We start from the raw sequence: 144,179 nt of genomic DNA on the forward strand, positions 1-144,179 counted from the left end.
TGATATATCAGTAATATTCACAGTGTGCACTGGTTATTGACATCTAACAGTAGATAAAATCTCCCTCCTTCCTTTCCTTTCCTTTCCTTTCCTTTCCTTTCCTTTCCTTTCCTTTCCTTTCCTTTCCTTTCCTTTCCTTTCCTTTCCTTCCTCCCTCCCTCCTTCCTTTTCTTCCATCCATCCTCTTACCTGACATCATCATTGCTTTCCAATGATTGTGGCAATTCTTTTCCTTAGTGACAGTGACAAAAAAACTCCCACCTTGTTGTGAAGGACTATCTTTTTTCTAGAGAAATCAAACTCCTACTCCTGCAAAACCAAAAACTAAAAATAATAAAAATAATTGCCAGAACAAAAAAACTTTACTCCAACACATAATGTCTTCATTAAACACACAATTATGAGATTATTACTATGTGATAGTCTCTGTTGTGTTCCTTCTGTTATTGTTTGTCTTTCACTGCTTCTGCTTCTCTGAACTTGATGCAGCGCTAAATGCTGAAGAGCAATCTTATTACCAGAAAGTTATAAGCAATAGACTGAGAGAGAATCTAAACCAGTTTTCCACAGTACAGTTTTATCGTTTGATCTGTTCAAAGTCCCCAAATTACTTTTATTTTCCTAGGTCTCTGCATGCTAGGAGAGTTTGAGGTCCATGCTGGATTATTTAAATCTTTCCAAAATAGCTTTCTTCTAAGAAAATTAGACCCTGGTGTAGGATATGTTAGGTGACACATGGAGTAGAGACAGCAGTCTCTGCAGGTCAAAGTAGCAGAACTGATATTCATGGAGTGCAGGCTCATGGATTTGATGAGGGGTAGAGAAATTATGCCGTAGGGATATAAAGAGTTACTTGGTGTTAGCCGTATCGCTGCAATGACACTTTGTAGTTAAATGTAGTTGAAGTGAAGTTAAGCACAATATTTAATATCACTATATCTACTGAGCCACAGAGTGCTATTTATTTTTAATTGAATTAAATTGCTTGCAAAATGAAGGAAGCATGCTTTCATTTATATTTCATTCTAAAGTGTTCAGGAATGATCACAAAAGAAAATGTTGCTTCTGCCTTAGGGGTTCCCAACCCCCTGTCCGTGGCCTGGTACAGGTTGTGGCATACCAGAAACAGGGCCACACAAACAAGCGAAGCTTCCATGAAATGCAGGCAGCACATGAAACCATGCCCCTCTGGTACGTGGAAAAATATCTCTCCATGGAATCGGTCCCTGGTGCCCAAAAGGTTGGGGCCCGCTGTTCTAGCTGTCTCATCTTGGCATTCTTGGGACAGGTTGCTACCCAACACACATTGATGGCATATGATTATCTCCCTTGGGACCAGAGGAGCTGTCAGCCAGTCTTCCTAATATTACAATTTCTTGTTTCTGGAGGTCTCTGACTTCTGATTTCTTCAAAGTCCAGAACCAGCAGGAGCCTTGGTGGTGCAATGGACTAAAGTGCTGTTAAGTAGCACTTAGCTGCCAGCTGCCTGCAATTACTGTGAGTTCAAATCTCACCAGGCTCAAGGTTGACTCAGCCTTCCATCCTTCCGAGGTAGGTAAAATGAGGACCCAGATTGTGGGGGCAATAAGCTGAATTTGTATAAAAAAAGAACACTGCTTGGGGGGGGGGGGCGAAAGCCCTACTAAGCAGGTATATACAAAAGTATGAAGGCTATTGCTTAATGCATTGTAAACTGCCCTGAGTCTCCGGAGAAGGGCAGCATATAAATCAAACCAATAAATAAATAAATAAACATTTACTTGATTGTTGTTCCTGGATGTGGAATTGTTGAAATATTCTATGAGATATGAATAGAAATAGCATTTAAGCTTATAGTATCCCATAGCACTCTCTGGACAATTTACAATGAAGAAGCATTATTTGCAAATAACCCCCAACAATCTAGGCATTCATTTTACTGACCTTGAAAGGATGGAAAGCTGAGCCAATCTTGAGCCCCATCAGGATCGAACTCCAGCCTGTGGGCAGAGTTTGGCTATAATAGTGCACTATAACCACTGTGCCACCAGGGATGATGTTCCAATGATGCAGTCTTTCTCTGGATTTCACTTAGAAGGAAATCATTTGTATTCTATACAGAGTGATCATAATAGTGATAATTTAGTCAAATCTTATTTCTTTGCTCACCAGATTTATTTAGTATAATATCTTAACATTTTCTCAGGATGCTTCTGCACAGATTTGAATTCTCTGCTCATATGCTCCTTCTTGGCTTGTCAGTGGTTCATAGTTTCAAATTACAGTACTACCGTGCTTCCTGGAAAATAAGACCCTGTCTTATATTGTTTTGAACCCTGAAATAAGCACTTGGCCTTATTGCCATGCACTCAAAAGCCTGATTGGGCTTATTATCAGGGAATGTCTTATTTTGGGGGGAACAGGGTAGGCCTGAAAACTGGCCTAAGCACTCAGTTAGACCTCATGAGCCCACTATTTGTTGATTTTCTTCCAAAACGTGAGGTGTACCTCCTTTTGGGAGGTATAGACCAGTGGTGGGTTTCAAAATTTTTTACTACCAGTTCTGTGAGTGTGGCTTGGTGGACGTGGCTTGGTGGATGTGGCAGGGGAAGGATACTGTAAAATCTCCATTCCCTCCCCAATCAGCTGGGACTTGGGAGGCAGAGAATAGATGGGGGCAGGGCCAGTCAGGATTTTTACTACTGGTTCTCCTAACTATTCAAAATTTCTGCTACTGGTTCTCCAGAACTGGTCAGAACCTGCTGAAAACCACCTCTGGTATAGACACATTCTAGGAGAAGTATGAAGAAATGTTAAGTTACTCTTTCCCATAATTTCATTGATTGTCTTCATTGTTCATTTGTATTGATTTTGGTGTTTGGATTTTTAGGGAGGTATGTATGTTAAGATTTCACTAAAGGGAGGAGCAATGGCAAAATGAGTATATGTACGTATAGAATAAGGAAAATAATCTTGATGGAGATATGCAGGAACCATTGCCTAGGCAAAAAGGACCAAAACATGTTTTGAGTCCAGAACTATGAGATAAATCTGGAAGTGACTTGGGCACTCTAATTCACTGAACTATAAAAAGGAGGAGGAGATACAGTATGCTGCAGGATTCTGTTATTATGGCCAATCTCAATGTAAATAGTTTTAGTCACCCCATGGAATTGATTTCCTGGTCTGGTCTACCTAGTTGGTCTCATAGTATCAGGCAAGGCAAATCTGCAAAAATCCTCAGAACTTGATGGAATTGGAGAGATACATACAGTAGTGGCCAAAATTGTGGAAACCTTTTGGGAAAAGTGTATTTTTGAGTTTTGATGGCTAATAACACCACTTTTTTTTTTTTTTGGAGTTTAAAAATAATCATATTCCACTGCTGGAATGGCCTGGGAATAGCCCAGACCTTAACCCAATTGAAAATCTATGGAGCCGACTAAAGAAACTTGTTAGTCAGAAGTGACCCAGCAATAAAACCTAGTTAATAGAAGCAATCATTCAATCTTGGTTTCACATTATAACAGTTGCAGAACTAAAAGACTTGGTTCACTCCATGGGAAGATGTTGTAAGGCTCTAATTCATGCTAAAGGTTACCCAACTAAGTATTAAGTGAGATGGTGATAATTTTTTGAATATCTTGTTTTTTCTATGTGTTTCACTTTTCTTCTTTATACTGTAACTGCTATTCTAATAGCAAATTTTTCATAAAAGTTATTGCACTACATTCTTGATTAAATTATCTTTCCATTGATATATAATTTTATGGTACTACTCCAAAAAAAAAAGTGGTGTTATTAGCTAGTTTTAGAAAATACACTTTTCCCAAAAGGTTTCCACAATTTTGGCCACTACTGTATATAATTCTTTGCTGACAACTGGTGGTTATATGGATTTTCAAAGCTCAGATCTGATAGTGTTGCATTTGGGCAAGGTCAGATTCTAATTCTCCCACAGGGAAGCCAATTTGTAAAAGAAAAGTATTGCTCTTAGTGTCTTCCAATTCCTTTAGCATACTATCTCTACATCTGAGCACGGCATTGGGTCATTGAAAACTCTTTGTGCACATGATTTGCTACATATTAAGGTGTGATCTTCTATTTTAAAATCACAGCATGAAATGGCTTCTATATCCTTTTTTATGTTAACACTACACAAACCAGTAATTATTTTTCTAACTAATATAGAAGAAAAGCTAGGAAGAAATGATGAAAATCTGTGTAGCTTCTAAATACTGGATTAACTATTAACAACAATACACTGTGTACTGTGACAGTACACAGTATATGTATATGTATTTTTCACAGATGCTGTAAAGCTGATTAAAGTTACTAAACCTTAGAATGGATGCCCCATCATAACAGTATTTAAAGTGAACTCTCATCGCTAAGAAATGTTCTACCTGTCATATCTTATTGCTTAAATATTTAGGCTTATGACATTTGATTTTGACTCACTCTATATCAACAGCATGTTGCACTCACATTAGATATGTCATCGCTCACTAGGCATAGATGACATTGAAAATTAAAATTTTCAGAATTTTAATGATTTTAATGAGAATTAAAATGAAACAAGGAAATAGTATGCTTAAAACTGCATAGTACATTCTAGTGCAAATACTTCAGCTAACCGATATATTAGATTAAACCCACCCAAATACACTGCATTGTCAGGGAATAAAATAGGTGCAATTGCATTGCATTAATCAGTGGATCTAAGAAAAACTCCTTCATCTAAGAAAAAAAATATCATCCCATTTGAGCCATTTTTTTAAAAAAAATCATATTTAAACTATGTCATGGACTAATGAAAATTAGTGGCTTCTTATGTAACTGAAAAGGAAATTTTATAAGCTGTTTTGAATTGGCCACTTACAATGAAAAAAATATCCCTAAAAAAAAAAAGCATTTGACCCATTATTGCAATACAGATTTGTCTTGGCAGGGAGAAGACTGCTCTCTCTCCATTCATTGGTGGATCCCTTCCACAGCCCAGCACAAGGTCCTTGAAGAGAGTGCAGAGTGATTCACAGCCACCTCTCTAGCGCTGTGTCCCTGAGTGTGAAATTATCCATCTTTTCTGCCTTCCACTTATGGCATGGCCCAAGGCCCAGGTGGTGCAACCAGCTGCAAGATCTTTAGCTCTTGTTGGCTTTGCCCCAGCAGTCTTAGTCTTTTAGCGTTCTTTCAGTTGTATTGAAGAAGGGGGAGTGGCAGGAAGGGACAGCAGGCACTCGACAGCAGCTGTCCCAGGTTGGCAATTTCCCCATGGAACGCTTCTCAGGAGGCATTTATACTGAAAAGTCTCTCTAACAAGCTTGCTGGACTCAGAGCAGGACAAATGACAGAGGATTCAAATAGTTGTGAAATCCTTTGGACAAACTGATTATCATGTGTCCCTTTGAGGAGAGAGGTTTTCTTTTCCAGTGAATTATTGTGATGCAATTCCAGGAAAAGGACCAGTGGTGGGTTGCTACCAGTTTGCCCTGAATTGGGTGAACTGGTAGTGGTGGTGGTGGGAGATTCCGTCCACCCACCTGGTCTCTGCGCATGCAGAGTGTTGCACGAGTGCGCATGCGCCCAAGAGCAAACCGGTAGCAGCCAAAATTGAAACCACTACTGAAAAGGACAATTGTTGTGCTTTCCTTACATCATTACTGTTTGTGTTTTGTGCCCTCAGGGTCACCTGAATAGTGCAAATAGGTGTGGAACCAATTCAGGCACTATTCAGGTGACCCTGAGGAGGGCAGATAAATCTCAATTGGCCTCAATGACTCTCAGAAAGAGTACTAATGACCAGATGACTGCAAGCAATATTCTGATCTGTATATAAGGTTTTCACGAGGACAATGAGATGCTCTGAGGTTCCCATTTTTGAAGTACAATCCACAGAGTAACAAAATTGAAGATCTTATAGCCATATATTGTCTTCTCTCTTTTTTTGCCTTTGGGTCTTTTTTTTTTTTTTCAGTTATGCAGTCTGCATCAACAGTAATGTTTTGTATTCCTCCGTCTTTTCTAAATCCAACCTGAACATCTGGCATCTCCTGTTTTATACAGGATTCTAATCTGCATTGAATGATGCAGCATGTTAAATTAAAGATTTTATATGATACTTTGTGTATACTGTTAAATTTCCTTTCTCTGGTACTGTTCTGTAGACTAAACTCTTCCAATCTGTTGGCCACTCTGTTGTTCTCCAGATTTGCTGGCGTAGAGTGGCATAACTTTACAGATTCTTCTTCTGTTGCTTGACATATTTCTGTAGCTATTCCATCAATCATTGTAGCCTTCTGACTTGGTTATGACCAGAGTGCTGACATAACTTGGTCTTCTACTTCTAGAGATGTTAATACATTGCTATTTACTTCTATTACTACATGTTAATAGGTAATATCTTTTAAAGTAACTCGGATTCTACACCTCTACTATACAGAATTTCAGTATATTCTTCCCTCTTTTTTCGATCTTTTGGAATCAGTTATTATCTGTCCATTGATATCATTTAATTTGAGGCAGGAACCTCCTTCTGAGTTTGGAGTACCGTTTTTGTTTTTTGTTTCATGTCTATTTCTATCTTTAATGTCTACAGAGGTTATAAAACTGCTTCTTGTCTCTTCTAATAACCCTCTGAGATTCTTTATTAGATTCTTTTCTAAAATCTTTGTCTTCCTTGGCTTTTGTTTCTCTTCTATTTTTGGCAATTTCCACTGTTTGTTCTGATATCCAGTTGGCTATTTTTGGTTTTTTTAGTCTTTGGCAGTCTCTTTCACATGTGTCTTTCAAAAATTCTTTGATTTCATTCCATAATTTCTCTGGTTCTCAACCAATGTGCTTCAGGAACTCAAAGCAGTTCCTAATATTCTCCTTGAAAATGGTGGTTATGTGGTGATGAACTCTTTATTTCAGTTTCCTAAGCTATACAGTGCAATTATGTTTTCCTTCTTGATATTGACAAATTTGACATTATAGTTTTTCAACTATAAGCAATATATCTTGTTTGCATATTCTGACAATTAGAACTTCACCATAAAATTCATCAACCTCTTCTTCCTCTGCCTCAGTGACTGGAGCATAAACATTGGATTAAAAAGACCTCCAAGGTCCCTTCCAACTGTCTTATTCTGTTAAACTGAATAATTGTCATATTAAAAACTTGTCTGTAAATTTTAATTGATATTATTTGGTCACTGATTGTATTGTAAAGATAAAGGTAAAGGTTCCCCTCGCGCATATGTGCTGGTCGTTCCTGACTCTAGGGGGCGGTGCTCATCTCCGTTTCAAAGCCAGCGCTGTCCGAAGACATCTCCGTGGTCATATGGCCAACATGATTAAATGCTAAAGGTGCACGGAACGCTGTTACCTTCCCACCAAAAGTGGTCCCTATTTTTCTACTTGCATTTTTTTACATGCTTTCGAACTGCTAGGTTGGCAGAAGCTGGGACAAGTAATGGGAGCTCACCCCATTACACAGCACTAGGGATTTGAACTGCTGAACTGCCAACCTTTCGATCAACAAGCTCAGCATTTTAGCTACTGAGCCACCGCATCCCTTTGATTGTATTGTAGCCAAATATTATTATTAAAACTTCACTCAGCATGAAAACAACTCAGTTCCTTCTTTGTTTGTCATGTTGTGATTAGTAAACTGTAAAACATTCTGATTATTTCTGCCCAATTCCAATTCATTTCCATTCATTTATGCCTAAAATGTCAATGTGTAGTTGATTCATATCTTATTTCAGTGTATTGAGCTTTCCTGAATTCATTCTTCTTTCATTCCATGTGCCCAACTGTAATTCTGTTTTTGCAGCTTTGGATTTTCTTTTTCTACATAGCAATATCACAGCTAGATATCCTGAAGGCTTTAATCTAGCCATGTCATAAACACAATTAGTACTCAGAAAGATCCTCAGCTGTTCCTCAGTAGCAAGTTGAGTGCCATCCAACCTGAGGGGCCATCATCCAGCATCATATCATCAATCACTTTATATTGTCTATCCATGTGATTTTCTTGTTAAAATCCAGGAGTGGTTTACTACTGTCTTCTCCTATGCAGTATGAAATGATGCCTTTGCCATTGCAAGTAAGGTGATTATTTGCCTCCAGCACCTTCTGATATCTCTCCTGCCCATTATAGGTGCCTCCCTGCCTTATCTGGGCAGCTGGGATGACCTGCATGTATTCATTGATCCTGCTGGGGTAAATGTTTGCTTGGCTCATACCATTGGCTTTTCTTTTCTCATCTCTCCCAAGAACACCCCCTTGCCACAATAAGGCAGTGCAGCAGGATTTGAGAGGCACCTTTAATAGCTGTGTATAAAAATAAAATATAATATTGCTGGCAATAGTTGGATATAATGGACCGCTCTGCATCTGTGTGTAGAGAGGGAAAGGCTCTTTACTGTTTGAAATCAACTAGAGGTAGTTGCTAGCAAGAAGAAATAGACAAATGTTCCTAGCTGGCTAAATGAAAAGCTGCTTGGGGCGGGAGAACCTCAATCTACAAGAGTTAAGGAGTTCAACCTTCAGCTTGCTTCCTGCTGCAGATATTAATAATAATAATAATAACTTTATTGTCATTGTACGTATATACAGGTTATACCCGTACAATGAAATTCACTTAACACCCAAAGACCAGGTCCAAGACACATAACAATCCCCAAACACCCCCCCACCACAAATTCCCCACCCCTAAATCACCCAAACATCCACACAACAGACCAAGTAATGCTGTCCAACAGCTCACTGATGGTGGCCCTTTAGTTCATTGTTGAGTGTAATTATAACTCTGGGATAAAAACTATTCAGAAAATGTGTGGTCTGAGTTTTAATATTTAATATTAGTCTCCATAGCTGCATTTTGAAAAAGAAGAAGATGTTATGAAGAACTGATTGCACATGACTGGGTAGAATTTAACATTTATGTCTGACACTCACCTTGATTGATTGATTGAAGACATTCATGGCTACATAGAATTCACAGATCGGAATATCTCTGTCCTTAATCTTAGAAGATGGCCCTTTTATTAGTTTTTTCTTATCTTTATGTTCTATTCAGTAAACAAGGGATAAAGTGATCAATGAAATACCATTCTTTAACTTACAAGAGAAAATTTCAGCATAGAGAATCAGGATAAATTATGCACTTTAAGAACATTCTCTTATTGACACTTGGAAGACATTATTTGGGAGTAGGCCCTTTTGTCACCAGCTCTGCTTTTGAGTACATATTCATAAAGTTAGGCTTCTTGGTTTCAGCAAAGATGTGGACTTTTACAAGCTATTTGTCCTTGCTCTAGAGCAGGACTGGCCCAAAATACTACTTCCTGTGATTAAAAAAAAAGAATGTACAACAAAGTCACATGCCTGAAAGTTGAGTTTTATATCTCGGTGCTGGTATGAGGGAGAATTTTCCTTTATATCTGCCAGCAATAGGCTCAGCAGAAATAGCCCCAACCGCCAGTACACAAAGCACATACAACCCCAACCTCCAGTACTTTATTGCATCCCACATCTGCCAGATGAGGTGGCTTCTCACCTCTGAATAAAGATCCATTGTTCAAAGTTTGACCAAGAATAGATTATACAAATCAATTCTGGATGTAACATTATGCAACTTATGTACTGTAATTGTCTGAATATACATTAATACAATGCAGTAATTCTTTCTGTATTCAGTAATCATTTTCTTGGAAAAAAATAAAGTACAAATTTGAAAAAGAGACAAATCTAAAAGGTTCATAAGAACTTTAAAAAGTGTATAAATACTTTACAAAGGAAAGTTAAAAAGTAAAACCAAGAAAATAAATAATTTAATCAAATATACAAAGAGGCTAACTTTCAGAAATAAAGAACTGTTTTTATTATAAAGAAGATACACTTACTGTATATCTATTTTAGGTATAAAAGCTGGAGATTTGTTAGGTGGCAGTATGCTAGATTTAAAAAGTCATTTGATGTCATTATTTAATATAGGTGAGCACAATAAATATGTAGCATTTCAGGTGCATACATTTACCTTATTGTAGGTCTCCCAACCCTGCCCAATCCTAGATGCAAGGATAGTATTTTAGGAAAATGAGAAGGCCTGGCAAACAATACCTTGACCAATTGGGACAGATTGTTGGAGTGGTGGGTTTCAATTTTTTTTTACTATCGGTTCTGTGGGTGTGGCTTGGTGGGTATGGCATGGCTTGGTGGGCGTGGCTTGGTGGACATGGCAGGGGAAGGTTACTGCAAAATCCCCATTCCCTCCCAATCAGCTGGGACTCAGGAGGCAGAGAATAGATGGGGGCAGGGCCAGTCAGAATTTTTACTACTGGTTCTCCGAACTACTCAAAATTTCCGCTACTGGTTCTCCAGAACTGGTCAGAATCTGCTGAAACTCACCTCTGATTTGGAATTTGATATGCTCTAGATGTGGGGCTATCAAATCTGAGATGCAAAACTCCAGATACCCATTTGATGGCAGCAAAGAGCTATTTCTCCATCTATTTGTTTTGAATGCAGTTACAGTTCAGATATTTTCAGCCAAATATTGGATATTTTCAGCCAATATTATATTATTATAGAGAAGAAACCTTAAGACAGGAGACATTGCAATAGTGATTTTCCTGCCTCACCCAAGATTTTTGAAAATATTGACTTGAAAATAAGCATCTTAACAGAAAAGTAATTCAAATTTCAGTATAAGCTGGCCATGTGGTAATATCAGGTTCTCAAACCATGCTGTAACCTGAGAACTGAACAAGATCAAAAAAACAGTGCACATTAGTAACCTAGTACTTATATTATAGAACAAAAGGTTTGTATAATTAGATATGAGATGGGTCATAATTGCAAATCTGAAATATAGACAAATGGAGAGTACTGCCCTCATGAACAATTCCCTTGGAGTTTTAAAAAAAATTTTTTTGGGGAAAAAAGGAAAAGAAAGAAATTAGATGACTATTAATCAGATTTTTTGTTCATAGTATATTATATGATTAATTCGTTTGTATGAAAGTCAATTTAGCTTTAAAAAGGAAAAGATGAATAATTAACATAAAATGAATATATATAAGTACGTTAGTTAAAGACAAGTTGAGCAAAACTATTGATTTTATGGACATACCCATTTTGTTTACTTGACAACAAATATGGTGCTAATTTGTATTTCCCTTTTCCAAGATGATGATAATGATAAAGATGACAGTGATGATGAATCTAGCCTATATTCTTGGAATTTTTTGATAGAACCAATTTCTCAATTATCTTCCATCTTATGCTTCTGGCAGCCGCATCCAGTGCAATGGTCAATGCAATGACATTAAGATAACAACATGTGTAATAGTGCCATCATACAAATATCACAACTGTATACTTGCGTCTTAACAGATATATAAGTTTACATAATAATGTGATCATACGTGTCATTTGCTTTCCTGTTCCCTTTCCCCCTGATTACCTATAATTCCTGAATGTTTATCTGGAAACGTCTTCAGATCATTCCTTACCCAATGCCTTCTAGGATCTTCCTGCAATGATAAGAATGCACACTGTCCTTTTCTTCTTGTTGTTGTTTTTTGTTTCTGTGCTATTGGTATTCAGTTCAAAAGAAAATGAGCACTTGCTAACTCTAGAAGTCTTTCAAAACAAGAGTGTCTGATGTATGCTTGATACGTCTAGCAAGCAAGGAACGCTACAGAGAACTGAGAGATTATATATATATAAGGTAAAGGTAAAGGTTCCCCTCACACATATGTGCTAGTTATTCCTGACTCTAGGGGGCGGTGCTCATCTCCGTTTCAAAGCCAAAGAGTCCGAAGATATCTCTGTGGTCATGTGGCTAGAATGACTAAATGCCAAAGGCACATGGAATGCTGTTACCTTCCCACCAAAGGTGATCCCTATTTTTCTACTTGCATTTTTTAATGTGCTTTCAAACTGCTAGGTTGGCAGAAGCTGGGACACATAATGGGAGTTCACCCCGTTATGTGGCACTAGGAATTTGAACCGCTGAACTGCCAACCTTTTGATCAACAAGCCCAGCATCTTAGCCACTGAGCCACCATGTCCCTAGTGTGTATATATAGTCATATATAATTATATATCTATAGAATTTTTATTAAAGATTTTTGAAAAGGAAGATTAGAAAGTAATACAAAGTAATATAAGAAGAACAAAACAAAAGAAAGAAATCAAGGAGAAAGCTAAAAGTGCAAGAAAGGACAATAGTAAAAGAAAAATAGAAAGAAAAAGAAAAAAGCTGCAAAGATGCAGTTGATAATCTTCTTTACAGCAGTTCTAAGTACAATTATAAATTTCCCTGTTACGTTATTTTACAACACAATTCTCTTCTTTCTGTAATCTATCCTTTCTAATTTTCAAAACCATAAATGGTAAATTCATTTTTTTTCTATTTCACCCAAAAAGATCCATAAGGGGTGTCGAATCAGAAATAAATATAGGTATTGTCTTTTCTCTGATCAAAGCAGTCAGTTTGGCCATCTTAGAATATTCCATTATCTTTTCCAACCATTCCTCTACCGAGGTAGTGCTGAATCTTTCCATCTTTGTACATACAATAATCTTGTTGCAGTTGCTTTTTTAAATTTCTTTGTAAACCAGAAAGAATGATCACTCACCAAATGGAAGATTTATCCTACCTCTCAGAAAATCTCTTTTGTTGTAAATTAGTTACATTTGAAAGAAATGAGGCTTGGCCAAACCTTATGTCCATACAGGCTGCATTATGGCTGTGAACCTGGTTTAAATGCCTCAATTCCCAAAGGTTTAACTCACAAACCTCCATTCCTGCAGTTGTCTGGAGTAATCTCATGAACGTTCCATTTTCCAGAGAAACTGAACCAGCCAAAATTCGTTGTCTGCCCACTGATCTCCACTGCAATGCCATCCCTACTTCTTCAGGGAATGAATGAATGAATGAATGAATGAATCCTACTAGAAACTGATAACTAAGTATGTCCAAAAGCATGTCACACATCATCCATGAGAATTTCACAAATGCTTATATTTCCCTGAAAGCAAATAGGAAGAGAATGGGCAGAAACTATACAAGATAATTATTCCGCATAGCATTAATATAGCATGATCTCTTATCTTTCTTTATTAAGGCTGAAAGGATGTGATTGGGGGGAGTTGTTAGTGTGTAGATGGTCTCTTGGAAAATATTTAGTAGTTTTGTCTGGTCAGTGACCAAATCCACAGTTCATGCTTTCCTTATGTGCCAGGAGCAATAGTAATCTGTGCTGCCAGGAATCTCACAGATCCCCATATCAAGACTTTCCTACGTGGTTGCTCCATCTCCACTGCTTGTATCCTTTCTTTCAGTACAGTGATGACTCTGAACCAGAGAATGACAGAAACTCATATCAAACTCTCCAATACACATCAATATTGGGTTGTGATCTGCCTCATGATTGATGCAGAGGTTTGGAAAAGGTGGGTGAGGTGAGCCTGCAGTGGGGTAAGAAGATGACTTAGGCCTTCTAATTAGCTAAGACTTATGAGAACTTTGGATGTCACTAGGATGGGGAAGGCTGATACTATTCATATACTCCCATGACTAGTTCAAAGTCATCACTGCCCTCAGAGAAAGGATACAAGCAGTGGAGTAGAGCAGCAATATAGGAAAGTCTAGATATCTACGCACATATCTAGACACACTCATCCGCACTTATGTATATAAATATATTTCTAAAGAAATAAAAATAAGAACTAATTGATAACTTTGTATATAAACCACAGAATATTCTTTAACATGATCCATGTAATGCAGTCCCACTTTTACTCTCCTTTACCCTCTGCCCAAATAAGGTAACAGTTTGATGCTTCAATCAGCACAATATTGAACAGTAGAAAGGAAGGATTACATTTCCACTAGGGAAGGCCCTTATCTTCCACAGTCATTGCATCGCATAAATCAAATCTGAATTTAAAAAAAAAAAGCAAGTGTGACATTTGTGAGATCCAAAAGCTTTGTGACAGCAACTCAGATATCTAAACACATGTATTATGACAAAATTGCAAACTGCTGGCTTGGCAGTTTATTTTGAACAGCCGGAGAAGGTGATAGCTCGCTGAAAGTCAGAGAAAGGATCAATATTGAACAAATCAAAACAAATATGTGAAAGGTTCTGAGAACGCTATGAAAAATTAAATACTGGAGAACTGATGACAAGTCGGTTCTCAAATTATGAGAATAACAATACGGTCTTCGCAACAGTTGAAAGTCTGGTGACTGGGTGCTTGTGTCTCTAGGATGAAAGCCAAGGGGGTATTTTTGGATGAGAATATCCAGCAATCGTGCAAGGAGCTTTTATTTAAATGTGAAGGCCTGGATGGCCTTTACAAAGGGGGAAAAAAATCCTGTCATTGTTCTACTGTGCAGATGGAGAAAATGAAAAGAAAGACAGACTTGGGGAGGTTATAAATCTTTTATGTGAACTGAGCGGTTGCCATCCAGTTATGCTGTTGAGTTTCTACTTGAAATTTAAGGATACAAAACACTGCTGTTAAAGCATGCAAAAAGACTGTATTTAATATTACAAGCATGAGTCCGTGCTTCTAATCTATAACACCACACTTGTCAGCCATTCTATTTTGAAACCTCTTAGTAAGGAAGATTCGCCCCTATTCTGGAACCTCTGTGCCCAGAATGCTAGCTATTTCAAATATTGTTGATAGGAATTTTACTTTCCTTTAAGTAGAGAATCAGCAAATAAAGTATGACATGATAAGCAACTTTGGACCAATCATTGTTTCTCAGCATAATCTACTCTAGAGTTATTCTGAAAGATAAAATGGAATGGGATTATGGAAAATCTACATAAACTTCCTTGAGCCCCTTTGAGAGACTACCCAATTTATAAATATAGGTTAGGAGGGCCAGGTCAATTAATGGTTCCATGAGGTGGGAAAGGTAGGGCAAGAATATAATCTTCCTTGAGCTTCTTGGAGAAAAAGTTGAATTCAAAACAAAAGAAAACCTAGTATGCAAGCTGATTGAACCACAGAGAAGAATTTAAGGATTTGAAAGTCCTACAAAACATGAACTGCTTGTTCATGAATATATTTATATGCCAAAAATCCATCAAGGGAGAAGTGACAGAAACATCCACTACAGTAATATTCATCTGGGCGCTATTGAGTTTGATGGATGAATATACACATGAATATCTTGGTCACACGCAACACAAACAATTAGAGCCATCTCAAAGCCAGTGTATAAAATATCCCGTTAACATTAAGCATTTAAAATAAGCTTTCCTAACTTTATGCTCCCTCCAGATTGTTGAACTAGAGTTATTATCATTATCCTACCATTGGCTGGAGAATTGGAGAACTGCAGTTCAATATGTCCCAAGATGACTGCTGGTAGGCCGATTAAGTCTACTTTAAAGAAAATGTATTTAGTGAACAATGATTCTTCTTTGTTTTAGCCATCCATTTTATCTGAATGCATTAAAAATATGCCATCAAAAAAATTCCATTGTTCCATCAAAAAATATTAGACCATAATAGTACATGATTACAAAAGTATAACTTGCGGTGAGCAAATTAACCCAATGCCGTTTCAGGTTTTACACATTTTCATATCTTCTCTTCAGATATTTGACAGGTTAAATCAGGGAATACAACTTTATGTTTCCAACGTAACTTTGGAACTTTAGTTTTACTATATTTTCCAAAATATCACCAACTGTCTATGGCATACACGGCCCAGGTGCCTCCCCAAATCCCTCAACACTCATAGAACATTTTCTGTTCCCACAAGATTCTTGTGATCTCCCCTGCACATTGCATAAAATCTCAGGTGAGAGTGCTATAATCTTTGTAAACACCAGGCCAGATAATACTCCCCATTATAGGAAGAAGGAAGGCTTTTAGTTTCATGGGTCCCTCCATGAGGGAGATGGGTGTGTCTCAGATGTTTTGCCCTTTACATCTGACTTTTTCTGGGATGATGAAAGCAATTGTCTCCTGCATCCCCATCCTTCATGTGGTGGAATATAAAAAGAATAGGAAGAGTGAATAGGAATAGGAAGGAGTGTCAGAAACAGAAACAAATGGGTATCTGGTCCCACCCATAACTTTTGGGCACCAGCCCCACCTGCTCTTTGCTTTAGCTCAGCCCACCATTCTTTGTGTCCCAAGGCAATTACTGCCATGGGAATGTGATCCTCAAGCAGAAAGGTTAGCCACCCCTGATTCATCTAGAAGAAAGTAAAGGAGTGGCACCTCACAATACCATTAGGGTGGAACAAATCTTGCCTGTTAGAACATCCTGCCTCAGGCTACCTGTCTAATTAAACAGAAATTGGGTGTGTCCTTGCTTACAGTCAATAAAATCAGCAACTTGGATAGAGGCAGCATCATAGAGGGAAAGGAGCATTTCTTCCAATGCCACCAACTAAGTAACATCCTCCACCCCAATCCCCTTGTACAGCTTTTGGCAACTTATTGACATCAGAAGACAAAGACAAAAGTTGTACAGTTTATTATTCATTACAACAAATGCAGCAAACCTGCCGCATCCCATTTTCCAATCTGCATTCAGATAATATTTGATGACACCCCAATTTACTAGAAAAGTGAGAGGTTAAAATTACAAGGGGTACATGCTAACCAATCATCTAATTGGTGAGATGGGGTACCAGTTTGTCTTTGTGTGCATTTGCGTTTGCATGGCTGAAATGTTGAACCAATCTGAGGAGGGGATCTGAAATTGCTCTTGGCCTCAAACACCTTTCAGTCTAGGGCAAGCCCTCAGCCGAATGATAACACAACGGAAACATATAACATGGATTATTAGACACATTGATGATTAGAAATGCCTGTGTGCTATTTTATAGATGTTGCTAGTTTGTGTCAGCACACCCATTATTAAAGGGTCCAAAGGGCTAATAAAAGGCTAGATCTATGAATGTCTCACAGCCTGAACTATGAAGAAATTGGCTTGGGGGGGGGATAGGGCGCCTCCCTCAGATGCAGAGCACCTTGAGACCAATGGAAATTTGTCAGAGGAACTTGTGTGATTATATGGCTCTAGATATTGAACATATATGTGGCTAATAAAAAAGAGCCTTCCACTTGCCCAACATTTAGTTAATGGTGACTGCTTCATTTAATACTGTCAAGGTGTTATTTCCCCCTGCTCAGTACCTATGTATTAACCCTAAGAAATGGAAGAATAATGGAACTGGAATTGGTAATAGCTATTGTGAAATAAACGGCAAGCATCCTTGTGTAGTGAAATCAGTCACTAGACTGAATGACTGCCTCCCCCCCCCCCACTTCTCCCTCCCACTACTTTTCCTTATGCCTAAAGAATTTGCCATACTCCATCTTCAGGCTTTGAACTCAAATGACCTTTGAAATGTGAATTTACGACCATTTCATCACCTTCTGTGATCAGCTTCCCTTCTGAACAAATAGAAAGAAGAAATATAGGGTGGGGACTGAGGAGGGGGACGACGACCCAATAATGGTACATTTCCAGGGTCTGCTTAAAATGTCAGAGTAATCACATCCAAGTGCTGTCCTCTCCTCTGATGTGAAATCAGAAGCAGCTTCAACAAGGGCTGTTGTGCTGTTCCACTTTCGCTAAAGACTCCAACGCTTCCTTCTTTACCCTTTCCAAGGCTGCCGTTTGGAATTGGCAGCCGTGTTCCCATCAGAAATCCCTCTGCCAGCTCGGTACTGTACTTCATTAGGCAGCTCTATTTAATGGTTTCAACAAAAGCCATCATTTTAGCCCAACTGCCTTGACTAAATTAAAATTTCTAATCTCTGTTTTTAGTGTTCTGCAACTGATGTATACATAAGCAAAACTGGTCAACATCTGCTAGTGGGTTGGCCCAAAGTTCGGTAAAGATGTACTTCCCATTTCTGAAGCATGTGCAAAGTAACAACATCCTTATCCTCCAGAGAGCTCTCAGGATTTTACTTCGCCATTTGTTCAGACACACTTTAGCAGCATATAAGCCGTACAGTTGATTCTCCCCTTGGTTGCCGTTTTATCTGTAGTGTCATTTTGAGTAATTGGGGTATGGTAGCTGATCAACTTTCAGGTTTCTCATTGGCAGGAAGGGACTGTATTGGCACCAAGAAAGGATATGATGGGTCCTCTCGGTGCCTGAGCAAGTGTCCCCTTTTTGCACTTGGCTACCCGAGGCTGTTAGAAAATAAGCTTAATAAAGCCTCTCAGTGCTTGCATCTTCACTATTCGCAGCCAAGGGGTGGCAAAAAAAGCAAAGAAATATTTTAAAGCAAGGCGAAAGATGGTAAATGTACATATTTAGCCAGTGATCTGTGAAAGTTTTTGAATTAGTTTTTAAAGCTTTGTTAAGACCAGAACGCACAGATGTTGAAAACAAGTTCAGATGTAGCGACAGATGGTATTTGATTATGAAGCAGACTGTTCATATAATACAAAGATGCTGCTTCTGCCATACACAAGTAACTGCAGAGAGTGCAGCAGAAATTTTGGAAGCCAGAGCAGTTCAAGAGGTTCTTTGTGTGGCAATAACTTTTAACATTTTTCCAGCAGAGTTAGAAATCAGGATAATTTTCTTCTTCAACATTTTCTCCTCCCCTCCCCTGCTGCTTCCCTGATTATTCCTCATTTGGTTTTGCAAGTGGCTTGCCTTTCATAACTCAATACTACATTTTCACTGCATTGCTTTGAAAGGAGCATGTTATCATTGTGTATCTTTGTCTGTCTGTGTGTGTGTGTGTGTTTGTGTGTGTACTCTCTTTTGCAATGTTACTATTGCCATTGAATCAGGGAAATGGGAACAAAAACTACCAACACTGAAAAATGAATTAAAATCCCTTTGCAAGTTACATCTTAATAGTTAAATATTTTAAGAGTACTTAAGTCATGCCAGCAATCTTTCTTTCATGATTGTCAGAGAGCTACTGTAAGTTGCCATCCTATTCCAGACAATGCAATGTGTGAAACACCATTTTGACATTACCTCTAAACAGACTTCCTTGGATATGCGTCCAACTGAATGCACCAATGACGCTAATGTGTTCAAAGCTTAACTGGTTAGCAGAGACTGGTTAGAATGCAGTATTGCAGGCAAACTCTGCCCACAGTCAGGAGTTCGATCCTGACTGGCTCAAGGTTGACTCAGCCTCCCATCTTTCTGAGGTCGGTAAAATGAGGACCCAAATTGTTGAGGGCAATATGTTGACTCTGTAAACCACTTAGAGAATGCTGTAAAGCACAATGAAACCCTATATAAGTCTAACTGCTTTTGCTATTGTTTATGCTGAAAACGAATGGCACCCTTTAACTGACTACATATCAGGTACATAATGATTACACTTCCTACTTCTTTCCAATCTAGATTTCTGCTCATCCTTTTGCAAGTCATACTAGCAAGATGTACCAATGCTAGAGAAGCAGCTTGTTTCGTCTATCTTCATCTGGATAAAAATAGCAGTTAGCACTTAGACTTATATACCGCTTCACAGTGCTTTATAGCCCTCTCTAATTGTTTTACAGAGTCAGCATATTGCCCCCAACAATCTGGGTCCTCATTTTACCAACCTTAGAAGGATGGAAGGCTGAGTCAACCTTGAGCCAGTGAGATTCAAAGTCTGGCAGTCGGCAGTCAGAAGAATTAGCCTGCAATACTGCATTCTAACCACTGTGCCACCACGGATAGCAATATAAGCAGGGATGAAATACTACCAGTTCGCTCCAGTTCAGGTGAATTGGTAGTAATAAAAACTACCGGTTTGGATGAACCGGTAGTAAAAAAAAAAGCTACCGGTTCAGATGAACTGGTAGTTAAAAAAAGCTACCAATTCAGGCAAACCGGTAATTAGCTACTGGTTTGGTTAAAAAAAGCTACCAGTTCCTTTGAACCGATATTTCCAACAATCAGCTGTGCCACGTGGTTTAGCTTTGCTAGAAAGCAGGAAATCCTGCTTTCTAGTGAAGTTAAATTGCATGACACAGCTGATCCCTCCCTCGCTGTTCTACTTACCTTCCCAAGCCTCCTTTTGGTGCATGCTGCGTGCATGCGCATGTGCAGTACACACCAAAAGGAGACTTTGGAACATGGGTGAAATCTACTTATCTTCCTTACCGGTTCGGAAGTGCACACACCGTGCATCACGTGTGCACACAGACTTTCTGTGCCTGTGCAAAACCTTCTGCGCATGCACAGAAGGTAAAAAACATATTACTTCCTGATTGAAACCAAGAAGTAATGACACCTGGCCGGGTGGGCGGACCTTTGCTCCACCATCGCTACCGGCTCGTCGAACCAACGGCCAAGATCGCTACCGGACCGGAGAATTTCACTCCTGCTTTGGAAGGTAAGTAGAACAGCGGGGGGGGCGGGGCAGAATCAGCTCTGCCGCGCAATTTAACTTCGCTAGAAAGCAGGATTTACTGCTTACATGCAGTGCACATTTGGTGCGCAGCACGCATGTGCGGTCAGCAAACTGGTAGCAAACCAGTTCAGATTTCACCACTGAATATAAGTCCTATAGTTATGGTACCCTCCTCCCTTTGTTCCAAGTCACAACTGAGGTTGTGGGCAAAATGTCAACGGTTCCAGCTTAATAGTAGATCTACAGTGATGACTATGAACTCAGTCAGCGGATGCTGGGGCTGGATATTTGTAACTTCATAAGGGAAAAGTTATCCACTTAAACTGGAAGATTTCTGATTTCCCCCATCTCTTTTAACAGGAATTTCCTATGCTAGTGTGTGAGTTTCCAGTTTTGCTGTGCTAAGCTTCCAAAACCCAAACTCATTATTTCCAAGCATAACCAAGATGAATGAAAAGTAGACCTAATTCTTTGTCCAACTGTAGAATTGTATGAATCAATAAACATGTCTTAGGTTTGCATAGGATTGTATTCTAGACAAGAAATTGTCCTTCCATTTACAAAATAAAGATTTGAACATATACTGAGTCAACCATCTGACCCAGAATCATTTGGTTTGGCTGCCAGCAATTTTCCAAGATTCTGACAGACTAATTTCTAGCTCTATACAACTCTAGCAAAACAGTAACATTGATATCTTATGTAGTGACATTAAAACTGCTGCTGTTTTCAATATTATTAGCCCCTACCATCACACAACTAATGCTTGTTTGACTTTTTACAAACCGTAATACATTGCATTGCATGCCTGATTGGTTATTAGATTGGGCATCAAAACAAAATCCAGCCTCTTGTGTATTTTAGTTGTACCCTACTCAATAGAATACTGAGGGTAGCAAAAGTCAAGAAAGAAAGATGCAGAGGGGGATAAACAACTACAACTCCTACCACCTTATTTGAGACTGTACTGGAATGTAGAAAGGCTATGGCATGTGGCATGACCTCAATAACTTCTATTTTTTTCAGGTGATCGGGTCATTCATAACTTGTTGGGGTGGCGCAGCAGACTAAAGTGCTGTTAAGTAGCACCAGCTGCCTGCAATTACTGCAAGTTCAAATCTCACCAGGCTCAAGGTTGACTCAGCCTTCCATCCTTTCGAGGTAGGTAAAATGAGGACCCAGATTGTGGGGGCAATAAGCTGACTTTGTATAAAAAAGAACACCACTTAGGGACCCCCGAAAGCCCTACTAGGCAGGTATATACAAAAAGTATGAAGGCTATTGCTTAATGCATTGTAAGCTGCTCTGAGTCTCCGGAGAAGGGCGGCATATAAATTGAACCAATAAATAAATATTGTTAATGTATAAAACCAAATAAAACCAAATCTGTTGCGGGGGGAGAATAGCAATCCAAGCTTGTCCCCAAATAGGGACATATTGTAGTAGAAGGAAGTGAGACAAAATTGAGGAAAAGTGGACTCAGTCCTTAAGCACTGCAGTAAAATAAGGCCATATTCGCCATGACAGAAAGCATTTGTTCCTTCTGCTTTGGTATCCACTCTTTTCCAAATCTCTCTCTCTATTTAATTACCTTAAATAAAGGTATTTTTATTAGTTCAAGTTATTTAAGATACGTTGTGCCAATGATAAAATGCTAGATAACTTGTAATGTATGTGAAATGCTGCAAGTACTGCAAAATGTATGCGATGCGTAGTAACAATTTTTTACAATTACATGGGAAAAATGGCACTAATAATCAAAGTTTGCCTGGGATTAAAATTTTATTCCAGGAGGATTTGGGCATCTAGTTGATCCCACTAAGAAACTCTTCGTAACTTATTGAAGAGATATGGTAGACAATTTGATCCCAGCCTTTTCAAAAAGAAGACATTATTTCAGAACATACCCTATCTTTCAACTGATAGGGCACTCAGAATGAATACTGTCTAAGATGAAACATTAGCCAGCAAAAATTGTTATAAATGCAACTAGTGGTGCCCTGAAAAATGCATAACTGCTCTGCTAGCTCCTTTGCTGCTCCCAAACAGCTGATCGATGCATTTGGTGTTGCAGCTCAGCTCTGCTCTCCACTGGCTCACAACTTTTCTGACTATCTAATGGATCGGCTCTCATGAGACATACGAGCCAACTGCAGCACCCCCTGAAAGTACAACCTGAAAGCCTGGCAGGAGCCTTTTGCTGATCCACAGAAGCTCTTCATCTGAGCTTTCTTTCAAGGTTATTGCTGTCTGCTATCCAGCCTTCTCTTAGTATGTGGGTTCTGATAAGAGAAAGAATAAAGAAAAAACTTTTGCTTTCTTTCTCCATTCCAAACTGAAAACGTGTTCCCTTCCAGATGCTTGAGTATGACTTTTATAGGCCCCAATTTATCTATTATTTTGGTACCCCACCTTCTGCTTTTAACTTGCTCTGAATCTCAGGAGTAGCTTGTCTTGCAATTCTAAATAAGTTTCTTTTAAGATAAGATAAGAGGAGAGAAGGGAGACGGGCAAATTGGAGCCAAAAAAAAAAAAGACGACCACAAGAATCCAGATGCTTTTGCTCAGACAATATGGATTTGGTTTGATTAAGATTGGGGATAAGATTGGTCTCTCTTCTTCTGACAATTATTAGATGTATAAAAAAATTCCCTTTGGCTTTTGCAACATGCTGGCAGAAAATTATCACTGACGATAGCTGTTTGTACTAAAAGGTGTTAAACACTTGTAATAAATATTTTTCCTTATTTCCCCCAGGATCCAGTTCTATCTCTGGCTGGCGAAGCATAAAAAAGAACGGTCATGCCCAGTTTTAATAGGCAATAGGATTTTCAGGCCCCAAGAGTTGTTTCATAGCCTGGCAAGGCTATAATGAAACTGGCCACTGTTGCCACAAGATTTTCCCCATCAAGTGTTCTCCCTTGTCACCTCCCCCAGCTGCCCATTTGTTGTGCCTGTTACAAAGGAAAACAGGCCATTTGTATTGGATCTAAAAATGCATTTTTTTTTCAGCATAAACATTTTCCTAGGGCAAGCATGCATTTGTAAAAATCAACAGTCGATGCAACCAGAATGATCCTCAAAGACCACTGAAAACAAATAGTATTGATGCCTAAATTCTAAATATTTTATTCAAATAGGAACAAGATTTCTTTTTACTACCTTTTGAATTCACATTAAGTACAAAAGAGAAAAACACGTATGTTGTACGATAGCCATGACATGTTGACATGTTGTCCAAATGGAAATCAAAATGGCAGATGAGGTTGGGATAGAATATTCTTCAAATAGTTAGCTACTGGATTCTTATAGAAAAGGTGCTTTGAAAAGGTGCTTTTTTGATAAGAATCAAGCATGGATTCTATATCCCAAGCCTCTAGAACAATGATGGCTAACCTTTTCTGGACTGAGTGCCCAAAGCGCACATGAACCCCTAAAATGCAATGCACCCATGGGAGACCCACCCCTGTGCATGCATGCGTGGCCCCCACACATGCACCCCACCCCTGTGCATGCACACATGCCCCCACATGCACCCTACCCTGTGTATCTGCGTACACCCCACATGCACCCCACCCCAACGCATATGCATACACCCCCATGTGTGCCCCACCCACTGTGCATGTGCAGCAGAGACCCGAAGACCAACTGGCCAGCAGGAGGCATGCACACATGGGCAGCGGAGCTGAGCTGGGGCGATGGCTCATGTGCCCACAGAAAGGTCGCTGCATGCCATCGTCTTGAATCAGGCAGTGGTAAATATTTGTATATGTCCTATGATTGGAATTCTAACCCCAACTGGAATCATTTAATGTGTTTTGGGTTATTATAAACTGCTTGGAATTGTTTAAAATGTGGTGTCATATAGACATCTAATTTTAATGGTGTCATATAGACATTTTAATTTTAATGCACATTATTATTTATGCACATTGTCCCAGTACATCCTATTGTACTCCTCTGAACTTGGGAAAATCTTTCCTAGGCTACATGTATGTTTTCCAAGTATGTGCATGGAGCCCTTTTCCCAATAATTCCTATTCAAAAAGAAACTAAGAAGAGTATTCCAATTACTCCTTGAAGGCTGCCTTTCTTATCTTGTGTAATGTGCCTACAAACCCCATGTGAACTAGAAATTTGGGCCTCAAAGCTAGAGGGAATTATAGACCAAGGAATCCCAAAGTTTCTTCTTTGTGTTTGTGTTTGTAGAAAGTAAGGTGGAGACAATCTTCTTAGATTCCACCATCTCTCTGAAATCCCTAGCAGCTTTTCTTGAACTCTTCTCAAGATTTCTTATTATAACTCTGGGTTCCATTGATGAAGTTTTCAGGGGATCAATCATTTAAGGAGTACATATCAATCAATCAGTCATTTAAGGAGTGCATTTTGAAACTGAAGTTCTGAAGTGGCTCGCTCATTGAATGAATCAGCAACATTGGGCGATGTGTTCAAGAAATGATTGAATTCATAGTATTGAATAGTTAAGAAAGATGTCAACAGTTTTTGCTATTACAATTGTGTAGGGTGCATCAATATTAGGTCACTGGTGATTTAAATCAGTGTTCCTCTGTATTCTGTCTACCATCAATCAGTAATGACTACTTCCACCACTGCTGTTGTAATTTTAACTGATGAATCTACCATGACTCTTCATTGGTTAACAAAGCCACCGAGCGACTCTACTGTTCATTTGCCAAACATCTCAGCACTCTTAGGGCACAACCAGAGGGCTGTGTTAGCACGATCCTCCAGTCCTTGATTTGGCAGAAAACTATGTCAGCATAAATTGTGCTTGCCTCCCTCATTGCTGATTCCACTTTTCCCTTAGTAACAAGACCAACAAATGGTGCTATTTTTACTGTTTGAATGTGGGACCAGTTAAGAAAAATGATTAGTGGATCTTCTGGCTTCATTTCTTTCTCACTAAACACCACCTGCTACAAATTGTTCCCCTTAATATGTGGAGAGGTGGAGAGGAGTGAGTGTAGCTAGTCACTTGAAATTGTGTTTTAAACCATCTGACAAGATGCCCAGCTAACAGGTCATAGGTACAGAGGTGAGCTCTGCCTCAAACTTGACAGCTTGATTGTTTCTGAATATGAAAGTAGTACTCTTCTACGTAGGAACCATGTCCTCAAATAGATCAAGTGAAAGCCAGAGAAACAGGGGAGGGAGAGAGAGCAGTGATTGTTTATTAATTGAATTTTTATGCTACCCAAACAATTAATAAACACAGTGTCTTACAGACAACTGACTTCCTCCAGGCAGTACTGCAAGAGAATGGAGCAAAAAAGTGAAAAAGTCTGTGCATGTGAAATTCCCCATCACTCTCCCTGATGATGGTTCTAGCAATACACAGGAGGTAAAAACCTTATTTTAATTGATCTACAGTGTAGCACAAGGCATCTGCTGTGGTCCGCCAGGCTGTGGAGCTGGCAGCAGAGTTGGACAGTGAGGAGACTGGGGAGGAACATGGGCCAGTCCTGGAGTCTGGGGAAGGCTTAGATGAGAGCTCTGCATCAGAAGCAGAGATAGGGTCAGGGCCATCTGGGAGTTATGTGTGGACTCTGGAGCCTCCAGAGTTGGACATCAGAAAGACAGAGGAACAGGGGGAGCCTGTTCTTAGTGCGCACATGCGCAGAGCTGCCAGAAGGCAAGAACAGTTAAAACAAAAGGGACAACTCAGGAGTAAGGCTTAGAGATGATTGGCCATAAGACATAAAGGAAGAGCAAAGGCATGTGGGCTTTTGCAGGAAGCAACGTTGTGGATGGTGTCAGTTTGTACTTTGAAGCTCCGTTTTTGACTCTGTGTTTTCATGTGGCCTTGCCAAGATAATTGCCAATTGGGTCTTTGGCAGCATGTCAAAGAAGATAAAGGTGGGTGTTTACCAGCCTTATCCGAAGGACTGTGGCAGGTTTCTGTTGGATATTTATAAACTTTTGGTGATTCAGCACGTGCTGTGAATGAAAGGAATTCACAGCCGTTAAAATTAAAAAAGGGGGGTTTTGGGGACTAATTGTGTGCTTTTTACTATATCAGGAAGCCTAGGTCAGAACAGCATTATTCTCTCAGGAAAGCACTACTCTTGTTTTCTTTTCCCTTTTTAATATAGGTTTACTGATTTTCTTCAGTAATTGGCTAAACCAGTACTTAAAAAGAGGTTTAGTTGTCTCCAAAAGTGTGCTAAATATGTGTCTGGGTATATGTGTGTATGCATATATGTATGTATGTGTCCATGTAAGCATGTAAGAAAAACCTATCTACCAAGCTACACTGGATCCATGGGTTAGTTTATAGTTCATAACCTACAAAATCCTGACCACAGGGGAAGCCAAGGGGACTTCCCATGAGACAGGCATCATTATTAACTCTGATTTCATGTGCAATTTTAAAAGTCCTCTGCAATTAACAAACAATTGATCAGAACGTCCTGTAGGGAGGCAGATAGATACAGTCAGAGATTGAATTTGTCCATCACTGTAAGCCTACACTTTCTTTATTCAAGACTTGCTGAAGAAACTACAAATAGAAGACTTCCTACAAAGTTCTTATAAACCACACTTTATCAGATGGGTTCACACACAGTAATTCATAAAGAATACATTCTATTTGAGGCTTTTGAACATCAAATGTGCTCAATTTTATATTGGATTTTATATGAAAATTCAGTGTCGGTCTCCAGAAGTAATCTGCAAAGTCCTTTGGAGCATGTGTAACTAAAAATTTAGTCCCTTTCTGCATCTTTTAATTCTGCTGCAACTTTTGAGTAGTTTCACATTGGTACTTCATAAGAAAGAATTTTAGTAAGAATATAAGCCAGGAGCAATGAGCTTGTAATTTATATTTTATTTTGCACAAGCTTGCATATATACTGCACATACATTCAATTTAGAGAAGATGGAAGGCACACAAGGCAATTGAACTACTGTATCCTTTAAGTGGTACAAAGCAAAAAGGTAAAGATCTGGAGAGTATACAAAAGCTTAAAACACACACAAAAAAAGTTTTCCCCCAACTCCTCCCCCCCAAAAAAACATTTTTTCCTGATTTCTTTTCAATTTAGTAGCTGCCAAGCTAGAATTGTAAGTTTTTCAGTCAATTGTCTACTGCACCTTTTTTTTCCTCCATACAGACAGGGGAGTCTTCATGTTTTATCACATCATCAATTAATATTACAGTACATCCTTGGCAATACAAAATTGTACACCATCAAATAAATTAGGATAAATTAAACCAATAAATTATGCGAAGTCTTCAGAACAATAGACAACAACAAACTCCCCCACAGTTGAAATTGCCTCTATCTAAATAATAAAATTAAAAATAATCCAAAAATTGAATTCATTAATTCAGTTATTGTACTAACTTCAAATTAAAGGGTTTTTATTACAAAAGAACTTTGATAATGCTATTTACAACATATTGCTAAATAATATAAAGGCAGTGTTTTGTAACTTTTTTAACTATATACATATGAGAAGTAGCTGGGACAACAGCAATATTTATGCCTTAACCTTTGATTCTTCCAGTTTATAAAGGTACAGAATTTCTCTGATTCTTGAGTTCAGATTAATATGAATATCTTCCTGATAAAAATGTATATGTGTGTTTACATTTTTTAAATAAATTCTACAGTATTATATTAATGCCTTAACAAAGTCTAGAGTAGAAAGACTGGGAACAAAATTTAAACTTGTCATCTTATCTACATTTTACCATATATTTCTTGGACATTTTTGCTGTCTGAGTAGAGAAAATAGCTGAAGATTTTGCACTTTTCATAGTTTGAAACAGAGTTAGCCCTAAGAAGATTCAAAGGTTAAATGACAGTTTATATCCCAGGTCAAACTCTTAATATTTTCAATGGTTTATAACCAACAAAACTGTATTTCCTTCAACAGAACATTTAAGTGCAATAGAGTAACTGTTTACTAATATAAACCAGTTACATTCATTAAGGGGAGCTTTTTAAAAACAATGTTTATTAAAATTTCCAAACACAGAATACATATCCAAAAGAAGTCTTTGCACTAAAACACCAATAATTACTATATAATACACATGACAAATAGAAGAGGATTAAAAAAAATTACTTCTCATGTACAATGCTCCTTTGAGGGGATTTGCAAACCACTTTTATATATATATATATAATTATTTATTTATATATATTTTATATATATATATATTTATATCTTTCAGTTCTGCTGGTGAAAGTCCTATATTTAAAGCCACAAAATCTTCACTTTTACTTTTCACTTAATAGTAACCTGTGTAGGAAGGAATCCATTGCCAATAAATTACATTGTGCACATAGAAAAAAATTCTGTAACGTTACAGAAAGTGGATCACTCTTCTCCTGGATACATGATGAGAGGAATCTATCTTTAAAAAGTATTGAGCTGGGTTTTAAAGAATGCTTTCAACTATCTATGCAGTTACTGCAGCAATTCCTATAAATTTAACAGATGTTCTCAGAATGTAGTTATTAAAATCATATGCCTTTTGTTCAAGAAGAGCCCTCAAGCTGAATATATACATTGCTTTATAAAAAATTCCCCTTGGCTATCGTTGTTCACCCACATACTCGGTACAGTAACAATGATTCTGCAAACTTAAAACACTTTAAATTAAATAATACTCAGAGGCACAAAGCAAACCTCAAGAATATATGGGTGAACACTTCCTTAAATAATTATTACATCCTAATATCTTTCACTTTTTAAAAATCATTTAATGTGAAGCGTTCCCATTACACAACCAGAGATACAGTAAGAATTAAGTGTTTTATAGCTTCAAATAGAACATTCTTCTCACAAAGCATAACAAATGTCTAAAATAGGTTCTTAATCTACACTGGAAAAATGTAAGCATTTCACTTCACACGCTTATTGTGTGTGTATAGGTATATATACATATATATATCTTTATATATATATTAGCAGGTGTATATATTGTTATATATGTATGTATATGTATACACATATATATAATACGTATGAAATATTGCTCCTATACTACTGTTTGTTAGGCTAAGAAAACACAAGATCTGCACCACTGTTACAAAAAATTGGCTTCTACAAGAAATTTTCAAAATTGAATGCTCCTCAAACGATTGAGAAAAAATAATTTGCGGTATCAAACTGTTCTAAAAATTATCTTCTTCAAAAACTTATTCTCCTGCTTTTGTTTTTAATTTTCTTTAAAAAGACACAAAATGTGCATAGCTATCAACATTGTGTTAAACAGCTGGAAAAAAAGTGGAGAGAAAACCAGTGTTTATTGCATCTGGGGAATTGCGTGAAGGAAGGAAGGTCCAAACATATGAAAATTGTAAGCCACAGAAGGCACAAGAATAATTGTACTGGTTAAGGGAGAATAACTGGTAATTTGAAGGATTTGTTTTATCTAATCCTTCCGCTGGTGCATTTAAGGTCTAGGCACACACTCTAAGCTCCAGCTTCTGTAGTAGGGAAAATAGGGAAAGAGGAGAAAAATGAATGTCAGCACAGAATTTCCAGGTCTTTAAAAAAAAATGTTTTAAATCAATTTCTCTATGTCAATTTCTTTTTCCTATATTAAAAGTACCTTCTGTCTTTTCTAACCTAGTCCCATCCAGTTTTGCTAACAAAAAAAGGGGGAGGGGAATGGGATTGAAGGTATAAATACAGGGAGGTCCACAGGAATGGTCAATAAAGGCAAAATAATGGTCTTAATGTTGTGATCAAAGCTCCACTAATTTTTTCTCTGTGTTGCATTGTACATAAACAAGCAGAGCTTTGACTATACTGCTATGGCTGCCATCTTTTATTTTTTAGTATATTCTATGGACAATTTGAATAATTACTATTGCTGGACTTGGCTCAGTTTTAGATTTGCTGCAGTGTCCTGACATTAGAAGTTGATCAAGGAAAGCCTGGCTACAAAATCAACAGTAATCAGGTGCAGCGTTATCAAAAATTAGAGTACTCATGCAAAAAATAAATTTTTTTTAAAAAAAATCCATGTCAGATTCGTGGAAATGAGGTGGCCACAATTCTCTCTCAAGAATTCCCAGGAGGTATACTTAGAGAAATCGAATTACAGGGCTTTGCTTCATAGAATTGTTGGTCTGAATGCTTCCAAATTCCAAATTAATAAAGCTATTCTCTTTTTTTTTCCTTTTCTTCTTCTTTTTAAATGAACAGGAGACATAGTACAACAACTTCAGCAACTTGTGCTGCTCTAGTGTCTCAGCATGGCAACGAAATCTATGGCATGGGGTGATAATTTTATTCTTTAAAAATGAAATTCTAAAATAAATCATTGGGAGGATGAAAAAAAATCCTTTAAAATAGAAGAAAAATTGATATTTCACACTCAATCTGATGTGCTTTGGGAGGCACAAAGGCAACACAACTAACAAAACAATGAAATTACAATTAAATAACTGGGGAATAATCAGGTAAGGTCTTTTTAAAAAAGCAAATCAAGGTTTCCTTGGTACTCTCCCCACCCCATGAGCGTTTTGAAGCATCACTTGCTCTCCTTTTTCCATAAGCTATGTTTCAAATAAATAAATGGCATAAGTTTTAAAAGGTCATTGAGTTCAATGAATCACATTTCATTTCAAGACAAACAGCGCTAAAGTTTACGTCACTAATGTTACTAACAATGTATAGTCCTCAAAGTGATGTCTAAGAAATTAAGTATGGCTTTAGTTGGGTATGTTTGGTCATGGCCAAGGGGATAATACAGTAGGAGGATAATAAAGTGAACTGCTAGAGAATTTCATGCTGTTTTGAATATGGAGAGAGCTGAAGAGCTTTCTGTAATAATGTAAGGACAATGTCTCTCTTTCAAGCCTCTGTACCTTTCCATAAATCTTTAGCAGAAGCAAGCTTTAAACTACTTCTTTCAAAATGAGACAATAAAAGGACATGATCATAACAATCATCCCCATTTTTAAAAAAAGTTGGATTGGCTCCAGATGGGTTGAAATAGCAACTCCCAGAAGGGTAGATATGTTTCCCCATAATCTTTTCTCTTTGTAAACTACTTCTGGTAATTTAGATTGATTTGATTCAAACTATGAAGTTCCTTGTATATATCAGGGACAAGGAATGGTTTTTTAATGTTAGTTAACTAACATTTAGGATCTTAAACTATGTTCCATAATGATTTCAGATCCTACTTAATAACTGATTTTAAACCATAGGATGTCTGACATAAGGATGTCAGATATATTGGGGAGCACATCAGAATAAAAATATCAAAAGTAACATTCAAGAAGAAAAGCAAATATGGGAACCTATTCTTGGATCAATAAACTATGTTTTGTTTTTTAGCTAGAAGTATTACATATGAAAAGACCCACTGGACTTTTTCTTTAACATAATGTGTGCTTTAGTGTATCTTGCTGGCTTCAGCAAAGCTTTTGCACCAAGAAAACTACTATTCTGCATATTGAGAAACCCTGTGTGTTTCTGTCACTAAACAAAGGCCTGTGCCCTCATTTTTTAAAAAAAAAAATCAGCAGGTTTTAAGGCTTTTTACTGTCAACCCTTTTCATCATTTTTGTCTCTCAAGCAATATTTATAAATGAGGCATCATTGCAATGAGTAGGTCAGCTTTTTTATTATCGTAATGTATATGGGGTAAACTTTCACTCTCCAAAGCCAAAATACAATTTATGTTTTGTTTTTCTTTAAAAAGCAATTTCAAGAAAGGGAGGAAAAAAAGGAGGATCCTAAAGAAAGCTATCTGCTAAACTGTAAAACTGCCACCATGGTTGGTTAGGATTGAATCTGATTCAATTTCCTGGGGGAGACAAGAGGTAATGATAAATACCAGTCCAGATAACAATAAATTCTTACTGCATCTATACAAAAGACACAGAAAACAACAAACACATAGTGCCATAACATGTAGGTAATTCTACTAGACACTACCACTTTCCCAAAGTGTGAAAAGGAAAAAAAGAGACCTCTGAACAAAGCATAAAAACATTCAGGGAACATTTTCTTCTTTTTTGAATTAGACAGATTGTTGCAATTCATTTCAGCTAGATCCATACCACTCTTATTCCTGCTTTGCATTGAAAAATCAACATTGTTTTTGTCATTTTGAGACGAAATTCCATTTTGGACTTCAATCAGCATTCTTGTCCAGTAAATACCAACAATCATATCCAACAAGAAGTAAACATATTCTGTCCTTGCTGAAAATGGCAGCCTTAAAATAAGCTCCTCCCATCAACAGCAAAGAACTTGTTGTGTTTGGATATTAGGATGTTTTGGGCTTGCCAGCCCATGTGTCATCAACTGCTGGTGGGGATCTCAGTAAGCAATCGTGGTCTCAGTATGCAATTAGATTAATATCATAGAAAGTATGGAAATATTAGCAATTTTCAATAGCAGCTCTGCATTCGGCATGTTGAGTTTAGCTTTATTGAAAGATGCCAAAAGTAGGACTCAGTGGCTCTTCGTTGCAAAAAAATTATCTTGAAAATATCAGGACAACTCTGAAGAGCTCCATTTTTAATACATTATGCACTGCACTCGTGTTTTGTTTGGCGCAAACTTTTGCTGTAGAACAGAAAGTATTTAATTACTTCTATTCATTGGTTATGAATTATGTAAATCTGAGGAAGGAATAAAGTGACTAGCGTTTATTTTCCTAGCCAATGGGACAGAAATACAAATTCTGCACAATGTTTAGGTGCAATCCAGTTCTCATGAAGCGTGCTCAAAACTTAGAAAGTTAGTTAGCACAGTTAAACACAGTTAAAAACTGTATGCACAGTTTTCTTCTCCAGAGTTGTGCTTTCAGTATATATTGTGCCTAGTTTATTCCTTAAAACAATATTTTCTATAAAAATGTTTCTATTCCATTTCTAATATATTGAAAGTACTCTTGCACTCTGAGATGATGTCATTTTTGCCATAGTAATTTGAGAATAAAGCAAACATACCTTACAATGCTTTTCAGATGAAAAAGTAGTTAAAACATGTTTCAGGTAAAAATATGAAATATCAAATATATACATCACGTAAAGATTTCAGAGAAGAAGGGGAAGAATACATTTGTATCAAATGCTATTTAGAAGATGGCCCAGACCCAACTATTCAATGTGATGAAGTAAAAGGGTACAATTCAGTCAAAATAAAACATTCATCAATCATCATAGTCACCCTATAAACATATGGTTAGAAATAACTTCTGGACTTAGTCCCCAAAATGCATGTGCATGGGATTGCCCCTTTTGGATTCCACAGATTTCAATAGGAAACATTTTCTCATGACCAATAAAATAATTTAAAATGCTCCAATATGACCAAAGACCATACAGCAGCAACTTTTCTTTTTTTACTCTATGAAGAGTGAAATGCTATTGTGTTAAGGAGCTGAGCATATTACAGAATTGTATTAGCCAAACTACAAATTATTTTGACTTCATTTGCTTTACACAGTATTGCCTTGCTTGAAGAAGAGAAAGGGAAACATAGCTAGATAAATATAGCTGAGGCAAACATCAAAAAATGAGGGCATTCCAACTCTGGAATTTTGGGTTCATCCAATTCCATTCCCAGTCTACTTTATTTTGTATCCAGTCCCTCTAACATGTGGTGAGCCCAACATAGAACAGAATAGAGCATAATTTCAACTATGTGGTACCTTCTGAGAGAACTTGCCACTACTGTTGTTTTCCCAAACTTCCGAACAACAGAAATTGTAGGTAGATAACTCTCCCCAAAACATGACAATAGGACTCAAGAAGCTTGAACACATGCTTATAATAGAATAAAAGATGCCAAAATATGGTCATACATTGTTCTCATAAAAGGAAAGTCATAAAGCTTAGAAGAGATGATGTCTTTTGCTCTCAGTTGAGAAAGGAAAAGAGGATTTATATATCTTGTACAGTGTTACACAAAAGTGCACTTCCTTCATTAAGCAGTTGAACTAAAAATTTAGAAACCTTAGCTGTGAAAATTCCCCATAGGGTTAAGAGCTTTTAATACAAACAAAGGGCCATCACCTTCTGTAGGATTTTACCATAACATCTGGGGAAAAATCAACCAGGTAATGAGCCATATATAGTAAGATAGATGATAGATAGATAGATAGATAGATAGATAGATAGATAGATAGATAGATAGATAGAGATAGATAGATAGATAGATAGATAGATAGATAGATAGATAGATAGATAGATGCATGGATCGGTAGATAGGTGATAGATAGAAGATAGATAGATAGATAGATAGATAGATAGATAGATAGATAGATAGATAGATAGGTTTGTACACACTTCAAATCATTCTTCTTTTCAAGGGATAAGAAAAGGGACCGGAAGGGGAAGAAAATGCCCCAATACTGTTTTTTCCCAAAATGTTAAAAGTCACAGGCAAAAGTAAAACAAAAGCTGGAGTTAAAATAATTATACACGTATTACTGACCTAAACTTATAATAAATCACAAGGGATTCTGATCTGATTTCATATATGAAACACATACACACACATTCACACATAGCTTGGGCATAAAAAAGGGAGAGTCTGCTACTTTTTTAATACATTCATAAATAGCGGTTGAAAATCTCTACTCATGAAGAAGCTCTTGGAGGCAGTTTGGGGATTTGAAAATCTCAGGAACTTCACTGTCCAGCTTACAGATGACCTTGTATATGGCCTTCTTCCAGGAAGGATCAACATCTTTGCCTGCGATAATGGCATTGAAAAACTCTCGTAATGTGATCTGAGCCACTTCCAGGAATCTCTCTGGAACCTGCTGATACAAGGAGACAATGGCATTAATAAAAGTTTTCAGTTTCAAGTCTCTGGATCTTCAAAGGAAACTGAGCTAAGTCCTTGCTTTCAAAAGGGAGCTTACATAGCACCTGCATTTTCTAAATGTAGCAGGACTCTATTCTCTTAGGCAAGGCTGTTATATATAGTACAATAACTCTTAAAACATGTGTTAGCTAGCTTTGTAAAGATGAACTGCAGAATGTTAGTATTAGAATATGAACATCTGGGTTTAGAGGGTGCTGTTTTTATAAGATATAATTAACAAAGGAGGGAATGAGGGGAAAAGGTGATTGCCTTGAGGTCTGCAGAATATAATGCTCATATATGAATTCGTTATTTTTCTCTAAGAGCATTAAGCATGTGCTGAAAGCAACTTCTGGTCTTTTTTTCTGTGTGTTCCTATGATACCAGCTAATGCTAAAAATCAGCAAAAGAAGAGAGTAACTATGCATTGTTTCTGAGATAATCCAATAAAGCTCTCAACACCTTGATTCAGAAGTTATCCAATTTCTGGTGATTCCATAAATGGTCCCTCTCCAGACATAAAGCCTTATTAAAATGAGTTTATACAGCACAGGTCTCTGTACATGTGATGGCCATAGACCAGGAATAAATAAGATACAGCCATTTAAAATATGCTCATTCACAACTTCCAGCAGCCCCAATTGGCATGGACAATATATGATGTTTTGAAAATAAGTGATTAAGAATGTTTTGTTTTCATAACATTTCATGACTATCCCTTTGGAGAAAAGAAACTTGTTCCAAGAAGACAAGCAACCTTGAATCATTCATTATCTTATTGCTACCTTTCTATTTTAAAAACCATGTAGTGAGTGTAGATTGATGGCTGCATCAGTAATTCTCAAGTCTGTGAGTAATCAATGGCAGTATAACTCCAAAAGCAAATATCTTTCAGCTGCTTAGGCTGAGTAGTTTCTAAACCCATTTTTCAATAACATCTTTTACTTTAAATAGGGGAACAAATTTAACTTCTGGCATTTTCATGAAAAGTACCTGGCTAGCAGAAGATTGTCTGAGATTCTGGAAAGTTTTTGTCAGAAAAGAAGGACAATATTGATGAGACAGATTAACCCACATAAAATATTTGATATGTTTGCTCAAAGTGCGGACTTGAATTTAGCACAAGCATAGGTACTACCTGAGGCAGCTGATCAGTCAATACTAAAAAACAAAACAAAAACCCAACCCAACCCAAAAAACCCCAAAATAATATAGAAGAGGGCAATAGCCTCAAAAGTAGTAGCCATAAAGTGTGTAATTGATATATTTTTATTAAAGAAAGGAAAAAGAATCAATTAAAATATAAGCCCAAGAAACAATTCCCTGTGTAGGATTTCTTCATACATTCCTGTAAATGGGGTAATTTTTTTAAGGCCAAAAACACAGCTGGAAGGGAAAAAAATCCTGAAATAATACAAAGAAAAAAAAGTGAGGTAGGAGTCAAATAAAAGTCTACTCCTTTGTTAAAACATTTTTTAAAATAATACAGTGCCAGAAGTTTTCTTTTATTTATAGGGATCAAGTAGCTTTCCAGAAAGATCCATGAAAAAATTGATCTCCACCCCCCCACCCGCCACACACACATTGTCTGCAATTCCACATTGGCTAATGAATCCTTATGCCCTATTGTTGCAAAGGTGTTGGCCCAAATGTTTTGCATCCTACATGGAAAGCGTGAAAATTTAGCTTCTACTGTACACAATGCACTGAAGCTTTCTTCAGTGCATTACCACTGTAGCAGATCAAACATAAGCACTTCACAAATAAGATTTTGCCATGAGGCAGACATGTGATCAGCAGCTACTGAAGTCCACAGAGGTTGCTTGAATACACTCAAAGATGGAATTTGTACCCAAACACCAGCCACATTTTGCAAAAATAAATTGATTTACAATGCAAAAGAAATACTAAGTGAAAACAGTTAGAAAGGGGATGGAGTCAAGACATAATTTGTTGTCACTGGGGAAAAAAACCCTTTTAAGCAGTCAACACATTTGTTTTATTTTAATTATATAAATACCAAATCTAATGATATATGATGCTTCTAATTGCTAGAATTATAGAAATTCTTTCCTAAATGTTGACAACACATGTTACCATTAAATATTGCACACAATAGTGCATCTGAAAGCTTAGGGAAGGTGCATTTGCTAAATTTTGTTTTTATATATCTCTTCCTTTGGAACTGTGATATAGGTAAGGAGGAGGGCAGACAAATGTCAAGAGTTGTTTTATGGGTGCTATTAAAAAGGCAAGAGAATTTCCTATAAAATATGAAGCTGCCTTTTGTTTTTGTTTATCTAGACTAGGACCATCTACTATCTGGAGTTGTCAAGACTGTGGTTTAATGCAGTAATGGTTTTATTTTTGATTTTCTTCAAATGCCACTTTGGCAGAAGAAAGTAATTATTCAGAAGCATAAGTAGAACCCTTAGAAAATATGGTAAAAAATGGAATTATAAGGGAAAAAACATGAAAGAATAACTGAGTGAATTCTCTATATCTCTAGCTGTAGGCCTTTAAATAAATTGCTGGAAAACCAGGGTCAAGCAGGTGTGACGGAAACAAATTTGCCAGGCCATCAGTGCTATTTTTTTTTTTTTTATTAAGAAATAGAAGAGAGGCCAACTTTCCACAGTCTGATGTTTCTCCGAACATTTTGGACTATAGTTCTGAATATTCCAGTTACCAGGGAAATAGAGTTCCCCAACAGTTGTCTATGGAAGTGCAGTCCTCCCAAACTCTGTTTTTGCTGGTAGAAGGTTGCAGGAGACCGTTGCAGCCAAAAACGGAGCTTAGGAGCCTGTTTTGCTGGCAGAGCACTCAGGCCACCACAGGCCCCCCCGACACAAGTGACATTGAGCTGGCGATGCCCATCCTGGTCCCCGGAGGTCAAACACAACCCTGATGCAGCCCTCAATGAAATTGAGTTTGACACCCTGCTCTAAGAGAAAGATCTTAGAAAGTTTCCTAAAGGAATATTTCAAATTTGTGATAGCACGACAGCATAGCCATGGTATGTTATCCGGAAAAGAATGGCCCACAACTAGAAAATTCAGAATTGTATGTATCTTTGTACAGATGGATACTTTCATGAGAATGAAAGAGAAAGTCCTGGGATTAGAAGAAAAAGAGAGCAATATTTTATAATAATATAGTTACAGATAACTGGTAAAGTTAAAGACAAAAAGGTAAAGCAATCTTGAATTCTTCGAAGTAAGTTCAACCTTCATAAATAATATGCTGAAGAGATTCACTGAAAAGCCTTTTGGGCTTGGCATGTCAAAAATTCAGAAAATGCTTAACCTGACTCTGATGGTGTGTTCCATCTCTCCCTCACTGAACAAAAGTGAAAAAACTTATCTCTCACCACTCCATCTAGGCCACCTTGAACAGCAATACTTGGTGGAAGCAACTGAAACCTGGGCCTCAATTTCAGCCTTAGTGCCACTGCTATCACTCAAAATATTGCCTCACATTCTCCCTGCACATTAGTCTCAGAAAATGATATAATCGGCCTGTGGCCCAGTTCTCCTCAGGATCTGCTGTGCTGCTTATCTTTAGGTGGTATTCTCTTTCTTTTGACAGGACCCTGAGGGCTATCCAAGGCTGCTTTGCACAAGGCCTTTAGTTTTGTAGTAGCTTCAGAGAATGATCTTCCACGGTCTGAAAACCATGTGAAAGCATGTTCCATGGTCTGAAAACCATGTGAAAGCATATTCTTGTGCGATTTTCAGATGCTCTGGAATAGAGGTCTTCAAACGTGGCAGCTTTAAGACTTGTGGACTTCAACTCCCAGAATTCTCCAGCCAACTGGAGAATTCTGGGAGTTAAAGTCCACAAGTCTTAAAGCTGCCACGTTTGAAGACCTGTGCTCTGGAGGTTGCACATGAGTACACACCATTTTCACCCAGTGGCCACAGCCTCCAAAAATTGCAGAAGAATAGGAATTCTTTTGAAAATAGTTGTTGGCAGATGTTGAACACTGCCATGTCATCCAAATCATCATGCCATGACACCTTTGACATATGTGTCATAATTTGCCATCACTGACCTATACTGAATGCTTTTTGGTACCTCATGTGTAGCCAAAAATAAGTGACCACATGTAATGTTGCCTTTGGGGGAGTTACAAAAGTTTCGTGTTCCAAGCTTTTTTTTATTATTAACAACAAGCTTGTTCCTGTCAGGGAGCCCGACTTATTCCTTTCTATTGCATATGAAGACCCAGATTGTTGGCGGCAATATGATGACTCTGTAAACCGCTTAGAAAGGGCTGTAATCACTGTGAAGTGGTTTATAAGTCTAAGTGCTATTGCTATATTAGCCAGATTTAGTTTGTAAGCTTCACACCATTGCCCTGTTTTTTTCTTCATACTGTACAATCTTTTTGAAGTTTATTTTCTTTCTTTTGTTTGCTTGTTGTCAAAGGCATTTAAAACCTCTGAAGAACCCTTTTCTTTCACCACAAACCATAGGATTGGATGGCATGGAAAGATTGCTAAGTCAGGAGACGTAATGAATGTTGCCCTTCTTTTACAAATTTAGCACTGTTCAATGCTTAATCTAGCAGACTGCCTCCCCTTCCCATTTAAAAGGTGCACATCATAATTTCTTAAGAGAATGCACATTCTGAGGCAAAGCATCTAATTGTTTAAATGGATGAGTGATTAGAGAGTTAGATGATCTTTTTTTTTTCCTAGTGAGCAAATAACCAGTCAGCTGTGCTAATTGTGTGTGTCTGGGGGCAGCTTTTCCCTGATCCTAAGTAAGAATGACCTACTAAGTACATCTTTACACCTATTAGATTGAACATCTCACCAACAGAAACATCTGCAGAAACAATGCCTCAGTGACAAATAAGAGCCCCGTCCAGATTTCTTTTTATAGACTCAACAACAATCCCTACTATGAACCCAGAACATTTTCCTAGCATCAGGTGGCTGCAGTCAATCAAATAATAATACTTGACATTCATTGGGAAGAAAGACAATGCTGAGAGGAGGAATGAGGTGGTGGACTTCAGACACACAATCTTCTCTCAGAAATGGGGAAGACAATGTTCCTTGTAAATTGGAATAGCCTGGAAAAAATGGATTCATGTGCAGACATGGAAGAGAAACAGAAGTGCATGTGAAAGTATTATTAGAATAATTTCCTGGGTGGGGGGAACACGTCATAGTAAAACAAAGAAAGAACAACTTTTTTGGTGTCCGCTGATAAATATGGTGTTTGCTCCTATGGCTCCCATAGCAGTCACAGATTTAGCAACTCCTTCAAAGCTCCTTTAATATATCAATCTTCCTGTCAGGAAGGAGGATAGAGATTGGTGGAAAAATCTTGATTCACTTGGTCTTAACTTCAGAAAGTAATCATAATATTGCTTGCCACATTTTATGAACAAACTCAGGCATGGTTTTGACAGAAATGCAGACTAATAATGGAAAAACTGTTGCTTCATGTGCATAAGCAAACATCCTTGTATACAATCAGGCTTGGTATCCAGCTAAGATAATATATACAATCTGATTGTCTATGAATCATGCATAAATGATTCAGAAATAAACTTTGATTACAAACTCATTAGCTGATGTTAGAAATGTTGCAAGCAAATAAAGGTCTCCCTGACGTAATTATTTTTTGTATAGTATTACAAAATGCTCTAATATTATGTCATAAAGTTCCCAAACACAACCTATCATAATGCACAACAATTGAAATAAAGTAAATAAACTGAAAATCATGAAAACTCATAAAATTAATAAAATTGTCTTTATGAACATCATAAGATACTTTATTTATCAAATTTAGAGATTCCCTATCTCATTCTCAGACAGTGTCTGGGCAGTCTACTACTATACTACTATTAGTGTAGTTATGACAACAGTAGCAGTATTGTATTTATTCAACATGGACTTTTAAAACCAAAGTCCAGAAAATTTTAAGTAAGTAAGTAAGTAAGTAAGTAAGTAAGTAAGTAAGTAAGGAAGGAAGGAAGGAAGGAAGGTTATTTTTCAGATGAGATATAATGCAGTTATAGTACAATTGAACACATTCAGAAGTTTCTCCAGTGAATATGTTGCTTAATATAGAGAACTGATATCAAATAACTTTTCAAAATTATTAATTGGGACTATTGCAGATTTGCAGAGAAAATTTTACTGCAACCAATTTAGCATGAAAATCCTAGAGTTCCATCAACAGGACTTAGCTTTGTTAACCAGTAGGCCTTTAGGCTTCATTATTTTATCAGAAATAATGGCCACTGAACTTGACGGAACTTCAGTTTGAGTAGATGCATATAGGATTATGCTGCTAAACCTTAATCTGCCAGCAAAAATAGTGTTTGTCTACTAGATAGAATTGTACTGATGCCAGAACTTCAAATGGGATGCTTTACTGGCAGTCCTTCACTCCCCACTTTTGTCCCTGTCTTTTCTTGGGAGGTTTATTTCTTTATTTTTATTTTTGCCCGAGCAGCAAAGACTTTCCCTCCCCTTTCCTCCCCCCCAGCCCCCCTCCCTTCTCCTCCCAGTTGCTTTACCTTCAAGGATGATTTGTTTTATTAAACTGACTGTCCCCAGCCTCTGCAGTACATAATAAAAGCCTGACATAGCAGCCTGCCTGCCTTCTGTGTCCTGCAGATACTCATCATAAGTGTCAGGACATACCAAGGTTAGCGGTCACTGGAAGTGTGCTGGCTGGCTGCAGCTTTTGCCAAACACACTTGGCAGCTGAATGAATGTCAGAGAGAATAGAAGGAGAGTTACAAAGGTTAGCGAGAAGGCAGCCTTGCCTCCACTTTTTTCTCCTTCCTTCTTACATCTTCCACCTTCTCCCCTTTTAGAGACCCTGGCCCATTTTTGAAAGAAATATCTGTTTTGAAGGGAAAAAATTATCTATCAGTCCCTTAAAACTTTTTGACCAAAGCTTTTCTTTTCCCTGCCTGAAGTGTGTGTGTGTGTGTGAGAGAGAGAGGCAGAACTGATGTTCTTGCTATTTTTAGACACCCATGTGTCTTACCTAATTCTATTGTTCTTTATTAGTGGCAGAAATTGATTTCATTACTTTAAGGTGAAAAAAGAAGCAACCTGCTCTGTTTAAAGGATGTTTTTTTTTTTTTGCCTTGTTAATTTTTAACAGGCAGGCTGGTTTTAAAGTGCGCTCTCTCTTTCTCTCCTCCCTGAATGCAATCACTTATGAGTTACCTTTGTAGAATCTCAACCGAAAGGGATGGGAATAGTGAAGAAAACGTCCTTGCACCGCTCCTCTTAATCCCAGAGGCGCGTGTGCAAAAGAGGCAGCACCTGAGATGTCCCCTATGCCAGGTTTACCTCTAGACTGAATCATCTTAAAGTCAGAGGAGAGGGAAAGTAAGGGCGAAAGGAAGATCCCCTTTATGTCAAAACAGATCTCCCTGGGAATTGCACTTTGGTTTTGTTTGTGTTTCTTTACTATAAAAGGGCAATAAAATGCTGAGTGTAAGAAGACAATGTCAAGGAGAAAAGGGTATTGGTATTTTGGATACTCTTGACTGCTCGCCTTGGAGAGAGAGTTATTCTTGTCACAAACCCTTTTGTCTGCATCTGCTGACTGCTTGCCTGTAGCCAGCAGCATACTTTAACTGTTTTGTCACCTCCTAACATCACACGCATCAGCTGTTGTGCTTTTGTTACGGGTATTGTCAAACTAATCCACTGTGGCTGTTCTAGTGTGCAGTAAATAAAACAGAAACTGCTTCTCAGACAATTCTGCATGAATATTTCAGATGGCTTTTACAACTCTGATTCACAAAATAAAAAAGCACACACAACTAGGCTCAGATGCCTTAAAGCTAATTGTATGTGGCCAGTTCAATTGTTCTAGAGGAGAAGATAAAGAGCTCTTTTCTATCTACTTTTTAGCCTAGCTGGTTGGATTCAAAGAGGGGAAAAAGTCAGGAAGAACGACAGCTCAGGATAACATTTTACTACATGTACGTCCCTTCAGAAACCACATACGTTTCATGAATATAATGGGGTTAAAAAAAAGATAGAGAAGTATTATCTTAGTACGTAAACCAAGGGGTAGAATTTCTCAATATTAAATATGAGTGCAATGGAGAATAGTTTTAGAAGTGGATTTTAAAATAGTCAGAATGAAGTGCAATTAGGATGAAGTATTTAAAATACATTTTGTACACATAAAATGTATTTGTTTAAAAATAATGCTGCCAGGTGCCATGCTGGATCTGCAAGAATACATAAAGAGATAAGCCTGCCCCACAACTATAGAAATCCTTTCCCATGGTAACAGATCTAAGCCTGAAGATCTTTTGGAAGAGACCTTGGAGAGTTATTGCCAGGAGTCCTCCAAAAACAAGAGCAGTTTTTCTAAAGGGCAAAAGCAGAAAAGACATGTTTGCAGCATCTATCATTATTATTAATATTAGCAACTTGATATAATAGTTTCCAAAACATTTCACAAATATAATAGCGTTTATTACCATATACGTTTTTTGTGAGTAATGGTTCTGTTCATCATATGTACGGAATATTGAATATGTGTATAAGAAGGATGTAGAATTTTATCTACAAAAACACATGCAATCATGCATTTGTTAGTCCTTTAGGTGCCACAGGATACTCTGTTGTGTTTGTTGCTGCTGTTCTGCAAAATAATTATAACCGATATTCCATTTATCTGTACTACAGCTGGGAAAATGAAATGGAGAAAGAATGGATTACTTAGGCTGCCATACAGTTTATAACAGAGGAAATGTTTAAAATGTAAACCTTCAGATTCACAATCCAGTCTTTTAGCCATTATACTAACGGAAGCATTATGCACCTCTTCTTCTCTAGAGAGTTATTAAACCATTTCTGAACATGATCACAGTTCCTTAACATGATCACAGGGCAAGAAACAAAAATTGAAGTCTGAATGCCGAAAAGAATAGAGGAAAAGAGAAACAGTGACAAACAGGCGAAGTACTTAACCGAGCATTCATTCACCCTTATGTGCACATGATTCTTCTAAACAAACTCTCCTATCCCTTGCTGTTTGTTAAGTAAATATTGATTAAGGAGAGATCTATCTCCTGACACCAGTGACACAAGCTGGGGGACTTGCACTACAGATAAAGTGGACTTAAAACAGATAAACTTGACAGTTTCAGTAACTCCTCATATCATCTCTTAGGTAAAGGGGCAAGATGAAATGGGACCTGGTTTTTTTTCCTTACCAAGGATATCAGACATGGTTATACTTTGTCTGTAAATATCTTCTACTAAATAAATAAACAACTGAAGTTAAAAAAAACAAAAAGCGTTTTCTTGGCATATAAATTCCCAGAGAAACAACACAGCAGAATATCCCAACAGTCTTGAGTAACAACCTGCCAAGTCGAAATGTCCTGATTTAAATTGATTTGGACTGTAGAATTAAGTCATCCTAAAATCAAGCTTTCTGGTTTAACCAGTTTGTGGACTGATTAAATGCACAAGTTATATGTTTTTGTTGTTTTTGTTATTTTTCTTTCTAAATAGTGAAGTGATGATTTAGTCCATCATAGAGAAAAACTATGGATGGTCTTTCCTGAATGGATGTGCAGCCACCATAAAATCTGAATGACAGAAAGGCATGACTTAAAATGCTTGCACTTCAATTATGTGAAAATTTCTTCATTATGCAACAGAGCTCTCCGACTTTCAAAAGGCTGTATGCCAATGCATTCTTATTTAAAAGAAACTCCTATTTACAGGAGTTTCATGGAACCCTTCTGGGTTTTTCCAAATTAGAGCAAATTTCTCATTCACATTGCAGAGAAGAATTTTCTTGAAGAAGTTATTCTAAAAGGACTATTAATATGTGTCAAGCTTTGCAGCCATCAATCTAGCAAGTTATAAAAAATGAAACTTGCCAAAAGAACAGTATGAAATTGTTCAAGAAGTATACAACGTCAAAAGGGAATTCCATCCAGTATCTGCCATGTAAGAAAATGAGATGATTAAATTCAGACCTCTGTTTTCATAATAAATGAATCGGATCCCCTTTTTTCCCTTTTAAATTCATCACTGCTTTCTCAAAATTCAGTCAAATTCCTACTTGTACACAGTAACCCTTTAGCTATTTTTATTGGCTATGTTCATTCACCGTCCTTTAACAGTGTCTTGCTAACATATATCCTGAACCATCAAAATTCTTTTGAGGCATAATTCTTTTGAGGTTCTGTATAGAAGATAATGGAAAAATGCAACTCAGTCCATAAACTGAATTCTGAGTTCGTTTTTGCATAACAAATCTTGTAATTTAAGAGAATTTATCACTGGTCTAGATGGAAGAGAAAGCCATAGATAGCAGTTTCAGCTGAGCAACAGAGTTCCTGCTGTGCATGCAGAACTCTGCAGCTCCAAACCTTGGCATTTGTGGTGTAAAAAGTCATATTGCAGGTCAGATGCCTGGAGACCTATTGCCAGCTAGATTGAACAGTGCTAGGCAAGAAGAATATGGTTAGATCATTTCATTATTCCTGGCCTTTTATTAAGCTAGGAATCAGCAACATTTTCAGACTCCAGGCACTGGAAAAAAATATATAATGATGAAATTTATGAAACCTTGTGAAATTTTAGTTCCCCTCAATTCACAAATTCATAGGTATTTATTTAGCATTCTTAAGTGAGACTGGGAAATCATTTATTTCAAAGGAATTAATTGAAATTTGTTTTAATTGAATTTGGAGTGGTCATGAGCGCAATATTTCTGACCCAGAAAATCTAAACTTCAGTTTTCATCAGCCTGGTATAAGCCGGGTTTTAAATTCTATAATCCCCAGCTAACAATACACTGAGAAGTTATGAAGCTTAGGGATGCTACATTTTCTCACAGTAGATTTGAACAAAGATGTTCTTGGTATGGATTTGATGAGCCTGAATATGGATACATGATATATCCCTCCGTCTAACATTACCTTGCAACATTACTGCAAATATAAAATAGGGAAAACTTCATTTAAGACACTCATGCAATTTACACCATCTAGTTTAGTTGCTTTATCATCCTAACCTTCATTGATCCATTCATTACTACTTAAGGAAACATTAAAAAATTGGTTATTCAAAATGAAGTCTATTTCTTAAAATAAAAAGTAAAATTCTTCTATTTTAAAAGGGTATGGAGCATGATTACTGAGAATTGGAGAAATATTTATTTACCTATATAAGCACAACTGGAAAAGAAGTAGAGACAGAATGGAACCTAAACAGAGATTTGATGACCTTTATTTTGACAGTCTCTCAGGAAGACAATTCAATTACTTTTGGCTAAATTAATATGATCATTAAAGAACTTATGAGCTATATTAATTTCAATGAGACAGTTTAAATAATATCAAGTTTCCTGTAATTTATTGTCCTATATGTGAGCAATAATGGGGAGAACAGCTACAATTAAGAAACTACTTTATATCTAGAGTTTCCTAAACCGTCCTTTCACAGCCACTTTGGGTTTTTTTTTTTCTGCAATGTAAATTGTAATACATTCTCCTTATTGAAATAGGGCAACCAGGAATGTTCACCAGGAAATGAATCAAAGGAGAAATTGACAGGATCACATTACTTCAGCAGTTTGAGTGCTTCCAATATGAAAATATCAAAGGGAAAAAGATCCAAAATGATCTTATTTGAAGGGAGTATATATTGACCATGCTGACTTGGAGGTTTTTTTAGTCCAAGCCCTTGTCCAGGCAAGAATTCTCAGACCATCCCAGATAAATCACAATCCAAACTTTGTTTGAAAACCTTCAATGGTGTATATTGGGAAGAACCCAACCTGGCATGGAAGGATCAAGCGTGGAAATAGCTTGGAGTCACTATGCAATTGCAAACAAGTTAGGGCTGACTCTTCCTAAGTTTTCCTTGGAGCCTTATCTAATTGTTCCAAGGAGTAGGCTGCCATACTGTGGAAACTCCTGTATTATAAAGTAGAACATAATAGTTTGATCTCTGTGCATGTGAGTCTTGCTGTTCATGCCTGACAGTGTATCGAACTTACTCTTTACTTAAAGTTTGAATCTTTATTTGTAAGATCTTCCATCCTTTGATCTTTAGGCCTTTGGGCACTATGGAGAAAAAAATCTTTACCCTTTTCCCCATGGCAGTAGTTCGAGTACTGGAAAACCAATGTCAAGACTTCCATTCTTTAGACTAAATATACCTGGTTCTTTTAACCAGAGGATTTAACCAGAGAATTCGACCACCAAGTCTCTCAACATCGTTGTTACTTTTCTCTGCAATCTTCCCTGTTCATCAGCATCTTTCCTATCCTGGATACAATATTGCAAAGGGCAGTTTGACTAATGTAGTGCTGAGTGGAAGTATAACTTCCTGTGATCTCAACTGGTATGGATGTAGCCCAAGATTATATTGATTCTTTAGACAGTAGCAACACACCTCTATCTAATGCTTAATCTGTAGTGTGCCAGGATACCCAGGTTCCTCTCACAAATACAACCAAGGAGTCATTACCATCTATTTGTACATATGTTTGATCTCTGTGTATGTTTCCCCTACCTAAGTGTAGAAGCCTACATTTCTCATCATTAAACTACATTTTAACAGAAAAGGCCCATTGTTTAAGTCTACCAAGATCCTTTTGAACCTCAAGCCTGTCTTCTGACTAGGGACATGTGACAAGCCTCCCAGTAGATGAAACTGGGAACTATAATTCACAATAAACCAAGCACAAATTCTTTAAATCTCTCCCTCTGATCTACACTGTCATGTTTATTAACTCTGAACCAGGTCTTGATGTTTATTATTTATACCTATCAAGAAACTGCCAGAACATTTGTGGGGAATGTGACAAATGATGTGACACATCAAGGAAACCTGAAGATTTTCTTGGAAACAACTGAAAACTTTCAAGGAAACAACTATGGTGCTTTATAGCATTTCTTTAGAGAATCAGGGAGATGACCTTGGCAGAAATATGCAAGAATTGTTACATAAGCAAAGAAGGCTGCAATATTTGTTTAAGTCATGAGAAGCAACATTGTGTTTAGAAGTGACTCCTCTCTGATTCACTAGGGTATATGAAGAACAGGAGGGGAAGACTTTCAAGATTCTGTAAAGAATAGTAAAGTAAAGAATAGTTTTAGTGCTTTCTAGTCTGATCTACCTAGTGGGGATGACAATTTCCTTAGGACAGGACATACTGTGTGATATGTTAACCATGACATAGTAGTAGGAGAATAAGCTCTAGCAAAGCTGAATTTCCTAATACAAGTAGAATTGACTGAAATTTTCTACTTTAAATATTTCTAATTATCACAAATAAATGTGTGATGCTATGGCTCCTTCTAATCAATATGAACTTGAATAAATGAATATCAAACTATGGACTTTGAATTTGGTTTTTTAAGTATCAGAATAAACCACAGACTTAACAAGAAACTGTAGTTTATTCAAAAGTAGAAAGTTAGCCACCTTCTTACATGTACAGGAAGAAGGAGATGCAAAGCCAAACTTTACTACTTACATTATGCTTGCCTTTATAATGCTAAGTCACACTGTGTGAGCCTGCATTTTGCCTGAATATCTTGTTAAAAATGAAATATATTCTTGTTTCTGGAATTCTGATAGCTCTGTTGCATCTAGAGATGTCTAAGCAAAGTAGAATGCTAGAGTCTAATGCTGTGTCGCATTACTAATGTACCCAGAGTAAACATACTTGTAGGAAACAGCTATAGTTCAAGGCTAGCCTTTAAAAAATCAGAATGTTTCATCAGTCCTAGCACAAGAACTAAGAGCAAAAACATTCTGTCTCGTATTTTACTAAGCTTCAAAAGAACAATGTCCCATTGAGTAAAATTCAGCGGCATTCTGTAAACATTAATTTAAGGAAATCAATAAGCTCTGTGAGCTAAAGGCATATTACAAGATAAACTGGCCAGACAGTTTTTAGTTTTCTCATCCAGATAAAGATGGTTTCAAAATGGGGCTGGCGTGTCACAACCAAGGTTTGAAAGCTATGTGGCCTTCAAACAGTCTGCTTGCTCCTATTACAAAGCTGGACAAACATACTTTAAATATGATAAGGCTAAGCCAGGACAGGTTTGCTTAGCAATTTTACAGAAATGTAAGATTTCTAGAATGGCAGGCTTCTCATGCTTTCCCTGGCAATCAAGGCTTTCTCCCATGCCTTGAGAAATTGTAATTTTTTTATTTTTAATAGCAAAGCCTTTCCAAATCCTACTTTTATTCAGTCAGTGGCCTATCTTGCCAGAAAGACTAGTTCCTATCTCCTGAAGATTTGAGACCAGAGATCTTGGGTTGGTGAAAACTGCTTAAACTGCAGAATTAAACTGTACAAGGTCATATCAATAAGTGGTAAACAGATTCAGGAAGGAAGTTGATAATTTCCTTCTTGTGTGCTCCAATAGGAATTTCCCTTAACACAGATAACAGTACATCAAGGTAGATGATTTAGAACATTTATAGCATTAGAAATATGAAACATAAAAGATAATTTTCATTATGTGCCATTTCAAGGAGTAGCCTTATTTCAATACAATATTACAGGGAGAAGATAGGACATCTAGCCAGTTGAGGAGAAAATCAGTAAGACTATCTCTTTTCTATTCCTTTTTCAAATCAATTGAAGTTGGGTTGCTTTGCTAATTTGTCTTCTAGTCAAGAAATGCTGCTTATAAATGCCACTAATAAGGCAGCTCTCACCTAGTCAACATACTGATTATGATAGATATGTCTTATTCAACTCTTTTTCTGAGTATACATCACAACATGACAAAGACTGGAAGAGCAATCTTCCTCCTCACCAGGATATCATTGATTTAGATTAGGAATTCTATTGATACTTTGATCACCTATCCCTGATGCTGCCTGCCTGCCTGCTTGCCCTCCATCCTTCTCTCTCTCATACACACACATCCTTACTGGATCTCAACACTTGTATTAGAAATGTCCTAGAGAGAGACAATAATGGGTTTACATCATCATGTTTATATGTCAAAGGATATTGTCATGTTTTTGTTTTCATCCAATTTTGAAACCGGTAGTTCAAAAATGAGAGAGACTACATATTGTAGTAGAGTTTTGACTGGTATTAATCATCCTTCTTTACAAATGTGGACTAATTTAAGATGATCTGTTTTAGGAGATGTTTGTAATCTGAAGGGTTTCTGAATGTTCTGGGAGACCTTCTGATTAGCATAGCTAATACTCTGGTCTAGTTATGGAGTGTTGATAATGCAAAAAGGTTCTTGTCTTGTCAAGGTAAAAAATTACCTTGTGTACTTGATGTGACAAAGCAAAAAACACTCCCATTATGGAATGCCCATCCTATGAAGATTTAAATGGAATCTTTTTACTGCCATAATCTTTTTGTTCATTCATGCATTTAACTAGCTGACGTATTCTGTTTATTGTATTGCATGTCCATTTCCGTTGACGTTTTGTTTGGGTCATATCTTTATACAGTGTCCTAGTAATTGCAAAGATAAAGTTTGCTTAAAGATATTCAAACACAAATAAAAATAAAACAGATCTAAAAAAATTTTACATTTCCTTTACATAAAACAGAGTAGGTCATAAAAAAGATAAATATTAGAAACTTTATAAATTTAAAAATTACTTTCAGAAGACCCTGTGAGAGAGTATGTCAATCCTTTACAACCTAGCTTAGGCTTCAAGAGCCAAATATATGCATATATTGCGGCACAAGTATTTCCTTCCATTTAAAAAAAAAACCAAAACATCATTCTAGATTGCTAATTTCAACAGGAAATTATATTGATACTCAGATTCAGCATTCTTCTAAGCTTTACTTTACATCACATGCAATTTCTGCTGTAATTTGTAAAACCCCACCCCCATTATTTTGGTGACACTTCATGTACTGAATTTGGTGCATTTTTCCTCCCATGGGGGAAACAAAGAACATGAAATAATTTACAAGGGGGAAAAAGAAGAAAGCATGCTGTAATATTTCTTCCTGAATGATATTGTACCTAACTCATCTGAATAAAGGGATTCTGATTCTTTTGCAATGCTCCTTCCCCCCTACCCCAAATTCACTAACATATACATCCCCGCTGATACCTGTTTCTTGGCAAGCGAATTTCATACCACAGGACATTATTTGTGCTTCTACTGGTGCTATAATTCATCAGTATCAATATGTCAAATACAAGCTTACCTGTATTTTTAAAATACAAGCTTACCTGCATTTTACCCTCACGTTGATGAAAAAGTTCTCATACCTTGAGATACTATGATTCTGAAAAAAGTCCAATGCATGAAGCAGGATGTAAACAATTCAATATTGCCTTTGTTGGCTTCACATTCTATACAAACATTTAGCTTTATCCATGGCTATTACTCATGACACTAGAAATAGAGTGCCCTTAATCAGTTGTTGTATATTTTCATTTGCCCAGAAAAGCTACAAGGAATAACTGTATCCCCTACAGGTTTTGCCTGTGCACTTCCAAATAGTGAGATCTGGCAGGTCACTGTGAGAGTTAGACTCTATCATCAGCTCATCAGGCCTGTGGCAGGGCTGATTTCAGCCACAGCTTTGCTTCAGCCTCAGAGGCTCACCTAATTTTTAACTCCTTGATCTTCTCCTTTTAAACTGATGTGATGATTTATGTTGTGATTTAACGTTACCTTATTGATGCTGTTGTGAATCTGCAAACCATTTGGCTTGCAGTTTTAATACAGGAATGAACAATGACACAAAATAAAGAGCGAAATCAACAAAAATGCTTGAAAGAAATCAGAAGAAAGAGCAGCCTTTTGTCATCCATTTCACTGGAGCCAATATAGTAGATAAAAAAGGTGGGTAAACAGATGAGTACCACCAAAAGCTAGGTTGAAGTCTTCCCTAAGCCAAGCATCCTGGTGACTTTGAACCAGCTTTCAGCCTAGCCTACCTCAAAAGGTTATTGTGAGGTAAAATGGGAAGAAGGAGTTCTATGCTTACCACCATGAGCTCCTGAAGGAAAGGTAGGAAATAAATCTAACAAATGAAAAAGCCTCTAATGATTTCTTTATCAAATGAAATTTCTTGCTGTAGCAGATGAGAAAAAGACTGTAATTACTGCATCCCCTTTTATTGCTTGTAAGCTTTTAAGAGGTACTGACAAGATCTGTAGATTAAGCCACTTAAGAATCAGTGCTTCTGGCTTTGGAATATTGATGTTCTTAAACTGCAAGTCTGACTGAGTGATCTTTAGTAATTCCTTCCTCTGCCCTCAGACAAAGAAAGATTCTGACTGGAACCAATGGCTATTAAAAATTTCTACAAAATTCAAAGCAATAGCTGCTAGTGTCCAATGAAGGTTCTATCTGCTTGTGTTGTGAGGAGAATCAAATTGTTCCTGGCCAATTTTCATCCTTTATTAAAAAGAAAGAGCTGGAGGAGGAAGAGCCCTATTTACAATGGTAAAACATTAAAGTGTGTTAAAATGTTATTTATGTTGAAGAGAAAAACAGATCCCCTGCTCAGAAATCTTACACTTTAATTAAGATAGCAAAGGCAAAGTAGCTAAGAAGGAAACTGTCTTTTTTAAAAGGAAAGCAGGAGAGATAAAGCTTGGATTCAGAACAGATAAGAATGTTAGCTTAAGCATACAGGAAATGCTTTGCAGGAGAACGAGAGCACACTGCAATAAAGAAGAGATGACATGAGAATATTGGTTTAGAAGTAAAGAATTTTAAAATGTAAGGATTAGAGTTGAGGAAAGCAGCAGAAGGCCCAGCTATGGGAGAACATGATTTTAGCAAAACCCATCTGAATTCACCATGTTATGGAGCAGATCAGTTAAGAGAGGACACAGTTTGACTGGGGAGTCTCTAGTTCAAATCTCAGCTCAGCTAGTAACTCACTGGGTGGCCTTAGGCAAGTCATTATTTCTCAGCCATTTGCAATATGGGGATGGGAACATTAGCCATCAACTCAGCACTCCCAAGATAATATTTGTGAGGGGAAAATGGCTTTGAAAATAGACAGCAGCAGCTGGATGAGAACTATACTAACTCCCTGATATTTTCCTAAGCACTCTTCAATGTTTTGATCTAAAGGGTTTGCTACACTGTTATCTGCTTAAACTTATGATCCTTTTCTTCTCATCCTCTTTATCTGCTTCACTGGAATTAGAAATGGATGGATGTCATTATCATGCCGCACACCGCATTTGATTCTTTAAAAGATCTCAGATTCCATCCCTATTATAGGAAGAATGTGTGAATTTTTACTATTCCTTGCTTTTTAAAATTATCCCCTAACAAATGAGTTCTTTTCTACTTGCACAGGCTGGATTCAGTGGATATATACAGCCCTAAAGAGCATGTCAAGGAGGAGAAAAAAGAGGAAGAAAGTCCAATTTAGCTTTGCAGGTATGGATGAATATGTAGATACACAAAGGCGGACTTTAAAAAACAAAAAGATCTAAGTGCACAAAGCTCTTTGCTTCTATCAGTTTTAGTTTCTCCCATAATCCATGTTTAAAAGGGAAAGCTGAGGTACAGCTTTATAAATTTAATAAGTTCTGATTAAAATTCTCATTTACATCTTGCTGGTACCTTCCCCTATCTATAAGAGCTACCCCTCATGTGAAAAAAATGTCTGAATACGCTGGCCTATTTGTAAGGAAAAATGGATTATGGGCCTCTCTTGTTCTTCTTATTCCCAAATTTTAGAGCAGGGTGGGCAATCTGCAGCCTATATTCCTCCAGACCTATTTTTGTGAGCCTTGGAACATTCTTCCAGTATAAAGTATTTAGCAGCACCATTTTTGGATTTTAAAAAATGAAATAAAGGCTAAGATAGATGCTAGATTATCTTTTATATCATGAAACACTAAGCATACCTATCCACCAAAAAGAGGCAAATTCTACCTTGTCAAGTTGATCCAGTACCTTAAAATGCAGATTTATAAATTTCATGCTGCAGGAGTCTTTATATATCCCATACAGCAATATGGCAGATTACAGTTGCCTATCATATTAAAAATGCTGGCAGAAATATTATATTACTACCATAGTGCTGACACTCATTCTATTGTCATGATTCAGGGGGAAAAAAAACTGTTCAGTTTTCTCTGATGATCTTCTATTAATATATGCCTAGACTGAAGATGCCCAAGACAAAAGATAAACTGTACTTAGGGCAAGCAAGAGATTCAAGTAGGATTAGTTCTTGAGGGACAAACAAATATAATTCTGGTTGACAGGATATACTTGAAAATAAATGAATGAAAATAAATGAACTTAAATAGTTTATGAATTTATGGTTTCCCAATTTATTAAGACTTATGCCTCCAAGAACAGCCATATTTAAATAGCTTTCTAAAATGCCTCCTATACTATGTCTAGTAGACATAAGAAATGGGCAGAAGAAATGTCTGCTCCCTCGTCCCCTGTTTGAGCTTCCCAGAAACACCTGGTTAAGCATAAGATCTTGCATTTTTTAAAATATTGGAATAAACATAGGATCATTTATTGTTACAGATAGAATGAAGTGAAAGACAATGACCTATCTAAGGTTACTTCATAATAGACTTACAGTACGAACTATTTTCATAGTGCCCTGGACTAACATGTCATTTTTTTCAATATCACTTCTGATTTCAAAAGTCTTTGAATTTAAAAAGTAATAATCAATCCTAAAATTAACAATTACCCAAATTTAGTTTCTCTCTTTCATGCATAAAATATTATTTTACCAAAGCTGTTATTTAAAATATTAGGATTAGAGAAAAGGCACAATATAACAATATATCAATTATAAAAGCATATTTTAGCTTTACTTTCTTAACAGCGCCTTTATTTTCTTTTTAAATGTGAAAGTTAGTTAAATATTATGAAAGAAATCTTGTTATTTTTAAATATATTTAATAATTCAAGACTACGAATTTCAGTCCTAGTACATTTGATTTTTAGAGTTGGTGACAAATGAAGACTTTTTAAAAATTCTATAAAAAGAATAGGACAATTATACAGCGATAATTATAAGAGAGACATGACTTCTGTGGCTACTAGACTTAAGTCTAATACCCAAAATGACTCATCAGATTACTCTTTTGAACTCTGACTGGCATTGGTCATTGCAATTAATGGGGATAAATATGAATTATCCCTCATAAATCTCTATTTCCTGAAACATCTTAAAATTTTAAATTTATTTATTTATTTATTTATTAAATTTGTATACCGCCCTACTCCCGAAGGACTCAGGGCGGTGAACAGACATAAATAAAACATATAGATACAAAATTTAAAATAGAGATCTAAATTAGATTTACTTAGAAAATAGGCAAGGTCTCTACTGTTAATCCCATTGATAGAAGCATATATTAGGGCTAACAGATTGAGTTGCCAAAATCTGAATATCCACTAGAAAGCGGCAAAGTTTTTCTATATTTCTTGCTGTCATCTAATGGATTTACGGACTTTTGCAGCCTACATCCCACAGACCTAATTCCATACTCCCAGAATTTAAATTCAATGTGTTGGTAAGAAATAGCTACTGCTGAAAATGGCAAAATTAGAATGCAACTCTCAGGCATTTTCTAATAATCTTCATTGTTTTGATCAGAAAAAAATATCAGTACTGGATTTCTGCTTTCAAAAATTAAAATAAACAGCTCAAAATTTAAATGCTTCATTTTAATTTGGGTAAATTCATTAAATAATAAAGGTTAAAATGCCTGCTTTAATTTTAGTATTCTGATTAAAAACACACTTATGCATCAAAGGCCAGAATATTTTAAGGGATTAAAGTTTCAATGTTTAATAAATTAATTGATTAAGTTCGATTGATTAAACATAACAAATACTTCTGAATATTGTAGACGTCAGACACCATTTTAGAATAGACACTCCTATTTTCTTCTCATGATAGAGGGTACAACTCTTCAAAAGCAGTATACAAAGAAAAAAGTCACACATTTTCTTCAACACTACAGTTTAGTCACATGAAAATTTAATTCATTAAAATTTGACTAATTTACCATGATATTTTAAAACAAGCTTATAGTTCGACAACATGCAAACAGTGAAAATATCATTAAGTGTAAGTTAATTGAATTAGATTCATGCATGTAGCATTTTTATCTATAAAAGTAGAACGGAGAGCCAAAGCAATGTAGAGTAGCTAAGGGAGAACTGGGGTAACAACTTAGATTTTGGATTAAGATGTTCACGACCTCAAGGGTAGTGATATAAGAATGGTGGCACCCAGCCCTTGTAATGGCTAGCAAATGACATCAAACAGCACTCTGGAGAAAAATTATTGTACATGAGGAGGAGCATGTTTCACAGAACCTTTTACAGGAGTAACAAGCTTCAAAAAAGATTTTTTAAAAAACAAACAATGGACCAACACACATATCTAAAATTGTAAATGAGGTAGAAGCAGAATGGAGGTTTACAAATCAGCAATTGCATCTATGGCATTTTTCCTGCTCACAACCCAGCAATACTCAACAAAATATGCACTATATGTTCTATCTAAAGCATAACATAATTTGATATGCTATTATATTAATAGGTACTGGAAATTATGCTTGAAGTGAAATGTGAGAACTTGAGTTCTATGGCAGGGGAAGGAAGGAAGGAAGGAAGGAAGGAAGGAAGGAAGGAAGGAAGGAAGGAAGGAAGGAAGGAAGGAAGGAAGGATCACTTTAATAGAAAGGGCAGGTTTGCTACACCAGAAAAATAGCTATAGCTCCATTTTGCAGATCATGGGTTTTGTTTTGCTTTGTTTAAAAAAATTACAGGTAGTTCTTGATTAGCAATCACAACTGGGAGAAGCAACTTGGTCGTCAAATGATAATATTCCTATTTCAAAGTTTATATTATACAGATTGCTAATTTTAATCTCTCCTTATACCATATTTGTAACCTGAGCAAGCCCTTTATCATAGTTTAATTTAATATGGTCTTTTATCCATTTTTTTTCTAATTTGTATGTACTTTTCCTAACTCTCCTGACATAGTCAATTTACTTTTGGATATTTTCGAAATCTGTATAGCATTTCTTTATTGATGATCATTGGTCTCAATAAAGTTATCTGATCTATGGTCACTAAGTGAAACCAGTTAGTTACCTATTGGCACCTCAAAAAGAGATAAATTAAATGAAATAATGATTCCAGTAGGCAGGTAAAGCCTTACATTCCAACTTAATTAGCAACCACTCTGGTTGCTAAATAAGGACTACCTGTTACACATTCTGCATTCAAACTTGAAGAAGTTTGAAAACTCCTGATTTAAATCATTTATAAGCAGGAGGCAATATGTGCTGCATTAGGGAAGTTCCAAGGGGGAAAATGCCATTTCAAGTAGACGGATGATTCCATTCTCTTGAGTCGACTTCCAATTATTAGCCAGTCTCACATTCATTTCAAACTGCACTAGAAAACAAGACTGAGACAAGCACTTTTGATCTTTGATGACACACCCTCATAGTACTTTGAAGGACACCCCTGAAACCAAAGAAGTATGGACCTCCTGCTCCATAGCATGGCAGCCTCTTTTACAGAGGCAAAAAAAAATTACCCTCCAGCTGTTGCTGTTCATTGAATAGGGGCATGTCAGAATTGTCAAAAGAAGTTTCTAAAGCCTGCCGGCTCCTCAAAAAGAAATCTTAAATTTTGTCATCACTGAAATAATGGATATAAAGCTACTCAAAAAGTAGCAAGAAATCATCCCATCTCTCACATGACCTACTGCGAATCATCAATACATTACCCGTTACCATTTTTTCCCTTTTCCTCCATCTATCATTCCTGTACCTAGGAATGTCCTGCTCACCTTTAAAGCATTATGCTCAAATCATCTTTGAACAGCAAAAGTGTATGTGATCACATGAAGCACAAGGCAGCTACACTACTTATACTCACACATATCATTAAGGCCTAATGTTCTTCGAATCTTGTTCCTACAGCTCCAACACTCATGAGGAAAGCTGCCTGTGTGCTGTCTATTGTAACTCCTAATCAAACACTATTCATTTTCAAAGCACTTAGCAGAAGTGTTCGTATCAGGTCCCCTATTACAGCCATGAGAACAAGATGCTCAGAAGTTTTTGGGGCGAGTATGAGGAAGCTATAAAAGGCAGCACATAGAGACTATATTCCACTCTGCAACCATGAGCATTTTCAAATGTGTGCTAAGCATGATTATAAAACAAAAGTCTTTCTTTTCTTTTTTTTTAAGTGAGTAGGGGGAAAGATATTAGGGAGCTCAGGCTGGGGTACAAAAGGTTAACTTGCTGTCGTCTCCATTTTTTGTCACAATCCTTTTAAGGGAGAGTTGTGAGCTCAGGACATCTGGAGTTCAGGAAAACAGGGAGGAACTGGGAAGATGAATAAAGGCTCATCATACTGCACAAAAGAACACAGCAAAAAGGAGCCTGGGTTTGGGCATTCTTGTCTGGCAAGGCAGGCAGGCAGGCAGTAAGGCTAATGAAGCATTTGCAATATGGGATGTATGCCAGCGTAACAAAGAAGATGTGCATCAGCTCTGCAGATGTGCCAAAGCCCCCAGAGCAAAATAATGACATAATCACCATCAGTGTCACAGGCCAGACTGTACACAAGGTGACATGGGAGGGAATAAATAAGAGTCTTTAGAGGCATATAGCACACAGAGAGGAAGAAATAGCCATAGCCGTCAGTGCTGCCAATACGGAGATACTGTCTTATAAAAGTTGAAATTGTACTATGAAATGCTAGCAAAAGAAACTTTCAACTGAGCCAACCCTGGAAAGTGTGGCTTGTCTCCTTTCTGATTTCTTAATCCCCCTTGCCCTGCATTGAACACAAAATGAAATGTCAGCAGAGTTTCATAATGTTTGCCAAGTTCTTTGTATGAATGATGGCAAGGAGAGAAGAGAAGGAAGGGAATGAAGTATTGAAAATAATTTTATGTTTAATATATATCAAAGACTAATACATATATACATATATATATATCAAAGACTACTCCAAGTAAAATAATCCCCCAAATCAATTTAGAAAATCAATCATTATTTTTAAAAATATGATTTTCCAAACTATATCTTAATTATAGTTACAAGGCCATACATTCTGGGCAATTCTGACTTCAATATATTTAATAAGATCATTGGACTTCCAAAGTCAGCAATTATTAAAGGAAGTTTATTTTCAGTAAAATATAATAGAAATTCAGTAGAAAATATTTAACCATGTTCAACTGAAAGGAATGGCACTTAAAAAGAGTTACAGGAAATGTTTTATACAGTATTATATTTAACCGGTGACTACAAGTTACCGATTCAAACATGTTAAAAAGGAAAACATACTATGTAAATTAGTGATTATGTTCACAGCAGAGAGCCTTATTTCTATAGAGCACAGTATTTCTTCAACCTCGACAGCTTAAAGAAGGGTTGACATTCAGTTCCCAGAATTTTCCAGCCAGCATCTTCAAGATGCCGAGGTTGAGAAACTCAACTACAGATACTCACGTTCCCTTTTGGGATGGTGTAGCCAATCAAACTGAGCAGAACTGGAACTAATATTAGGCAGGTTCAAATAATAGATGAGACCATCTCTTTATTCTTTTTCTTGTTGTCATCCCATTCTATTTTACCCCATGCTTTCCAGCAGGATAATATGGAAGGATTCTACTCTTGGCTCAGCTAATTGCATGCCAAGTATTCTCATCCCATTTTCCATTTTCCATTTCAGATCCTCCCAAATCTATTTTTTCATCTTTTTCTTTTCCCTTCCCCTTGGAACTGCAGGATTCCTACCTATATTAGACAAGTATAAGCTCCACTAAATTCATGCTTCTTGATCCCATGTTCATTAACGTATTGACCCACCATAGGCAAATAGTTATTTCAAGCTAAGTTCCTGATAAGAGTTACTTAAGTAATATCCTTGTTATTTGTACAGGATTCTGCCTAAATGTTATTATAATTACATTGTTAAATAATACGTTGTGGGTTTTATAGCAAAATAATGAAATACTGATGCTTTACTGCCCTGCTCTGTAGAATTTTGAAGTCCTTTTGGAAAGCGAAATGCTGATGTTTGGTTTCCCCAGCCTTATCTCCCCCACAGATTGATTGGGCATTATTTAGTTATACAACTCTGAATTCAAAAATATCTGCTCATGTATGTAACTACTGTGATGCAGCATTTAAGTTGCAAGGGAGATTCCAAGCAAAGCTCTTTGCTTCACTAGTGGCTTTTTTTACTTCTGACTCATGAAAAATTCAATTGAGTAACTTTAAATTTTTATGATCCATTTTGCTTCACTCTGCTAGCAGTGCTTGCTTTGCATACAGTAAAAAATAATAATAATAACCCTTGGATAAACCTGTTGCAGAATGTTTTATATAATTGCAATTCATAGTGAGCTCAGAGGTACAGACTGTGTGCTCTTATACATGTGTAATCAGGAATAAATCCTACTGAATTCAACTGGGATGGGAGCAATTTTGCAGGTAAGTGAGCATATGATTGTGGCCTTAGTGTTAAGCCAGCTAGTTTGCAACCATTTCCCTACTGTAATCATGGGAATTTAACAAAATATCTAAAGTTCCACATGGAAAAATATATTTTTTGAATGGACAGCTTATCTGATACATTATTTAATGTTATACCTGTCCCTAATCTGCTTTCTTGATATAATCTTCATTGTTATATGAACACTACTACTGTGCTCCAACCCGTTTTAATATTGTTTGGATATACTTTTACATCTTCTCTTCTGACCAAACCTTAGTTTACTAAATACACCAGGGAATACAACTAAATATGTATATCGTTCTGTTATGTTGTTGCTCATTGAAATAATTAAGCCACAGAGGATTCCAAATTAATCACAGAAGGTAAAACAATATTAATAAATCTGGTTAGCAAACTCTGGTTCTTTGCTGTTTGATAGATATTATTAGGCTATTATAATTTTAATTAGGAGCACTTTTCTCAGGAAACCTGAATAGCAAAGTATTTATCGTTGATAGCTGATAACTGCAGGAAAGACAGCTATGTTCCTTCATTGTAAGATACCCATTTCCTCTATTCTTAGAATTAAATTGTGCCCCTATAGTTTAGTGACTTATAGTAAATGCATTTGGGTAGCACTTTCCCATATTTCACTATTCATGTACAAGAAACCATGTACCAAAGAAAATAGTTCTATTTTCATGCACATTGGATTATTTCTATGTAAGTTATAGAGGCAAATTCAGTGACATAGCTTAGCTGCAACCAACCATCTTGGTTGTTTGGCTGTTGTTCATTCACTACAAACAATATTTGGATCAAGAGTGTCCATGGGGGGGCAGGGGGGCAAGATAGCAATTGCTGCAGTGTGATCCAAGCCCATCCTTTTTCTATGTGTGTCAATGTCACTTGAAAGTACACAGGGCAAGGCTTCGATTGTGCTGCAGTAACTGCCATCTTGCTTGATTCAAACCACTTGTGGGCCCTTCCGATTTGGATCTTCTCAGATGAGATCTCTGTAGAATTTTGTGGAAAATTAAATTTTGAAAAAACTAGCAAAAAAACAATAATATGTGCAATTCTTTACCAACTGGACTTACTTCAGTTCAGTTACTGTATTTCAGACAGAGAAAGTAAACTATTTACTAATGGCAGGTTTTTTTAATATATATAAACACAATATTTCCCAGTGGGCAGACACCACTCTGTCTTTGAATGTGGAATCAGGCAATTAATTCAGAGCATAGCTATAGTAAAGCAACTCCATATTTTCTGTGATACTTCAATGGCATTTTGGCTATAACAATGAATTTAAACCCTAGTATTTATGAAAGCAGCCTATCAGAGAAACTGTCTACCTGTCTATCTATCTCAGGCCACTGCTTCCATTAATGAGCCATTATTTCTTCCCTGCCACCTTCCACCACAAATCTATTTTGAAAGGATGCTAAAAATAAGAGCGAAATAGTGCTTACACAGCAGTAAATCCCCTTGTATTGGCTTACTCCTGAGAAAATGCAGATGGGATGGGAGACGTACCACAATGTTTTACCTCAGAAGCACCCGAGTGAGAAAACATGAGAAAAAGTTCTAACGATCAAAGTTGCTGAAGAGCACACAAAATGGCTCTGCTGGAGCACCTATGAAATGCAAGGCAGTTCTGAGAAGGATTGTCAGAACTTTGCGAGGCCATTTAATCCACAGATTGCGGCAAGACAATGATAGGTTTCCCGCCGAATGCAACACCTGCCACCTGCAGTTATGAAAAGGCACCCTTGCTCTCGGCTTCTATTGACAACCCTTTTGGTGTGAAGAAAAAGAGCTGAAGGAAGGAGAACTGAAGGTCAGACAATAGCCCTGGTCTCTGAACTTTCCTCAGCTTGGAGGAACCATTAATTATGAAAGCCTTAGGAGGAGGTCTATGCAAGAGGAAACTTGCAGCAGCCCAGATGTCTAGACCTGGCTTGCCCTGTTTGTTCAACGGCATTGCCGGTTGGGCAGCCAAAACAACCCAAAGAACCTGTGGGCGAGCAGGACTCGGGGCACAAGAGCAAGGAGACAAAGAATAAGGAGCTTTAATGCCTGCCAGGCCACGTATCCTTCTATGATCAGTGCAAAACTCTCCAAATGCAGAGCACGCCTTTTCTGCCTTCTCCACCCCCACCCCCCCTACTTCCAAAAAAGCCACAGGGTAGGTTACAGCTGGAAACAGCCTCAGAGTGGCATTTTAAAAAGGATGGTCTTTTTCTTTGCTTCCCCCTCCCCTTCCCCTCTCTCCACCAAATCACTTCACAGAGGCAGAAAAACAGACAAACACAAAGGAGTTTGAGACTTTTTCTCCTACATTAAATAGAGTAACTGATAAGGTCAGACATATGATACCTAAAGACATGAATCTGTGAACTCTTGAAGTCAAAGGACTTCTCTGTGCAAAGGAACAATCTTTCAAAGGAAACAGATCACAGAACTCCACTGAATCCCCTTTAAACTTTATGAAGCAGGAGGAGAAAAAGCTCTAAGTAGGGAAGCCTGACAGAAGAGCCTTGAACTCTTTTCTGAAGGAAAGATGAGACCTTCGCTAGGCTGCCACAAACATCTTTTTTTTTTCTTCCTAAAGGCTCTTCTGAACTTTGATATGTGCCAAGACACCACCATTGAAAGCTGTATAATTATGTGCTATAACCACTGTAGAAAATGCTTTGTTCACCTCAACAAAGAACAATAAGCCAAGTAAAGTGACATTACACTGTATCTTTTTCTTTAAGAATGTTGAGAGAGGTCACGGAGCATTATAAGTAATAGAGCTGTTGAGTAAGGAGGTTTAAAACTTGATCTTGCTGTGCTTAAATGTAACTCAATGACCAAAGGGGGGGAGAGGGAATTGTAAGGAGTTATCTGGACTCTCTTTCGATGTAGTAATGAACACCTTTATTCCAAGGGGAGAAAACATCCGAACAAGACAGCATTTTGACTCAAAACTTTATCAGATTTGGTCATCAACAAATAAGTCTGAATATATGTAGATATACATATGTATCTGTTGTGTGTGTTTTCCCATCATATGCTGAGCCTGGTTCAGTTTAGGAGGATTCTATTTAAACAGTAATTTATACTTTATACCACCACTTCATATCCTTGCACACTTTTTATATTTTATCCTAGTAAGAGTTTGGGGATAGCAATATAATTAGCAGACAGAAGAATGATTCATACTAAAAAAAAAATCCCTAAAATTCCATGATATAGTTACAATCTGTATCAATATGCATGGGTTTTAATGGAAAAGAAGGGGAACCAACAGCTGAAAAAAATTCAGTCTGTAATTTTTCTATACCTCAATGTTATCCATTATTAATTTATTAAGGAAAATATATTCACGGACTTCAATATATGAGATTTATGACTTTCTGGTGCAGGTAACAGGACTCTTATGAAGAATAATAATAACAATAATATGTAGGAAATAAATGACTGCTGTTAAATTACCCTAAAAGCACTGTGGCTATTGAACAACATGCATTTCAGCATATATGATACATATAAGTATTCATGATAAGTTGAGGTTCATGTTTAGTATAGCCTTAAACCTGACATCATGACATGTTTAAATCTAAAAGAGGCAGGAGTCTCTCTCACTTTCAAATTTGGCTTGCATTGACATAATAAATCAGTTACCTTGGTTCACCCTTTTTCAAGTCATATAGTTTCTAGCTATTTGTATTTTAAAATCTTCCATACTTCTTGTAATTCTAATATTTCCTATTTCTACTTTTTAAAAGATAAAAAGTAACAGCTATTGCAGACTATTTTCAGAGTACTTAAAGCTCTCCAAAACACATTCAGATCCTAACCTTTTATTGGAGAACATAAATGCATATGAAAATGAACATTTTTAGTCTAAAGATGTTCAAAATATGTTTAAATATATGTGTTTTCATTGCATTTCAAATCTTCTTAAGACATGTACAATGGTTGAAAAAGTAGGGGAGTTCTAATGGAATTTTAGTGTTTAATTTGTTATAGCTACATATGCAACCTGAGTTTGCCTCTTTTCAATTTATTGTTTCACAATTTTTTTCATTTTATCTTCATGTTTAAAGATATTCCAAACCCCTCCTTAATAATAGCAAAAACTAAATAAAGAATTCAAATCCTGCAACACAATGTTGTATAGTATATATACAATATATATTACTTATGTTACTATATTGCTGTAATAAACTCTGCATATTTTAAAAGTGTTAAAGTAATAGCATTATTGTTTTTGTGCTTAACAAGTGGGTGGGAAAAGAAATGGGCAGGGGCACACAAAAGTTACATTTGATTTAATTTAAATAAAATATATTAGTACTATTAACTATCTTGTTTTTGGCAGGAGGACTGGAGGCTGTATGCAAAGCTTCCAGAAGCTGCCAGTACCTCTGGAGCCATAGACTGAGTAAGCACTTCTATGTATGAAGTTAGATTCTGTCTGTAGCATCTCCAATTGTTAAACAGATTAGAAGGCAGGAGTGGGGAAAACCTCTCAACTGATTATGAAAAGCACAAACAAGTCACTGGATCAACAAGAACTGACTTTGTAAAGGAAACTTCATTACCTTCACAATTGTGAAAATTATGACACCTTGGTATACATTTTTAATAATGTATAAACTCTAGCTGCCTAGAGTCACACTTGTGATTGAGTAATAAATCTCTGTTGTTGTGTAGTTCAAAGATGCTGTATGTTTCGATATTTGTATTCTATCTATGATATAACATATATGAATTGGCCTAGAGATCACAGAAGCTTTATTATTTTTGATAAGCAATTCCCTATGGTGGACAAAAATGTACCATAGTTCTTCTCAAACACAGAAACTCAGTTACCAAATTTGAGTCAGAAAGGAGGAAAATGTTTCCTTAAATTTCATGGAGTTTCCGTTATTTTGTAGTTTTGCAAATGCCTCACTTAACTATAATGAGCAGTCACAAAGGTGACTTATTAAAGCTACTATGTCCTTATCTTCTTGCAACTATAAGACTGAGTCTCTTCTGATAAAGTCAAAAGGGAAAAGAAAGAAATGAAGCATTTGACTTGTTAATACAGTAACTTACTTAAGTTATTGATATTTGCAGTAAGAAAGCTTTTGTATGTCATAGTATCATGCAATCAACACAAATCTGCATCACTCCTCTCATGTGAATTATGTAATCCATGTCATTCATGACACATATTGTGGCTCCTTACAGATGCCCAAGACCTGACTTTATGAAAGATTTTTGTGATTCTGAGATACACACCTACTTACTTATATCCTTATTTCTTTAATATTGCATTAAGATATATATTATGAATGTTAATTTGGCAATAGAAGAAGAAGTAAAAAGCATTTATGCTATTTAAAATGGAATGCATATCAGGCCTCAATTGTGTTAAAAGATTAGCAATAAAAGAATAAGGGGGAGAAACTTTGATGATGCTAAATATAGAAAATGCTCCCTTTGCTCAGAGTATTCAGATCCAATTTCTGCCGATGTGGCAAGAATGCATACTTCCAGATTCAGTGATATGCATTAACAGTCTCTTTAGGACAATTGCAGGTATCCTTTTTTAAAAAGCAAATTGCCATGTAAAAGAACTGCATATTTGAAAATAGTAATGGCAAATCTGTGTCATGTATTTAAGCATTTACGTTCCAGTAAAAATACTTGCATTATGGGTTACTGGAACTATATCTTCATGGGACAAAGTTCAAATCTCTCATTCATGAAATTCTCTGGATGACTTGAAGTCATCCTTGTTTCTAATCTACTTCACAGGATCATAAGAATAAAATAAGGGAGGAGGAAGAAAAATGCATGCTACCTTATGATAGTTTAAGGCAGGTAGCATATATAAAAAGAGAATAAATAGTATTTAATATAGTGAATTCTACATTACAGTCTAGGATTTGCTTTATTAAAAAAAAGAAATTAAAATTTCTTTGCCTGAAACTGAAGCAAAGGATATATTATATGAGTAGGTCAAAGACAAAAAAAAATGGCATTTCAGTATTTAGTTAAATATAATCTTGTATCATTTTCACACGAAAGAGTTATTTTTAGAATAAATCCTGCCAAGTAATGAATACAGCTTTTATTTTCCACAATTGTTTCATCTCTGAAGGTTGCACATAATGGGTAGTGGGTCATCCCCCACAAAGTCATCTGTATGCACATGGGCATAAATTATGCACACATGCATTTTGTATACATAGAAAGTGTCCTCTTCTATCTAGTTACTTTGATATAAGTGAGGTTACAGGAAGGAAATCTAACATCAATATTCTCCTCCCAGTTCTTCTCTCTATATTTTCTGACTCATGAATATTGTAGCTCCATTCTCATCAGAACTATTATATTTTAACTGCAGAATTCTGAACAACCAATAAATAACAACAAGGAAGTAGGTGGTCATCCAGATTTTTTTTCAGCCTAGATATGCTAGCATTGGTCACAAATTCCTTCAGAAAAATGTCATCTTTATTAAAGCTTTTGATTATTGCAGTGTCCAGCAACAACATCTGCCTTATACAAAACCTATAGTATGACACACACTGGATTTGCACTGAAAAACTCTATGATTGCTTCTCCTTGCAGAAAACCCAGTTGCAAGTCGGATATCAGATCAGGATTAAAAAGATAAGTAAGGTAGGTGGAAAACAGGAGACTTGTAAACACATGAAGAACATTATTTTTTCAACTATATTCTATGGAATAGTGTTCTATGAACAGGTGGAAGCTGAGTATACCTGCTAGCTATACTTTTATAATGCAAATGTGATTAAACTCCGTAGCCAAGTAAAACTCTGTTTCAACAGATGAAAACTAGTTAGTATTCATTTAGTTATTAAAAAAGAAGTCATAGCTGTTTCTTTTTAAAAAGTGTTTGGTATTCTGTGGACACAGCTATAGCCGGCTATACTCTATCTCCTGAGGAAATGTATTTGATCTTAAAATGGTATCATTGTTATACTCTGAGCTGTCCTTTTCCTATTTGATGGGATGGGATGGGATAGGAGGGGATAGGAGGGGAGGGAAGGGAAGGGGAAGGGAAGGGAAGGGAAGGAAAAAAAGGGAGTGGTCTTACTTTTGATTTTGGCCTTTTCTCATAATAGTTTGTAGTCATATAAGATCATAATAATTGGTCAACAACTTCTACTTTGGGACCTATCTACTGCAAAGCAAGCAATATAAAAATTAGAATCAGGGAATCTTGGGTAAAAAACTCTCTGAAAAAACTATGAGACAAAGTGGTCAGTCATATCTTCAGTGGAAAGTTCCATGGTCTAGATCACTGAGACAAAAAATGTGACTGGAACAACAGTGCTGCCTCCATTAGCGTTTTCAGAGCTCCCTTAAGCGGGTAGGAATAAATTATTTGAATGGTTCTGAGTTTTGTGGATTAAAGGCTATTTATACTTTAACTGCCCCCCCCCATAATAGGTCCTGAAGGACCTACTTACTTTGCGTGACCTTTATATTGATGTAACTTCAGCATTTTTGGTTTAGGCTGTGCCATGAGGAAGCAACATTAGCTATTTATGCTAGGTATTGGTATAAAAAAATATCCTGTTGAAAAGTTAAGAACATAGAGCAGTAGATGGTCCTGCAAGTTGTGAAACAAAAGTCATTCATCCAAAGTTTACATTATTATTAAAAATTACAAGTATGCTCTCTTGAAAAACAAAGAACACATTTTGATTTCACTTTTCAGGTTTGATCCTCAAGAGAAGCACAGTTGATAATTGTAAGATCATAAAGTAGGAGAAATTTATGTATAAATATCATTCAAATTCAATTGTATGTGATTGACTACATTGCACTGTGCTACCTTAAATGCTACATGCACTGAGACCATTTTAAATTAGTAAAATTGCAAATGAAATTTGCACTATAACTTCCTCTATCCTTTTCTTTTTAATTAATAGCTTTATCCTTTTTTCTTTATGAAAATAATCATTGATCAAGTGTCATCAAGTTGTTGTTGATCCAGGCACCTATATTGAAATGCAGCAATATAGAAAGACCCTGGAATCAGGTGATCACTTTAGTGACAATGGCATGGACATCAATTAATCCTATATTTTTATCAAGGAAACCACATGGGTAGAAAATATGAAATGTATCGGCTGCTCTTAAAACAAAGTTTTGATTTGGGCTTGCAAAGTTATCCATTTCAATCTTAGCAATTTAAATCTCGGTAGCAAAAATAATTACATATAAGCATAACAACATACATAGAAAATTTCAGATATGTTGATGATGGCCACCAATTTGAAAGAGAAAAGTTTCAGAGAAAGTTTAATGCCTAACACATACCCTATTTGCATTAGGAACAGAACAGAATCAATATCACCTTCTGACTACCCTATTGCGAAGCTTAAATTCCAATATAGCATTGTACATGTTTACAATATTGTACAATAAATACAATATTTAACATGTTTGATTAGTTCATGTTAATATACTGCCAGAAGACCTCAGGGCCATACCCTTACAACTCCCAGAACACTCCTCTTGCCTTATCTCTGCATGAATCTATCTGGATGTAGCAAAATGGCACTGTCAGCACTGAGGAATTTGCTACTATAGGTCAGCACATTAACAACAAAACCTGCTGAGCTGTTCCCTCAGTGGCTAACTCATGCTAGCTGATGATTAGCTTATAAGGAACTTTTACATTGAAAGTCATCAAGCAGCAGAATGTATTCCAGAAATTTCAATAGAATTCTCCAACGATTTTGATGGAACTGAAGGACAACCAACCTTTTCTGCCTTGTGTTTCTTTATTTATTTTGCAAATGAGTTGCATTTTCCCCACTCAAAATATTCATTTCCAAGAAAAGCTCATGAAGACTGGCCTTTTAGATAATAATATAACCACGCTTATCTGGCATTCAAATAGAAAATGTTGGAAAGGAAGAAGGAAGTGAAATCACAAAAACTGTGCCTTTTACAAAAGAGAACTTTCCCATATTCTGGCTAATTAGATTTGTCTTTATGGACCCATTTCATCATTACCCAAGATGAGCTATATCCAATGAAGAGATAAATGAAAATACTATGAAATCCTGTAGTTGTTTCCCCACCCCAATTATCCGTAAACCCAGGGGAAGAGGGAATAGAAAGATCAGTGCGTACCTCAAAGTCATTTGCTTTATTGTAGTGCATGTTGAGGGCTCTGTACAGCTCACAGTCTCTGGTTATAGACAGCTCTTCAGTGCTTGTTACACCATCATTGATGGCTTGACGTGCATACTTCTCCATCTGAATGTAGTAGAACTCACGAAAATTGCTAAACCACTTGATGAGCTGAGAAGTAATACATCTGTTGAACTGTTAAAGTGTAAAGAGTACAAAGGATTAGATCATTGACATTTCCTCCTTTTCCTCCCCACAGCATTCTTACATCCCTTCCTCTTCCCTACCCTCACAAAGCTCATCTTCAAAAGCTTTTAAACCTGAGGGATAAGGAGATACAAGAGGTTGAGTCAGATGATATAAAAATATTGCACCAAACTTTTAAATAGCAAAATACTCTTTGAGTATCATTCCTGAAGTTGCTATCCAATGCACTACTGTTCTACTAGACACAGCATCAGGCATGGAAAATATTTCAAGATTTCTAGGCACCACTATCAAGATTCTGGCACTTAACCTAGCAGGTGCCTTGGATTTTCAAGCTTTGTACAATAGCCAAAGCATCACTATCAATAGTAAATTAATACAAGATCCTACTGAGGACATTTATGGAACGATGTATAGGGTAAAGGAAAAAATATGAGCTGCCTATTATGTCATTTTTTATGGTTCCCCAATTAATAAGAGTTGAACATTGTATAATATTATAGATTTTGATTTTGAAAGTTAAATGATGCAAATGTAAGGCAGATCAGAGAACATACTTTTCTGATTAGAATAATGTGGGAACATATCAAATTTTGTCCTTCTGCATATAAAATTTAAATTTTGTTAGCTCAGTAATGCATCACCTTAACTCATAGGGAATAAAGCTAACATGAAAAATGTTGGTATCTTTCAGGATGAGTTTTCTTACTATTTCCTATGACCTTTGAACTGAAGATGTCATTTAGGCTATGCTGCAGCTGATACCCTCTTATTGACAGCCTCTTCTATGTGTAAAGGACAGATGCAACTCAACTTGCCAAGTTAAAGCCAATAAATCCATAGCTATATATCAGGCAAGCTGATATACTATCCCCTGCCTTTTGTCATCACAGGCATTCACTTCCCCTGGCCCCCAGAAAGAGATGTGCATTAATCAAAAATCAACAAAGAACACTTATCAAATGCTGGCCATGAGGACATCCAGGCCTCCAACAAGATGACAGCTAAAGTGTGCATTGGGGCTGTAATTACTACACAGAAAGTTGTTTCCATGCTAGCAAAGATAATAAACGAATGAAAATTTATGGCAGAGAATCTAAGCAACAAGGAAACAGAAGCAGGGAGACTGGTGTTTCTCCCAAAAGGCCAACTTGCATCATAATTGCCATGCAGTTGCAAGGGTCCTTACAGATAATTGACCAGAAAATGATTAAGTCATCATCAAATCGCTTCTGCTTGCAAGAGTTCAAACATGTACTTAACCTATCCAAGAATTATATTTTCACTGTGTGTCTGCTCTGTCTCTATTCAGCCCTTGCGGGGAACCTGATTAAAAAGACAACTGAAGGACCCCTGTTATCTGATCTTCTGGTTACCGATTTCAATAGAACTTAAACCCATTACGATTTGCTGAACTTGGAGTTCTTTCCATTTTATCTCAGTAGTAAAATACACTGTCCAAATTTCCAGACACTGAGATAAGGACTACAGGCCCCTGTGACAGCTTACTGTTCCTTTTTAATTCTTTTAGAATAAGAAACAAAACATTACAAAATGATAGCAGGGTGTGCACTGGGGAATGAAAATTGCTTTGACATGGAGATTAGACTCTTGCATTGTTACAAGACATTGTCTCATATGGACAAGAGTTCTGGAGAGAGGAAAAATAGAAAGAGGACTCCCCCCACCCCACCCTAGAATGGTCGTGAATGTGGATAGCAAAAACAACAAAAAAAGTAGGTGCACACATATCATTATTTAGCAACAGGATACAAAGGAAGATTTAATATTTATTGTTGAGACATGAAAATGGGGAGGGGGAAGAACTAACGACAATAGAAATATAACACATGGAGCAATTACATACATAACCACTAAAGAAACAAAGATAATAATATAAAAACATTTGAAGGATAAGTTAACACAAATGCATGTGGAAGATAGACAGACACATACATACATGGACAAACATGCACGCACATACACCTCTGCCCTTGCCTCAACATTTTAGTAAAGATACATTAGGCTTCTTTAAATTGCCAAACTTTAAAGAGTTAATTATTTCATGACACCCCCCCTTTCTGCAGCGGAGTACAAGAAAGGGATCAATTGTTCTATAAAAGAAAAGCTCTGTAGTGCGTTAATGTGTTACTGCAAAAACTAATCGCTACAATAAAGAGTCTGTGCTTCCACAGTGTAAGAGTCTCTGTGACTTTGATTAATGCTTCCCACGGGATACCTCAGCCTCAATATGGGCTGAAGAAACTTCCTAAATATTCAATGAGCATGGTCAAAAGATGTATAAAACAAATCAATCTGACACCTTAAGCTGGCTAGGCAGCAGTTGACTCAAGGGGTGGAAGGAATGAGATACATCATTTAACACGCTGAGTTGAAAAGCCTGGAAGCTCCCGTTCTTCAAAGCTAAAATGACACTGAATCTGTTGTATTTAGCAGTCTAAGAATTATTAGTTTACACATTAAAATCGGCACCAAGTGGAGCGAAAGAACTGGATACAGCTGGTATTTCTTTTTATAATACCAATTAAGAAGAACATGTTCACCTCAAGTTAAAAATGGTGGTTGCATCTTATTCGGCTCTATTTAGTTTAGCTCTTTATCTAAAATAAGGGGGGAAAGTCACAGTGCATATGTGCATTATGACTCAAAGAACATTTCTCAGAATTCTAAGCACAATTGATCCCCTGAAACAATTTGAATTTATTTTCAAATAAATGCGTTGGGTCTATTTTTATGGAAAATCTCCATTATTTCATAAAGTTTGTTAAATTATCTTTGATTTAAACTAAGTTGCTTTAAATATAGGACCTGCATAGGCCAGCACATGGCTTTGAACAGGACTTTGTACATTTATTGTGCAACATATTAGGATAAATTGCAGTGTGTGGGCTGTGATCCAAAGAGCCCTTGTATATTTTCCAAGCATTTGGTTCCAACTCAAGCTCATGTTGTATGAGAAATGACCTGAAAGATTCTCTGATTTTTTGGAATGAATTTTTAATGGGTTTTGAAAGCAATGTTTGATGGCAAGTTCCTACATATGGAAAGCCAGTCTATGACTTCCTGGAACTCTACCCATGAATTGCAAAAAACCAACCAACGCATCCATCCAACACCCCAACTTCTAGTTTTTATAGTCACAATTGATGATAAAACATTTTCGAGTTCTGCTGCAATATATTGTTAGCAATTTTTAAATTCCTTCCTATTAACTTTTAAAGTGATCCCAATAATTGCACCACATTGAAGGCAAATATTTTTCTCTACCATAAAAACTTGATTTTCATAGCCCAAGATATGCTGATGCCTGAGGCAGAGAAGCAAATGACACTCTATCATCAACACAAGATGTATACAACAGAAAGCTAATTTTTTGCCGTAGGCATTTATTCTCCTTTCTGAATATAAAAATGTAATAATAAATAATAAATTAAATGCCTAACAATTTTATGTCGTTTCGAAATAACTAAGTAAATAAGATTATCTCCTCAAAATGGTTACCTAATTCTGACTAATAGTAAGACCAGACCTTATATGGTTAAAGGGACTTCTCTAGTTCAACCTAATTTTTATCCTTTTTTCCTTTACATGTGATACTTAAATTGATAGTTAAATTTATACTGAGCTTCTGCTCTCACAACAAACTACCCGTGTATCTGACAATTTATTTATATTTATATTGCTGTACTAGTAAGGAATTCAGTAGTTGTAAAACTCAGTTGAAAAATCTTACTACAGAACATTTTACTATAGAAGATTAACAAAATGTGATCTTATGTCTTTTACTTAGTTATTCTTGCATGAAGGGAATGCTCACAACCACATTATATACCCTAGATCAGTTAGGGATAGTTTGCTGAAATAATGATTAGTGCATCATATAAATTTCTCAATATGGTGTCTTCCAGATGTGTTAAGATTAAACATTTCCAGGATCACACTTGGAATTATTAGATTGTAGAGAAGTAACATATGCTACCGTAAATAATTATCTCCCAAACACTTTGTGTGGAAATTATGATTTATTTCCTTGCCATTAGACATAAGTAATAAATTATACTGTTTTGTACTGTCAATTTTCCATTACTTTTTAAATTAACATTGTTTCATATGGTTTGGCTAATGAGCTGATATTAAAGTTATTGGGGCATGGTATCCATTTTGGGTTCAACAGGAATTGTCTGTAGTGAATGCACAATACTGCATTAAGACCATGTATAGACCATGGCATATGAATGGCATCATAGCATTTTACTTTCAAACAAAACAACATGAAAAGAAACTCATCATGGGCCCCCAAACTATTTTTTAGATCACATGACTTTTTTGCTCTCTTACACATAGAAAAGCCTATTCAAAAGCAATGCCAATCTTTCAGCATTGCACAGATTCTGCTCATTCTAAGCTCTGTCTATTGAGTCTATGGAACTTTCATTTGAATCTCGGTTAATAGAGCTTTGAAATGAACATGATTCAGTATTTCATTATAAAGATAGAACCTGTGGCTCTTCAGATTTTGTTGGATACCAGCTCCCATATGTCCTAGCTAGCTTGGGCAGTTATGGCTGAATTTATTGATTTATACATGGAAGTAAATAATCTAGAATAATTCCTAAGAAGATCTAGCAAAACCAACAAAAATCACTTCTTGTATTTTTCACCCCATTTGTAGTATTCATGATTATTGTACTACATATTCCATTAGGCTACTAAATTTCTCACTTCTTCTTTAATTTGAGAATGCAAAGATTGCTGTCATATTTGAGATAATTTCCTACCTCGACAGCTTGTTATTTTTTTAAAAAAACATCTATCTTTCTATCTAAACACAGAAACATTCACACAGACGAGAGATTGAGACAGAGAAAAAAAAAAGGAAATGATGGGCACAATTACACAAGATTCTACTCTGTAGATTGCCTATATGAACCAGGAGCTAAACCCAAGGTCAGTCTGAACAAATCTGCAGAGCAAATCAAAAGAGAAGCTGATTTCACTCAAGAACTGTTACATAAAATAAACATCCCAAATGTATCAACGTGGAAACCCACCCTCCAACCCCACTCCCCAAGAAAAGAGGAATGGATCTAATATTTACATCTACTGGTGTGTGATGTTGCTGACCCCGAATGGCTGTTGCCTTCCACCACGGAAGCGGTTGCCTTTCTGTGGTGGGTGAATGATCCCTATATTGGCTGTTTGTAAAGCACTTTGGGCTTCTTCTGGATGAATGATGCTATATAAATATAAGGTGGCATAACATCAAAATGTTTCATATAAACTTGGCAACATTGTAAGAAGACTGAGTTCGGTTGTCACATGCTGAAAAAAACAACAGGCACCAAATACTAGTGAAATGCTTCTGTGCAACTGCTTGAATTAGCATCCACTACAAAACAGAACATTTAAGAGAGTCCTCATGAGGTTCTCTCAAGCCATACTGAGATCAAGCTATAGCGATGGCTTGAAATCTCCACAGAGATCCTTTGCTTTGTTACATTGCAGATAATACTTCCACAGAAGCATTGTTTTTCTTCAGTTCGTTGCACAAAGTTCAGAGACAATCATCAGGTTTGGGTTAAGTATATAGGACAAAACATTTTTAAGAGGCCTGAATGGCCAATGTGGAGTGGTCACTGACCATCCTAGACACATTCATCCTATACACCTTCACTGGTTCACTTTCTAATCAAACAGCTTTTCAAAGTATTATCACAGCCGGCTAAATCAGTTTCTCCAGAATTTCTCATTGGACAGAATAGGTTAACTCTATGTACCATGCAAACAAACAAACAAAAAACCATATATTAATCTAGCACAAAGAATGATATTAACAAGACTAGGACAGCAATGGTTAAATTAAACACAATTTTAGTTACATTAAATACAGTTTTGAAGTTTAGTTTATTAAACCAATTAATAAAATATGAGGGCTAATAAAAAGAAGGAAAACCCCTACTTAAAATACCTGTTTTATTTTAGAAGGGCACATAAGGAGAAAACCGTAAACCTGTTCTATTATAGAAGCAGGCCATTCTTACAAATCCAGATTTGCTAGCGTCTGGAGGTGGGAATAGAGTTAAACATGCAGAGCATTTTGCAGAGAAAGGGACAGGACAAGAAGAATTTGAATACGGCAAATTTAAACTAATATGATGTTTATTTTTAAAGGTTTTCAAAATTATTCCATGTATGTCATTATAATAATTGGAACCCAAACTAGTTTTTTTTTTTTTTTTTAAAAAGATGATTAACACAAAAAAAATCAAGTTGATGTGAAGAAACAATTACTTTAGGAAAAAAAATATCAGGAGGTCCTAATATTCTTAGAATGAGGGGAGGATGCAGCTGTATGTCGACAGCTTTCATATTCTCATTTGAATAATGTGGCCTGAATCTGTCAGTTTATTCATCCTCCTTATGTTCAGTGTACTCTGCATCAACAACAAATTAAGTTGTAAATAAGAGACAATCATCACTTTTGTTTTTAAGCAGCTACTGCATGGAGAATTTCAATGTTGCATTCCTTTTTGATGGAAGAAAAAGGGATCTCCAGAGTGGGCACTAATATAAGCAGCATATTAGAAACATGCCTGCAATGGAAAAATTAAAGGAGAATTTTAAATCTGTTCTCCAAAATGCCCTTAGATAGTAAGCTAATGCCACTAGTAGAAATTTTCAGCATTTTATTTCTTTTTTCTAATATCCATGTCATATTTGAGGGCAGAGAGAAACATTAGAAAGTACAATTCATAAATACATACATAAATTGAAGGAAGGAAGGAAGGAAGGAAGGAAGGAAGGAAGGAAGGAAGGAAGGAAGGAAGGGAGTTTATAAAACTTTGTCAGCATATTTTATTAGCAGAATTAAATGAAAATTAATAGGCATTCAAGAAATTCAAGCATGCAATCAATAGGAAGAAAATAAACATTAAATTGGCATTTCCTACCTTTACATCTGAGAAGTAGGTTTTCAGCATATTGGAACTTGGGTACCGAGTATAAAAGAACATAAGCTTGGCCTTTTTTAAGTGGTTTGGTGACAAACCTTCCTGCATGTAGGACAAAATGAGTTAAGGAAAAATATTTGGTTTGAATGACAGCTCTCAATATTAAGGGCTAACAAAGTTCTCTTGGAATAATTGTATTTCTACTAAATTAGTATTCAGTTAGCATAATATGCAATTACTTAAGAAGGGGAAAATTATGAATCTGAGCCTACGGTATAACTTAGAGATCTCAAGTGGCACAATTCCTTAAGCATAGTTCCTATTCAACACAGTAAAATATGGATAAGATTTCTCCTTGTTGGGAAGAAGAATTGGTGGAAGAAATATCTCAATTGTAAAATTTGCAAACATGTATGTTCATTTGTTGCTAGGAAAACAAATATACAAATATGTGCATGTAAAAATTCCTCTTTCCTTACACACTTTCCTTTTCCTTACGCATCACATTGTTCCCAGGAATGTTATGCAGAAAATACCAACAGAAACTTTCTTCTAGCAATACACCAAAGTATATGGGGTCATCTGTTTTCTGAACATTGTTACCTTTCAGGTCTACAAACTGAACAATCAAAAGAGTTCCTAGCAGAATATGGAACTAACTATAACAATCCAGGCATTTTGGTGCTCCTCCCTCCCCACCCCCCTTACTGCTTCTTGGCACTCTTTTGTGTACTCTGTGCTAGGGCAGTTTTGGTCACATCTGTGAAGCAGGCTGGCCCTGCCATTTCCTCTGTAAATTAATGGCTTTATAATGTATCAGAAATGAAGAAGCACATGACAAAAGTCAACGTGGCCCCACAAGGTCAATTAAGATAGCTTCAGTAGCTTCTTGGAAGACTGTCTCCCTTAAAGACAGTCAGTATGCACATATAAATATGTCATTTATTAAATAGCACACTGCAAGGCAGGGAAAGGTCAAACAAATTCAAAGTGATCCAGAAATTGAAGCACTTTCACTAACAACACGGTGAAAAAAAATATTAAAAGCCAATATTTGTCAAGTTCCCTGATACAATTTACAGTGTACCACAATTAACTTTGTACTGTTTGTAGGTTGTTGATTTAGATCAATTTTTTTAAAAAAAAACAAAGCAGTAGTTTGTAGAATTTTTGAAACATGAAGTGGATGCAAATTGTATTCGTTTGTTCTGTTGGCAAATGGATTAATCTCTTTTTTTAAAAATCCCAACCTTTTAAGGTTGCTGGTTTGCATAAGCACATTGCAGACCATGCTCAAAACTTGCAAAAAAGATAACTTATGATGGACACACATTTTGTGCCAGAAGAAGAGTTTAAAGGACCTCCATTTGCTTGACAGAGAAAACTAAAGGAGCATTAATGCCTTTCTGCCATCTCTCAAAATGTACATATAAAATAAAAGTGGCAAGCTGTCACCACCTACAATAGCAATACGGGTTATGGGCAAATAAAAAGTTTTCGAATAGAATCCATTTTATTATGCAACTGCACTGAGGGGAAGGGAAATGTATTCACACACGTGCATACACGTGGGTATGTTCTCACCCTTAAATAACAGTTAATTGTCAGGCAATTAACCTCAGAAACCATTTGTTGGGAATTTTTCTGAAGCAGATCCATTTTAACAAATGACAGGCGCACAAGAAAACGAATGTTTTCTCACATGGCTCTCATTCATTTCAATAATCTTTGCCAGTAGAGGTTCCTAGCGAAGTAACGGCTGTTGTTATTGTGTCATTATTTTTGTTTGTATCTTGTTTCTTCTGAAAGGAACTCAGACTGATCTGTAGGTTACTTTCCATATATCCTCAAACCAGCCTATAAGGGTAGATTAAACAGAAGGATGATAGTTTGATCCAAAATCAATTGTATATTTTATTGGCCACATGGGTATCGGAACCCAGACATTTCAATATTCTAGATATTCTTAGATAAACATATCTAAGTTCTTTTAATGCTGTGGGATTATTAAGATTCCGCAAAATATATGTCATGAGCAAATTCCAATTTTATTTTATTTTTATTTGGTTTTTCAAAACCTTGCCCAGCACTTTTAATGCAATCTTATTTTGCTCGGGGATTTTTTTTTGTTTTGTTTTGTTTTTCAAAATACTTTGTTTCAGAGATGACATTATCGTTAAAAAGCCTCACTAATAGCAACTATTAAAAATAGATAGCAAAACACTTAAAGGCCAATAGTGAGATGACCCTTTGCTAAAACTGAGTTGACCAATTGGTTAATTTTCCTTTTAAGTGCTTGTGCTGAAAAGCAACCGTTCTTCCAAGAAAGCACTGCCTGTTTCTAGGATACTTACACACGCACAATGAGTCATGATGGAATAGATTCAGTAAACATACAGCTGTACCGAACACGAGCTAAGCTCCATTCAAGGCCAGGAAAGAAAATGAGCACAAATAAATATTAAGGAGGTAAGGGGAGGGGAGGGAGGAGAGAGAAAAGAGGTAGGAAAGCAGGAAGGACAAAAAAGCCAGGAGAAGGCAAACACGCTCTGCCCCAACAGCTGATGTTGCTTGCCTCACTACTCTGCCATAGCTTTGTGAAGACAGATGACATTCAATTGTATGTCTAATGCAAAAGACAGTAACTGCTGAAACCTGAACCAGCTGCCAGGTGTAAAAAAAGGGGGGGAGGGGTAAAGAAAAGAAAAGATGATAAATCCATAAATTAATGAAAGACATCTGCTCAGGAACATAAAAGATCAGAGGAGCCGTGTACTGCAGCTGAACTAAAACAGTGTTCAAACAACCCGAGGATCTGATTGTTATATATTTACAAAGCATAATGTATTTCTGCTTAGAACAGCAGCAGCAGCAGAAAGGGAGATGTGAAGAACAGGGAAAAAGAAAAAAAAATTAAAGGAAGAAGGAGATACATATATGTATCTTTGTAGCTCTTTTTTTTTCTTTACAAGATAGATTGTTCCTCCTGATTTGAGATGTTTGGAGATAAAGCATGAGGGTAGGATGCGGCAATATTTTTTTTTTCTCCGACTGGAAGCTTCCTCGTCAGAATTGCTACAAGAAGAGATCTTTATTTTTATCCCTTCCCTTTAAAATCCTCTCAAAGGTTACCTGTCAAATATATATACATACACACACACACACATACACAATATACACATGCATATACATATACACAAAGAGAGAGAAAAAGAAAAAGAAAAATGAATATAGGAGCAGACCAGTGCTTCCAATGTGTATTATCTGCTTGATTCAATGCATGTCCAAATTTTTAGACATTGAGTTTGTATTTAGGATTAGGATTAATAATATACCAGAAAAAAGCTTCTGTTGATTTAATCAAAATACATTGGGTGATGTACAGGTGGTCCTGGACTTATAACAGTTCATTTAGTGACCATTCAAAGTTACAATGGCACTGAAAAAAGTGACTTATGGTCATTTCTGACACTTCTGACCCTTGCAGCATCCCCATGGTCACGTGACATACATTTGGATGCTTGACAACTGACTCACACTTATGACAGTTGCAGTGTCTCGGAGTCATGTGGTCTCCTTTTGCTACCTTCTGACAAGCAAAATCAATGGGGAAACCAGATTAATTTAACAAGCGTGTTACTAATTTAAAAACTGCAGTGATACACTTAACAAATGTGGTGAGAAAAGTCATAAAACGGGGCAAAACTCATCTAACATAATTTCTCACTTAACAACATGTTGGGCTCGGTTGTGGTCGCGAGTTGAGGATTAACTGTATAGTAGCCATGCATATATTGCAAGTGATTTTATTTTACTCTGAAATAGCCCCGATCAAAGCATTTCCATTTGTTAAATGTTGCTGCTTCTTAGTATGGCTTCTAAATACTCTGTTCTGAAACAGTCTCATCTTGCTGAGGAATTATCTGCCTGACTTTCAAAGTTTTTCAATGTTAGAAAACTACTTTCTACAAAGGTAAAGATTACAGTCTTTACTTGGGAAGAAAAATAGATGTATTACAATAACAAAACTACACCCACAATCTACTGTTGTGGCTTAATATTCTGTATGCAAATGCCCCGAGGCTGAACAAGGCTACTTTTCTTGAGATGCAAAGAGGGTGCCTGACAAGGAAGATCATGTTGTAAAACAACTAGCTGTCTGTTTCTTTGGCAATTTGAATAAAAACTTCAGTATTTGATTAAACATATTTAGTTTGCAAAGATACACAATGCATTCATGAAGCAGGCGGGAACTGTGAGGCAGGTGCAGGTGCATCTTTCTACGTTGTTTAATGTGGCATATGAATGCTAACTCTCTCCCTTTACTTAAAAAAAAAAGTAAGATAATAGTTAATTTTTTTTTACAGTAAAAGCAAGATATACCAGGAAGGGCTCTTGCTCCCAAAACCTGAACTTGGCTTTTACATACTTGGTTTCCATTCTTATCCTGGGTACCTTCTCCACGGAGATGTGCTGTTTTCTGTTCCAAAGGGAAGAACTGCTATTCTTAAGAAAAAACTCTTGATATATAAACACATGAATATACATATGCATGAACACACATGCACCATGTAAAGCAGAGTGGAACAAAAACCTGATCAAAAACAAAGCCTCACATCTCTCTTATGTTTTTCTTTCCTATGGAATAAGCCTCTAAATAAGCCAGACAAATGGGCAGTTGTCATAAAACAAAATAGTTTTATATTTTAAAAATAATTGCAGCCTCATTGGAAATACAGCGCTTTTAAAGATACATTTGCAGCCCTTACTACAAGAGGGATCTGCAAGATTACTGGATGAATAAGATTGTGAGCTGCGTCATATTTTTTAAAATTTTAATATAACACCTGTACCAAAAGTTCTAGGACATTCCTACAACTTTTGATGGATATATGGAAGATTTAAATTTCTGATAAGGATCCAGATGAGAAATACATGGGAATCCTATGCATTTTCTCTTGTCAAATTTCATAGATAAGTACAGAAAGTTTTTAAAAATGTAATCAAGCCAGCCGAATTCAAGATCAAACCAGTCTTTCACTAAGTACTTGGATCTGCTCAGTATTTTATAACAGCATGTTTTGGAAATTTCAGATGAATAATAGAGACAGGTGATTATTAATGTCCTTATGTTGCATATTTATTTGCAGAAATATGGAATATTAATTTTAATACCAAATTCTCAAAGTGCCTTTAATTATAGCCTTATGAGACAATTGGTATCCCTCTCTGTGTAATACATTTGGGGATATGAATTCATGGGTGGTAAAGAATAAGATTATGTCTCTAACACTGCATCCTCCATACAATATAGAGCTCTGAATGTGGTATAGATCAAATTTCACCAAAGTGGATATCCTACTAGTTTGGAAACTTCATCTTCCAGTATTCCCCAGCCACCACGCCTGCTACTGAGAATTATGGAGTTGAAGTGCACACATCTGGAAAGTGCCAAGATTGGAACAAACTGTCATAGATCATAAGACAGAATTTTTGCACAGATAATAGGTTTGTTCTGAGCTCCATGATGGAAAATTAAAATTGGGATTTCATACACAATAATCTCAGAGACGAAATGACAATGAGACTGTAAAATGGTTATTCTTCAAAAGTGTCATACTGAAGTAATAGCTGAATTTGAGAAATGCAAAGAACAGAAAATATGTAGATGGATGAGCAATGAATCAGAAAATCCTTAATTCAAAACTCACCTTTACCATGAGCTTACAATATTAAGTAGCCTTAAGGCATGCCATTCTCTCTTGGTCTTAATCTCCTCTCCTCCCGCCCCCCCCAAAAAATACAATGCAGAGAGTTATAATACTGATATATTTTACTAAGTTGATATAAGGATTATTTCTACTTATATAGTCCATGTGAAGTGCTTTGGACACATGAAAGCACTAAGCAAACATTTTCTTTCTTAAAGCATTATTATAACAAAAGATAAGATATGCAAAGTAATAAATCCAAATATACCACAGAGAGAATTTAGGATCTATTTATATCAATACTGCATTACAGAATGCAATCAAACCTGGTGAAATTAAGGAAACTCATTACTAATCAATGCAGTCCTACAGTACATATAAGAATGCAAACAGGTAAACGAACATTTTGTATACTGGCTGCATTTTACTGGAAAGCCATTTAATGTATATAAAAGTAAATTTACAATCAGATTTGCAAGATTTTCCTGTCAACTGACAGAAGTTGGAACTGAGATGGTCATTATCACTGGATCCCTGCATTCTTAATAATTACTGCTATAAGCCTTTATTTATTTGGAATGGCTAATAACAACTAAGAATGACTTTTGTAATTAGGCCCATATAATAACCAATTTGTGTGAACGACTCATACATACACATATCTGTGGAAAAAGAATCCTTTCTTCATTTTGGATTTTCTGGGCTTTTGCATATCTGCCACTGAGTGTTAACATAGATTCATATTCGCCTTCTTATCTAATAAGGAAAATCTGAGAAAACAAATGATACCAAAGGTTGGTGCTTGTTTCATTTCTTTCATAAACAAAGTCATCCACCATGCAGTGATGGTGTAAAAAAGTAGAGTCAGATTAAGTAGTGGACTGCACTGCCTTTAACTGCAATAGCTGCAATCCAATGCTTCCAGTGATTGGTGATCAATTGTTCACATTACAGTGTAAGAATTCTGATTCATTGCCTCATGGCAAACTGTATTAACTTAGTCATATAGAAGGTATTCTAGTATGTATTTCTCATTTTGGGTCCTATCCAAACATGTCTATGGAGTTTAGATCTGAAGTCTGTCTTGGCCATTCCAAATATTGAATTTGTTCTTCTTTATTGATTCTCTAGTAGAGAAGTTACAAAAGTAAAATAGTAGTATGTTGGGAGCACTGTCTTGTTACCCAACCACTGGTGCTTCAGCTTTAGCTAACAGAGATAGGTTGATAATTTCTTATAAAATCTCTGACAGGAAGCTCAATTTGCGCTTTGTCAATGATGGCAAAATTTTCAGATCCTTAGGCAACAACCATCTCCAAACTATACGGTATCCCTTCCATGCTTGAGATTTGATTATTGTAGAATTCAGACTTTGATTTCTCCCAGATGTTTAGCTACATGGCTTCAAAAATTTGATTTTAACACAACTGTTCTTCGCACATTTTTTCAGAAATATGGACAGTTTTGGCAATGTTCAAATGAACATCAGTGTTCTTTTTAATGAGTGTTGGCTTCTACATTGTCATGAATCCTATTTCCTTACCCAGTGCCTTCTATGATTGGAATCATGAACACTTGACTTGGGTCAAGATAAAGGAGACCTGCAGCTTCTTAGAAGTTGTTCTGTAGTCTTTGTGATTTAGATCACAAAGTGATAATTTTATGCTGTGGTCTTTATGAGATTTTTGACAGAAAAGCCACAATTTCAAAAATCTCAATTTTCAAATTATAAATCTGTCTGTTGATCGGTGGGGACCCAAAACTGAAATATGGTTTCATAATTTTTTTTACAAACAGTTAAATGTTAATGATTTTTTAACAAGGTTCTCGGGAATTCATTTTGAGCAGAGCACTGTAGATCTTAAAATCTATTTCTTGAGAACTTCACTGTGACAAAGAGCCAAAGTTTGTCAAATTTATGTAAGATGGTGCTGGCCCAAATCAACCCTGGTTGTTTAATGAATTAATTCTATAACTAGTCCTAGTTATCCTTTCAGTTGGCTTAAATGAAATAGGGAATGTTTCCCCCCCCCATCCTGACACAATCATGTTGGATGACTTTGTTTATTAAATGACCCTTTTTTATTTGTTCACTCAAACACCATTTATGTACCAGGAAGGCCCATATAAAAATATCAGAAAACATTCAGTTGCAAATATATATAATTCAGAAACTCCAATGGGGGAGAATGCTTCCTCACAGAACTGTAGATCAGGATCTATTGGAAGGCTTCTGATTAGTAGTAGATATGCATAAACCTCTGTATCCCAATTCTTTTAACAGCAGCTAATGAAATATCTTTCCACCTAAAGTTAAATGAAGAAAGCAGGATAACCAAGAAAAGACTTCTATGATGTCTTTGTTTTAGTATACTGGTTATGAAAACATTTTTTTAAAGATTGCAAACATGGTCAGGGAACATTCTGCTCTTTTATTCTTAATATATATTTTTGATACATTTCTTTAGATCTCAAAATGTTGGTAAAAAATAAAATAAAGCAGATCTGACAAGTGATTAAGTCCATTATTGCCCATTACTGTTGTAAGTACTCTAAATTACAGGTCTTGGGTTGAATATGTAGTTACTTTTGCTCTGTTAATATGTCTGAGGATTACATTTCAGAATCCAACTCTTCTACATAAGAAACTGGTTTAGTTTGCTTGTTTAATTTTCTTCACTACCATTAAGATTGCTAGTCTAACTTTTGCAATGGCAATGTCAGCACAAGACACCTATCAAATTTTTGAATCTCCAAAGAACAGCCTTTAAAAGTGGCATTAAAGGATAATATTTCTTGCCATTCCTAGTTAAATCTTGACCAATGTGTTAATGATTAAAGGTGCTGTAGACCAAATTTTCCAGTGGGAATTATAAGAACACCTTAAAATAATATATGAAGGAGAATACTATGAGTTAATTTTTGTTTTGTTTTAATTTAAACCAGGATGATTTTTTTTCCTTCTTAGTCTATCTATAATATACTGTACTTTTGGTATTCCCTGTTAACTAGAGTCAAGGTTAGTTATCTTTGAAGTCCAAATCACCTAGTGCTGCTATTTTCTGAAACACTATATATTTATCATTCTGTAAATCAATCTATGCTTTGTTAAATATTCTTTTTATTATGCAGAAAAGTACCTAAACTCTTGATTCATCAAATGTCACTATTTTCTTAAGTAGTGCACTAGTACTGTTAATACTCCTTTATAATGAAGGTACATCGTCATTTAATTATGGCCTTTTTTCCAGCTTATTGAAACCAGACACTGTATTTAATTCTCTCTCAGTTGTAATCTCAGGATGAAGTTTGCCTTTATTTCAAGACTTCTTGAGTCTATATTATGACTGTTTATAGAAAGATCAGATTTAACGAACATATTTGACTATATTGGGAAGTGAGTTGGATGCATAAATAGGAGTAAGCTAAAAAAACAAGGGGGAGGGTCCCAATCCTGAACATATTTCTTAAAAGTATGTCCCTTTGAATGGCAGAGAATTCCTTCCAATTGAACACAAATTAATTGGAATGCCAATGATCCAGTGTCACATATGTGTCTTCTTTTAGCATCCTTATGATAAAAGAGACATAGTATGCACAGGGTTCTTTTTATAAAATATTATTTAAAGCTTTCACAATTGAGGACAATTTTAAGGATGAGGAAAAGAAAAAGATGTGCCCTATAAGATTAATCCAGCTGAAGTTCTATATCTAATTGTGCTCTCAAGCTTTGCCAAATGATTTGCTTTTTGTATATTAGGACAAAAGATTTTCTGTGTATGGCTGAGCAGAGGTTAACCATGCATACCCAGCAGCTGCACAGGAGCTGAGAACAGAACTTGGCGGGGGGGGGGAGGGAAAAGGATTTGATATAGCTTAAATGCATCAATACTTGTATATTTATTTTGTTTGGTGTCACTTTTTTATATTCACCTGAAAAATGTATATAAGATTTTCAAATGCTTCATTCATTTATTTGGAGAGAAGAAATATTGGCCTTATATTAAGAAGCAGTTGTGTTTTTTAAAAAAATATTATGAAGATTATATATTGAATTTTGAATATCACCTGAAATAAGTTTGCCTCCCATTCACCATCACCATCCAAACGGCCAAATATTTTTTCAAGTTTTGAAGCATTTGTGTGGAGCATAGCAATCAATACATTGAAATGTTTCTTTCAACTTGAAAGGTTTCCTTTTCAAAAAAAAATATATATCTTTATTTTATCATGAAATTAGGTGGCTGTCTACTCTGAAGTAAGACTTATAGATTTCAGTAGGAACAACAAAAATACTGGTAAAGATCATATCTGCAGATGACCACCAGAATTTGAGAAATTATTTGAGAGCACTACAACTAATTTTGCCACTATTTTATTAATGGTAGTGAGGGAAAAAAGACGAGTTTACAAAACTGCATTAATGGAAAGCAACGTCTGGGGTTTTTTTTTTAAAGAAAAGCAAAAAGTTACAATACAGTATTAGCAAGCCTTGACCCCTTAATATGCCTTATATAAAATTATCTATAGGTTTTTGGAGACCACTACACTAGCACAGAGGTTATTTAAACATATATAGCAATGCTTGCAAATACAAGTTTTAGACTGTGGGACAATTTACACAAGCAGCTGAAACACTTACCAAGAGTACCAAGAGATTCAGCTTATTTGGATTGATATTTTGCCTTCAGGCAGATTGAGTTTGCAGGATGTTCTGCACAGATTAATTGATCTTTGGTAGCCAATAGATTCAATAGATCAGGACGTAATTAGAACAGAAGGAATCAGGGATATTGCATCTCAAAACTCAGGGTCAAAATGGCTCTCAGGCAACTCCCAAATTTGCTTTCTTAGCAAATGCTATGAAACATACATGTTAACAGAACAAAATTTTATGGGGATGGATCTTTGTTTTCCATAAATTTCTCCTGTTTTATGGCTGTGGTTTTGTTTAATATGTGGTAATGATGTATTTTTCCTGCTTCTTAAAAGCCAAAGTTATTCTGCCTTACATTGGAACTTTGTCAACCTCTTTATCAAAATTAAAGTCAAGCATCTTAGGAAAGACTCTCTTCAGAAGGACCCATTTAAAATTGCATCCAAAATCCAATTGATGCAACGAATGGATGAGATTCAGCAACAAACATCTTCATTGATTATAGAATGGGAATTCTAATAAAAAAAGGTAACAGGTTAAGAATAATGGGTGTTATGCGCACCTATTGCACCCCCAACATTAGTAGTTATTAGTACCCATTATCAAATAAAAGCATATCAACATGCAGAATATGGGCTATGTATTGTAAAGGATATGGCACTCCCAGAATAAGGTGAGATTTCGGAAATATCTTGAAGGTCACCACACTCAGACTTGATAAGAGATATTGAGAGGCTTTCTGCAGTGCTAGGAGGATGTGCTGGTGAACAAGGGTGATGGTTCATATGATGTGATGACATCTTGGTCCTCAGACTTGTGGTCTCTCTTGTTAAATCTAAGGATTCTGGGGAGGCTCTGTCTTTCCCAGGGAAGGAGGCAGAAGGAGCCGCTAAGGGGTTCTGAAATGGGTACGCCATAAGGGGCAGAGGAAAGGGATGGCGAAACGAAGATGAAGTGAACCCTGTGGTGGCAGAAAGTGGAGATTGATGGAGAGCAGCATGATGGCTGCCAGGAGGTGGGGCAGAGGCAGGCTGGTCTGATGAATTTTTGCGGACAACTAGGGGCAGTGCTTCTGTTTGGTCTGTGGAATTAGACAGTGGCACATTCCCAAAGGTATCTAGTGGGTTTGGAATGATGATGTCCCCGAAGCACTGGAGGCGCTGGTTTGCTGTGTGGAAGTTGTGGTTCTCCCCATTGACAGCAAATCTTGCTTGAGGGATCTGAAGAGGTGGGAAGACCTGAGGAAGTTGACGTACAGGTTTTGAAGAGAAAATCTTGACCACAGTGTCCACAACCTGAGACATGGCAGTGTTCAATTCCTGCTTTAGCGTCTCAGCTAAGTGCTTGCCTTCTGGATGAAAAGAGTTGGGCCCATGATCTTTTTCTTTGGGGCCATCTTTCCTGGGTTTGTTCTCCGCTATCTCCTGTTCTCTAATCAGAGCTCTTGCACGATCAATAAATTGCCCTGGGTCCAATTCACACATTTCATTATCCGACCTCCCCACAGAATCTCTCGCCCTGACATCCAGTGTTTCCGAATGCAGGCTGTCTTCGGAGAGGTTACCAGCATCTTCGTCATTTTCAGAATCTGTGCTGTCATAGATTTGGTAGAACTTTTCCTGAAGCTGGCGCAGCTGTTTTTGCATGTCCTCCAGCTGCTGTTTCAGCTGTCTGCGCTCCTCTCGCTTCTGTTCTTTCCTAGCTGAAACCAGCTGCTGGAAACTCTGTTGCTGCTGTTGAGGCAGCTTTTGCTTGCGCTTATTTTCTCTGTAACTTTCTCGGGGACTCACAGACTGTGGAGCCATCTCTCTTTCATTTTCATTGCCCCTTAATGCCACGCTTGGGGAATGGCTCATCCCTCGAATGATATTCTCAACCCGGGCACGCTTAGCTCTCAGGTGCTCATCGCATAACCGATCCATATCAAACTGGCTCATCGTGGGTCTGCCAAATGGAGAAAGACACTCTTGGGGGCTGTCTCTTGAAGAGTTGCTGCACACATCCTCCTGATGTACTTCTGAGCCTGTGCTGGAGAGGCCACTCGCTTGAAAGCTGGGCTCGTTGCCACCATTTTTGTTCATGTTATTTTTCAACAGCTGGGAAATTATAGTTGCTCCTGGAAAAGGCATCATGGCATCTTCATAGGAGTTTGCCCTCTTCAGCAGCTTGCGAAGCACATTTGACTTCTCCCCATCTGCATGCTGCACCACTGAATACTCCACATCCTGCTCGGAACCTTGGGGATTCATGGCACTAAAAAACGATGCTCTCGCCTTTGCAAAAAAGGCAGATGCTGTCCCTACCGTCCGTTTCACTCCAATGTCAACTCTTCTTCTCTTGGTCTGCCTACTTAAGAGGGCTGTGCTGTCATGGTCAGGCATCACTGAACAGTTATTGTGCCATCTTCAAAAGCTTGTCAGCTGGGCACAGCTCAAGAATCCTGGGACCCTGGCCAACAGAACAAAAGGACTGATGAATCATTTTCTTTAAATTTCTCCAAATTTCCTGACCTCAATCCTGAATCAAATGCAAAATGCATAGGCTCTGGGATTTATGGCACATTACAATTATTGCAATTTATTATGCACTCTGCTTGAAATGAAACACTTTAAATATTTCTGCTCCACTGGTTTAAGATGGATTAAGAATTTTTTTTAAAAAAAAAAAGCAGGAAAGAGGAAAAACTGCTTAAGCACCAGTAATATATGGTTCTTTGCACAAATGCCTAAAATAATACTGTTTATCTTTAGAAGAAAAAAAAACCCTAAACAGTAGATTAGAAGAACACATGACATTGACAACCAATTGATTAAATTTAGGGTTTGAAATAATGTCACAAAATAAAATGAAAGTAGGTCTTGTTTCTTAGGTAAGGCTATCATATATAATTTGGGCTTTAAAAAAATAAAATTTAGTTGCAAAACAGATTTGAGATTAAAACCAGAAATTTTGTTTAATTTTATAAGGGTGTTCCAGTATATCTGTAAGTATGAGCAGGTGCAGCGTGCATACCTATAGACACATATGTTAAAAAGGATGATACAAACCTTAGAAATCTTTATAAGAAAACTATTTAAGGAAGAATTTACATTTTGGTTATAAAATACATGTCATACTGCATTTTGCAGTAAAAATAGGAGTTTCGAAAACATATAATTCCCACGTCATCATTTTAAGCATTCCAGAAAGGGATAAGATGGGGTGGGGGTGGGTGGGGGACAGAATTTATCATCCTTGAGATATTTTCCCATTTCATAAGATATGATATGTGACATCAAGTTCTTTGCATGAAGTAGAACCAAGGCATTCTCAGCACTGTATCATTGTCCCTTACATCAGCTTCTCAAGATAATATCTCAGGTGACTTATTGAAATAATTATTTCATGCAACATAGTACTCGTATAAAACCTTATTTCCTGCAAAACACACACGCACACACGTACACACATAAAAAGAAAGGGGGAGAGAGAGAGAGAGAAAGAGAGAGAGAGAGTGATTCTGAAGGAAAGAAACTGAGAGAGATGAAAGAAAGCAACATCAAGCAATAGCGTGAGAAAGGCAGATATCTTTTCTTTTATAGGAACCATCATTGTTTCCCAGGAATACAGAATTTAAAAAAGAAGACTGATAACACATTTCCTTGCATTTTATAATAGGCTCTTGACATCATTCATGACTTATTAACCATGATGCTAAACTCACATGGCATATGAAACATTACAGACGTCTTCCGGTACCTTCAAGTTGAAAACTATACCAATGTAATATTAATTTTTCCCATACTATGTTTATCTAATATTAAACTCCACATTAGCTTAACAGTGCACAGTTTCCACAATAATAGGGTATCTTGCCAAAGGCAGCATTCAGACTTTTGGATCTGTTCCCATCTGTTTCGGTTCACCTGTAAAAACATCTACGTGCTCCCTAGGACTGCATCTGTAGCTGCTTCTAAAGAATGACTACCCATGCAAATAAGCATAATTTCAGCCTGAAATAATCTACGCTATCAGCGTGTATAGCCTGGGTTTGTAAGTGTAACAGTAAAAAAAATAAAAATAAAACCCTACAAAAACTTTTAGAATGAAACCTATATTTGTTTGTTTATCATTCGAAGGCTATGCAAGCATTCAGTTATTTTGGAGGTTATAAAATAATTCTTAAGAAATGCTGTACAAGCTTTGGAATATTCAACTACATTTTTAAAAAAAATTTTGCAGGAGGCTACACAGTTGTTAGTAGTTTTACTTAGAACTGCTACTAAGAAACACAAACACACATACAGAATTTTGCAATAGCAAGTATAACTTTGGGTTGAACATATCTGATTGGCATCTTAGTATAAATTCAGTTTCACCACAACAATCTTATGCAGTGTACTTCTTTCTTCATATATTGTTTCCACTGAGATAAAAATACTCAGATTATATAATAGAACTGGATTTACACAAAGACCTAAGGATCCAATATTTAATAATTAGAATAATTTAAAAGATACCTTATTGTATCGTGTCATACATGGAATTATGTGAGAAATTAAATGATTCCAATTCCCTGTGAGATAAAAGGGATTTCATTACTAGGTGGCAGTGGCCTTTTCCCCCCTCTGTTTATTTCGTATGATTATGGATCTAGTTCAGATCCTTTGTGTATAAACAAGTATCAGTGTATTTTCAGATATACGCTGCTTCATTTAATTTAATGGGAACATTCCACTTCACAACAGAAAGTCATTTTTTCGGCTTCTAGGTTAATTACAACTAAATAACCTTGCCCATAAATAAAAGGCAAAAAAAATTGTGCAGGGGTGAAAGTCCCCTACATGGGAAAGATTTGTAGCCTGTCATTATATGCTGATGTAAATACCCTTCTGAGGTCTGCCTCTACTTTCAAAATCTGTCATCACTCTAAGTCTCAAAGAGGTTGCTTGTTGTTGGGGTGCATTAATGAAAGTGCATCATTTTAGAAGGGACATAAAGATATTAGCAGAAAGGAAAAGCAAGAGCAATACAAATTTTAACTTGAACTTTAGATTTCAATGGACCTCTGATATATATAACAGTATTCCCAATATGCTTTTTAAAAAAATCATCCCTAATTTTTTTTTCCTTTCATTGTATTTCATTTAAGGATGGAATGAGGCATAGGATGTCTGCAAAGCTCATAAAATGTTGAATTGAGAAAAGTCATAAGGTCAATGCCATGGATCTATAATCCAAAGAATTCATTTTTCTTCTACATCTTTGCTTACAGTGGAGATACCAGAAGGGAAGGCCAGACTATCACTGGAGTATTGCTTATAATTGATACGTATTAATTGGTCCCCTACTTTCCTCATTTTCCTTGATTCCCGCCGACACTCACGCTATCTCTTATATGACAAACTTTATATTTTGCCTTCCAAACTTAAGTAATTATTTTACATTATGTTTTTACCGGGGCTGAAAAAATGCCCCTGGATCAGTCTATTGATTTGAAAAGTGCCAGAATGCATCAACATTCTGAGGGAAAGAGAATGCTGCAGAAAAATCTAAGATTCTGAATCATCAAGAATCAGATCTTTGGATAGGATTGTGGTGAGATTTTCCTACTAGATATGTGGGGAAAAAAAACATATGCAGAAGGGTAAACTGGTCATTGAATTAGAGAGTGTGCTCCTGTCCAATGTAGAGGAAAGCAAATCTGCTCAGCTTGATTTATTTCTTGTTCAGAGGTAATTCAGAAGTCATTTAAATTTTAGCTTTCATTATGGTTCACATAAATATCATTGATTAGTTTACTGGTTTAAGCTTTGTACATTTTAAGTTATTCTTGACAAGTCCCTCTCTGCCAAGCTTTCATTATTTGAGCCTTCAACTTATATAGGACTTCAAAAGGGCTCAGTTTTTCAAAGTTGCTGAGAGGTACAACATAAATAGTCTGTTTTTATAGCTTCCGATAACTGCACGATGTAATGAAAAAAAAGTATTCCCTAAACTTGGATAATACTTCTGAAATCAACCCTCTCCTCTATTCCACTGAATTCCCAGTCCACCACACCCCACCAAACATACACATTGCAAAAGATATGAGTAGCAAATATTATCACACATATGTATACAAAAATACCCATTGCTCACAAGTACAAACATTCTATTTCAGAAGGCATTTCAGTCCTCCATATCTTAAATACATAGTACACGTGGATTATATTGTTTTAGGTGATACTACAGTAAAGCAATTATAGTGTATATTACGAATTTTTGCTACACTGCTTTTCCACTGGTACAATGTAGATTGAAATAAAAGATAAAATAAAAGCTAACCTAAAATAGGTAGAATGGAAATTTTTTTGGGCGGGGGAATTATCTGGGGGAAAAAAGTAATTTTTATAGGAAGAATTTCTAATACATTTTTTAAAAGTCCAAATTGATAAAAACTGCTGATTGTGAAAAACAGCAATGAACTTTTCAAAGCGAAAGTGCAAATTTTAAAATTGTTAGTTCTTCTCATAGAATGCAGCTACCTTTCTCCTTCGTTGCACACAGCACTGCATGCCATACGCAAGTAGAGAAATTGAAAGACACCCTCAAATTCTTTAAAAAATAGATTAAGCAACATTTTTCATCCAACAGGATTGGATGAAACACATTAAATGATGTCAGCAATCCATATCAATTGTAAAACTTAAGTCCATTACATTGCACTGACTTACTTGGAAGTATAAAATATTTTTGCTGCACTTCAGAGAAGTGCAAAGCATGGATATGTAAAATTTGCATAGCTTCACTACCCATACAATAGAATACAATGCCTTCTGAAGCATTGTGATGGAATTTAGAAGTAAAGCTCATTTTTCTACCACTGATTTCTTTTAAAAAAAATTGAATTATGACATTATATAAAAATGTAAATGTCTGTTATAACACAAACATCATTATATTTTTTTAAAACACACACACAAAGAAATTAGATAACTGTTTAGCATCATTGGCACAGGGAGGCCAACCTGGCAAGATATTGAAAAGCTGCTGTGAGATATTTTGCATTCTCTCCCTCCTACATAGGTATGTAATGCCTTGATGACTACAATGAGTTCTATCTTATTGACTTTGGAAGCCATTGGCAAAACATCTCCTGGATAAATGCATCCACAATTTACCCAATTAGTATCAGAAATGTATAAAATAATATTTTTTTCTAGCTATCCAACATTTTAATGTAACATGAAAAAAAATACTAACAAAATCAACAACTATATACAACTGCTCATACATAATTCCTAACCTAAGGTCACCCTACATTTTTCCCCTCCTCCCTAAGGTTATGGGATATCCAATCAGAAGACTGAATCAACTCATCCACAGCACATACTTGAGAACTTACTCTAGCATGCAATGGAACACAGTCAAGTAATCCATGACCAAACATTTTGAACACTGAAATCTGCTACAGAAATCCTCACTATCAAGATTCAGCCACCTGAGAGATGCCAATTTAATTTTGAAATGATCATTAAATTTGCAATTTGCAATGGTGGGAGAGCATTCTCTTTCCCATATTAAAGTGCAGAAAGTTACCTGTTAAACAATAATGTTAAATAGGTTGTACGAGGTAATGTCTAATGTTAATATAAATTAATCCTAAATTAGTAACAAAGTGTAAATTGTATGGCTTTTTTTTTTTAAAAAAAGCTTATCTTTTTAAAATATGAGATGCCAAATAGTTAATACTTTTTATCAGGAAAAACTAAGTTTCAGAAGAGAAAGCAATGAAATGACTGACAGAGGAGGCCTTACGGGAACCACTTATGAAATGCTCGATGGCAAAGTTAGCAAAGAACAGGTCAAGAAACAAAGAATATAGGGCCACATGCAAATCCATTTGCAGACTAGATGAATATTAAAACGTATTAAGCCTGCCAAAACAGTGGAAAGAAGTATTAAAAACAATGCTTTCCATTAAAAAAAAAATCTAGCAGTAGATATGTGTGCTTCTCATATCACCACTAACCTAGCAGATGGCATTAAATTAAAGAAATGACAGGTTCGCATATGTCTGCATTTAGACTGTCATCTCTAAGCATGCAGATTCCAGTGCAGACCAAAGACTTGCAAATTCAGTCATGCGTTGGTTTGAAGGAGAGAAAAAGAGGATTTTTTTAAAAAAAAAGAAAAGAAAAGAAAAGAAAAACAGCATTTTATCTTTGATAGATGAGAATGTCACCTTTAATGGTGCCTGTTCACAATTTCTCATCCATTACACAAAAATATATCACAGGTTCTGTTTGTGCCGTGACAGCACGTTGACATATTCTTGTGTCAAATGTGTCAAAACTTGCCTAGCTTCCTTGTATCATACTTACTGTTTTTCATCTTGATTAAGACATAAGGCCCAGTCTCAAATACATTCAGAAATAACCTCCAGCCCATTCAGTGGACATTGTTCCCAAAGCAGCACACACATAATTCATTCTTTGAATAGAATTTTGAAGGGCTCAATTTCTGAGGAAAGGTGAATAGGGTTAGGATGTTAAATAGTTTCAATTGGGGGCTAGGTGGGTGCCTTACTCCGCAAAGTAATCCCTATTTAACTTGGGAAAATGTTTCATTTCAAACAAGGGGTCCAAGCTAACTTACAAATGAAATTCAGGGCTGTTTGCTCCAAATAAATGTACCCAGAACAATGCTCCAATTACCACAGCAAATGATTTTACCAAACTACCAGTAGAATCGGCAGATAAGAGGCAGAACAGCCATTCGCCGGTTTACCTCCCCCACACTCACACACGCGCTGCCTTACACACCACACAGAGCAAAAGGAGCCAGGTTTGTTTTTATTTTTTGTTTAAAAAAAATCCTTTTTCTCTGCTCTTTGGGAAATTCCCAGTGAAAACAACCTGCTTTGCAGCCCTCAAGAATCCAGCTGAACAAAAGAGCTCTGGGCTTCCGTCTTTCCTTAGCCCGACCATCTCCAAACAAAGCGCCATAAATTCATAAACAGACGTTGTACTCGGGCTCAACCGAGGGAAACTTGCACCTGTCTTTCTTGACACAACACACCTGTCCGACACTGCCCATGCGCACTTAGAGCCGAGCGCCCCTTGTCCAATTTCAACGCTGGAGCTTTGTCAGGCGGAGCCAGAGAGAAGCGCACGAACGGTTCCCCCCGCTTCTCCCGTCCGCCCTTGTTTAGAAGAGGCCACCGGGGGCTGTTAACAACAACAGCTTTATAGCCCAAACCGATGTTCGCTCGCCGTTTTACAACCGGTTCTCTCTCCCCCCTCCTTCCCTCTCCCTTCTCCGGAAACACCCTTCGCCCGCCCGCCCGCCGAAGTTCCTGAGCAGGGAGAGCAGCTTTCCAGTCTAGCCGGCGCTTTGACTAGCAACTTTTGCACTGCGCGCTGAAAGTTAGTGCGCTCACGGAGAGAGACATAGAGCAGCTCTTCCCGTGGGCACCAGGGCTGGGAAGAAAGGTCGTCTCTGGAAAGGCAGGAGAGAGAGAGAGAGAGAGGGAGGGAGGGAGGGAGGGAGGGAGGGAGAGAGAGAGAGAGAGAGAGAGAGAGAGAGAGAGAGAGAGAGAGAGAGAGAGAGAGAGAGGTGTCTATCTTTGTCGTACTGAATTTGTGCATGAAGTGGACGTAATCTCACAAATTAATCTAAAGCTTTTGGAGGTGGGAGGGGTGTGGAACCCCGGTGTCCCATCATTAGGTTTCTGGTGGCCAGGACCCCTTTTTCATCGAACTGTAGCATTAGGATGCACGCAGGGCAAGCGTCTGCTCTCTCCTGCTTAAGTCTGCAGCACCTCGCTTCAGGTCAGTGGCATAATCTGGAAGGAACTGGCTGTAAATCGAGGGACCCCCGAGGTGACCTCCCCCCCCCTTCCCGTTTGGTTTTAAACCGTTGAAAGAAATCAGAAGAAATCGCGTCGATAGGGAGTCGGGACTCAGGTAAATCCCACCGAAGACTGCGCGGCTCATTTTAAACCTGGCCTCAATCTGGATCCACAACAACGCGCGCATCACCGGCAGACGGGGCAAAGTGGGGCAAGCGGGACAGCCGCTCCACAAACCGCAAACTACTCTAATGTAATGGGGGATACAGCGCACGCCTCAGCAGTCTTCCTTGGGATAAAGCAGCCCCAATCTCCACTCGCGTTTCCCACTGTACCCCCCCCCCATCACATACATATTTATTGGCTCCAGAATAAAACCTCTCTGGGTTCAGGGAAAAGGCGCTTTCATAGAAAAGTGGCGGGGTATAACCAAACCCAACAACCTGGCCTCAAAACTTCCCGTGCGTCCCGCCACCCATTCCCCCTAAACAGCTTCTTTCCGCAACTCTTCTCCTAGCCCTTGGGTAGATCAAAAAGAGACAGTGTTCAAATACGCCTGCTTTATCTGCCTGGTGCGTGTGGTTTCTAAACTGCTCTCCATCGCTACTTTAGAGAGGGAGAGAGAGAGGAGAGAGAGACAGAGAGAAAGGAGAGAGAGAGAGAGGAGAGAGAGATACAGGAGAGGGGAGAGAGAGAGGGAGAGAGAGAGGGGGGAGAGAGAGAGGGAGAGAGAGAGAGGGAGGGAGAGAGGGGGGGAGAGGGAGAGAGAGAGAGAAAGAGAGAGAGAGAGAAGTAGTCAGGGACATGCAAATAATAAGCAAATCAGAGAAGACAAAAAGAAAAAGGCAGCGACACAATACTAAGAAGAAAGGCCGGACTTGGGGAGTTGAGAAAGAACCGATCGCGGGGTGGGGGGTGAGAAAGGGGAGAGGTAGGAAAAATAGGAAAGAAACCTCAGGACTTCACCTACAACTAAGCTATTTTCTCATCTTTAAACTATAATAACACAAAGGATCAATAAAGGCTGGCGAGAAAAGAAAAGGAAGAAGAAAGACAGTCTCAGGAGAGGGTCGAGGAGACATTTTTCGCACCAACCTTGTCCTTTCACACCGACCAAACTATTGTGATGGTTCCCATGAAGCTTCGGAATATGGACCATCTGCCGGCTTATTTTTTTTTTTTTTAGTCTAACAATCTTACTCCGGTCACAAACTCAGAAGGGAGCAGCAGAAGAGGGGAGAATCCGGGGAAAGGAAATGTGGAGAGAGAAGGGGGGGGGGAGGGAGGGTATCCAAAGACGAAAAGGGGGAAAATACCCACCACTCCCCCCTCCGAAGCAGTATTTCAAACAAGCCCGTCTCAGTGTCAAGAATACCCCTTCCCCCTTCCCTTTCCCCCTCCCCAAAAGAGAAAGCAAGAGAAGGGCAGGGAGAAAAAGGTACTTACTCAGTTCCAAAGGCGAAGAAACTGAGTCCCTCTCTCTCTCTCTCTCTGTCCCCCCCACCCTTGCTGGTTAGAGAGAAAGGAAAGAAAGAGAGAGAAACGCGCTCATACAAATGCTCAGATCGCCTTGATAATCTGGCTGCTGATGAATATTGCAACTGGACGAGGGAGGGTGAAAGCAAGAGTGCCCGCGTGCGAGAGAGAGAGGGAGAGAGGGAGAGAGGGAGGGAGGGGGGTAATGAGTGGGAGAGAAAGGGTACGAGAGACAGAGAGAGTGAGAGAGAGAGAGAGAGCGAGAAAGAGGAGAGGGGAGGAGAACCAGCTCTTCTGCGGCGCTCTTCTCTCCCCGGCTGTAATTGTCTTTTCTTTCTGCAAGCAGCAGAGCAGCCTCGCTGAGCTGAGGGCTCCGCACCACAACAAGATTTACTTTAAGACACAGCTGAAGGAAACAGGAAGACTACACGTCACGGTCTGAGTGACGTGCCTAGGCCCAGCGCCCAATCGGGAAGCTCCTTCGGATTCAAGGGGGATAGCGAGCGCAGAACTTGGGAGGAGTAGTGGGGGGGAAGAGAGAGAGAGAGAGAGAGAGAGAGAGAGAGAGAGAGAGAGGAGGAGAAACTGAATCTCTGTCCCCCCCCTCCTCTTCGCATTCCCTCTATCCTCTTTCTCCACCCCGCACCTCCCGCCTCCTCCCGTCCCCCCCCCCCCCGCAATTTGCTGATGGGAAGGAAACTTCATCACCAAATTTGGGGGAAGATGACCTTGGCAGTTGTTTGTGCTCAGTTCGGAGTTCAACTTTGCCGGATGGTTCAGTTGCTGTACGCCAACACCTGGTGGTGGTAGCTGGGGAGGGAGGGAGGGGGGCTCTGTGAAAGCTCGACCCACCACCACCACCATCAACAACAACAGAAATCAAGTGGCCGAAAACACGGGAGAAGCGCGCGATCTTTCTAGGCATCGCGTGGGTGTACGCGCGCGCGTCTGTGTCCGTCCGCCTGTCTTTCTCTCTCTCTCTCTCTTGTATAAACGACCCCGCTTGCCTCCCCAGAAATAAACAGGAGTCGAGCTTGACTCCAAAAGGGCTTCACCTCTCAAGTCTTAGATGAGCGCTCGGCCGCTGTCTCCAACAATTTGCGCTCCAGGCTGCCGCCGCCGGTTAAGAGCGAAAGGATCAGCTCCGGAGCGCAACCCGTTCGCCCGGCAGAAAATTGCGCGTGTGAATTATGCGAGGGTCTGTTCAAGGTTTGTCTGAACCGTCCCACACCGGGTGTAAGGTTTTAAGAGGACAGGAATGTCTGCTCCCTTGAATAAATCTGATTTAAAGATCTTTTTTTCTTCGTCTTTTGAGTGTCGTTAAAACTGGTGGATCGGACGGCGCGGTCTTGCTAGGATCTGCTGAGAGGGAGGGTGGCGCTGCGCGAAGTCAAGGTATTCGGGGCGCACGCAGGCGGCCGTCAGAGGGGCTGATAAGCCAGTAGCCCTCGCCTTATAAGAAAACTGTTCCCTTATCAACATTAAAAGGGCCCTTGAAATCATGGACGCATAAAAACGTCCTTTCTTCCCGCGTGTGTCTATCTCATCTGTTTGTAGCCCTGGATCCCTTATAGCTTCAGATTCGGAAGGTTCTGAAGGGTGTAGACAACGCCAATTATCTTATTAGATACCTGGTCGCCTTTGCTAACAAACCCCCTTCAAAACTTTAAAGAGAAATTCGCTATCTTCTGCCCCTAAATTCAGTGTGGTTCCCTCACGACCCGCACATCACAATTTCTACTTCTTAAGGCATGTTCAATCTTAAATTCCTCCTAAGTACAGCTTTATTCCTGTTTATTACAAGCGCGTTCTTTAATGTACAGAAATAACCAACTCGTCCATCTAAAGTTTAGAGCAGTGGATTTCCGCAGGTCATCAAACAAAAGGCTTAATTTGTGTTTTAAATGATTAGAGGGTGGAAATTGGCAGTATCTTTCTCTAATATATCAGGAATATCAAGGAGTGCAATTCTTTTTTTAAAAAACGCTACAACGCTTCCAATTTATGAAGTCTGGTCATACCTCACTCTTCTATCAGAAACGTTTTCTTCAACTAACTCGCTTCCTTCTTCTTAAAAAAGAACATTACAAATTGTCTTTAAAAGAAAAAAAAAAGGAGGAAGATATATTTAAGAACAGGCACCTCAAGCAGAGGAGAAGAGCGGCTGACAAGAAGGTGCCAAATTAGGGTAGGGGGGTTTAATCGTTGGGGGAAAGGTAAAGGGCACGGCGGTGGATTCTTTGGATTTGAATACTCATTCAAGAAACACGCTCCTTTTTTCTCCGTATAGATAGATGCCTATGGAAAACATTTACAAATATAGACTTTAAAATCTCGACTTCATCCGCGTGAGTTGGGGCCTCCATTAAAAAAAATAAATGAAATCATGCCGAGGTAGAAGTTTGTTTGGATGTCTTTAATATGGTACATTTAAGGGACTTGGAGGACGCATTCAACAGTCTGCCACGCCTGAAATAAAACTCCACGTTTTAATACCTCGCTACCATATTTCTGGCGCTATTAGGATTGCTAATATTATTATTAATTCTGCATAAGCCCCCACTCTTTAAAACTTCACTCCCTTTCTTCCCTTCTTTTCCCCCACACCCCAGTTGCCCTCCAACTTTAAGAAAGGTAGCCCATTGCCGAAGAGGATAGCAGACTTTTAATTTTCTTTTTTTAAAAAAAGGAGAAGAAGAAGAATTGAAAGGCGATGAAAAAGAAACGTCTAAAAAGCTTCTTCCAACACCTTTAAAGCAAACAAACAAATTCACGAGAACGCCACCAAAGAGCGACCTCCACTCGGGGAAAAAGCCAAGGGCGGTCTGGTGGAAAGCGCCAGCGCCTTTCGCGCGCGTGGAAACGCGGGGAAGAGGGGAAAAAAATGCGGGCAGCTTTTTGAAGGCCCCGTCCTCGAGGGAGAAGGACGGTGGCGATCTGGCCCTTTCCCTCGGCTTCCAGTTACTTCAGAGCAGAGTGGAAACGGGGAGGGGGGGAGGGGACAGACTGTCCCTGGGAGGGGGCCACGCCCCTTCCTTCCTGCCGCGGACTCTAGCACTGGGGATCATCCTTGGGGCTGATAAGCTGCGGCCACCCCTTCCAAAGAATGTTTTCCCCCGCCATCACCCCCTTTTCAGGGCTGGCTGCCCTAGACGACCGTCGACTCTGGATTTCAGCTGGGCTGGCAACGGCCCTTAGGAGCCCTTTGCGAGGGAATATGAAGAAGGTCCAGGTCTCTCTTTCTCTCTCTCTCTCCAGGTCTCTCTTTCTCTCTCTCCCTCTCCCTCTCCCTCTCTCTCTTTCTCTTTCTCTTTCTCTCTCTCTTTCTCCCCCACTCCCCCTCTCCCTTTCCCTCTCCTTCCCTCCCTCCCTCCCTCTCCCTTTCTCTCTCTCTCCCCCCCGGCCTTTCTTCGCGGCTTCCTTTTCCCTGGAGAAAAAGCTCCTGAATATCTGATGCGCTTCTCCCATCTGTCTCCTAATCTGTTAGGTGAGGCAGAAGAGTCAGGCGGCGTGAAGTCCTCGGTATCGGGGCAGTCCCCTCCTTCCCCTTGGGAATGGTTCCCTTCCCCCTCCTCCTTATCTCTCCATAAAAGAGGAACCCAAAGATTAGGACCTCTTGAGAGGGCCGTTTTAAAAGAAGGAGAGGGAGGGGAGAGGCAGAGGCAGGAGTTGGACTTTGTAAGTTCTTCTTCGGACAACTTCTGCTTTTCCCTGCCTTTCTTTTTAACCCCTTCCCTTTTGCTGGCGGAGTTGCTCCTCGCCTTCCAGCCGCCCTTCCCAATGTGGCATCCCGCTAATTTATCCCTCGCAAAGTCTCCGCCGCTCTGCTTTATTAGATGGTGGGACTGACTCTGAGTACGATTAGCCCAGTGACAAAACCAACTCCCACTGTCCTTAGTGGCCTTCGGGTATCCCAGGAAAACCCTCGGACCTGTCGGGAACTTCCTCCCTGCCCTCCCCTCCAAGTTAGCCCCACGGCGGAGGAGGAGCTGGGCCGCTTCCCCGCGCGCAGCCCCCCCCCCCAGTCCGCGCTCCGCAAAGCGGTCGGCAGCTGCGGAGAGGAATTCCCTCGCGGGAGTCCCTCCGCTGCCTTCTGACCCCTCCGAGAAGCGCCGTTTGTTTAACCGACGGCTTCAGCATTGACAAAAATGCCCGGGGAAAGGAGACAAAGCCAGGTTTGCCCCGCGGCGTTTGAAATGGAAGCGCTCAAAGTTTCCCGGTCTCTCGAAATGACCGATTTCTCCCTTCCCACCCATCAGCCCAAAATAATAGGAACTCGGTGATGAAAAGCTCGCTTGTCGATAAGGTCCTTGCGACTTCTTAAGGCGCTTCGAGCAATTGTCCGGCTCTGGGCAACTATTTTCCTTGGGACTCCTTTATTATCGGCTCCCCTTCCCCAAGTCCCGGCGATGGCACCGGCACCGACTTTAGTTTCACACATCTTACTCCTTTACAGGTAAAGCTATCCTTAGATTCTCTCTCTCTCTCCCTCTCCCTCCTTCCCTCTCTCCCTCTCTCTCCCTCCCTCCATCTCTCCCTCTCTCTCCATTCCCCCCCCCCTCTTCATTCTGGATAGCTTCAAGGACGCTCTCATCCCCCTGGGCGAAGGTAGCTTCCGATCCATTGATCCCACATTATGGATTAAGATTTAAGACTAAAGGGGAAAATAGGAGATGGCGTATAATAACTTCCCTCTTGTCCCCATGGCAGCACAGCTCTTGGAGCCTGGAGAAAGGCAGCCCAGTGCTAGGAAATGCTTCCCTCTGGATTACATTTGAAGCCAGTTTCCTTGCCTTTAGAGGCCCATAATGCAAGCTGGGCAGAGAGACTGGCTGCAAAGACAGTTCTGAGTGGAGCATTTAGAAGAACTGCACCTGTTGAACTTTAAGAGGTGGGTGACATTCCAGATTAGCCAGGCACTCTCTATTAGGTAAAGGACTTGAACTCAGTTCCCGTCTCTATGCCCACTGCTTGGGGAGAGAAGGGACAGGGGGAATAGAAACATTTTTTAGCATGACAATAAAAGAGCCACTTGCAATTGGCTCCTAGCAGAGATCTAGCCAAGGCTGGCTTCGCCTCAGGCAACCAAACTTTCCAAAAATCAAGACATTAACAGATGGTGGCAACCACATGGAGAGATGGTGTTGCTTAGAGAGAATCTAGTCATTTCACTCAAGCCGAGAAAAGAGTGAATCCCAGAAGGACACCGTGTATTCTGAAGAGTTCTGCACTTGGCCCATCCTTATTCCTCTCCCTTATGCTCCTGTTTCAGCAGCTTCAGCTTTTGAGAAATTGAAATAACAACAATAGTAATTTTTTTTTAGCCTACTTCCTAAAAGGGACGATGGCTTGCCAACTGTTTATATGACACGAAGGGGGCTCAGTGATCTTTATTTGTGCTGCTTCGGAGGGCTGGCTAAATACTAATAAACGGATGAATATATAAAATGAGGAAAGACAATCCAAAGACAACACCGGGAAATGAATAGCAAGCAATCATGGCTTGCAAACTGGAATAGTGGAAAATAAAAACAACAGTCCTCAAACCTTTGGTTTGTTAGGGAATATGAATTTGCAGGATTCAGTATAATTCCCTGAAATCTTCTCAATAGGATCCATATCTTGTATATCATTCAGTCTGATTCATGAAGGAAGGAGTTGTGCTATAGTTTTGAAATTGATTACAAACCTTGGAATGCTTTGGGATTGTCCAAGGAGGCTTATAATGGGGCGAGGGAAATTTCTCTGGTTTTATCCCCACAACTACAACAAAGCTATGAAGTGGGCTGGGTTGACGTCTGAGTTTCCATGGTTGAGGGTGTTTATGAATCTGGATGTTCTCCCTCCTAATACAATATTTTAAATATTATTTTTCACTTCTCTTCATTACTTGTAATGAGAAGACCCAAAATGACTTCCTGAAAGGGAATGCAGGGCAGTAACTAACTCCCTGGACTAAGAGAGTTAACACAGTTAACACCTACAGGAAACTTACTGAATGCAAATGACAGCAATTTGGAAAGATATTTGGGGAAAATATTCCATGGGTATATTCAACTATTATTGCTTGCAGCTTTTTAACCCAATAGCCTTAAAAATGTTAAGACTACGAATCCCCAAATCCCAAGCTAGCATGACCAGCATATATTCTGGGAATTGTAGTCCCAATAAATCTTAGGGATATCATATTGGGTAGAAGTGAATTTCACTATACCAAGTCTATTAAAAAAATTTAAACTTCTGAAATATAAACAGGTTTTCATATCTTCCAATTTGTATCTGGTTCCATTTTATTTTCATTTGGAAATAGTGAACCCTACCTTTCTTAAGAGCACCCACTTACATAGATCTGTTGGGATACAAAATGAATAACTGCTAATTTTATGTAATGCTGTGTTGTATAGAGTTAAGAGTATGAACACCTCAGTTTCACTTTGGACTTAAAACCAATTTCTGTTGCTTAATGATTAGCAACTGAATGTCTTTGGTTTTAGTTCAGCACTGAGTAAAAAGCTCTTAGCCTTCAACATCCCTACCCCAGGAACTGTGCATCCTATGAATTTTATTTATTTATTTATTTGTATCCTGCCTTTATTATTTTTTGCAAATAACGCAAGATGGCAAACACATCCAACACATCTTCCTCCCCTTATTTTTCCCATAACAACAACCCTGTGAAGTGGGCTGAGAAAGAATGATTGACCTAAAGTCATCCAGCTGGCTTTCACAGCTAAGGTAGGACTGGAACTCAAGGTCTCCCTCTTTCTAGCCTGGTTCCTTAACCATTAAACCAAACTGCTAATTTTATGTAATGCTGTGTTGTATAGAGATAAGAGTATGAACACCTCAGTTTCACTTTGGACTTAAAACCAATTTCTGTTGCTTAATGCAACTGAAAGTCTTTGGTTTTAGTTCAGCACTGAGTAAAAAGCTCTTAGCCTTCAACATTCCTACCCCAGGAACTGTGCATCCTATGAATTTTATTTATTTATTTATTTATTTGTATCCTGCCTTTATTATTTTTTGCAAATAACGCAAGATGGCAAACACATCCAACACATCTTCCTCCCCTTATTTTTCCCATAACAACAACCCTGTGAAGTGGGCTGAGAAAGAATGATTGACCTAAAGTCATCCAGCTGGCTTTCACAGCTAAGGTAGGACTGGAACTCAAGGTCTCCCTCTTTCTAGCCTGGTTCCTTAACCATTAAACCAAATTGGCTCTCAGGTATAAATCCCCACCGTTTTTCTTTTGGTTTAATGTCCTCTCACTATTGTTTCTTTCTTTCTTTCTTTTTTATAAATGGCCATCTTGGTTCTGTTATTGTAATATCAAAAAAATGTGGTAAATTCATCACAGAATATTCTCACATGGGAGGGGTGATCTTGAATAAAATAAGCAGATGCCCTTTATCACAGGCCAGTCTGTTTGCCATCTAATCCAGAATGGTTTCCTGGACTCATTTTCACCACCTGCTGTCCAATCTTTTAACTGAAAGATCTCCACCATTCATCCAAGCGCATGGTCTGGGCTGGAAATGGAAATTAAAAGGAAGATCCTTTCCTATATTCCCATTTTACCCAATCTGCTTTCCCTCCAGATATACTGTTTTGGGATTATTATTAAGTTCTATGCCAACCACAGTTCACTCCTAGGCCTGAAAGAATGGGAGACATGCTTGTGGCATTTCCATTGTATGACATGTGCCTATTATCTCTTAAGTTTCTCTGTAATCAAACATGTCTTGGATTCAGAGTTTTTGTTCCTGCTGTTCATATTCAGTTAATCATATCCCACTATATATGATTATGATGCTTAAATTGGCTGATCAGCAATTGATAAGGAGCAGTGAGAAGAATGGGTTTGGAAGCCCAGCAAGTCGGAAAAGTCAAATGAACACCTCCTTATCAGAAAAAGTGTTGTGTGTTTTTCAGGCCCAGGAATCTGAAAGCTGCATTGGCTAAAAGGTACATTTGATTTGAAAATGTTGCTCTTCTGTCTTTTCTCCCCACCTTCTACCTTTTCTCCCTATCTGATGAAAACAGACCACTACCTTAGTTTCTATTTCCTTAAGTAGCAAAGCAAATTTTCATTGCAAAAATTTCGGGTGACCAAGAATAAACCCCTTGTATTCTCAATCTGGGACCTTCTTCTTCTTTAAATTTTTTAAAAGTTTTTTATTAATAATACAATTAAAAACATTGGACATGGTTTGACATTTCCGGTTTAGACATTTCCGTCACATTTTACCTTATAACTAATACAATTCCTTTATGTTATACAAATATATACCTTGTTTCACAATTCAAACACATACATTCTTACGTCTATAGAATTTACATCCATAACAATTTCATTCCTATCTCTTTCAAGAAACTAGAATATAAATTTCTAAACTTTCAACTCATCAGTAATCCTTTATCCCGGCATCTTTCCTCCTCTCCAACCAATAGTATATAATTTATTCCAGATTTCGTAGTATTCTGTTTCGCTCTTATCTTTGAGTTCTAACATGGTTTCAATCTGGGACCTTCTTGATGATGCAAAGTTGGGAAAAGTTTACCGAGCTATTAATTGCTCTACCCAGCAGCAACTAGGTTTATTCACTTCTCCAATATAAACACGATTTTCTTTCCCACCCCCTTTCTACTTGCTACTTGTCTTCTGTATTACTAATACAGGTCAGTCCTCAATTTACAACAGTTCATTTAGTGACCATTCAAAGTTACAACATCACTGTAAAAAGTGACTTATGACTGTTTTTCACTCTTACAACCACTACAGCATCCCTGTGGTCGTATGATCAAAATTTGGATGCTGGGCAAGTGGTTCATATTTATGCTGGTTGCAGTGTCCTGGGATCATGTGATCACCTTTTGTGATCTTCGGACAAGCAAAGTCAGTGGGAAAGCCAACTTCGCCTAAGAGCCCCACTTAACAACTGCATTGATTCACTTAGCAAGTGTAGCAAGAAAGGTTGTAAAATGAGGCAAAATAAACTTAACAACTGTCTCACTCAGCAACAGAAATTTTGGGATCAGCTGTGACCGTAAATCGAGGACTACCTGTATATGTATCGCTTCTGCCTTGAAAAAGAAGAGAAAGAAGACACACTAATATACAGTAGATGCTGGATGTTTTGCAGGTATCCGCATAAAATATATTTAGTTCTGTTTCTGACTTGGCCATCAGTCTGGGCTCAAAGGATAGAAATTTAGATGAATACCAAATTCTAATTGAAGGAAGAAAGTTCTCTGTGGAAATATCTTTTATTTGATTTGTAGTATTTAATAGCATAAGTAACATGAAACAGCTTTTTAATCAGGTCTCATCTTCTTTTCTTTTCTTCTTTGTCTGCCTGGTTTTATCAAGCATGGAAGATAGAGTTGTTTTACTATTAGAGTTTGGAAAGAATATGCTTAGTTTCCTGAAACAGGACTGAGTTAAACATTGTAAAGCAAGCTATCAAGTTATTATTTGTAGAGAGGTTTCTAGAGAAAAGGTCTTCAATATTTATTCTGACTGACTGGCACTGTTTCCCCACATTTTGGACAAATATTCTTTCTGTATCATGTTAGATATTTTTTTCCCCTTCCATTCAATCATATCTGATTCTTGGAAACTACCTGGAAAAGTCCCTGCAGTTTTCTTGGCAAGATTCTTCAATGGTTTGCCAATGCCTCCACTCTAGGGCTGAGAGAAAATGACTGGCCCAAGGTCACTCAGTTGGCTTTGTGCCTAAGGCAGGATTAGAACTCGTGGCCTAAGTCAGGATTAGAATTCGTGGATGTAAGAGAAGGCCTGGTAGAACCTGAGGGTAGAATCGAAAGAAGAATCAGCCTACAGTCTCTAAGTGGCTACGAAGTCCATGCCCTCTTGAATTCCATTGACCCTTATCTAGCACCAAAATACCACTAACCATTAGTTGAATAGATCCCTGTGCATAGACATGAATTGTAATAAATCAGTGTAAAGTAATTGTAACTTCACTTGTGTTCCTCGTCTGTTGCGCCTGATATCTGGTTTCTAGCCTGATGCCTTAACAACTACACCAAACTGGTCCTATTTTTGCTAAATAGAGGCATGTAGATATTGCTGCACTGGCAGATATTTTATTCAATTAACTATTATAATAATTTGGAGGAGAAAGTTAAAATACTGATATCCTATTAGAATATATATTTTCTCAATACATAATTGAAGGACTGTCTTCTAAACTTATATAATTAGGTAAATGAACATTTAAATCGATAGATACTTATTTAATAGAAAATCGATAAATTAAATTAAATTAAATTAAATACCAATGTGGGGTAGAGATGAAAATGCTGAAATAGGAGCAGGGAGCTTCCGCATTGGAGTTATTGCTGTGGAATAGGGGGAGTAAGGCTTTGGCATTCTGAATCCTATCTAACATATTACGGTAATTTCAAATGCAATATTTCAAAAGATTTTGGCTTGGTTTGGTCTGGTTTTGGACAGGCATAAGGTAAAATCTAGTCTTGGTGCAATGAGAATTTCTTGGAGCAATGGGATGTTTTGGGAAAGATGAATCCATTCTTTCTTTGCCTTATTAAGGCAAACCACTCAAACAGAGGAAGAGGCTAATTAATTAGATGTAAATGGGGTAATAGTCTCAGCAGGTGAGATGACTTTCTCTGGCTGTGGAAGCTAAACAGGGTCAGATCAGTTTAGTATTTGTATGAGAGATCATCAGATTATATCAGGGCTGTAAATCTAGATTGGGAAGCTGAAAAGCATTCCAGATGAATGCAATGGCAAACCACTTCTGCACTTTTGACACCTGCATGTTACATTCATGCACTATAATCTCTAGGAGACAACTAGAGGATATGTTCACAAATGGCAAATTTTAATGCAAATGTGATTGGTATATGAAAGACACCCTCCATCCCCATCCCATCTATTTTAACTCAGATTGAATCAGAGATTTGGGATTTAAACCTGGAGTGAGATATAGGTACTGACTAGTGTAAGAAAGCCACACATTGTTATAAGCTTTTGGGGTACTTTCTAAAAGATTGGAATGGAATTTGCAGGCAGATGAAGCCTGCTGAGTCTCAGATAAATATTGTAGGTACAAAGGTTTTCAAGCTAGGCTCTTTAATTCTGTCTAGAAAGTAATGTGCCAGAAACTTTTGCTGTTTTTGAATAGAATTAAATGATATTTGCGGGAAAAGGATACTGTAACACGTTCCCACAAAGCACTGTGATTGAAGAGCTTCTGATGACCCATTCTCTTTGATTAGAAGGTAGATCTGTCAATCACACTATTCCTCTCTCTCTTTGTAGTTCTCGGAATTGCCAAAAGCTTCACAAAGCCTCCCGGTAGTCCTTATTACAGTCTGGATGTCTTTATAGGGATCCAACTTCAACAGTAGAGCTAAGGAATCAACTCAAGATTTAAATGCGAATGAATCCAATGCATATTTCCCAAATACAAGCTTCTGGATTTTCTTGCCAGTTGCATTTCATGACTCGTTTTTGAAAGGGGATATTCAGAAATGACATGCTATCAGCTCGTTAATAAAAGCTAAGTAAACCTTTGCTAATGGACAGCTAAGAATTAGCTCAAGAAGGCAAGAGCTCCAGTATGATTTTTACATAGTTTATTCCATGATATTATTGAAGTTCAGGTGTAACTACTTTAGACATTAAAGTCAAGTGTCTTTCAAGTTTTCAGAAAAGTCTTAGAAAAACATGTAAACTTCATACAGCGTTATTCAGAGCGGGATAAGCCTTTAATTCAGGGGTGAAATCTGAAATTTGTTACTACCGGTTCTGTGGGCATGGCTTGGTGGGGGTGGGGGGAGTAATGTGACTGGGTGGGCTTGGCCAACTTTTTTTTTTAACTTTTAAAAGCATTTTTTAAAAGCAGAAAAAAATGCTTTTAGAAGCCTCTGACAATCAGGCAACTCAGCTGGGATCACCAGAGGCTTTTAAAGGCTTTTTTTTTCTACAGTCTCTTCGGCCGAAGAGGTTGCAGAAAAAAAATGCTTTTAGAAGCCTCTGACAATCAGGCAACTCAGCTGGGAGTTTTTTCGGCCAAAGAGGTTGTAGAAAAAATGCTTTGAAAAGCCTCTAATGATCCCAGCTAGCCGCATGATCATCAGAGGCTTTTTTTTTTACTTTTAAAAGCATTTTTTCGGCTGAAGAGGTTGTAGAAAAAATGCTTTTAAAAGTAAAAAAAACAGCCGCTGATAATCGCATGGCTCAGCTGGGCATGGGGGGGAGGGGGCACAGGGATTTTTGCTACTGGTTCTCCGAACCACCCACGGCCATCGCCACCAGATCAGGTGATCCGGTCCGAACTGGGAGCATTTCACCCCTGCTTTAATTGCCTTACTGAATTCTTCTAGATCATTTTCAGTAACTTCTGGGTAAGTAAATTAAATGTTCTAGCATCATTTCTTTAATTCTGGATTGCTTTGGACCAGGTTCGTCAACATGGCATGTGAAGTAAGATAAGTTCACATTTTCTTATCTCATGCCTGGGTACGTGGGAATTGAAACAAGTCAAGATGGTGTCTGTATCCATGTAATTAAAAGCCCATCCCCATTGTGATGGATGTAAAGAAGGGGCAAAGTTTCATCTGCATGATTGTGGCTGTCCCCTAACCCACCCACCCCTCAATTGTGCCTGCTTCAAAAAAGATTTCACAACATTGTTTCGGATTTTGTATAACTGTGAGCACAGTCTTAACTCACTTTTTCAGGCTTTAGCAGGAGCCTAAAGAAAAAATGCTCCCTTAAATCCAATGTGACTTTATAGTGTTCAACTTCTTCTCTGGGTTATACTAAAGCTTGAACAAAAATTCAGGCTGCTTTAATGAATAGCAGAAAGACTGAGTTCTGGGTACTTCTTCCAATTCATCTTCAAGCAGAGAACAACTGTAATAATTAGCTATTTAATTCAAGAATGTGTTTGTCACACCTGTCTCCTGCTTTGTTATGGACAAATTTTCTCTGCTTCACATCTCTTCATTTACCTTCCATCTTTCCCTCTATACTTCCCAAGGGAAGCTCTATGTATTTATATGCTACTACTCTCATGCATCTATTGCATGAAATGGGCTACGATTTACAAAAGCTTATGTGGTAATAAATATGTTTATCTCTAAGCTGCCTATGTCTACTTTTTACAGACTTATTGTCCCCAATGGCATCTTTTAAACAAGTAGGAAATAAGGTATCAGGTGCATAGAAATACACAGACAAGTGAACTGTGTACAGCCACACAGACTGAAGGAGTTTTCAATACCCTTGGATAAAGAACTTGGAATCCAAATAGCATTGGGTTGCACGATCATGCAAAATGCACTGGACTACTGAGGCACTTTGGAAACAGTGGACCATTGCAATCTAATGAATAATTATATCACACAGATAAACCATTGTAATTTTTTATCCCATTATTTTGATATCTGACTAATTCATATGACACACTCCCTTACCATTCCTCCTAATGCTTTTTTCCCCCTTCAATACTCTATATATTTCTTGGAACAGATTTTATATTACTTATTTATGTATGTATTAAACTAATTCATAGTCGCCCATCTCACAAAAAAGCAAATCTGGGAAGCGTACAACAGAATTTAAAAACAATTAATGAAAACATTAAGAAGTCTAAAAAAAGATCAAACTAAAAGAATAATACACAAAGAGATGCTACCACACTATGTGATAGCTCTTTGGGGGTATTGGTATTTCCATGAACTGCTGCGTAAGCTTCTTTTAATGTTGTGGAAGCCATTATAGTAGGTTTTTAAAAAAGTAAAAAGAAGTATTATTACCTGTTTAACTGTTCAAGAAGAGGAGAAAGTGAAACAACTAGGTAGAGAAATAATTATGGGGAGAATAACGAGCAGAAAAAAAATAGAAGAAATATGGAGATAAATATGTATTTATTTATTTATTAAATTTCTGTGCTGCCCCTCTCACTCTAAAAGGCAGCTCTAGGTGTCATATAAATTTAATAAATAATAAATATCAGCTTTGAGTATGGAAAAAAAAAAGCAATTTTGGCTACTCGCTTTCCAACATTTATTCAATATAGGTAATGCCTGGCCTGATTTGGCCTTGCCCATTCTGGGCAGCACTTCTATTATTGTGCATATGTAAAGCTATGTGTACAATGACAAGATGTGGAAAGAAAGAAAAAAAAACAAAAGTGAAAGTTTAATTACAGTAGAGGAACTGGCTAGTTTACTCCTCCTCCTGTCTCGAATTGACAGTGTTACACTTTGGCCTATGGCCTATACCTGAGGTAACCCGGCATATTTTTCATTACTTTCATCCATGTGCCCATTAATGCAGCTACAATTGTGTCTCATACAAGAAAAATAACCTTCATCTCTATTATTGGTTTGTACCATTAGTAGATCTTCGCTAAATCCCAAAATTACATACATGTGGTGAATATTTTCATGTGAAACCACTGAGAAATCCCAGAGCTGAAGGCTGCACTGGGAAGACAAAAGAACATGATGGTAGAAAGCAGTGGTATATCACTTCCATGTTATTACCAAGAACATTACATGCATAGTTCCCTTGAATCACCAGGAAACAAGGTCAACTTGAAGGAGAACATTTTTGAAGTTATTTTTGAACATTATTGAAGATATAGATGTGAAATATGTAAGCAAATAATGGCAGAAACTAGAAAATCATGTCAATTTTAGATGAGAGGGTGGGGGGAGGGAGGGGGAGGGAGAGAGTGGGAGGGAGAAAGATTTGAACCTCAAGAGAAATCCATTGTCCTTTTTTATACACTTTTGATTGTGCACATGGGAACAAGGCATCTGCAGTACATTGACTTTTTTCATCTTCAAATCATGATACCTTTATCTAGCTCATATATGCTTTGTTTACCACGGTGGACTGACATAGAAATAAAACACAACTGCAGAAGTTATGGTGGAACTGGAACTCGTACCTGTATTAAGAGAGCATACTTGGCATCATTATCTATGTTTGTGGGTTCCCAATGGTGGTGATGCATCAAGGAAGAGGAAATGAAAAAAGAGTTCAATAAAACTACTCAATGTCTACACTCTAGAACAGGACTGTCAAACACCTGGCCCACGGGCCAGACGTGTCACGCACTGACTATGCCTATGTCCGGTTTAGCAAAGGGGGAAAAAGTCCCAATATGTCATGTGATGCTGTTGTGACGACGTGAATTTGACACCCCTGCTCTAGAGCATTGCAGTTGGTATTTTTTCATGACTTTTGGGCATATGCAAAATAGTGGCATTTCAAGGCATACATATGCAAGTGATAATGAGTTTTACTTTGAATTGTGAAAATATTAAAAGTCTGCAACCATGTCAGAGCTCATGGTTCATTCAGGGATGATAGGCCCTCTAAGTTCAACTTTAAAGCCAATTGTGAGTTTGAGCAGCAACAATAGTTTCAATCAAGATAATTTCTAAAACTAATTCCACAACTGGAACATTTTGCTGCAACTTTCACTTTATATGTCTGAGTTTACTTTTGCTGTACTACCAAGTGTATTTGATTGAATATTCCAGTTTTGAGCAATTGCCGCCTCCCCTCTGCAGATTAACAGAGTATAGTTTCCACTTCAGTGAATCTCCTTGACCCTCTGAAGGCAATTTTGGGAAGGAAAATAGAGGAGACTGCATAGCAGAGGACTTGCAAAAAGAAAATTCTGTAGTAAGAACTTTCTTTCATTTATAATATGTTGGCACATTTCTATCAATCAATCAACATAGAGCTAGAAAGAACTTTGGGGGGGGGGGGTCTTCTAGTCCAACCCCTTGTTCAAGCAAGAGACCTTATTCTTTCCAAGCATTTAGAGGCAATGTTTATTAAATTAGGGAAAAGAGTGAAAACAAATATGCTAATTTTATTTCGACCATCACCTTTCTCTTCATTCCCACCAGGTTCCATGAGTTGGCTCTTTAGGGATATAGATATCTAATTTCCAGAGTCTTTGGTCTGGGGGGAATTAATACAGCTAGAGACAAATTCCTACTTCTGGGAGAAGGTGAGAATGGGTAGGATTGTGAAGATTTAGTCAAAACCAGAATTTCAGTTTTTGAACAGGGGGGGTCTATACATTTCAGCTGTAAGAACTGTATTACAAACAGCAAATGAAACAAGCTAAAATGAATAGTTAGTGAAACACCCCATTCAATCTTATAGCTTAAACAGGAGCTTACTAGGTAGACCTGCCTTATCTCCAAAATAGCCAATAAAGTGAAACTTTGGCCATACATAAACTCACTGAAATGTAACCAATAAATTTAAAATATAAAAACAAGCTTTTTATCGATAGGATTATTTTTGACAGAAATCACAAAAATACCTTTTAAGGACTGTTTGGCATAAATAATAAATAGCCTTAGTATTCATATTACAAAACATCCAGGTTAAAAATATATCATATCGCCACCGGATGATACCCAATTGTTAGCCAGCAAGATAGAACCAGATCAGACTTTCCATTTCCCAAACACATTCCAGATTTCTTAAGAGGGTCCAAAGCAGAACTGGGGATATTTATAAAGTGCAGAATGGAACTGAGGAAGAAAAACCTCCACAGCCTGAGCAGAACCCAACCAGCATAACCTGGCCGGTAACTGTTAATAATGAAGATAATTCCCTCCACATGTTTTACCATCTCCTCCAGGAACCTTATTGGTGTGTGTGTGTAGGGGGGGAAGGTTCTTGAGAATGATGATTCAAGGGAGAAATGTCTAGGAAAAAGCAGACTCTTGCACTGGTGAAAATAGATTTGTCAAAGGAAAGGGGGTGGGAAAGAGGAAAGAGCTCATGAGAAGGGAAAGTGAACTCTCCTAATCCTATTAAACGCGGTAGCATGTTTCTGTGGACCGCAGGGAGAGATTAAGCACAGGAAAAGGGATAAGTGTTGCTTCAGTTTCACTAAACTAATGTGACAACTTGTCATTGGAAATCTTTACAGCTTGTTAGTAGATGACTAGCTGATTCAGATATGTTTTCTACCATTTCCTTTGTGTCTGGGTATGAATGCCCCCTCCCTCCCTCCCCCCACTTTTCCTGTCCCTTTCTTATCCGGGCCGCTTCATTTTGGTTCCCCCCCTTTTTTAATCCTTCATGTTTCCTTCAGTCAAAACATTTAACTTGCTTTAATCAATATTTTGTTTTGAAGATGTCCTCTGACCTTTGTTTGGACAAAGGTAACCTTCAAGGGCATCTCATTCATTCATTAACCTAAGTTGGATGCTGCGTTTCTTTCATGTGGTCTTGGTAAGACATGAAATGTTCATTTTCCTAAATGCTGCAGGAAGAATCAACAATGTTTATTCCATTGATTGTCCTGATGTATGTTGGCTAATGCTAGAAGGGCAGCAATAATTTAGATAAGAAAGGAACATAAATCACTGATTCTGGAAAAGCTGATTCTTTCTCTCTCTCTATCTCTCTCTTTCTTTCTTTCTTTTTCTTTCTTTCTTTCCTTTCTTTCCTTTCTTTCTTTTCTTTCTTTCTCTCCCTCTCTCTCTCTTTTCTTTCTTTCTTTCTTTCTTTCTTTCTTTCTTTCTTTCTTTCTCTTTCTTCTTCCTCTTACTTCTGAAAGCAGGTGAGTTCTTTCTTTTTAAAGCAGATGAGGGGCTTCTTTGGAAATATAAATTACTCCCCCCTTTCTCTGCTGTCCATTTCCCCTGCTTCTCCTCCGTTCTCCCTCTTCCACCACCATACGGGTTATTGTTGGATAAATGGAAAAAAACATTTTACAACATTAAAAGAAGACTGTTTACAAAAGGAAGGCCATGCTGAGGTATAGAGGAAGCCTGTTTTTTAACACTGGACGCCTCTTATCTCAGGCAGCTCCAGATGGATTCCACCCCACCCCCCAGCCCTCCAGTAATTCCTGGTCTGCCAAATGGGGTTAAGGTGGGTGGATACCTTGAATTCGGTAAAAGTCTTTTAGAGAGATTTTTCTGTTTACTTGCTTTTTCTTCTGGGTTTTCTCCCCTTTCACCCATGGGATTGCCTGCAGTGGAGCCTTTTGCAGATCAGTTGCTGCCAAAAGGGTTGGCAGCCTGAGAGGAATACACCACATGGGAGAGAGATTTGGCTGTAGCAACAGGGGCAAATTATGTGAAGCATTAGGAAAGGAATAAGTCACACTAAAAGGCACGTGGATACATTGACTTTTCTGACTATAAATTGCATACTGTTTGGTCTTGGTCCAGCTTTTGATAGAAAGATAAAGTTGTCCAAATCTGTCAATAATTAACTGTCAGCCAATTAAGAGTTCCTTCACAAATCAAGTTCCTTTCCTGAAGGTTCAGGCTCTCCGTGGGAAAATTATGGCTGGTTAGACTTGGTATTTGCTTCTGCTACCTTTCAAAGGTGGCTTCAGAAGTATTTTCTCAGAAGCATTTTCTGGAAGCATTTCCTTCCAGGAACTGGAAATTCAGGGTCAACCTTTTTTTTTTTCCCTTGAAGAAATAGATTTTAAAATGCACAGATTATAGATAGATAGAAGGCATGAAATTCTGTGGCAGGCCTGTACAATTTATGGCCCCTTAGATCAATATGGTCAAAAAAAAAATGAGGGCAGTAAATGCAGAAAGGAAAGGAAAAGAGACATCATTTTTATTGGAAAAAAAGCAATTGATTAACCAATGCATCATGCTATTCTTCCTTGTGGGTGACTTTTCTTCAGTCTTGTCACAGAAAAACCAAAATACCCATTATGGGAACATAAAGCAAAGAAGCATAATACACTTATTAAGTATATTAATATACTATAAAAAGATGTTGAGACTCTAGAAAAAGTGCAGAAGAGAGCAACCAGGATGATTGGTTAGACTAAAACATATGAAGAACGGTTACAGGAACTGGGCATGGCTAGTCTAGTGAAGAGATGGACCAGGGGAGACATGATAGCCGTCTTCCAATACTTAAGGGGCTACCACAGAGAGGAGGGGGTCAAGCTGTTTTCTAAAGCACCTGAAGGCCAGACAAGGAATAATGGATGGAAACTGAACAAGGAGAGATTCAACCTAGAAATGAGGAGGAACTTTCTGACAGTGAGAACAATCAACCTATGGAACAGCTTACCTTCGGAAGTGGTGGGAGCTGCATCACTTGAGACCTTCAAGAAAAGATTGGACTGCCATTTGTCAGAAATGGTGTAGGGTCTCCTGCTTGACCTATAACGTCCCTTCCAACTCTGTTAATCTGTTAAATCAGTACATTTATTTATTTATTTAGAAATTTATATGGCTGCCTGTTTGCTCACAGCAAATCTAGGCACCTTACAATTTAGAAAATTAAAAAATAACCCTCCACATCCCCCCCCAAAGAAAGTTCATGGAAAAGGAAACAGAAAAGGTAAAGAGTGAAGATTATTAAGAAGCAAACTAATTAAATAAAATGTTTTTTTTAAGATAAGGAAAATATTAAACATTAACCTCATTTGTTTCTATCCTTCTGAACCTCCCAGCAGAAATTTAAAATTTTTCATTCCATTTTTTTCCATGTTTCTAAATGTGATAAACAAACAAACAAACAAATAAACAAATATTATAGCAAACTTAGCCAACAAGCTGTGAGCCACAGGACTGATGTCAAAACAGTGCCCAATGAGAAACAAGAGGAAGGTAGTAATGTGATTGGGAGAACCCCAAGATTTACAGAGGTATAACAAATATTGTGCAGAAAACAACTACTAGAAGTTTATCCCCTGCATATAGTCCAGTAAGAATCACAGGTGCTCATTGGCCACAGAAGACTGAAAATCTATTTGGGGAAGTTTAGAGGATTGGAATAAGATAGGTCCTCAAGTGAAGGACAAGAGTTACGGTCTCTAAATTTGATAAATAAATAAAAAGGTTACATCCTATGCTATATAGTGAACTATGCCTTAAAAGTAAAGATGCCCTCACTCACAGTGGTGAGTTGCTACTGGTTTGCCCCAGATCGGGTGAACCAGTAGTGGTGGTGGCGGGAGGCTCCGCCCACCCGGCTGGATGCTTCCGTGCATGCACAGAAGCGTTGCGTGAAAGAGAGCGCGCGCATGCTCATGAGCAAACTGGTAGCGACGGGTTTTGAAACCCATCCCTGCTCACTCAGATTGTTTCCTGGTGATGTTATAGTCACAACTGTGCATTTTTAGAAACTGGAAAGAGGCTTGCCATCCTGGTCTTGGTGGATGCTTTTCAAACTCCAACCTATATTTTGGTTATTTCCTTGAGATTTGCCCATGCAAGTAATACCATGCAGTGGTGAAATCTAAAATTTGTTACTACTGGTTCTGTGGGCATGGCTTGGTGGTGGGGGGTAATGTGACTGGGTGGGCATGGCCAATTTTTTTTTTTTACTTTTAAAACCATTTTTTCTACAACCTCTTAGGTGAAGAGGTTGTTAAAAAATGCTTTCAAAAGGCTCTGACGATCCCAGCTGAGTTGCCTGATTGGCAGAGGCTTTTAAAAGCCTCTGACGATCAGGCACTCAGTTTGGATCGTCAGAGGATTTTAAAAGAAAAAAAGCCTCTGCCAATCAGGCAACTCAGCTGGGATCATCAGAGGCTTTTAAAACCATTTTTGTAAAAAAAATAAAATTATAATAAAAATAAAAATAAAATAAAAAATAAAACCATGTAGAAAAAATGCTTTTAAAAGCCTTTGATGATCCCAGCTGAGCCGCACAATCATCAGAGGCTTTTTTTTTAACTTTTAAAAGCATTTCTTCAGCCAAAGAGGTTGTAGAAAAAATGCTTTTAAAAATTTAAAAAAAAAATAGCCACTGATGATTGCACGCTCAGCTGGGCATGGGGAGGGGCAGGGATTTTTGCTACCGGTTCTCCGAACCACCCGCCTCCATTGCTACTGGATCAGGTGATCTGGTCTGAACTGGGAGCATTTCACCCCTGATACCATGAATGATAGCAGTCATGGACTGGGTTGGGATTTTAGGAATCACATTCAGCTCCCCATTCCATCACAATGTTCACATGATGACTCTGATGTCATCATTATCTCTCAGCCCCCTCTACCCTACAGGGTTGTTCCAGTGAGAATGAAGAGAAGATAAAATGATGGGAGACTCACCCAATGGTCCTTAGGTTGGAGCCCTTATAATAATATTGAAAGGTGAGGGAATCTTATGATATCTTTGTCCCTCTGCCTGGAATGACTAAGAGAAATGGGAAGCATTAATGTTGCTGCACCTCCTGAATCTACTACAAGTTGCAGTTGTCTCATTAAACTTAATCAGTAAAGCTGCTCCCAGAATGAAGGACCCCAAAGAAGTGTTGCCTGGCTGCTAAAAACCAGATGGCTTTTCATAGTAGCCAATCCCTTTTGTGCTTTCCAGGTTAGAAAAAAAAAATAAAAGTACTAACATAGATCAAGTAATATGGTAATTATTTTAGGAAACAGAATAGCCTGGCCACAGGTTTGGCATGGGTTATTCTGTCTATTGAGAATTTCCTGTGACATTACTCTATATTTTTCTTTTTTCTTTTTCTTTTTATTTATTATACACGCTCCCAGGTTGCTAAAATTACTTTAAGCAGTGTACATTCCATATTACTACAAATATTATTCATAAAATAATATGAATAATAATATAATCAGCCCATTGTGTGAAGAATACATTCACAACTATTTAACTAATAATCAGTTACTTGATTATTAATAAGTAATAATAGATTTCTTCTAAATCTTCTGCTTTTGGTTCCTACAGAATTCTTGGAGAACAGTCTTAGTGGCCTTCCCAAACCCTAACAGGCTTGGAAATGCTTTAATCCCGGGGGAATGTTTCCTTCCTGAGATTGAGCTAAGTCTGTTCTTCCTCAGCCAGACCTCATCCTTTCCAGGCATTGGGACGTGGTCTTTTCTGTTCAGCCCTGGGTTGAAATAGGTATCTATCATCTACATATTGATGATTCCAGTCCCCGTGCTGGCAGATCACCTCCTCCCCGAGTTTATGTAACTATTTAATAGGATAGGAGAAAGAGTACAGATTTGAAGCAACCAAAATAGAGGACCTTAGGATAAAGGCGCTTCTTCTGCTACTACCAAATCGAGCTATACTTAGAGGAGTGAGGATAACTACTGCAAAAAGTTTCCCCTATTCCCAGAGGTGGGTTTCAGCAGGTTCTGTCCAGTTCTGGAGAACCGGTAGTTGAAATTTTGAGTAGTTCGGAGAACCGGTAGTAAAAATTCTGTCTGGCCCCGCCCCCATCTATTCTCTGCCTCCCAAGTCCCAGTTCATTGGGAGGAAATGGGGATTTTGCAGTAACCTTCCCCTTGAGTGGAGAGGGAATGGAGATTTTACAGTATCAGATTTTACAGATTTTACAGAGATTTTACCACGCCCACCAAGCCACACCCACCAAGCCATGCCATACCCACCAAGCCACGCCCACAGAACCGGTAGTAAAAAAATTTGAAACCCACCACTGCCTATTCCCAATCTCTACAAATTGTCCAGAAGGTTTCCATGATTTTGTGGTGAGGGAAGGGACTCTTGAATTATAATTAACGTCTAGGTACTTTGACCTAGTTGGGAAATAGATAAAAAGGACAGTTAAAGTTTTTATGGATCCCCTCTTAATACATAATGCATTCTGGGGATACTCATTCCTCTCAATCATATTTGTTTAAATGTGAACAGAATGTTTTTTGAAGGTGTGAAAAGAAGCAGCCGATGGACTTCCAGGAATTTCCAAAAGTACTTAGAACAATCAGCAAAAGAACACACCAAAGGAATACATAGTTTTAGTGACATGATTTTATTGACAAAAGATTGACATTTTTTGTCAATAAACCTATGTTAAGATGTAAAGTGATATAAATTTGTCAATAAAGCGATCCCTAAGCATTTTATCGGTTCCTTTTTCCTCCTGCCTTCCAGCTAGGTGGCAGCACTTAGATAACATTGGCTGATTTCAAAAAGTTAAGCAGAGTTGTAGTGGGCTATTAGATGGGAAGCACTGGAAATCCCTGGGCTATGGTTTCAATTGGGAATTTGAACAAAAAAAAATTCTAGAAGAAAACAATGGCAAACTACTTCAGTATTATTGTAAAAAGCCTGGCAGGCCACTGTCATCATCATGAAGACATCAGGAATCAAAATGGTATCAAGGAAGTCTTTTTCTTACTTTATCTTTCAATGATGCAGCTCTTCAGAGGAAAGGGATAATGAGCCCATGTAGAAAAAGCTGGAAAGGAAGGATCTCCAGAGCCTTACATAATTTTTCTCATCCTTTAATTGGATTAATCATACTCTAAGCTTCTACCCTTAAACATTACAAAAATAATTTCTAACATAAGATGGTTGGTTTTGGATTTAGCATCGTTTAACTCACAACAAAACATCTTCATATGATCAGACTCTGGATTTTTATTGTATTGTATTGTATTGTATTGTATTGTATTGTATTGTATTGTATTGTATTGTATTGTATTGTATTGATTGATTTAACCAATTTATGTAGCTGCCTATAGGTGACTACAGATGGTTTACAGCTTTCTTGTTCTTTTTCTGGTTAATCTCTGTTTTTTTGCTTGTTTAGAGCCATTTGGAGTTGAGTGACATTGAAATGTCAGGATATCATAAATAATTAAATATTTGTTGGAAATCAAGATATTTCCAGAGGTTTGTATTTTGTTTGCCAGCATGCCAGTTTTTTTTTTAATTTCAGGGGAGGAAAATGGCTGCCAGAATTCCTTTTAGTCTAGAACTTAGACCATAGAATCATAGCACTGGAAAGGACCTCAGAGGTCTTCTAGTCCAACCCACTGTTCAAGGCAGGAGGCCTGATACCATCCTGGTCAAATGGTTGTCCAGTCTATTTTAGAAAACCTCCAGTGATGGAGGACCCCACAACTCTGGGAGGTAAGCTATTCCATTGATTAATGGTTGTCACTGTCAGAAAATTTCTCCTTACTTCTGGGTTGGATCTCTCTTTAAAAAGCTTCCACCCATTACTTCTTGTCCTGCCCTCAGGTGCTTTGGAGAATAAGTTAATCCTCTCTTCTCTATAACAACCCCTCAAGTACTGGAAAACTGTTATCATATGCCCCTCTAATCTTTCTCTTCACTAGGCCACTTTATTACCAGTGGACAAAGGAGGTATATGTATTTCCTTCTGTATAATAAATAATGTGACAATTGCACTGTGTTTCTGGATTTCTGTTCCCCTTTTACGCCGTATTTGTGTGTATTCATATACTGGGAAGCACAGGATGGACTGCCCTCAGTCTCAGCAATTTTAAGATGTACTACTTGGAAATTTTGGGAGTCCATACTTTTTAAATTGCCGAGATCGAGAAATACTGCTACAATTATCTGTTCAGAGTCATATGACAAGGAGGGAGAAGGGAGAGGACTTGGAATGGAGCAGCTGCCCACCTTCCAAACTGTTATCCCATGACCTCTTCCAAAAGGATGCATAGGGGGACCCCCCATTCCATTTTTGGGTCCACCAATTTTCCCCTCAATTTTTCTTTTGCTCCCTCCCCCCAATTTAATTGTATTCCATTCAGGTTTCAGAGAGTAATCTGTCTGATTATAACAGACAGAATCTGAAGTCTCTACATAATATCTTTTTTACATTCTTTTGGCCTAAAAATAATATAAATTAAAAATTAGAATACAGCCTCAAACTCAGCAGACACCAAAATAGGTGTCTAAGACTACATTTGGATCAATGAATGCCATATTTGAGAAGCTAAATCTTTATTTTAGGTACTGTGTCATTACAAAAGGCTAATTTAAGAGCGTCATGAGGTACATTTGGAAGGACACATTGTCCAATCTTTTTTTCTTAAGTTAAATCTCCAAATTATCAGAACTAGTGAACGAGGGGGGAGACCAAAAAGTCAGGACGGGAGCCATTACTGCACAACTGAAGCCCCACCTCTTTTGATGTGTATTGCAGTCATGACATATGTAAAAAAGGGGGAACAGAGTTCTGTCACACAGCCACAGTGTCCCAGTGGTGGGATTCAAGTAATTTAACAACCGGTTCTCTGCCCTAATGATTTCTTCCAACAACCAGTTGGCCAAACTGCTCAGAAAGTTAACAACCAGTTCTCCCGAAGTGGTGCAAACTGGCTGAATCCCACCACTGCAGTGTCCCCCTTGACTTTCTTTGACCAGCCCCTATGGATGCCCCAATTAATAACAGACACGGTGATTCTATGGAGTTCTTCTAAAATCCAAATGTCCTATTTAGCTCAAGAGCAGTTATTTTTGAATTAATCAACCATGGTTTGGAGAACAATGAATGACTCTTGCTGAAAGGCCCTGGTAGCATGGCTGTTAAGGGAGAAAAAATGGTTCGTGCCCTCTCCAATCTCCTCCCGCTTCCCCATCTACTATTATTCCTTCTTGCCACTTTCTATTAACTGATGGTGACATCTTATCTCTTGCTTGAAGGGCAGGCAAACAGATTACTTTGGAGCTGATGTAAGTGACACTCGAAGGATTGGCCGGCAGCCGGTTCAGTAAGAGCAACAGCCCCCCAAGCCGTGTAGTTTCTGTATGTCAACTTCATGACATGCCCTGAATCCTTGATTTAATCTTGAACTGTCCTGTTACCCATAACAGTTGGCAATATTTCACTGTAAGTCATTTGATGATGTGTAGAAACCTAAGCACATCAGTCACTCTCTTCTCTGCATTGTTGTTTTCAATCATTTCCAAAGCCCTTTTAATTTGCAAAGTGCTCTTCAATTGTTTGGGTTGCCCACTAGTTGCTGATGGCAGCATCTGGCTGACCTTGGGTGGTCTTAAAGAAGATAAGAGGGGTCACAGCTAGCTAAGACATGGATGATAGGCCACCAGGAAATCCAGAGCTGTAGGCCAGACAGGCCTGTGTTGCCAAGAAAACCACAAGGACATGTGCAGAGTCCAGCTCAAGGGATTCCCATTAGAACAATTAGAGGAATTGAGAGGGAGAGGGAGGGAGGGAAGCTAAGATTTCTATTGACTCTTTCTGACATGTTAAGTTGGTCACTCTATAATATTCAGAGAATAGTAGAATTTTTTATTGCTTTTACTATTTACAGCTTAAAAAGTAATTGTAGAAAAAGAGGAGAACCGGGGGAGGAGTTAAAGGAGGGATAGGCCTCGAATCCCTACATAGCCACAAACAAAATCGAACCCTTCCCAATTCACCCTTATCTAACTCCAAGCAAGTGATAACTGTTAGTTGAGAAGATTCTTGGGCATAGATTTTTTTTAAAGCAATAAATCAATTCAATTGGACCTTCACATGTGAACCTAATTTTTCGTGTCTGACATAGCTGCTCCTATTCTTGCTTTTACATATTCCTATATATTTGAGCTTAGGTTGGTCTGTGTTCAAATATGGCTGGAACCACTGAAACCAGTGGTGATACCAACAAACAATTGCTTGATTCATTTATTTATGAAGCAGAGTAACCCTGACTCAATAACATTTTGTGCCTGAAGTCAATGGGCCATTCTTACCCCTAGGGCACAATCCTTGCACAGATGAAAGTTTGGAAGAACACAACATTGTTCAAAAGTAGAGAATGTATTTAGGTGAGAGGGATTCCTTATTGGGATATTGGACAGAAATAAAATTGATCCATGGGACAAGAATAGACGTTTGTGGAAGAAGGCAGGTTAACTCTTCTAAATCCTCCAGCTAAGAAATGTGAATTATCCTTCCCACATAAAGATCATCCTTGAAAGAACCATTGGCTGTCTATCGGGACATGAAAGAAACAATTTATCTCATTAATTAGAATTTTTGTCATTTTCAAGGGGTATTATCCAGAAATAGTTGAAGAGGGAAATGTAGTAATATAATGAATGACGTTACATCAGCAGGAACTCGGCTTCTACTTCTGTAGTTTTCCATTCCCACCCACTGTGCAGTATTGCTATATTTAGTTGTTTTCCACAGTGCACCCAAAAGCAGCGATCTGAGGGTTTTTTTTTTTTTTGTATGTTTGTGTTTTTTAACAGCAAGTAAAATAATAGAGATAAGGCTACAAGGATTTTCCGTGAAACCCGAAAACATGCTTTTGCTGGTTCCTCTCCCAATTTATTATTTAATTTGCATTCTGCTGTTGGACTGTAACTTAATTAGTTTCTTAAAAAGACTATTTGTGATTTGCAATGAAACTGGGAAGATGAATTTGCAAATTAGTATTTTGAAATTTACTAGAGGAGATTTTGACTGCTAAATTACTCCTATAATGTTCTCAGTTTTGGCACTGTTTCTCAGCAAAAGAAATTATCCCCCTATCCTCTGTTCTGGGATAAGTGGATATCTGCATTTTGTAAGTGAGCTTCTAGTTTAAACTCTGCATGTTATAAAGAAAAAAGGCTAAGGTTGAGATTATGAACAGATAGGTTCTGTTTACCTACTTGAAAGAGGTCAGGATACAGAGTTCACTGACATAATTCTGCTTTCCACATTCAGATCTATGAATAAGTTGAGTTTCTAATGCTTAGCTATGTTGGCTTCTGGCAAAAGATTTGGGAACTGTAGTTTTGCAAAGCGCGTGGAAATTGTTGCTGATCTTTTTATCCTGTACTACTCTTTTACAGTATACTTCATTAATCTTGTATATATGTCGGCTGTCGGCCCCTAGGGGGAGAGCCTTCTCTGTGGGGGCACCTACGATTTGGAACGAGCTCCCCCCGGAGATTCGTAGGATCCCGGATCTGCGCACCTTCCGCCGCGCGCTTAAGACTTTTCTATTTTATCAAGCTGGCCTGGCCTAAATCTTCCCCCTTTTTAAATGTGGAAATTTTAAATTTTTAAATTTTAAATTCGTCTTATTTATAGGGGTATGGGTAAGGCGTTTTAAATTGGGGAGCCATTTTAGATTTAATTCTGTTTTAAACGTATTTTAATTGTTTATATTGTATGTTTTTAATTTTGGCTGTTCACCGCCCCGAGTCCTTCGGGAGAGGGGGCGGTATAAAAATCTAATAAATAAATAAAATAAATAAAATATATGATGGTTTTCTAGCCTGATATCGGAACTGCTATTTTAACTAACAATTACTTTGAAATGATCTTGTTGATAGAAAGACCTGTATCTTGGCTACCATTTCGGTCCTAATTCCAAAGACTGTGAAGATGATGAGAACTATTTGTTAAGGATCTTTAACATACATTCCTGAATTTCAGAACTCGGGGATTCCTGGGGAGAAGTAAGACTTTTCAACAGCAAGATATTCTCAAAGGTTTATAGTGTATACGACTGTCCTCTTGTTTTTATTTGCTGGAAATAAGAACACAGTCCCTGATCTGGCCTGAGAGCATTGTGTGCAGTAAGAAGCTTTAAATCTGTTCCCTGATTGCTTACATCCCTAAATTGTTCTTAGGGGTTTTACAAAAGAGGGAAAGGACTCCATAATGGAAAGGAGTGTCTGCAAGATACAGTAAAAAAACCAACAATACCAAGAAAGAGACAGAGCTTCCATTTCAGACCCAAAGATGCTTTTCAAAAGGCAACTGGACTTTCTTGGTTTTCTTCTTTGAAAACCTTTCACTCTCATCGAAGAAGCTTCTTCAGTTCAGTTCAGAACTGAAGAAGCTTCTTGGATGAGCAGTGAAATACTTTCAAAGAAAAAAAAAACAAAAAAATCAGTTGCCTTTTAAAAAGCATCTTTGGGACAACCATGATCGGGATGATTGAGAATCTCCGTAGACCCTTCCATTTCAGTGTTATAGCTACTTTAAAAATAGTAGTTTAAGCTTATGAAAATATGTATGGGTATAACCCTTGAACCACAGGAAACAGGGTGTGACCATGGAGAAGTAAAAAAAAAAGTTAAGATGGTGGCTGTGATTGTGTGATTGAAACTCTGCCCTCTTTGATGTATGTCACATGAACATGCAGGGCACGGCTGAAATCCAGCAGGTTCTGACAGGTTCTGGAGAACCAGTAGTGGAAATTTTGAGCAGTTCGGAGAACTGATAGCGGAAATTTTGAGTAGTTTGGAGAACTGGCAAATACCACCTCTGGCTGGTCCCAGAGTGGGGTGGGAATGGAGATTTTGCAGTATCCTTCCCCTGCCACGCCCACCAAGCCACACCACGCCCACAGAACCGGTAGTAAAAAAAATTGGATTTCACCCTGATGCAGGGTTTATCATGTTAGGATAAGAATGCAAAGTTGATTTTTTTATAATTTAGAAGAAATGTTGGTGATATTCTCTGTTTTTAAGAAAGCTATATTAAAACTCTCTCAGGGTTTATTGCCCTGCTTTCATAATGTCTCCCACCTCAAAATGACAGAAGATCATTACATCGATTTTTGGTGACTATGGCCTCTGGTCTGGGAGCCACAGAAAAGAAACATAGTTACTCATTCCTAACCTAAAGTTTTGAGTCGCTTCCAATCTGTATCTTTGCCTCATGGATACTGTTAAAGTCACCCCCATCCAGGGGTTATATGTAGAGCTTGTCTATTACATTATAAGGCATCACATTTCTTCTAAAAGCGATTAGCATAAGTAAGGAACTATCAAATATACAGTACTGGTATGGCTGTATAGTTTATTAGCTATGGCACAGATGCAATTTATCTCCATGATATAGACAGCCATATTTGGTGTATTGAATATTTGTTCTTCAGCTATTGCTATCTCTGTTTCACATAATGCCAATAAGTTCAAAGCACGTATTGCTGTTAATCCTAGCTACACAAAGCAGAACTTTTAAATATTCAGCCTTTAGAACCCTAAACTCTGCTAAGCCTGGGATCTAATGGAATAGCTAAAAGAGAACCCACAATACGACAGGGAAGAGTTTTCCAAAGTTGCAATGCATTTGTTCATTCAAAATCTGCTGAGTGGTCCATTTTGTATTCTATAGCTGAAGCCCTGTCATTTGGTGCTTCAGGGGTCAAGCTCTGTGCAACTGCTGTTATTCAGGATACTTGGCTTTTGCTTTTGTTGTTGTATGGCATCGTCAGCACACTTAGTCCATTTAGTGGTTGCCTGTCTTCTCCGTGCTTATTTTCTAGAATAAGTCATAGATCAAAACTGCTTGTTTCCCATTACTAATGTTCCTGTACCCAGACAAGGAGTTGTTTCTATATTTGAGCAACCTATCTGGGTGGGAAATGTCTGAAACTTGAGAATACACAACTACACACTAAATGGTAGCTTGGTGGTGCAACATATGGAGAAACAACATCCATAGCTTGATGTTCCTAATTCTGAGTTTATAGCTTTTGACAGTCTTTTGATCAAAGTGAGCTACATGGTTTAGGATGTTCTTCATCATGGGCTTCATTACCATCATTTGACAGGATCATATTGATAGGCAAGTAACTGATTAGAGAAATCATAAGCTATAAATTCAATGGTTTAAGAATGATATGTGAATGATAAAATTCATAACAGTGGTTATGAACAATATTATAGTACCTACATATATTCTGTTGTGGCCCGTCAGCAGCCTGTGCAGATTGTATCTGATTCTGACAATGAGGAGGCTGGTGTGGTGCTGCGCCAGCAGCCTGTGCAGCTGGCACTCAAGTCAGACAATGAGGAGGCTGAAGAAGATGTGGTGCCAGAGGTGGGGATTCAGCCAGGGCCTTCAGAACCTCCAGAAGCTCCTTTAAATGAAGAGGACAAAGAGGAGGAGCCTCTTCTCGATGCACGGGCGTGCAGAGCTGCCAAAAGGCAGGAGTGGCTCCTCAGGAGAAAGTCTCCTTGAGAGTAAGGCTTGGGGCTAATTGGCCACTCCCTTAGACTATTTAAGGAGGAACACCGACTGAAGCAAATTGTAGGGAACAACTTTAGTTCACTCTCCTTCGTGTCTGGATTCTCTGCAAATTGCTTCTGGGCTTTCTGCCAACCATAGTAAGATTGTGATTACATTATCTTTGGTTTCTTGTAGGCTGTTAAGAAAGTTTATTAACAGCCTTTGTTTGAAAAAGACTGAGTTATTTTAGTAAATTAAGTTTTGTACAGACTTGGTGTGTGCTGCGTTCTTTGGGGTCCGTAGCTGGGGCAGAACATATACATACATAGATACATACATAAATACATATGCATAAGCATATGCATATGCATATGCATATGCATATACACATACATACATACATACATACATACATACATACATACATGTATGTATTTCTCTTTAGTCTGTATTTCTTCCTACGTAAAGCAAGATTTCATTGGGAGACTAAGCAGCAGAGTGTTTGCTGGCTGCCAGAAAAAAAAGCCTAGAAACTAGTGGATTGTGATTTCACTGAACTAGGGCTGCATAAAAATCTTGGTTTATGTAGGAAGAACCTGGCTAAAGAGAAATACACATTCAGATTCAGGTTCTAGAATGCTGAACATACTTCCATATTCATGCTTCCATGTTCTGTGTGTGTGTGTATTGGGGAGGAAGCAATATCCCAATGTTGCTTATCCCAATGCTTTCTTGACTCTGGAATATTGTTTATGAAAACCGGAACCCCACTTTTCCATTTTGTAATACGGAGAAAGAAACATGAGTGCCAAAGAGCATTTATTTCTCTTTCTGAAAACAAAATGGTATGAAATATTTGAGAAAGTAAAGAAAATTTCAAGGTATATTCTTTAGAATCTGTTTTTAAAAGTGTAAAAATCTTTCTGCTTTTTACTAGAAACATAACAAAATTTAGAAAAAAAAATATAGCACTATCAGGGGACAATGGATGCTGGATTTTGTTGAAATCAACACAGGTTTTTTACCCCCCCCCCCCAAGCCTTGTTCTTTTGGTTAGGGCAGCCACTTGCACAAACCAGTTTTGAGTGTTTCCGGTAATTTCCTGTCCATGCAATTGACTAAGATCCCCACCTCTACTTATTCTCTCTTTTTCTATGGAAAATATCTTCTATACTAAAACAGGCATATCTATCAATATAACCAGAACAATTGAAATAGTCAGAGACATACAGCTAGGCTCCAAGTAATGCACCCATTACAGAATACCTAAGAATACAAACAATCCCACACCCCAATCGTATTCAGGCTTGACACATACATCTTATACAGACATAAGACAGGAAGAAGACAGATGCACAATGATATATTATTTACAATTGTTTACAACAGTAAAGATTAATAATAGGAAATTGAAGATCTGTGGAAGGGAGAAGTGAATGATACATATCTTCCACACTACTGAATACTGTTTTCCAGAATATTTAATATGGCCTAGTCAAGGCACACAAGCCTAGCCTTCTGCATACTTTGACTGAAAATGTGCATAGGAATAGGAGATGCCCCCTGGCCCCAACTCTGACATTTGTGTCCTACAACTCTTAAAGGAAAAGATATAATATATACAGTTTTGCACATAAAAAATTACTCACATTGCCTTAATTGTGTAGATATTCAGGATCAGGGCTGGTGTGGCAAGTAAAATGATAGACCAAGCACAATCCTAATCTTTTGCTAGCAAGGGACCAGGAGTTAACTAGATTAAAAAGATGGTAATGCATTCTACAATTTTACCCAAAGAGTAAAGATTTGCTACCAAGCATATTGTGACAAATAAGATTGGACAATGGTGCGTGTAAGTATAAGAGCATGAAATTATATGAATGAGAAGGTATATTGGCAACTGTTGTCCTTTCAAAAATATCTTTAACAGCTCTGTAAACATCAGCTTTACTAATCAGGGAGTAACAGATGATTGATGGATGGGTGATGTATGATCTAGTTTACAGGTTTTTTTTTTTAAAGATTCATTTTGCTTACATGCTGTACGTTGAATTAGTTATGAGTGTCTAGAAGAGAAAGTGATGAGCCATTGTTCCTGTAAAATTATAATGACAGCCTTGCTAACTACTGTATATTTATTATGCGAGAAAGGAAATGTCTAGTAAAATTCAGCATAGGTTAATAACACCCATAGTCTCTCTTTTCTACTATCTTGAATAGACCTCCAACTGACTTTTACTGGATTATTAGCGTTAATTGCATCAATTGCAATATAATTGATTCTTAAATACTATGTAGAAACCTCAAACAATTATGGAAAAACAAAAGTCATCTAGACATCTCAGATTTAGAATTCCTGCACATTTAATTTCCGATAATCACCAGTCAGTTTGGATGTTAAGATTGTAGGGTCTCTTGTTTTCTTTCAGATAGGTTTTGACAGAATTGATAGTTTTACAACATTTAACACATTGTACGTGAAAATAATATGTAGTTTGTAAAAAGGTAAAATAATTTCATTTCTTAAATGTGTGATGGATTACCTGAACACCTCCATTGAAATTTACCATAGATAACATATACAGGTATACTCTTCTTGTCATTCACTCCTGAACATGTGGATGATCAGTGGGAAAGTGTGGGGTTTGCCCTCAGCATATGGAAGCAATTATTTCACGGTAATGCTAGCTGAAAGAATCTGCTTTTATTGCACTTATGGTTTCCAATATGGAGATGACAACCCTTGCCAATCAAGATTCCCATCGCCGTATTAGATGGGTGATGCCATCCCATCTCTGCATGATGTGAGGATGCTCTTTTCACACTGAAACAAAGTCATGCCCCAAAAGATTGATATAGAGGACCAGGATGGGTCTATAACTGCACGACCTCTGAAAAAGAAATACTGAAAGTTACCCACACTTCAGCCATAATTAACAGTTGGGAATAAAAAATTTCTATCTTGCTTAATTATTGAGATAATATACAGATAATTCCTAAGGGCTTAAGAAGAGTTAAAGGTCAAAATTTTGGATCAACAAGCGGGAATGTTGCTTTGGATTTAAGAAAATTAATATTTGAATTTTTGATAAGTCCAGATGAGTAAAGTAAGAAAGACCCCATTTGGGAAGGGCTATAATTCAGTGGTGGATCATGCAAATATGATTCAAGCATTGGGTGACTTCTATATCTTCTATCCTCTGCCATTCATTACAACACCTGTCTCTGCTTTCTCTACGTAGATAAAATGTGCCCAGTGGGATCCAGTTCTAACCTGGTATAAGACAGCTCCCTACTTACACAAAAGCAAAAAAAGTACATATTTACTGTTGTTTTCTACTCCTTTATTCTTCTTTGGTGATTTCTATTTTGTTATGTTTTCTTTTAAATTTTATTGCACTGTTTACTATAGAAAGAAATGTAGGGTGCTTGGAGTTCTGGCTTAGAGTGACAGATAAGTCCTCAATAATAAAGCACACCATTGAGAACCTCTACTTTTAGAAGATTATGAAGCCCCTGTGCTACATGTGGGAAAGGTTTGGTGCCTCTCCCTTGTCCTCATCATAATTCCTGACAAACTCATTGCTTGACTTGTTCCTCAGCTTTGTAGCTACCTTCAACTGGATTTGAGACACCCATGCTGGGTTTTGTGCTAGGCTTGTGTTACAGGCCAATTTATTTTTTGTCTGTAATGCATGTGTAGATTGTTAGATGTAACAGCATAGGACTAAATTTAACACCGGTCCCACACTTGTTCCATTTAACAAGCTGATTCCAGCTTGTTCCAATAGACAGAAGAACCTTTATATGTATCATGCCTTCTATTCCAGTAAGCAATTGGAGAACAACATCATATTTTTGTTTGGGATATTAGTTTGTTTTTTGTTTTAAAATGGCACAACTTAATTTATAACACTTAAACATGCTGTAAAGCCACCTGCCATCAAAAGATTTCCCTGAGGAAAAATTAAGTGCTTAGAGCCTTCAATTATTCAAAAACTACAACTAAGGGCATCATCCACCTTGTCCTTCTGCTCGCCTTAAGTGTTCAATAAATCATAACATCCTATTCATCATACCATCAGTGAAGGCAAAAGAAGTCACTATGAAAATATATATTAAAAAAATCAAAGGCTGGAGCTGGTTCCAAGTTTTTGATTGCATGAAGTATCAATCCCAGCCCTTCAAGTTCTTCAAGGAAAGCTCCTTTCCCCCCATTCCAATGACTTCCTGTTCAAATGGAATGGGGAGGAAATGAACATTCAACTCAAGGAAGTGTCCACCCTTTTCCAGTCGTGTGCCTAATTTATCAGGGGCAATTTTGGCACTCCAAGGCTTGTTTTGGCTCCTGTTCTATGCCTAATGAGGAAGTATCAAAATACTTATAACACGCTGTGTTAGAACTTCAAAGGCTTCCATCCCTGGAGGGGATTTGAATCATAATTTTAAAAAAGGAAAGGAAAATCCTATGACATTGGTGTTACAATGAGCAATGAGCAACTGAGAAAGGAATTTGTTAGCAAGTGTCTTTCCAGAATATTTTTTAAAACTTTAGGTGTGTTGTATCAACAACTTGATCTCTCACTTTTAATTTAAATATTTAACTATTTTTGACTAGCCATATATCAATGTACATTTAAATTTTGCTGGAGAAGAAAACATCCACAAAATACCCTGAAGTCCAATAAATTTACTAGGATACAACTTGTATTGATTCAAGTCCATTTCATTCATTCATCTGATGAAGGACAGTGCCGTTCAGTTCATGAAAGATATATCAGACTGTTAGGTTTCTTTACATGTTTATTCTTTTCTTCTCTTTTTGCAGCTTTTGCTTCATTGTGTTTCACTTCCAAATTCAGACTGCTCTTTTAGATGCTGGTGGGTTTACAAAAGGTGTGAAATTTAATTTCAACATGAATTGCCTTCATGGTATGGAGAAGAGCAACATGGCTTCTCAAATTCAGTTACTTTATTTTTATTTCTTTTGTTTCTGTCTCCCCACGGATACCCAGTCTATATACATGGCTTAGGCCTGGGATATTTGGCGGACCAACTGCAGCCAGCAACAGCTTCCCATCGCCTGGTGCGTTCCCACAGGGAGGGCCTACTCAGGGTGCCATCGGTCAGACAGTGTCAGCTGTCTACCCCCAGGGAGACGGCTTTCTCAGTGGGCGCACGTACCCTTTGGAATCAACTCCCTCTGGAGCTCCAGGTGGCCCCCGACCTTCGCTCTTTCTGCCATGGCCTGAAAACGTGGCTATTTCACCTGGCCGCCCTGGACTCATGGGGGTTTTAATAGAATTTTATCTGGGTTTTTATTGAATTTTTGTTAATTTTAACCTGGATTTTTGTTTTAATGGTTTGTTTGTTTTGTTTTAATTGTTGTGAGCTGCCCCAAATCCATTGGAGATAGGGCGGCATACAAGTTCCAGTAATAAATATACACTGCTATGGAAGTTAGAACCTTGTCTGTAAAAGATATATACAGTTATATTTATTTGCTTTAGGGTTTATATCTTTATCTCCTTTGAAGATTGATTACATTTTTTAAAAAAAATAAGTTTCTCTTTTTCCTTCTCTTTGCAGGGCAGATAGTGAAAAGGCAATGGTCTCCCTTGTAAGATATCTCTTACAATGCAGACAATTTTAGTCCTTGTCACTGTACAGCACAGCAGAAGATAGCTGCATGTGAGCCACTTCATCTGTATCTTTTCTGCAATGTCCTTTTCTGTCATGTCAATCATGGCAGTTTGGAAAACCTAAATAAAAAACAAACCTTTAGGGGATTGCTGAAAGCTACAGAGGTTGCCACCTGCTTATGTTCCTAATGATGTAGAGTTCATTTTAGGTCTGCCATTTATTCAGTATGTTCGCCAAATCTTGTTTCCAAAGCTAAGTGAAAAGTGATAGGAGTTGTCTTAGTGCATTTGTATCTGTTTGGTCTTTAAGAGATATTCATACCTGTTGAATAGACCCAGAAGAGAACTTGAGCCTTTCTGAAACTCTGCTTCACATACTTTATAGTACATGCTTTTAAAAAATCAAATATAAGGAGGGCAAGCTTCAAAATTTGGGCTGTGAAGAAGCAAAACAAAAAGATTATTGATACTTTTGGTGTAGGGAAGACTTTCAAGCATACCATGGATAGCTAAGAAAACATCAGATAAATCTATCCCGAGTTTGCAATCAAGGTTCAAATGACCTGGTTCAAATTATACTGCTGGGAAAAATAGAAGGAAAGAGAAGAAGTTGACAACCACTTATTAACTTATTATTATTATTATGTTGTTGTTGTTATTATTGTTGTTGTTATAAACTCTATTACAATAAAACTTTAAAAAAAGAAAAAAGAAAGAGAAGAGAAAAACAAGAATATAATAATGAAAGAGGAAAGAAACATATAAAGAAGTGACTTCCAACTGTTATCACACGAACTTTAGTGATTTTTCACATTCTAAGATTACAAACATTTATCTTTTCATCCCATATCCCACCATTTATTTATAAACAAATCCGTAAAACATTTTTTTCAATCCTGATGTCAGCAGAAAGTCTGTAAAGCATTGCCAGAAGTAACTAATTATGTTTTAACCTTGATCAAATAAGCCAACTTTATATTCTTTCCTTTTACTTCTAGCAGTCTTAATCTTTACTTCATTAAAATATTGTTTTAGGATTCTATTTCTCTTGATTTCTTTTTTGTCCCATTACACAGATTTCTTTGTTGTAACAAACCTCTTTTATAAATCCAGTAGGAAACAATTTTCCAGGTCACTATCTTGGTTTATCATTTGTATTTATCTTTTACATTTTAAAACCTCATACAGTTTCTTTTGTAGATAGAGTGAAAGGTCCTTTTTAAGTCATTCCTTTGTTTTGTCTGTTGTAAATCTACTTTTGATGCCATTTCTATCCTGTTAGCTAAAATTTGTTCTATATCTGCCATTTCCTCAATAACATATTCTGGGCATAGTCCAGAAACAAATATCATTGCTGGTATTACACATACTGTAGCTGCTACTTTTTGATTCCATTTTTCAATAGTCTACTTCAGTATTTTCTTTATTAGAATGCTTTAAAACAGGGGTGTCAAACTTGATTTCATTGGGGGGGCTGGGATGGGCATGGCCAGCTCGACATCACTCATGTCGGGGGCACCTGTGGTGGCCAAGTGCTAAGGCAGGACTTCCCTCAAACTCTCCCTCATTCTCATTATAATCTCCTTCCTTCCTTCCTTCCTTCCTTCCTTCCTTCCTTCCTTCCTTCCTTCCTTCCTTCTTTCTTTTTCTTTTTTCCTTCCCTTTTCCTTCTCCTTTCTTCTTCCTTCCCCTCTTTCCTTACTTTTCCTTCCTTGCTCTCTTCCCATCTTTCCTTCTTTTTCTTTTTCTTTTTCTTTTTCTTTTTCTTTTTCTTTTTCTTTTTCTTTCTTTTTCTTTTTCTTTTTCTTTTTCTTTTTTTCTTTTTCTTTCCTTTTTCCCTTTCTCCTTTCCTGTCCCTTCTTGCATGTTCAAATGCAAAAGAGGAAACATTTCTCCTTTTGTTTTGTTTTTAGTTTGTTTTGCTAGCTCTCTGTCAGAGGCACCGTGGGCCAGTCCTTTTCTGTTTCTAGGGTGGCCCCGTTCTTTCCTGGGCCAGACCTAAGCACCCCCCAGGCCGGATTCAGCCTGCGGGTCTTGAGTTTGATACCCCTGCTTTACAACATTCTGTAGTTTTGTATATCTTTCCTAAAAAAATTTTAGTCTCCTATAGTGTCCAGTTAGCAATTATTAAATTGCTTATCTTTGTTTTATCTTGTAAAAAACAAAGCAATATCTATTTCCCAGGAGAAGCTGTTGTTCTTTATAATTAAGTCCAAAATATTCTAATTTTATTTGGACCCTAGTTCATTTATAACTTTCTAAAATTAAATCTTATTTAGCTTTTTGCTAATTATTTCAGATTGATTAAATTCTTAAACTTACAAATAAGATTTTTTTTCATTCAGGATTAAAGGCAGACATCCAGAATTTTCAGAATTATCTGTCTAGGTGTCTCATACCTGTGAAGTATTTTATGAGCAATTTTTGAAAGAGATTAAGAAGTGTGGTTTGCCAAGTTAGTATCCTCTAAACATCTCCTCCATGGCTGCAAATAAACTGGCTAATCCCATCATCTCCTGGCACTCAAACTCACAGGAAATATGTGTCCTGTGGTTTCCTTTCAAGGAGCAGCCACCCAGAGCACATGTGAATGATCACCTGTACTTTCCTTATCTGGAAAAGTCCCAAACAACTGGTTACCAATTCCTTAGTATTTGATGAAGTTGTAAACCCTACCGTTACCATACCTCCCTGGGAAGTCCAACAAATGTAAAAAAAAATTTGAAGAGAAGACCAGATGGTTCTATTACAGCTGGGCTGTTTTATATTCTCCTGTTTCCTTTGATTTCAGATGTATATTAGTTCAGATGGCAATTTGCAAATCTTGAAGATTTGTAAAATTGATCAGTTTTTCACTCAAACACTGAATCAGAAATTTCAAATTCAAAAGCTTTGCTTGCCTTTTAACACAATATCACTCAAAATTGACAATCTTAGGCAATCCGACCTAGTTCATGTTTTTAATCTAGTTCAGCTCTATGAAGTTTCTTTAAATAAAAATAGTAAAGCTGGTGTCATTGCAGACTTTTGTCATATTTCATTCTATTTCTTTAAAGAAAAATCTTGGATGAATAATAATTTCTTCTCAATACTTGTTAGTCCTGTCTGAAAGGAGTGATTAGGGCTGGGCTCTCTTCCAAGAGAGAAATAAAATAAAAAACAATAAAATGAAATAAAAAATAAAATAAAATTTCACATAAAAAAAGGAAAAGGGCTTTGATTGCATGAGTTTGGGCAACTTTCATTTTTTTGATCCACCTGCAGATACTCCTGGTCTAGGCCAAAAACCTGTTAGGTCTACTATAATTTTTGGAACATTGTGTCATTCCAATCAGTTCAATGATTGGTTAAAAAGGCAAATAGCAAACCCATTAAATTATTTTTGTTATAGAATGCTATTCTTATTTTTCAGTATCTGTGACATATTTTCAGCAATAATAAAGCAACAGTGAAAAAAGTAAAGCAGACCCCATCACCCGTTTTTTTCTGCCTTAAAAATCCAAAACCTCTCTGGAATACGACTTTCTGCAAGCTAATATTTACTAAGCAAATCCTGTCTTTTCCTGCCAACTGCACATGCATGTGGGTTTGGCATCTGCACTACATTCACCACCCAAGATATAACAATGTCACTAAATTCATTTCACTCCTCAGCCCACTTTCCAATGAGCTGGTAAGAAGTTTGTCTAATGTGATTCATCCTGCCATAGTTTTCCTTGTGTCATTGCTCAATGTGCTTTGGAAAGGGCGCCCTTCCCCCATCCTACCCCACCTCCACCCCCTTCCCATCTTTTTATCCTTGTTTCAAGAGGCAGCCATCAGCAACAAAACCACAAGGCTAGTCTTGGCTGGCTGAATGCATTCAGCAGCTGCTATATTCCAAGTTCTGGGCAAGCCACACTGCTATCCAGATTCCCACTTGTCCTGTGTCTTCTGCCTCCGTGGCATTACAGCATCTTGAGCAGGAAGGACCACTAATTGACCAAGCTGTAAAAGCTGCCAGGATTTCAATACAGCCTGTTCCCAAACCCCAATGGACTGTGCCTGTCCCTTTCTCACTCTGTTTCACACCTCTGTTGGTCCAAGGCCTGTGACATCTTCCAAGTCCTCCTTGAATGCAAGCTTCCGATTTAGCATGTGGTCTGCTGTCTGCTTTTCACAGCAGGCCGCCCTTGGTTATTATTTCTCAACAAGCTAAATGTTCCAAATATGTATGTTCTTTCAGTAATTATATTGTAACAAATTAGAAAAACAGCCAAGAAATCAGGGCCTTCCAGTCTCCCCAACTCCCCAGGACATGCACATTCCCCCACTGTATAAAATAGAAAACTATATTTCCTGACTCTTCCATATTATTTTGAAAGCACCAGTGAATCTTTAGATTGTTTACATTTGTTTACACTTTTCTCTCCCTCCCCCCCCCCCAATTATTAAAAGAGACAAAATGCTGGTTGTGTTTTTCTTCCTGACTCAAGTCGAGATACCATTTCAGTTGGCTTCAGCACATTTCTTCATTGTGCTGCACTAACATGATTTGTTCAAAGAAATTGTGCTTTTGGAAGGAAAAGGTTAAAGTTTGCTACTGATATTCATCAGGAGATGGATATTTAATCTTTAATCTCTTGTTCTAGGCCCCTACTTCGGATCAACTCATTATCCCGAATAAACGATGTGTCATTCCCATTATTTATGTTTCACTGCAGCCAAAGTATCTGGACCTTGTTTGGGTAAGCACCATTCATTTCTACCCATTCAGCATTAATCTCCCTGCTAACATCTTTCCTGTCCTATGTGCTGTCCTCTATTTGCTTTTATGTTTTCCGCGGAGTGTTTATAAAAGGATAATCTTTTACAAAGCAGACAGAATTTTTTTGTGTATAAACTGCTAGGTTTGAATGCCTCATTGATACACCATCTAAACTGAAGTGTTCAGCAAGATTAGGGAATCCACTAAGCTGAACTGGGTAAAAACAAGGGAACTGCATCTATAATGAAAAAGCAAGGCTAATTATGTCATCATCATTATATAGGGTACTTTGTGCACAAGGATGTGAGATAATTGAATGATAGACGATAAACAGATCGATAGATGACAGATTAGATAGATGATAGATACAGATAGATAGATAGATAGATAGATGGATGGATAGATAGATAGATAGATAGATAGATAGATAGATAGATAGATAGATAGACAGATAGATAGAGGATAGATATTAAGTAAGCCAAAGAGGTTGCTTATGCTGACAGAGAAAAAGAAAAGAGGCAACAGCCATGTGTCCTCAAAATTCAGATTTGCTAGAGAGCAATTGTCAAGCTGGAATAAAGCTCAAGTGATATACTTTTATATCACTGTAACTGTGACCAGAAATTATGCTCTAATCTATGTAAATACATATGACGTTTGCTGGGGAGCAAAATAAAGCATTTTTTTTAAAAGAAGAGAAATTCACAGATGCATTAGCAATGCATTTTGCTTTTGCCTCCCTTCCTCCCCCCAGTTCCAATCTGTGCACTTTATGCAGCCATATCTTTGGGAACATTGAATTGTTGGGTGTTATTGACAGACATCCCCCTGTGCAACGCAAACACTTTTTGTTTAAAGAACACAATATGCAAGTGCTTTTCTGCCCATATTCCCCACATTTAATAGGGAAAATTCCAAAACAGACATGTGGTGATATCATTTGAATGGCATAGATCCTTAAATACATTTGTCACTTTGCATGCTTGCCAGATATTTTTCAAAGATCCACATCATCGAAAACACTCCAAATTATATCCATCATGACTCTGTCAACATGTAGCACTGTTTAGTGTTTTATTTTCATTAAACTGCACTATTGTTGTCCATCTATTATGACATAAACTAGGATTTGTGCCCTTGCATTAAAATGAAATGAATACTGAGTGAAATCATTGGGAAAATATTCAGAAAACCTTGGAATTCATTTGTGTTTGCTGAACTGCCTTAGCGCATGTGAAGAAAAGGTAGTGAAATGTCATATAGATCAGTCGTGACTCGCTTAATGTGGATATTACATAAAGAGTTTGAAGCAAGGAATGGCAAATGCGTATTTTGGTTCTGTTTGTTTCTGACCGGTTGAGATGTTCCTAATTTCTGCAGGGCATGTCATCATCCCATCTATCCCATAATCAGTCCAAGGCAGAAAGTCCTGACTCTTCTTTTCTTACAAGGAAACAGAGAGACAAAGTGCCCTTAGAGAAGAACTCTGGGAAATTGCTGAGTGTGTTACTGCAAATTCTCGGCTACTTTACAACTTCAAAATACAGTATCCAGGCAGATATGGGACAACTTCCAAGTCTCTTGCAAATCTTAGATGTGAACAAAGTACTGGTAGTGAGAGTGTGATGACTTTTACCTGTAGTCCTTTGGGTGGGGGTGGGGGGGAACACTATCATGGGTATATGTAAGAAACGGAATGGTTGAAAAGATTTGCAGTGAGATATTACAGCTTCTGGTTCTTTAGTGTTCTTTAGTGTTTAGTGAACACTTTAGTGTTTAGTGTTCAGTTTCTGCTTGAATAGAGTGCAACCAACCAAAAGTTCAAAGCTTAACTGCTGTCCAGCAGTCTGTTTCTAACTTTTTTACAGTAGTTCCCTATAGTATGACTTACATGGATTACATTAAAACAGAAATATTTAGCACAAACAAGTATGCACAGAAAAAAGAAAGGAATTGAGAAAGGAATGTGTACATTAATGAGTTTTTCTCACCTCAAGAGAGCCCTGTGCAGTAACAGAAGTTAGATTGCTTGTGCAGTGAAATCATCACAAAACACAATCTTCCATACTTTACTCAGTTTGCAAATTCTGTAAGCTCAAACTTAAACGACCACAAAAAAGAGACAGAGACAATCATTTGCATGCGCAATAATTATTTCAAAGAAATTATCAACATCATCACCTAATAGATCTGCACAACTTGTTAGATATATTGGAGTGGTCAGATTGGTCTATTTCATTTATGAGTCATATTTTCAAAGGTTAAGTTCCTCAAATATCTCTCTACTTGTATTGTGTTTATACCGAAGAATTTAATTGTTTATTACCCACTCACCAGATCAGAAGTAAACAACCTATGGGCCTAGGATCGCTTTGGCTGCTAAACATCTTGAATGTCCCAGGCCTATTACAAATGTTGCCAGTAAATTGTAATGTAAGATAAGATGAAAGTATAAAACACATGGGGAATGCTCATATTAATTGTATTAATTGAACTGAATTGGATTTAATGTAAATTCAAGTTTTTTGCTCTAGCCTTCCCAGTATCTAATTCTAAGGCCAAGTCATATCCTTACAAAAGTTGTACACTGCCTTAAGTGTAGTACACTCTTTAAACCAATGTTTCTAAATCTTAGAATTAGTTAGAATAACAGAGTTGGAAGGGACCTTGGATGTCTTCCAAGGTGAGTTGCTCCCAGTTCTGTCCGGTTCTTTAGAACCAGTAGTAAAAGCGGCAGGAAGCTCTGCCCATCCACCCGGATGTTATAATTGATGATCTGAGCATGCGCAGAAGTGCGCGCGCTCCCATTGCAAACTGTAAAGGTAAAGTAAAGGTAAGTAGAACCTACCCCTGAGCCCAACCCCCTGCTCAGGCAGGAAACCCTATACCATTTCAGACAAATCGTTGTCCAATCTCTTCTTAAAAATTTCCAGTGTTGGAGAACACACAAGTTTTGGAAGTAAGTTTTTCCACTGATTAATTGTTCTAACTGTCAGGAAATTTCTCCTTAGTTCTATGGTGGTTCTCTCCTTGATTAATTTCCATCCATTACTTCTTGTCCTGCCCTCAGGTGCCTTGGAGAATAGTTTGACTCCCTCTTCTTTGTGGCAATTTGAAATATTGGCTGTTTGAAATAGTGTGGGCTTCAACTCCCAGAATTCCCGAGCTAGCCATGCTTCATGCAGCTGAGGTTGAGAATCAATGCTCTAAACTCTTCTCTTCCCTAAGCAAGGCAGGTGTTAAGTGAGTCGCACTTGATTTTATGACCTTTTTTGTTACGGTTGTTAAGTAAATCACTGCAGTTGTTAAGTGAATCAAATGGCCATTAAATGAATCCAGCTTCCCCATTGATTCTGCTTGTCGTAAGCTGTCTGAGAAGGATGCAAATGGTGATCATGTGACCCCAGGACATTGCAACCTTTGTAAATACTTGCTAGTTGCCAAGTTATTGCATGAGTCATGGTGGCATAGTGGTTAGAGTGCAGTTCTGCAGGCTATTTCTGCTGACTGCCCACTGCCTGCAATTTGGCAGTTCAAATCTCAGCAGGCTCAAGGTTGACTCAGCCTTCCATCCTTCTGAGGTGGGTAAAATGAGGACCCAGATTGTTGGGGGCATTATGCTGACTCTGTAAACCACTTAGAGAGGACTGTAAAGCACTGAGAAGTGGTATATAAGTCTAAGTGCTATTGCTACTGCTATTGAATTTTGATCTTATAAACTGTGGGGGTGCTGTGAAGGTTTTAAGTGTGAGGACTGGTCATAAATTACTCTTTTCAATGCCACTATGAATTCAAATGGTTGCTAAACAAATGATTGCAAATTGAGGAATACCTGTACAGGCAGAGGGAGCGCTTTGTGGCCTACCTAATAAATTGATTGAATTAATAGCACTTATTCAGTCTCTGAAGCCAATGGCCAAGTTTTAGTTAGTCACATATTATCCATTTAACTAAGTGTAGTCGGAAACATAAAATTGTCCCTTATTCAAAATTGTAAAGGTCTTTGTGAGTGTGACTGCATCCATGATAAACATCTGGCAGGTCACAGTATATGCATCACTGCTTGTTTCTTTCTTAGGTTAAGTAGTTCTGAGCTATTGAAATGGTTAGGTTGGGCTTAGGTTATTTTGATCAAAAAGGAGATCACTTCAGTAGTCATTCAACAAGATGTTAGTGATGAAACTCTTGGAAGACATTAATTGTCAATGACCCTTTAAAAGTACTTCAGCAAGACATCTTTTGGCATTCAGGTATGGATGCTGAAGTGATTGATAACATTCCACAAGAACAGGGATCTCTCACATTAATATCCCTCCATGAAATTTATGAGGGCTCCTTGCCAAGCCAGGTAGCCATAAAATATTAATCAAATGTATGTGCATGTTGCTCTAATGTATACATAAAGAACCAAAGAGCATTAAGATTCCAATGGGGCCATTAAG

At 37.6% G+C, this 144,179-nt stretch overlaps 1 protein-coding gene across 1 annotated transcript; it reads right to left on the reverse strand.

Moving 5' to 3' along the window:
- Positions 1 to 27,173: 27,173 nt before the first annotated feature.
- On the reverse strand, positions 27,174 to 99,170 carry PROX1 (prospero homeobox 1). The gene is made up of 6 exons (XM_087883188.1): positions 98,621 to 99,170; positions 88,017 to 89,808; positions 76,993 to 77,100; positions 75,141 to 75,278; positions 69,815 to 70,009; positions 27,174 to 35,116 (listed from the first exon to the last, which is right to left on the reverse strand). Exons 2-6 carry the CDS (start codon positions 89,739 to 89,741, stop codon positions 34,931 to 34,933), a joined length of 2,352 nt encoding a protein of 783 aa, XP_087739314.1. The 5' UTR covers positions 89,742 to 89,808; positions 98,621 to 99,170; the 3' UTR covers positions 27,174 to 34,930.
- Between the last annotated feature and the right edge of the window lie 45,009 nt (positions 99,171 to 144,179).

The sequence above is a fragment of the Pantherophis guttatus genome, chromosome 1, assembly GCF_059756535.1.
Source record: "Pantherophis guttatus breed Tessera chromosome 1, ASM5975653v1, whole genome shotgun sequence".
In the NCBI taxonomy this organism is placed as follows: Eukaryota; Metazoa; Chordata; class Lepidosauria; order Squamata; family Colubridae; genus Pantherophis; species Pantherophis guttatus.

Bases quoted from the DNA above. Each gene is read 5' to 3' on its own strand.
- PROX1 (XM_087883188.1), bottom strand. From the start codon at position 89,741: ATGCCTGACCATGACAGCACAGCCCTCTTAAGTAGGCAGACCAAGAGA. The intron at 77,101-88,016 runs ATATCCTTTACA...ATTTTGTCCTAC, and splicing joins CACCTTATTCTGGGAGTGCC to ATGCAGGAAGGTTTGTCACC. The intron at 35,117-69,814 runs GTACGCACTGAT...TTGTATCAGCAG, and splicing joins ATAAAGCAAATGACTTTGAG to GTTCCAGAGAGATTCCTGGA.